This window comes from Eretmochelys imbricata, chromosome 10 (genome assembly GCF_965152235.1).
Source record: "Eretmochelys imbricata isolate rEreImb1 chromosome 10, rEreImb1.hap1, whole genome shotgun sequence".
Taxonomy (NCBI): Eukaryota; Metazoa; Chordata; order Testudines; family Cheloniidae; genus Eretmochelys; species Eretmochelys imbricata.
The window spans coordinates 25715051-25859229 of NC_135581.1; the positions used below are offsets into that span (position 1 = coordinate 25715051).

The 144179-nt window shown below is 42.3% G+C and overlaps 3 protein-coding genes across 7 annotated transcripts; 1 reads left to right on the forward strand and 2 right to left on the reverse strand.

Moving 5' to 3' along the window:
• Positions 1 to 573: 573 nt before the first annotated feature.
• On the reverse strand, positions 574 to 14991 carry PMM2 (phosphomannomutase 2). 2 transcript variants are annotated; one of them, XM_077828416.1, is made up of 8 exons: positions 14865 to 14991; positions 11211 to 11322; positions 9639 to 9715; positions 8573 to 8664; positions 7271 to 7370; positions 6051 to 6126; positions 3641 to 3756; positions 574 to 1559 (listed from the first exon to the last, which is right to left on the reverse strand). In XM_077828416.1, the coding sequence occupies exons 1-8, from the start codon at positions 14931 to 14933 to the stop codon at positions 1455 to 1457; spliced, it is 747 nt and encodes a 248-aa protein (XP_077684542.1). In that variant the 5' UTR covers positions 14934 to 14991; the 3' UTR covers positions 574 to 1454. The 2 variants fall into 2 exon arrangements, with proteins under 2 accessions (XP_077684542.1, XP_077684543.1); XM_077828417.1 differs by having other exon boundaries at positions 11211 to 12953; positions 14865 to 14948.
• A 72-nt stretch (positions 14992 to 15063) lies between these two features.
• TMEM186 (transmembrane protein 186) lies at positions 15064 to 20955 on the forward strand. The gene is made up of 2 exons (XM_077827867.1): positions 15064 to 15166; positions 15821 to 20955. Exons 1-2 carry the CDS (start codon positions 15164 to 15166, stop codon positions 16553 to 16555), a joined length of 738 nt encoding a protein of 245 aa, XP_077683993.1. The 5' UTR covers positions 15064 to 15163; the 3' UTR covers positions 16556 to 20955.
• A 23-nt stretch (positions 20956 to 20978) lies between these two features.
• ABAT (4-aminobutyrate aminotransferase) lies at positions 20979 to 82724 on the reverse strand. Of its 4 annotated transcripts, none has more exons than XM_077827863.1 (14): positions 82677 to 82724; positions 81812 to 81841; positions 80102 to 80219; positions 58839 to 58888; positions 48090 to 48170; positions 46545 to 46637; positions 44237 to 44299; positions 41923 to 41986; positions 40953 to 41101; positions 36964 to 37062; positions 34388 to 34555; positions 33693 to 33839; positions 26788 to 26899; positions 20979 to 23416 (listed from the first exon to the last, which is right to left on the reverse strand). In XM_077827863.1, the coding sequence occupies exons 1-14, from the start codon at positions 82707 to 82709 to the stop codon at positions 23295 to 23297; spliced, it is 1329 nt and encodes a 442-aa protein (XP_077683989.1). In that variant the 5' UTR covers positions 82710 to 82724; the 3' UTR covers positions 20979 to 23294. The 4 variants fall into 4 exon arrangements, with proteins under 4 accessions (XP_077683989.1, XP_077683988.1, XP_077683992.1 ...); XM_077827862.1 differs by having other exon boundaries at positions 36964 to 37101; XM_077827866.1 differs by lacking the exon at positions 46545 to 46637 and having other exon boundaries at positions 36964 to 37101.
• Positions 82725 to 144179: the final 61455 nt, after the last annotated feature.

Sequence of the window (144179 nt, forward strand, 5' to 3'; positions counted from 1 at the left end):
GAAGATTATTAAAATATGGGACTGCAGTGTTCTCAATGCAGCTGCCTATGGCAGTCTTTCCAGTGACTTCAATAAAACTTGCATTGCCTTTTGACCAATGAAATTAGTCTGAGACTCAACTAACCCCACCTGGCACATTCTGAATACTTTGGTCAGCTTTAGTCATAGCCTGTTGAGTGGTTTGTCTGCAAGCTGTTTTTTGTTTACATAGAGGCTTATTTGTTTGCATGAGACAAAATTCAGTAGCTAACCTGTTTCTCAGTGAGTTGAAGGCTTCAGCTCACAGTAACAAATAGTAACTTGCAGCCCAGGTTTGCCAACTTTCATTTAAGCTTCATACAAAATCTAAAATAGTTACTGTTAGGGTGAAATGTAGTGTGAACAATTTGTTATACAGGGAAATGATAGTATGTTTAGTGCTGCAACAAACACTCTAGGATCTGGTCTTAGACCAAAATGTACAGTGTAGGCAACATTCCACTTTGCTACTATCTCACATAGTTGATTCTTCAACTTGTTATTAAATATACAAACCCATCTCTCTCTTGGTACAGACTAGTTTGCAAGGCACGGTTAATGTTCTGACAAGTTATTTAATTATTCTACACTGCAGTAATAGATGTGACCATTACACTTTGCAAGGAAAACACAGTGAAGGGCAAGACATTTTAAAGGTAATTTATACAGGGATAAGGCTGCTGGGCCTTTCTGTTCCTTGTACATGTGACGGTTTATTTAATCCACATCTAAGCATCAGTAATTTTGCTGCAGTTCTCCGTAGAGGACGATGGGAGCTGTGGTGGACCTTTAGCTCAAACAGGTTGGAGGAAAAATATTTGGTTTAAATGCCAAGGGAAGAGATGTTTGTTTATGGCATTACAAGGAGGAAATGGAACTGATTGGTTCTCCAGTCTTTCAGGTGAAACAAGGTGACAAGTCTCTCTCCCTGTTTATTACAGCTATTTTGAAAGCACATTAGCTTAATGGTGTCATTTCTCCCTTCATCCACTAAATCTAAATCCAAAACATACATTTCTAGGAATCAAATAAGCCAATGAAATTTTAATTTTAGCCTATGAGGAGTTAAATCAGGTCGTGTAAATTTGATCCAAAAACATCTAGGAGTTTTCAATTATGTTTCCCATTGTACCACTTCAGAGAAAAAACAGCTGAACCTACATATCCTAGTTAGATAATTCATATTTAAAAAGACATCAGTACATAACTGAATTAAAAATATGAAAGAGTTGTTCCTAAACAAATGTTGCTATGCTTGACAAAGCAACATTGAATTCTCCCTAGTGACATACGATTGACAGGACATTTACTGTTTGTGAACCATTATGAAAGAACACCACTGGAAAGAAGTGAAATATTTCATGTTTGAAGGGATTGGTATTTCTTCTTCAACTCAGTGTTTGGCTGCTGTCAAATCTGAAGGAAAGCAAAGTCATTTATTTAAAAAAGAGCTCTTCACAGATTCTTCTTGTGTCCTCTGGTGATGTAACACTGTGGCCTACTGTTCGGGAGTCTGTGTAGATTTCATAATCATTTCCACCCTGGGGACAAGAGAGACAAACAAATCAGCTGCCTTCTTCATAGTGAAGATGCATGCTCGCTTACACGGTGTATATGCATTAAGGACATTGTGTGTGTTGTGAAAAGGGTGGATGTGAATGGCTTTCAAACTCCAATGGAGCAACAGTCCACTGAAGAGGTTTCTGGAGAGCCAGCTCGTGCAGCACATAAACACCACACAGGTTAGGCTTAACCAGCATTTGAATTGTTATTTACTGCAATCGTAACTTAATCCATTTGTTACTCACCAACGAGTGTATAAAATAGAAAAAATACTAAACCACTGTCTAGTCATTTGTATGTAAAAGCTGATTTACATACAAATGACTAGACGGTGTAGTAGATTCAATCTGTACACTTACTGGTCAATATGCTCAGAGTAGCTTTTGATTATTTTCTTAGAAAAATCTCTCCAGTGTGCCATTTAACAAATTCAGTGTCTTTCAAAGATGGGGATAATTGAAGATATACTAAAGTAACTTTTTAAGAGCCTGAGCTAAACGGTACAAACCTTTACGTCAGGTCTAATACTATAAAGTTTTGTTGGTATAGCTATGTTGGTGTGCCAACATGCCCGCAAAATCCCCACGTATATGCAGCTATGCTGCCATAAAAACCGTCAGCATATGCTGTGTCTACACAAGGGAGATTAGCCCTTCAGATTTTACTGGCCCAATTGGACACTCACAAGTAACTTACTTATACCGCAAACAGGAAGCTTGTCTGTAAAATGCCTACTGTACAGTTGATAGGAGTGACAAATCACGACTGAGTTATGCATGTTATTTCCAACTTGTGCTAATAAACTTTTATATCATCCCACATCTTGTAATTTCCTCATCATATTTTACAGAAAAACTACTGTAGATTTTTTTTTAAAGAAAAGCACCTTTTATTAATCAGGCTCTCTCACAGCTACAGATAGATAATTGCTAATCTTTCAAGCCCCTTAATTTCAACATCTTGATTTATTAAAAAAAAAATCCTCTTCAGCCCTAGAAAGATGCTTAATACCTTCTGATGGAGGGGATGTGAAAAGACTGGTGTGCAGGGGCAGGGTCTTCCCACACAATTTGATTTTGGTAGGGAGATGTCTCAGGCACTCTGCCGGCTACACAACACAGTTGTGCAAGGGGACAGGGGCCTTACTCCTTCATATTCCCCCGTGAGTGTCCACAATAGATTTAGTATCAAGTAGTTTTTAAAAATCTAACCATGTGAATGCCCCTTCAATTTGATCTGTAAAAGATGGGTTGGAAACAGAGGCAGAGGTTACACTAGTATTTCCAACATACGATTTTTCAGAAGCCAATGCAAGTCCTTGTTTTCATGGTGTGACCTAACTGTCTATGTGGACCCTGCTGGTGTGCACTAGGGAGCTTTTAGTGCATGTTAGCAGGGTCCACTGATGCACCTTGTAGACCAGCTAGGTAACTGCAGCTAGCTTGTTCTGTGCACTCCTATTTAAAATCACTCCAACAACACAGCTGTACAGTTCAGTAACAGTACATTTGGAAGAGAGTTTGTTTCGTGCACAAAGTTCTTGTGGTTTTGAGACTGCACAGCACAAGCTGTTCTGACACAATGGTGCTGCTGAATTAGTCTAATCCAATGGTTCTCAAACTTTTTGTACTGGTGACTCCTTTCACACAGCAAGCCTCTGAGTGTGACCCTCAATCCCCCTTATTAATGAGGTTGTAAACAGGAGCCCAGGCAGAAGAACTTGCTTTCAGTGTGTAACATGCCAGAGGCCCTTGGAGCTAGAGAATTTTTAATATTTTACACTGAGTGGGTTAGAGGGAGGGGGAGAGACATTTTATTCTGTCAAATGGCTAAACAGAAATTGGCTTAAATATTTTTGAGGAAGAAAATGCAGGGTATTAAATAGAGGTAAAAAAGTTCAGCAATGTGAGGTGGTGCCAATCCAAGAAATGTTTGACAAAAGATTAAAGCCATAGCGTGGTTTCAGTCTCTAATCTAATTGATTAAAAAGTCCTGCTTCTGGAGCTTTCCGTTTGGGAAAGGGATTCTAAATGTATATGCAGAATAGTGCAGTACTCACTGGCATGGTCTTATCTCCAAAGAAATAGACAGTCTTGTATCCATCGTTGCCAGCAATTCCTAAGCAGTATCTCTTATCCCAACCATTTGGAAATACATCAAAGCTTATCTGCCCCCCTAAGTAAAAGGTAGACAAGAGGCAAGTGTTAATGGGGGAGGGAAAAAAAGGAACTCTGCTGACTGAGGCTGAACGCCACTGAAGCAGATTCTGATAAAGGAAACTGAACAAGTCCGAGACATGAATGAAATGAAATGAAATGGAGTTAAGGCTGAGAGAACACATCAAGACTTTAGTGTAAAACACATTACAGGGATGTTACAATGGTTACCAAACCAAGTGTTCTACACACAGGATATTCAGATGTTTAAATTTAAAAGAAATCCAAACATCTTTAGTACACCCAAACAAACTGAACCCTGGCCTGTAGCAACAGGATGCAAGACCGCAGGATTTTGATTAAGGCGTGTTAGTGTTTGTGGTCCCAAATTAAACTGGTTTTTAAAGGGTTAGAATTTCTTCCTATCCACGGTATCATGCAGTTCTACTAGGACCAAATTTCAATTCAAACATCTCTCAGAAAAATGAATGTTCAAAGTTCCAGTGCCTGATTTTGAGTGAAAGCAGAGCATGCCACACCCTTGTTCTACACAGCAGAAAGGGGGGCAGGCTTGGCAGATTCAGACATTGAAGAAAAAGGTAAGTGACGCCTTTATTCCATTGGTCCTCCTTTTTCCAAGCCTGTAGAAGCTTCTCAGGCTTGCCTACACTTAATACGGTACAGCAGCACAGCGCTGCAGTATAGACGGGATTCTCCCATCGGCATAGGTAATCCATCTTTCCAAGAGGTAGTAGCTAGCTTGATGGAAGAATTCTGTGTAGTGCTGTCTACACAGGGACTTAGGTAGCTTAACTACATCCCTCAGAGGTGTGGGTTTTTCAACCCCGACCGATGTAGTTAAATCAACCTAATTTTCTAGTGTAGACCAGGCCCCAGTGCGAATCAAGCTCTACAAGTGTGTCTGAACTCTCCCTGACACAAACTTTGCAACCAATTCAGCAGAAAATGAGTGTAAATTAAGTTTGTGTGTATTAATGAGGACTGTCAGGTTATCACTCTGTGCTTTGAACCAGTTAATTCTGAATGGAGCCAATGCCAGAATCCCCACCAGCTCTACAAAAACAATGACCATTTTCAGGGACACCACATATCAGAGACTGTCTGACGCTGAGCATAGATGTTTATGCTTGAGAACTTATAGATATACAATTAAACTCGTCCATTGACATAATCCCTCATCATGGGAAGGAAGCTACCTGACTCAGTGCATACCATCTTCTGGAAAGAGACGTTCTCAAACACAAGAAAGATTTTCAGGTAAGAATTCCAATCACTGACAAACAAATCCATTTGAATAGCCTGTGTGGAGTGCATAAGACCCGCTCCTACTCCTTTTCTCAATGTTCTAATGGAATATACAACATTGTGGGTGAGTTCCTGGTTCTTTGAACATGACTGTGTTCACACAGTAAGATTTCATAAGAGTTTTGAAATAGACGAATAGGAGGAAGTCAATCTTTTAAAGATAGTGATCTTATAAAGAAAAACTTTTCACTCTATTATGGTTAACTCTGAGTTGATACTTTTATTCTAAACCTGTATTTTTCCAAGGGATATTTTTTTTATCATGTCAAGCTTAACACTGGGCTGAAATATGACACAAAGTCTCAAACAGGAGGATTTTCTTGATATTTTAAAAATGTTTTGCCCAGTTTAAGTGGATGTCATCATAGAGGACTGTTCATGGCAAGCCCTGTTTGAAACTCATTTTGCCCCAAATGTTTAACTCTGCCAGAGGTAGAGACAGACAACCATTTATTCTTTCTACTATGAAAGAAAGAGAAAGTGGAGAATTTGCCCAGAGATTTTCAGTAGGAAAAAAATAGGAAAGACAAGCCTAGAAAGACACATCCCTACTGTACAGAATTACTGTGCATCTTGTTTCTCCTCTTGAATTTCCTTTCTGACTCACCCCCCTCCGCCCCCCAATAATACAACCACTGAAAGTAAAAGTCAAGGGCTAGTAATGGAGGCAGTGTTAATGCAGTAAGTATTTGTCATGTACATGGTGGGCAGAAGAAGCATCTCATTAGTCAGAAATGTGTAATTCGTTTTTACAAATCAAGCAAAATCAACTGTATGAGTGACATCAGAAGATAATGAACTAACAAAAAGAGATGCAGTTTTCCTTTTGTTGTGGTGTCTTCTACCACAAAGGACCTAATGAAAGACTTCATATACAAAATGGCAGCAGCCACCCCCACCCTGGCCACTGAGTCATACAGCATGAGCAATCTGGCAAGAGGGCATGATTTTTTTTAAATGAAATTCTTTTTTTAAAAGATGTGATACCTATAGAAAATGTGAGGCCTTTTCCTGCAAATTCTCTTTGTAAATCAGCTACAAATTTCTCTCTTATATGTTCCCTCTGTTAAAAACAAAAACAAAGACGCATCAGTTAAGTGATTTTTATTTAGTAATCAGTATCAGAAAAGGCAATAGTAAGCAGGGAACTGTGGTTCTAGCTAGCTGCTCCCAAGTCCATGGATGCAATGGTGCAGTACTAGTCTTACAGAGCTAAGTTCTGCTCAGCATACACCAATGTAGTCTGGAGTATCTCCATGGGGCTACTATGACATTACACAAGTGTACAGTGAATGCAAACAGAATTTGACCTATACCATGTTATTTTTCACATCCGTCTGAGGAGCTCCACATATTCTACATACTATGAATTAAAAATTAATGAATGGTGTATTATACCCTTGCTGAAAAGCTCAATTTCACAGCAAGGGTGTAATACAAGGGGAAACTGAGGCACTGAGAGGTTAAGAACAAATTTTCAAAGGTGGTCTCTAATTTTGGATGCCTCACACTTTTGGGCGCCTCACTCTTTTGGGCCTGAGACACACTGAAAATCAAGCCTAGTTTTCTAAAAGTTAGGCAGCCAGTAACTGAGGTACTCTAACTTAGAGACATCATTGGAAATCTTGGGTCTTGGTGACATGCCCAAGGTCACAAAAGAAGTCTGAGACAATGTAGGAAACAGAACCCAGATTTCTCAATTCCCAGTCTTATGCTTTTAGGCACAAAACCATCTCTGCCCTGGTAAATGTAACTGCATTTTAAAGATGGCTAATGCTGAGTAGTTTAAGCCTCAAGTTTAGGTTTTGTTTAAAAAGCATTAGAGAAGGTAATAGGAAAAAAAGAGTATTTTCATTAATTTTCAAAGAACATAAAGCTACTACAGTGATTGGTGCTATACAAAACCCAAGACACACTGACAGACGAGGGGTTTCTGGGAGGACTGATGCAGGGTAAGAAGGAAGGGAGATTTATAGTTTTGGAAACACCTCACAACAGCATTGTGCTAGAGCACCAGAAAGAGAAAGCGAGATCACCTAATCTGCTTTTTACATTTCCTGCAGTTTGAACAATGAAACTCAACCAACAGCAGGGAGAAAGGTGTTAAACACAGGAAGGGGAGTTTTTGAAAATATAATTTGACCGTGACAGTGTCCTTTAGAACAGTGAGGAATAAGAGATGTAACCCATTTTAAAAATTGACTCACTTTATCAAATTCATAGAACTCAATTCGCTCTTCCTGGCTGCAGCTTCTTCCAACAGGGCAGACATTCAGCATCCCATTTCGGAACTCAATAAAAGTACCCCTAAAAAAGAGAGTCAACTGTCACTGCTAAAATGGACGCAAGTCCACATATGTCTGAAAGGCAAACACAGCGATGATCAGATTGCTGAAGCTGAATCTCAAGAACTTTTGCTCTGTTACTGAGATCTCCAAAAATGGCATTATGTGATGAAAATATTACAGTTTAAAGGAACTGTGTTTGCCCATTACATTAGTGATAGCTGAGGAAAACACGCAAGTTTTCATTTCAAATTGCAAAATGTAATTACCCAAGTAGAAATTTGCTTAGGATGTCAGAGTAAACATGATTACTACGTATCTTGCACATTGTTGATAAAAACAGTTGTAAGTGCTCAAGACCTTGTGGGTCAGATGATCAGCCCCATTCCTCTTCCTCTGTGTAAGCAGCTAGAAACCCAGCAGGATTCAATTCCCCTGGCGTGGAGGAATCTTTGATGAGTGCAGAGCTCTTTTAGCCATCTTACACTACCCCTGTTGATCTCTGGTATAGAAGACACTCCCATTGAAAAGGATGCATGGCGGAAGCACCCCTTCACTCTAATAATCACTCCTTAGTTGCTGGATCAGCTCAGCTGTGGCTGGACAGAACTGAAAGCAACCTTAGGACAGTTCTTAGCCAGCCCCAATATTGGGGAGCTGCAAGGGTAGCTTAAACCTATCTTTCACTCTCCCTGTCCCAGCTGTATGGAGCAAAGGATCTAGCTCAGCATCTCCAGCAGTTGCATTCCCAAATACGGTGCAGGGCAATTGGTCTCAAATTTTAGAAGAAAACTTGCAAACTTATAATTTATGGAAGCAATAATGCCTTTGAATTCCAGCTGCATCAAGAAATTCCTTTTACATTAAGTTTAATTTTCCCTTCCTGGGAAATGAAAATAGGAGGTATCCCAATCAGCACCCAATGTTCTGTCTTTCTAGATTTTTATGGAGTAATTTGTTCTATGGGGAATAAGTAATTCCCTGTTCCCTGGCCAGCAACTCTGGACAATCTTTTCTTTTGATCCTTCTTCACCTGCTCCAATAGCAGAGCTTGTCTTCCTATGTATGGGATTGCTGGAACAATAATATCTCAATTATACAGGGTGCCCTCAAACACAAACCATCCAGCTCTAACTGGACTGGACATTGTCTTCCCTATTGATGCTCAACATCCCAAAAGCGGGAATACCCTCTCCCCTAAGATGTGCATGTGCATATACCTACCTTTTCTTTGGCAGTTTAATCTTTGCAATGTAACTCAGACAATAGTTGATTAGATCTTGGAGCAGGTCCTCACCCAGATGGCTTTGAATGCTCTAAACGTACAAAAAGACCTGTCAGCTATAGGTCCAGAATTCAGGGTTCTGAAAGTAGCTAACTGACAACACAGGTTTGGGATATTCCTGTATAGCAGATCGCAGAAAAACATGTCTTAGATAAGTGATTTTCAGTTAGTATGTGTGCAGCACCGGTATGGTAAGGCTCCCATTCTCTACCTTAATCATATACTGCTGTGCTGGGCAACTGACTACCTCTCCCTGTGATCCTCTAAGCCTCTAGTTCAAACTGTGGGTTAGAAAATGCAGGACTGAATGGAAAGGGGCAGACAGTGGCTAGTACAGTGTGGGATACCACTGTCTTAGATTTCAGTCTGGGCCCTGAGCTATTTTATTTTCCATTCTGCAATAGCTAGATTGAGTCACTGAAGATTAGCACAATATTAGATTTAATCAACAGTATTTTCTCATCCACTTACAGTATTTCTTGTATAAAATACACTAGTATTTAATATTAAATCTTAGTATAAAATACACTAATCAATCAAGAGTTCACTCTAGGAGCTAGATCTTAAGTAGCAGCCAGGGTACACTCCACTCATTTGGAGGGTGGGGAAGGAAAAAAGATGAAAGCCACCTTCCAGTTTCTCAATTCTCAGGCCTGTCAGGGATCAGATATAATTCAGAGTAGCCTCAAGGGTACTCTAAATGAGGCCCAATTGCCATGGAAATTCCATGAGCTTGGGATCACTAGAGGGCTCCAGCCATGATCCCTATGCCAGAGGCTCGGAGAGATGTCACTCAAGAATATCCCATGCTGGAAAAATTCTCACCTAGCCAAATCTACCAGGTTTTGAGCAGCACAAAACAGGAGGTCTGAGGTAAGGATCTGGCCCCATACCTCGTGTCAGTCTACAAGGAGCAAGATGAAGCGTCAATTATACAAATAAAAGACAACATATAAAATAATTTCAGACTTTGTTAAAAAATGATCACTAAAACTGCATACATACCTGCTTGCACAAAAATTCTCCGTCTTTGTATGACACGAGACCATTTTCTGGAAAGACGTAGTCAAATTTTTCAACAACTAAAATACAAACAAAAAAATGCTGCAGCGTCTACTTTAATTTGCCTTCCCTCGTACGTTATAATATGTAAACCCTTTCAGGTCAAAATACGGTAGTTTTTAGAATATTAAGCACAAAAGTTACACGCTTGTAATGTCCGGTGAGAGACTCCAAGGACCTAATCCTGCAACTCCTCTGTATTTGTTCCTCCTTTGGAAGTCACTGGGAGACTAACATCATGTGAAGAGCTTGTAGTTAAGTTACATACATTTAGTGTTAAGGATCTGACTCCATCCTTAGCACATTTCTTTGTACTTTATTATTGTAAACTGTCCTGGATCCAGTAAGTATTGCAAAACCTTGGAACAACAATCTGGATTTAAACTGATAAGGGGACAAAGGAAAGTTTACCTATTTGAGAGTGATGTTTTTAATGCAACTCTGCCTTATTAAGATTTGTGTGTGTGTGTGTGTGTTTACACTGAATTATAGGAGTATTGAGTCTCCTCTGAAATATGTAAGTAGTATTAGAAGATGAAAATATATGGTTACAAAATGGTAAATCCAAGCAGCTTGTTCTGAGCCATTAACTATGTTGCAATAGGAAAACGTACTGTACTATTTATTTCACTACAAGCTGTGTGATACTGCTGCTGAAACTAAAATTCAGCATTTGGATTCAAATGAATTTTGCAGGAATAGGCTGAAGACCACTATCAGACCAGCTGTGGAACAGAATATTCTGTTTCAAGAAAAGCTGTGAAATCACACCCTGACCTGAACATTTGCAGCAGTTGTAACACTGCTGGAGATTATTTCAGGGTATCAGGATCTTGCTAGCGTAGGACAAAATGACTTCCTGGAGGCCACTTATAGGCCACGGTTAGGTAACATGTTTGTGGCATGTTCTGGGCTTGCAGATTTGTGAATTACGGAAGGCTATTACTATTGATCTTTCACATTAAAAATATTACATAGAGTTGAAAAGGAAAAGAACCAGATTTTCTTTTCAGAGCCACCATCTAATAAAACCAGCTCCTGCATGGATGAACACATTAGATAGCTTAACAACATATGTAATGAGATATGCACACCTCCATTTTATAAAGATGTTAAAATATATCTTACTACAATGGTAGTGTGGAGTCAGTACTTCACTCTGAGTCGCAATCCCTTAAGAAAAAATTTCAAGATCTTTAAGATATAAAATCATCCTACCCAAAAGCATAGGTACTAGATAGGACTTTTAATGCAGCTGGTAGGTGTCCACATAGGGTATAAAATTCAGCAACTGTCATATTCTAACCTGAGCAGGTTCTGAGTGGGACAGTAAATAACTAACATTTCATGAAATTGATGTGGTATAATAAACACAGAGAAACTGATACTCAGAACAAGGAATAAGGAAGCTTGCATTTAATGAACAACTCCAGGAGAAAGAGTTTGTATTTACGCATCAGGACTACCTCATAAGCAATTCGTTTCAACTGGGATTGCATCATCCTCTTTTCTTACCATCGTCTCCCAGCTGCTCTTGAATTTTGTCCAAGTCTGAACCACCTACAAGTCCAACTCTCACCTTCTTCCGCAGCTTCTGCAGAAATTCTGCCATTTCTGCTGTGATTTTCTACATTAAAAGAAGAGTTTACAATTTTTAGGTAGTCTAGGTACTTTTAGTTTGAGATACCAGTTGACTGTAAATACAACAGTGCAGTGGGAAAAAGGTCACTGGGAACTAAATTGTGTTGGGCTTTAAGAAACAATATGAGAGCTTTTCAAAAATGCCTATGAGAAAATCTTCCCATAAGGTAAAAATGCCTTAAATAAGAAGGAAGCCACTACAGCATTTGGCTCACTAATGCAGTGTGTTCCCTATTGCTAAAAAGTCAAAAAACTGCACTGGCTTCTGAGGTGTCTTCTAGGTCAGCCTCCACATAGACTGAACTAATCCCCCCCACCCAGTTTGGAAGTCAGAGGCAAGTATGACAACGTCCATATTCAAATAAATGGCTTACAATCACCACACTAAACTCATAGGTTAAAAAATGGCACTTATGGGCACTGCTGCTTCCTGAAACCAAGAAAAATTGAGAATCCAAGAGCTCCCTCCCCTAAACTGCAAGCCAACAACATTATGTGCACCCGCAACTCTCTCAAGATGGAACAGTAGGCATTTCCTTCAAATTACTGGCATTATCTCCATTTTTAATTCATTGAGCTTCAGTCAGCCAATTCTCATTCCAGCCAGCCAGCTATTATTTATTGAGACAAAGTTACTCCTAAAAACAGAACAAAAGACAGTAAAATAATATGAAGGTACATCATCATCTTAAATCTACTGAATTTTTAAAAATGAGTTAAATTAGTTTCAGGCCAGACAACTGCCCACAAGTGTCCTTGCTAAATTTTTGTGGCTTTATAACAACTTTCTTTTAAGATGTCTCTTTTGTTACTGTGAGAGACACTCGTGCAAAACAAAGGAAACAACAAAACTGGCTATATGCGAAGTATTGTCAAAGGTACAAAGTAAATAAACTGAAAAACAGTTGAAAATGTCATCCACTTTTTCAATTATAGTTACACTGAATATATAAAATATTCAAAAGTAATATGATTTTTATTTTGAAGCGGTTACAAAAAAATCTTGTTACAAGAAATCTCAGTTTGACTTAAACTCAGTGCATATGACTATATAATTATTCATTTCCTAAACCTTGCATGTTACTTCTAAATCAATAGAAAATAAATATTCCAGCCCCCTGGGGAAAAAACCTGAGCTGCACCTTTATTTATTTTTCTGAATCTCAAAGTGAGATATATTAATGTCTGTTCAACAAAATCCATCCCCCAGTGTAATATGGTTATTGCTAGCAGAGGTTTTGGAATAATTAAGGAAAGAAGCTCCTGTGACAGTTAAACATTGGAGCTGACAACAAAACATGCTTCTTAAAGCTGAATCCTAATAATCAGGAATATTATAAAAAAGTTATAACCCAGAACTTATATTTTCTTCCTTGCCCACATACTGAACTCATCCCATGGGGCAGCAATGGATACTTTAAGCTTGCTTTATATAACACCTCCTCTGCCACTCCCACCCTCAGTGTACTGGTTCCTATCCTTTCAGGACTACTGTACAGTTTACCAGACAAAGGCCTCGCGTGAACTTGTCAAGCAGTCTCCCATTTAGCAGTATGCACTATAATATCATGTGGCATTTGTCTTAATCCAAGTCTCCAGTCTCAAAAGTCACCTAAACTGTTACCAAAAAATTATTGCAATCAGAATGGACAGGGCTCATCATTAAAAATAGCAACACAGAGTAGTAGTCACAAAGCCCTAAGTTTCTGGGTGGCTACTCTTTCAGAGTTTGCACATGGGACAGAACTGGTGATCAGAATGTCACAGCAACAAGAGATTTTTGTAGTGTAGTATGTATTTTCTAAATGGACAACGAACCTAATTCTCAATTACTGAGAGACAATCCCCACTCATTGATATATTTTGCTTTCCACAACCAAATCTTTGTACAACTTTTCATGAGTGATGTACCCAAGAATTCAAATTCTAATATCTAAATTGTATTGTTAAATCTAAATTTGGGATATTGCTGATTATGTACTCTATGTATCATATGTAAAACTTTTAAAAACTAACTTTGTATGTGTGGATAATCTAAGCACTATACCCAGATATACAGACACTTTTCTCAATCTATGTATTGTATAACTTTAACATTTGCGTTAATAAAAATTTTAAATCTATCACACTTACCGCTTGTGTGAATATTTTCATCCAAAACCTATTTTTGCTGAAGAATACAGATTTGGGTCAACCAAAAATTAATGCAAAGCCATGACAAATGTGCAGAACAGTTTCATTCCAAAAAACTTTTTTAAAAAGTTTTGATTTTTTCGGTACTTGAAATGAGTTTTTTTCTGAAGTTTACTTCAGTTTTAATTTTAAAAAGTTTCAAAAAGCTCTAAAACAGAATGAAATATTTAGTGTGACCCAAACTAATTTTTTTTTTTTTTTTAACACTTTGGTTAACTGAAGAGTTCAAAAAATGTTCATCCCACATCGACCTGAAACTATTTTCCTCTCCAATTTTTCAGCATGGCCAGTTGAGTTGACAGAGTGGAGAAATCAGTTTTTTGCACAGTTCTAATCATAAGTCACTGACACACGGTGTTGACAAGCCAGAATACTACAAGTGACATTACCATCTTCCATCAACATGGCAAACAAAGCATGAAAAGAACATGACTGTAACACAGGGGCCCCCTATTGGTGTAAAAGTGATGCATGGAATATTAGTACAGGAGGGAAATTGTAGGTGCTAAATCTTTGGTGGGACTGGAAACTACTATTTTCTAGGTCTTTGATAGTGTAACTCTCAGGGTTTGTCAATTGCATATTTTGGAGTCAGACCTGATGGGTCTGGCAGACAGTATCACCGATAACCCTGCCCAAACCACACCCCTCTCCCCAATAACCTCTCCAGGCTCCCAGTCCAGCCAGAGACTCCCCTAATAATCACCTGCCCAGGTCCTTCTACCCTATACTCCATAACCTCCCATTCATCCGCCATGTAACACCACAGCCCACCCCAACCCTGTACCCCCCCACAACCCACCGTCAACAACCTCCCACACATCCCACAACCCACCCCAACCCCATAAACTCCCACACATCCCCATATCAGCCCACCCGAGGCCTATAGCCCCCACAACCCATCCCAACCCCATAAACTCCCACACATCCCCATATAGCCCACCCCAACTCTCTACCCCCCCCACAACCCACCGTCAACAACCTCCCACACATCCCCATATCAGCCCACAACCCACCCCAACCCCATAAACTCCCACACATCCTCATATCAACCCACCCGAGGCCTATAGCCCCCACAGCCCCTACCCTATGCCCCCCACAGCCCTCCCCAGCCCCCACACATCCCCATATCAGCCCACAGGCCACCCCAGCCCTATACCCCCATAACCCACCCCCAACCCCATAAACTCCCACACGTTCCTCCATGTGACGCCCACCCCCCAGCCCGTCCCAACCCCAAAGCCTCCCATATATGACCCCCCGACCCACTCCAGGGCCCGCTCCCAATCACCCGCTCCAGGTCCGAAAGCCCCAGGGACACCCCCGCCGGCTCACCTGCCTGGGGGCGGTCAGGGTCCCATCCACATCGAAGAGGCACAGGACGCTGCTGCCCGGCGCCGCCATACTGCGGATGACGTGGCTCAGGCCGGCCAGCCGGGCGCTGCACTCGCTTCCGGCTCTGCGCGACTCCGCCGCGGGGGATGCCGGGAACCCAAACCGCTCCACCGAAAGGCGCCCGCAGCGCCCCCCCCCGCTCCCCGAGCCCGCCCACAGTGCAGCGCGCCGGGCCGCGACAGTCGTGGCGGCGCAGGCGCAGTGTGCGGCCGCGTAGCTTCACCTCTCTACGCGTCGAGATGGTAAGAGGCCGGGGACTGGCGCTGGGGGATGCGGCCCAGCGCCCGCTCGTAGGCCGGGCCCCGGCGGTATTCGCAGGCGTGCTAGGCGCTGTACACGGCGCACAGCGCTAATACTCCGCCTCTCGAGGGCCGGTCCCAGCAGTAGCTGGGCTGGGGTGGGGGACGAGCGGGCCAGGCCGCCCTCAGCGGCGCGGGGGGAAGGCGCGGTCGGCAAGGCGCCGCGGGGGGAAGCACTTTGCCGGCAGACACGCCGGGGAGGTGGCGGTACCTAGCGCCTGGACAGCCCCCGTGACGTTTCGCCGAGGGCCGGTGCCGGTCCCCTTGCTGCCCTAAAGCGAGGCTGTTGGGCGCTCCCGGGCCCTTTCGCCTGTATGCGCCGCGATGCGGCTGCTCCTGGGCCGCTCTGCGCCTCTAGAGCAAGGAATTCTGCCTCTTCCGTGCTGTGTACACGGGCCTCAGACTGAAATCTGCCCCTGAGTAAGTGTCTCAACACAAACACAGGCTTCACCAGTTCGCTTAGAACACAGTAGGAATGTAACGGCTACACCCTGATGGTCCTCAAGCTGCTACAGAGACAGATATAAGAGCTGCAAGTGTTGTGTAATGCCAGTATTGAAAGATTTAATGGTGTGGTATGGGAATGTTTTCTTTTAGGCTAGAATCTTCAAAATCAGGACTCGACTCCACTTGCTACCTTCCTTTGGGAGATCTCTACCAAGGGAGCTTTCACCAAGATTGTGGAAAAGAAAAGACATGTGCCTACCCCGTTGCTTTGGGACCCATATGTTCTTACAGCCACAGAGATGGCAACCTGACAGTGCTAATTTTTATCCTGGGACAGGGCTGGCACGGCACAGATGTGCTGGCAGCTTAACCCCCACCAACAGAGTCTTAGAAAAGTCTATGATTGAGAACAAAGAACAGTTCAAACTGGTCTACAAGTTTCCAGGAATTAAATATTGTAGAATATTTTCAAGAATGAAGTTGCTACAGACTGGTATAACCATAGTCATCCTCCCTCCTGTCTATCACCTCTATCTGCAGGAACAAGTTTCTCAGGATTTTCTGTTGTATGTCACTGGCACTGCTTGCTTTGCTTCTGCAATGCTGTATGGTATAAGTTATTTTCTTAGACGAATGATTGGACTGATGTACTTAAATGAAGCTGGCACCATTGTAAAAGTGGCACACTTAACATTTTGGGGAAGAAAGAAAGAAATTTATTGTCCAGTTGAAACTGTAATGATGTTGAGTGACACTGGAGATGCTAAAAATGAAGTACTGCTCCAGTTTAAACAGCACAATAGTACACAGGTTTTATATTTTACCCTAACGTTTGGCCATATTGTGGATAAACAGAGGTTTGCCCAAATATTTGGAGGATTTTAGTGACTCATTAGATGCAATGACCAACATTTTCCAAGCGTCTAGCTTGTTTAATGTTTTTCCATTGCTCTTCATGCTGAATTCATAGCTTAATAGATTTGTAAGCACTCAAATATGGAATATTTCCAGACTTTTTCCATACAAATCCTTTATGAGCTAACATGCACACCCGTGTTTGTATAAAGGGGATACAATGATGTAGCAACCCACTAGATAGAAGTTCCTGTACAGATGAAAGGGGAATCTCATCACACACACACACACAACCATTATGTAAAGAAATATAGTTTAATATTCATGTCTGATGGTAACTTACACAGTTGAAATCTTTAAAATTGTTTCACCTTAATCTGCAGTTGCAGTTGAGTGTGGTGGTGGTGGTTTTTTTGCGTCTTTCTCTCAGCGTGGCTTTCAGACTGTAGAATGGCAGTTAAAAAAAACATTTATTGGTAAAACTGAGCAAATGTAATTTGCTATCATAGATATAACATAGCAGCCCACAGTGCCATTTTTAGTCTCTTGTGAGACTGCACTTCCAATTTATATAAAATTTTGATCAGGCAAATCTTATTTATATTAACATGAAAAATTAATAAGTTATTAAAACTGTATCCTGGTACAGGGATTTTCAAAGATATTGTCATGGGAGTGAGGTGGAATTGCTTGCTCGCTCCCTTGTCTTCTGGGCTGGCACCAACTGGAAAGTTTGCCACTCACTTTTTTTCTGTAACAGTTGTTCTGTCAGATCAAAAGGTGTTAATGGAATCCAGAGTGAACTTTGTACATCTTTCATCTGTAGCTTGTGGGTTCAGTGCTTGGATGATCTTCACAAGGCTCTAAGTATTGCTTGGAGAAAAATATGTTGCAAGAGAATATCTACTTCAACTATATGAAAGCACAAAGTAGCTGGACAGTGTCTCAAGAGCCACAGTAAAGCATTTTAAATTGTGTACATAATGAAAAGGATCAAAAATTCTGAAGAGAAGTATGTTACAGTAGTACTATTTATAGACACACCATCAGGTTCCTGTTCAAGTTTAAAAAACATTTTCTTACCCTGGTCTATAGACAATGTCTTAGGTTATTGAAACAAAGAATTTTAAGCATTTATTTTTCAGTGCTTATGCTCTGTTTGGATTTTCTTTTTCAATTTAACCAACTGAAACTGTCAATTTCATTTTCTTAGGCATAGCATTGTAATATTTGGGTTGCAAAAACAGCAGGGGAATGGTTATTTTTAAAAGATTAACATTAAAACAAAGAATCATGGAAATATTTGAATTGGGCTGAGATTTTATAAAAAGTGGGTGCATGCACAACTTCATGTCATCACTGATTGGGATCTTTCGACAGCAACAGTGCCCACACGGGAGCTAAATAGCACATCAGTTCAAAATATCCTTCCACTGACCAGACTGCAGTTAGAATACATTTGCTTTTTTGCTGTGTGTGGTATGGACTGTACTTATCACAAATTTAAAAAAACCCAAAGTTGCACTGTATAAAGTGTTAACAGACTTCAGTTGTGTTGCTTACGGATACGGAATGACAGGTAATTAAGCAGATTTATAAAGCACAGTATGTATTTTAATGACAATGTAATGGCTACCTTTATTACTATCATGTGAAAGATTACAAATGTCAACACAAGCAAACCATATGGTATAGTGGGAGCTGTTTGATTAAAGTTGCACCACTTTACATAGTATTATGAAAGTTCATAGGAGTAAATCCTGCCCAGTGCCTCTCCAGATATGGAATGCTCTGCTTACACACCATCAGTATCTGTGTTTGTGTTCGCTTTTGGCAGTCTCACAGAGGCATATAGCTGCCCCCACTGCTATGCGCACCTGGAGAGGCTGGAAGAATCACTATTCAAATTCTATACTCCCCTTCTCCCCTGGCCCCCCCACCGAGGACAGCAGCTTCACTGCTCCATGGCCTGGGTGGGGAGTAGTCCTTACCTCCCCAAAGATGTCCTTACCAGTGAGCTGGAAATCAGGATCAAGATTTACTCCATAATGAGAAGCAGGCCTGGACATGGAGAAAACATGGACTCAGGGAAACCCATGGTGGGGAAAAAGGGGCATTTTGCCCAGGAGTCCTGTTTGAGAGGGCCACCAAACCTAGTGGTGTTGCAAACTGTTGTATCAGATTGCAACATCACGCACTGAAATTTGGCCCAGTGAGCCTGGGACACGAGGTGAGCCTTATCCTGGGGTGAGTATGGGGTGGGCTCACTCTCCAACCCCCTCCCCTCTGTGGTAATCTTTTTAGAAGGGTGGGGAGCCTCAGTTTTAGATTTTGCCCCAGGCCCTCAAAACCCTCTGTGTGGCCCTATATGGACTTTATACCTATAATAAATTTCATTGTATATTAATGAAGGGCCTGATCCTGCAATTTTATCCTTTTCACATTAAAATAATTGAATTAGTAAAGGGAGAGGATGGCTGGTGGGATAAGATAGATTACTCAGCACAAAAACACTTGAAATTGACCAAATAAAGTTCTACAAGAAATCGTGGTCTAAGAAGCACAAAGTATCCTTATCTAAACCTAACCTGTCAGATAAGAGCAATTACAGAGCAGCTGCCAAAGGAGGTCACTAAGGCATCATAAATGGAAATGTTCAAGAAGAACATAGGCGATCACAAGCATTAGCTCAGAGTTCATTCCACCTTTTAACATCTTTGGAGGTTCCATTTCTCATTACTTAGCTGCTCTCGATTATTCTAGTATTACTGATTTCTGCGACAGATTTACAACTGAGTGTCAAATGTTTTGCCTAGAGTCAAATAATTCCTAAAAACATACAGCACGTTAATGCAAAATCCTCTCTGCTGCACTGGTATGCAAGAGTAGAGGAAGAAAGATAAGGATTAGGGAACAAGCAGCAAGGCAGGACCTTATGAGTGCTACGCTGAAAGGCCAGCCAGTGTGAGATTGCCATGTTCCTAAGGATATGTATGCACTTCGGGGTGGTGGTTTGAGTCCCAGCTTAAGAAGGCATCTCTCTACTAGCTATGATTGAGCTAGCACACTAAAAATAGAACACAGCCATGGAGGCACAAGGGGTGAGAGGGGCTAGCAACCCGAAGTACATACCTGTCTGAGATGCTAGGCACATACTTGGGACAGCTACCAGCTCCTGCTGCCACAGCTACACACTGTTTTTAGTGCATTAGTTAGATCAGAGCTAGCACAGTTATGTATCCTCAAGCTGGGAATTACACTCCCATCTTGAAGTGTTAAGACATACCTTAAGGGATGGAGGTGTAACCCTACCCCAATCAAATGGATTACATGCTGCAGTCACAGCAGCATGGTGTGCACAAAGTGCACTTTGCTTCTGCTTGTAGGAGCAACAAAGAGCATTTCCCAGGGCACCTTCAAACCTGTCCTGTGAAATCCTGCTATGACTGGGTAAAGTTCACAGTAGAATTTTGCAGGGAGTATGTCTGCTCCCTCCACTGTGCTGAACAGGGCAGGATTCTGCTCACTGATAATACTGTGAACATTGAGGTCTGAACTATCCCCATCTATGAAATGGATAATTACTTAGTTTTTTTTAAAATGCACCCTCAACACCCATAAGTACACCTACCTCGCTGGCGTGTTGTGAAACTTAATCAACTGATGTTGAGAAAACTACTGATTCAGAGAATGAAATGATAGTCATCTGGATGGTGCTCACTCAGTGCTGAATATCAATCAAAGACCTGTACATGAAAAGTCTGCTGGATAACATTAACATTTCTATCACAAATTCAAGAAAAACCTACAAATGTTGAGTTGTTCTGGAAGTGCTGAAGACTTTTCTTACAGCATTTTTACTTCATGTAGCAAACCTAGGACAATGGCAAATAATTCAGCTCTCAGTGTTCACTTGCCTTGGCAGAATTAGCTATAATTTTCAGGGTTGTTTCCACACCTCGTCCTTGGCTCATTTTTGTGTGTGTAAAAAGAAAAGGAGTACTTGTGGCACCTTAGAGACTAACCAATTTATTTGAGCATAAGCTTTCATGAGCTACAGCTCACTTCATGTGTGTGTGTTGCAGAGGGAAAATCACCACCATTTAAACACATAACTCAGACCAACCCTGATTTGCAGTCTACTAATGCAGAGCCAGTAGGGGGAGTTCACATCATTCCTATGGCTTGGCTGAACTCAACACTAGTGCAGTAAAGCAAGAGGAAATGACAAAGCAGTCGGTTGGCTTGTGATTCCTCTTGGCTTAAATACTAATGCAGCCGGAGGTATCACCTGACAAGAGTGGACTATGTGTATGGTGTACTATCCTCCGAAGAGTATATACAAATACAGAACTATGTAGTGAGCATAACATTTGATTGTATATTTTTATTTAAAAAGTGTATTTCTAACAATAAAAAGTGCTACTGGAGGAGTTCAATTATAAATATTTTATTTAATAATACTGATTACACCGGAAACTTACTTATTTCATGGATTTGTGTACATTGCTACCAGTTACATCATGAAGTGCAGTTAGGTATTTTTGTTTAAACATTTGGCACGGTCCACAATATGCTGTAAACAATATTACTTTATTATGCTTAGGCTGCAGTGCTCTCTGTGTATGTTTTCTAACATAATCTGAACAACATACATTTTGCACAATTTTATACAGTTACTGAGTGTCAGTAAGAGTTATAAAAAACACCAAGAGTATTTATAATAAAAGTGAGGATGTGATAAGACTTCATTACTGGAACTTTGATTCTGTAAAAGTACAAGATTTGCTAAAGACATTTACTAAAATCTACTGACTGATATGTTGAATGAACTAATTACCAAAATGTTGTCAAATGAGGAATTTTTTAGTTTGACTTTCTGCTTGATAGTATTATATCTGCTAGGACTGGGATGACAATGAGGTTTCACTGTACAGTTATTTACCAACCCTTCATCTAGTCTTTTGTAATCTACATATAATTCCAAGTTTTATCCTGACTTTTGCTGGCTAGTTCCCTAACTATGAACTTTTACAGATAATCATCAGAAAACTAACAGTCAAAAGCCCTGTCTACACTATGAAAACTCTGACCAATGAGTTCCAGAGTTCCGGTGTGTAGCACAGACAGGCTTACATGGATCTCCTTATTTTTAAATTAGCAGAAGTGAATTTCCTTGGTTGCTAGTTGGCAGTAATTATGAAAGTTACTTCTTAGGCAGAAATATTACGGTTTTCAAAACAGACCAGAAGACTTAGACATATCTTTCATTGAAATTATCAGAACTTGTGTCTAAATCTCCTATGCTGCTGAGCAGGTCTCAACCTAAATATTTAAGTGCTTCCACTGAATTTAATTTTTAATTCTTATTTATTGGCTCAGGACATGAAAAATTCACAAGTCAGTTCAAAATATTTTTCACCCTGAATGACGTTCAGTCATTATTCAGTCAAAATTCAAACGTTCCTTAGTGAAGAGAAAGGAAATACATAACAGCACTAGCTTAGCAAATCAGCTTCATGAAAATATTCTTTCTACTGGACAGAGGAAAGGCATATATAAAGGAGATACCCCAAAACAACTGTCTGATAGTGAACAGATTAACAGACCACTGACATTTATAGATCCTGTGATTTTCTAAAGGACCCCTAAAGCGTGAGAGAAGAAATCTACTAAAACAATAGAATTATTTTGCATTAGAGCTGTGCACTTGGTAAGGACTCCATCACAACAGATCTGACGTCAAGTAATGGCTCAGTACAAAACAATGCATCTGTGGTTTTGCAAAATACCTTGAATTAGAAATTTTGCTAAATCAATGGCTGCATATTATGGGCAAGCAGGTTAAATAATCCTGCAGCCCAACGCATTTTAGATTGCTAAAATAAGGCTGCAGTACATGCTTCATTTTATTTCCTAAGCTTCAGAAATTCAGAAACCTTTGGGTACAGTTTTGTTTGCACAAGTCTCACTTTATACATTAGGAATAACTAATCAAGGGCCAGAAAGGAATTATTCCCCCCCACTCACTTCCATGTACTACTCAACTGGCCAGATGCATCAATGCCTCTAAAGAACTAGGTATATGTCGAAGGCAGATCTGATGGTCCCTTGGTCCAGTCTGGTATGGCAGATGGTGTGTTTGTATTTATGGGACCACAGCTGGAAGTGATTCTCTGAAATACTGTACTTGGCAGTGCTGGAAAGCAGAGCTTGCTTTGAAACATCTGTTCTCTCCTCCCAGTCACTGTCAGACAGTGGCACTTTCTGCCTGGCAGACATCTCCTAAGCTTCTACCCCACACTCACAAGACCTGCTGCTTCCTCTGGACACAAAGCGGAGAAAGGAAAGCTACAGCATTTACCTATGAAAATATAGATATTATTGTGTTATGTTTAAATAATCAAATATGCAAGGCAGTGCATGTCTGTAGAGTTATTCCCTGTTTCCTGCTCTGACCCAAGGCTGAAAATGGAGGGCAATCTAGCACCCAACAAGTGCAATATCCCCTGCAAACACACTGCTCAGAGCACAGGCATTTTAGATGCACTTGCTAGGGATCTGTGAAACTCCAAAGCTCTATGAGCATCCAGAGTTTCAGTTTAAAGCAGCTGGACTTGCTGGTAAGCATGGGAAAAAAACCAACAGCTTCATTTTATGAATTCACATTTTGTCCTGTAAGCGAATATATATATATATATATCTCAATTAAGTAAATTAATTTCGTTATCTTAGAGGACTGGACTGTTCAGTATAAGAAAGTGTGTGTTTACTTGAAGTCTGCTAAGATGTCACTGAAGACGTTCAGAAAGAGGTGCGCGTGGTGATCCTTGAAGATCAGAGTTGGGCGGAAACGGATCGATCTGTCACCACAGCCTCCCAGGACAACACCTAAGGCAATAAGATGTACCTTAGTGACTTCTCACTTTGTAGGATACACAGCACATACCATTCTTTCAGGATGAAGTTCATCCCAGTGCAGAGGGCCAGTACAAGCTTCTGCACAGCACTGCAGACCCATGTAAAGCCATAAATGGGGTTTCAGTGGTGCAAAGGGGCCTGGAGCTGATCACCTGACACAACAACAAACATAAGCAGCACGGTAGCAGTTTGATGCTTCTCACCAGATGTTTGAAATGCGGGAAGTAGTCCTAGCAGTGACAAGGGAGGCCAAATAGTATCACAAAGAGACTGATGCTCAGGCAGTGACAAAGACTGAAAGCGAGCATTAATACTCTTAACACAGTCACGGCCTACATCACAGTACAAGATGTTTGCTAGTTTTCATCTTTGGTGTGATGTTTTTGTATTTAATACACTGTTAAGTACAGAAGGTCAAGAGTAACCATCCAAAGGGACTGGCCAATCATTGAATCCGTACTAAATTTTTTTTTTAAATGTAAAGTATTCTCCTGATTCTGAAACAATTTATCCATTCTCCCAATCAAAGGCTGCAGTACTGCTAAAATCTCTGTTGCTCAGCTGGGGCCATGTCTACACTACAGAATTTTGTTGACAAAATTATGGTGCTTTAACTAAACTGCTTTAATTAAACCACTATTGCATGTCCACACTATACTCCTTGTTTTGGCAGAGTGCACCCACACTAGCAACTCTTGCATCAACGCAGAGAGCAGTGCACTATGAGTAGCTATCCCACTGTGCAACTGGCTGCAGGGTGCTTTGGGAAAGGCTTGCAATGCCTCATGGGGCAGGTACAGTGTCACTTGATGCAGGTTTCTCAAACCCATTGTTCCATGGGCATTGCCAGCTGCTTTTCAACTGAAATGTTTGTGAGGGTGTGGGAGAGAGAGGGAGTATGTGACAGGGATAGGGTTGCCAACCCTCCAGGATTGTTCTGCAGTCTCCAGGAACTAAAGATTAATCTTTAATTAAAGATAATGTCATGTGATGAAACCTCCAGGAATTCATCCAACCAAAGTTGGCAACCCTAGACAGGGAGCGGGGGGGAGGAGGAAGGGGAAGAAAGAGAGACAGTGCATGTTGGGGGAGTGTTTGAGTGAGTGTGGGGAAAATGTGTATGTGAGAGACAGACAGAATGTGTGTGAGGGAAGTGATTATGTCGGCATGCTGTCTAAGTTCAGACAGCAGCCGAAAACAATCAGTCCTGAGGCAGGGGGAGAGGAACACCCTGAACATCAGACATGCCTACTGCTTTCTTCTTAGTGCCAGAGAGAGCAGGATTCCACGTTCATGATTTGCTCTTTGCTGCAAGAGGGGAGCGGCATGTTCAGCTGTGAGAACTTCAAGGAGCTTTGAAAGGGGAGGGGTGCATACTTGTGTAGCTGTATGCAGGGCAGCAGAGTTTAAAACATTGAGCAGAGCGGTCACAGTAGGCATTGTAGGATACTGGGGGAGGCCAGTTATGGCGACATAAACTGTAGCATATATATGGATGCTTTCTCGCTTTAATTTTGCCACAAAAAGCTTTATGCCTCTCGTCAAGGTGGTTTTGTTTTGCCGACATAAGTAGCTTTTTAGTGTGTACACCTCCACTGTTTTGTTGTCAAAAGCTGCCTTCTGCCGACAAAACTGTGTAGTGTAGACAAGGCCTGGTCCACACCCACCCACCCACACCTACCCTACAGCACTAACTAGTTTTGAAGTGGCCCTGAAAGTGATTCTCCTTCAGCTTTCTCGGTTGGCTCACTTTTCATAAGCAAGGAGGATGTTGATTTTCTTTTATAGTTTTCTAAAATGTTAGTCTGACAGTAATTTCAGCAGAGCGACAGCACCAAGTTCATGAATACAATTGTCTGCTCTATGTGTACCATTCTCAAGCTACCTTAGTCTTGGACGGCTAAGAATTCATAGAATCAGGGGGATGTTTAAAACAATAAGGTAGGTTGCATTTTAAATTTGGAGTCTCTCAGCAATGAAAATCTCTCTCTAAAGCTTGGGTGGGAAAAAATAAATTCCCACAAAGAAGATCTGTCTCATCTCTAAAGTACAATAATTGCTGGTACTTTTGTTACTGTTTTAGGGAGCTTCAAGGGTTATTTCATCACTGAGTATTGCATAAAGTTAATAGCTTTCACCCTCCCCCCCCATTCTGGGATTTAAATCTTTTTCACCTTTTGCATCCTAATTTGTCTGAGTCAGTTCTATAAGCAGGATGTACAGATAGACTTTCTGAAGCCTCAAATTTAATAACAGGCATTTCCCCAAAACCGTATTTATTTTAAAACTTATAATGTTACAAAGATTTTCATTGCACAGGAGTCTTATTTTATGGAAATGCAAGATCACAGCCCTAACGCCTAATGGAAATTGTTTTACTGTTTCAGCTTTTACAAAGAAAAGGTTTTGCTCCCCAACCCCACATGTCAACATAATACTAGAATTTAACAGTCCTCTAAAAAACCACTGTGTAATTGTTTAAACCTAAAGATCTACAGTGACTAGTGATTTGGGGTGCCTGACTTAAGACAAATTAGAAGGAACCTTATTTTCAGAGGCTGGGTGCTCAGCACTTTGTTTGAAATTCAGGCCCCTTCTAAGGTGTCTCAAGTTGGGCACCCAAAAATCACTAGTTACTTTTGAAAATCTTGGCCAGCTACAGATACACTTCTATAGACGATCTATTATTATGAAATTATAGTCTGCATAGTTGTATAAACTGTGGTATGTCATGACATAAAATGACAGTTCTATAAACTATAAATTATTGTAAGCTACACTGCAAGAAGAGTGGATTATATAGGGATATATACACACACACACACACACGATTATGTGATTTTCTATACACAAATAAATTTTGAGTATTACCAGCCTAAATAGAACATTCCACTGTTATAGAAAAAAGATCTCATTTTCTAATTAAAAAATTAAAATTATAAATGGCATTATAAAATATTACTCATACATACATGATAAATTAGTGTGGTGGTGTAAATGTATTCACTAACAAAAAAAGCCTTGGTAGAACTAACCTCTATTTTAATATAAAAATTAAAATCTCCACTGAAGTGTTAGGCTGTATGTAGAACATTAGGGGAACATTTCTGTTGTCTTACATCCCGAATGTGGAAACAACCTGAGGCTTTGGCATCATGCTTATGGAAATAGTATGTTATTTCCTCAGCCAGGGAAAACAAAATTTTCTGGAACTTTTTCATTCACTGGTGCAACATCCGTGTGACATTGTCTATACGCCACAGGAGAAAAATCAAATGCATGCGGGGATGTGATACTGAAAGCCACTCTCCCGCATGACATGTGGACAGACTTTATCATACCTTTGTTTCTGGCTATTGCAATTAGCTTGGTCCTGGTTACATCATTTGGAGTGTCAAACGAACAGAATGTCCCTCGCCCTCTCGCTCTGCTGATGAGATGGGGGTAACGAGCCTAGAATAAAGAGTTATGGGAGCATTACTTCTACATCTGCTGTCAGACCTTTCCAGCAGAGACTCCAGGACATTCTGCTGGTGAGCTGTGCACCTTGGGATTCTGACACGTGGAAACTCTGCCTTCTCAGTATCTGCAGCCACGGAAATACTACACAGTTTTAATTTCTGACACAGGGTCCTGTGACCAATTTACCAAGCTACAATAACTGCCTGGTGTTGCTGGAAAGTTTAGTAACTAGAAACTTAGATGTCTATTCCTGGTAGAAATGTGTGTTGTCTCTCATAAGGACATAAGGGAGTCTGACAGAGTTTACCCCACAGAACAGGATCAATAGGCAATATTTACTTGGATTTTTAAAATGCACCCATCCTGTACATTTAGGATACTGCCAAGGCAAATAAGAACATAAGAATGGCCACACTGGGTCAGCCCAGTATCCTGTCTACCGACAGTGGCCAATGCCAGGTGGCCCAGAGGGAGTGAACCTAACAGGTAATGATCTAGTGATCTCTCTCCTGCCATCCATCTCCACCCTCTGACAAACAGAGGATAGGGACACCATTCCTTACCCATCCTGGCTAATAGCCATCAATGGACTTAACCTCCATGAATTTATCCAGTTCTCTTTTAAACCCTGTTATAGTCCTAGCCTTCACAACCTCCTCAGGCAAGGAGTTCCACAGGTTGCTGTGCGCTGAGTGAAGAAGAACTTCCTTTTGTTTTAAACCTGCTGCCCATTAATTTCATTTGGTGGCCCCTAGTTCTTATATTATGGGAACAAGTAAATAACGTTTCCTTCTTCACTTTCTCCACACCACTCATAATTTTTTTACCTCTATCATATCCCCAGTTAGTCTCCTCTTTTCCAAGCTGAAAAGTCCTAGCCTCTTTAATCTCTCCTCATATGGGACCCGTTCCAAACCCCTAATCATTTTAGTTGCCCTTCTCTGAACCTTTTCTAATGCCAGTATATCTTTTTTGAGATGAGGGGACCACATCTGTACGCAGTGTTCAAGATGTGGGCGTACCACGGATTTACATAAGGGTAATAAAATATTCTCTGTCTTATTCTCTATCCCTTTTTAAATTATTCCTAACACCCTGTTTGCTTTTTTGACTGCCTACTGCGTGGACGTCTTCAGAGAACTATCCACAATTACTCCAAGATCTCTTTCCTGATTAGTTGTAGCTAAATTAGCCTCCATCATATTGTATGTGGGGTATTTTTTTTTCAATGTACATTTCTTTACATTTATCCGCATTAAATTTCATTTGCCATTTTGTTGCCGAATCACTTAGTTTTGTGAGATCTTTTTGAAGTTCTTCTTCCCAGTCTGCTTTGGTCTTAACTATCTTGAGCAGTTTAGTATCATCTGCAAACTTTGCCACCTCATTGTTTACCCCTTTCTCCAGATCATTTATGAATAAGTTGAATGGGATTGGTCCTAGGACTGACCTTTGGGGAACACCACTAGTTACTCCTCTACATTCTGAAAATTTACCATTTATTCCTGCCCTTTGTTCCCTGTCTTTTAACCAGTTCTCAATCCATGAAAGGATCTTCCCTCTTATCCCATGACAACTTAATTTACGTAAGAGACTTTGGTGAGGGACCTTGTCCACATGTTTGTTGACCCCCTCAAAGAACTCTAATAGATTAGTAAGACATGATCTCCCTTTACAGAAACCATGTTGACTTTTGCGCAACAATTTATGTTCTTCTGTGTGTCTGACAATTTTACTAGTTTCAACTAATTTGCCCGGTACTGACATTAGACTTACCGGTCTGTAATTGCCAGGATCACCTCTAGAGCTCTTCTTAAATATTGGCGTTACATTAGGTATCTTCCAGTCATCGGGTACAGTAGCTGACATAAAGGACAGTTTACAAACCATACTTAATAGTTCCGCAATTTCACATTTGAGTTCTTTCAGAACTCTTGGGGGAATGCCATCTGGTCCCAGTGACATGTTACTGTTAAGATTCTCAATTAATTCCAAAACCTCTTCTAGTGACACTTCAATCTGTGACAATTCCTCAGATTTATCACCTACAAAAGACGTCTCAGGTTTGCGAATCTCCCTAACATCCTCAGCCGTGAAGACTGAAGCAAACAATTCATTTACTTTCTCCATGATGACTTTATCGTCTTTAAGTGCTCCTTTTTGTATCTCAATCGTCCAGGGGCCCCACTGGTTGTTTAGCAGGCTTCCTGCTTCTGATGTACTTAAAAAACATTTTGTTATTACCTTTTGAGTTTTTGGCTAGCTGTTCTTCAAATTCCTTTTTGGATTTTCTTATTACATTTTTACATTTAATTTGGCAGTGTTTATGCTCCTTTCTATTTACCTCACTACGATTTGACTTCCACTTTTTAAAAGATGCCTTTTTATCTCTCACTGCTTCTTTTACATAGTAGTTAAGCCACGGTGGCTCTTTTTTAGTTCTTCTACTGTGTTTTTTAATTTGGGGTATCCATTTAAGTTGAGCCCCTATTATGGTGTCTTTGAAAAGTGTCCATGCAGCTTGCGGGGATTTCACTCTAGTCACTGTACCTTTTAATTTCTGTTTAACTAACCTCCTCATTTTGCATAGTTCCCCTTTCTGAAATTAAATGCCACAGTGTTGGGCTGTTGAAGTGTTCTTCCCACCACAGAAATGTTAAATGTTGTTATATTATGGTCATTATTTCCAAGTGGTCCTGTTATAGTTACCTCTTGGACCGGATCCTGCACTCCACTCAGGACTAGATCGAGTTTTGCCTCGCCCCTTGTGGGTTCCTGTACCAGCTGCTCCAAGACGCAGTTATTTAAAGTATCAAGAAATTCTGTCTCTGCATTTCGTCCGGAGGTGACGTGTACCCAGTCAATATAGGGATAATTGATATCCCCTACTATTATTGAGTTTTTTCTTTTGATAGCCTCTCTAATCTCCCTTAGCATCTCATCCTCACTATCACTAGCCTTGTCAGGTGGTCGATAATAGATCCCTACTGTTATATTCTTATTAGAGCATGGAATTACTATCCATAGAGATTCTGTGGAACATGTGGATTCATTTAAGATTTTTATTTCATTTGATTCTACATTTTCTTTCACATATAGTGCCACTTCCCCCCCCAACGACCTGTTCTGTCCTTCCGATATATTTTGTACCCCGGAATGATTGTGTCCCATTGATTGTCCTCACTCCACCAGGTTTCTGTGATGCCTATTATATCAATATCCTCCTTTAACACGAGGCACTCTAGTTCACCCATCTTATTATTTAGACTTCTAGCATTTGTGTACAAGCACTTTAAAAAACTTGTCACTGTTTATTTGTCTGCCCTTTTCTGATGTGTCAGATTCTTTATGTGAATGTTTCTCGTCTGATCTGGCCCATAGTTTATCCTCTTTCATCCCCTCCTCCTGACTAAAACCGAGAGAATCTCTATCAATAGACTCTACTCGAAGAGAAGTCTCTGTCCAATCCATGTGCTCCTCTGCAGCAATCGGCTTCACCCATCTCTTAGTTTAAAGACTGCTCTGCAACCTTTTTAACGTTAAGTGCCAGCAGTCTGGATCCACTTTGGTTTAGGTGGAGCCCATCCTTCCTGTATAGGCTCCCCCATCCCAAAATTTTCCCCAGTTCCTAATAAATTTAAATCCCTCCTCTCTACACCATCGTCTCATCCACGCATCGAGACTCTGACGCTCTGCCTGCCCACCTGGCCCTGCGCGTGGAACTGGTAGCATTTCTGAGAATGCCACCATAGAGGTCCTAGATTTCAGTCTCCTTCCTAGCCGCCTAAATTTGGCCTCCAGGACGTCTCTCCTACCCTCCCTACGTCATTGGTACTTACATGTACCACGACCACTGGCTCCTCCCCAGCACTACACATAAGTCTATCTAGATCCACAACCTTTACACTAGGCAGGCAAGTCACCATACAGTTCTCAAACCCAGATATCTAGGTTTCTAATGATCAAATCTCCCCTTACTAACACCTGCCTTTTCCTAATGACTGGAGTTCCCCCCCTCCTCCCCCCCGGAGAGGTAACCTCAGTGCAAGAGGATACCCCAACATCATCTGGAAGGAGGGTCCCAACTATGGGAAGGTTTCCTTCTGTTCCCGTTGACTGCCCTCCTTCTCTGGGCCTTTCATCCTCCTTAACAGCGCAGGGACTGTCTGACCGGAGGTAGGACAAACCTACAGTGTCCTGGAAAGCCTCATCAACATACCTCTCTGCCTCCCTTAGCTCCTCCAGTTCCGCCACCCTGGCCTCCAAAGCCCGTACACGGTCTCTGAGGGCCAGGAGCTCCTGGCACCGAATGCACACATACGCCACCCGTTCACAGAGCAGGTAATCATACATGCTACAGCGAGTGCAATAAACAGGATAACCCCCACTCTGCTGCTGGGCTTCTGCCTGCATTTTCTCCTACAGTTACCTAGGTTAATGATAGGGTTTTTGTTTAAATCAAGAAGTTTTGATTATAGTTTAGTTTAAAGGTTTTGAAGATTGGCAAGTGTACCTCGCCCCCTTCCCAACTCCTTCTCGAAACTCCCAGTTAGCAGTCCCTGGTCGCAAAGCTCCCTGGTCGCTTTTTCACTGCTTCATAAAGCCCTGGCCTTCTTGATAGCCCCGCACCCTGACTAAGGCTCAGCCAATGAACAGAGGCTTCTGGATTTCGAACCCTGTTTTGAAGCTCACAGCTTCCAACTGCCGGCCACAGCCCACGGTCTGAGCACAAACCACTTACTGAATGGTGCTAGAAACCAGCTTATCTTCATGTTGCATAAGCTGCAAGTTTTGCTAGACACAAATATATTCTGTTGCTAAAAATACATATACACAGTAGTAGGTATGTTCAACCCCTTGCCCATTATGATGCTTATTTCTAGTGAAGTGGTAACTTTGTTTTCTAAGTGAGACTAGCAAGAGTTTAGCTCTTTATTCCCCAAGGAAGCATGCACCGCTGTGTGGCTGGGACATAGCCTTTTTTAATGAAAAGAGAAAAATGAAAAGGGCAACAGCAGGGATTTTTGTATAGAAAGAAAAATCTCACTCCCCAATATAAGAGCATAAGAACTGGCATACTGTGTCAGATCAGGGTCCATCTTGCCCATATCCTGTTTCCAACAGTGGCCCAATAGAACTTCAGGGGGAGTGTACAAAACAGGGCAATTACAGAATGATCCACCCCTGTCCTCCCTTCCGGGTTGTGGTAGTCAGAGGTTTACAGTTGCTCTGAGCATGGAGTTGCATCCCTGATCATCGTGACTAATAGTCATCCTCCATGAACTTATCCAGTTCTTGTTTGAACCCATTTTATTTAATATGCACCACACTTTGAGGAGATGACCTTATATACGACTGTCTCTGTGCAGCACATTGAACTAGTGTCTGGTATATTCTATAGGACTGCTTTTAATTAAAAAACAACAACCTAACCACCCATGATCAATAGTTTAGTACAGAAGCCGAGGCAGCGAGATCTGTCATGTCCACAGACTGAACCCATCATAACTCAGCTTCAGGACACAAATCCTGCAAACTGAAGTTAAAGAGTAAACAATTTTAATTTACCCCATAAATTTCAAAGACAAAGAAACCACATTGTCACTTCTCCCTGTCTGCTTGGACAGGATCATTAATGAGTAGCTCCTGAGGGAGAACAGCAGTTAACCATTTGCAAACAAATGTGCTGGTTGTACTCCTCTTTGTCCACCCACTATTCACAGATTAATCATAAGATCATAGAATATCAGGGTTGGAGGGACTTCAGGAGGTCATCTAGTCCAACCACCTGCTCAATTGGACAAACACTTCCCCTATCTTAGTCACACAGCTTCTAAGTGCCAATAGATTCCTATATTCCTAGCATTAGCTTAGTATCTCACAGTAAATAACCATTCAAAAACCTTTTGTGCTAGTACAGACTGGCCTGATTATTGTAAAAGCATCAGTAAACCCAGATTTTATTTGTATTAAAAACAATTTCAGTGAATGCACCAGGATTTTGAGGTGGGCCCAATCCTGCAGTCTGCTGGTGATCACAATGGGGCTCAGACACTGCTGAGCAGTGCGATAAAGACCTCAGTCAATAAAAACTCTAATACTTGTGGTGGAAAAGGCCCATCATCTCTTCATTTTCTTGTCTAGAAGACAAGTGGGACTTCTGTAGTACAAGGAGATATTTAACCTTAAAACAATAAAACCAGGACAATTAAACCTGTGTACACTGATGGTACACCACACAGTAGAACTCAGACTCATAGACTAAGGCCAAAGGGGACTATCTTGATCATCTAGTCCAGAGGTGGGGTACCTACGGCAGGCCAGAAGCCCCAGTCCTCGGGCCCCCACATCGCACTGGAGCTGTGAGTGCTAGTTCGCCCCGCCAGGCCCTTAAAAGTCCGGTCAGCTCCATGCCGCTCCCAGAAGCAGCCGGTATGTCCAGCCCCTAAGCACAGGGGCAATCAAGGAAACTCTGCATGCTGCCCCCGCCCCCAGCACCAGTTCCGCAGCTCCCATTGGCCGGGAACTGTGACCAATGGGAGCTGTGGGGGCGGCGCCTGTGAACACAGCAGCATGCAGAGCTGCCTGGCTGCGCCTCTGCCTAGGAGGTCGGACATGCCGGCCATTTCCGGGAGAAGCGCAGAGCCAGGGCAGGCAGGAAGCCTGCCTTAGCCCTGCTGTGCCGCCAACTGGGAGCTGCCTCAGTTAAGTACTGCCCAGCCAGAGCCCGCACCCTGAACCCCCTGCCCCAGGTCGGAACCCCCTCCCGCACCCTGCAAGTTACCTGCAAGTCCAGCAGCCCGGCCAGTAGAGCTTTCCCTGCATGGGCTGCATTGTTTAGAAGGTCTTCCCTCTTAATAACATTAAGGACTTCAACAAGCATGAGGTTCTTGGCGGGATCTCCAAGCCAGGTGTTAAAAATCCGATATGGCTGGAGGGAGAGGGGAAAAAAATTGTGGAAGATGGTGAGAGGCAATTTGAATCAAAGCAATGCTGTACACAAAGGAAAGTGAATACATGGGTGTCAACAAACATCTGGGGCACCAGAAATGAACACTCGGTGCCTCTTCTGTGTTGTAGGAACAGAAAGCCTGCCCAGAAGGGAGCAGATCCACAGCATTTAAGAAGAACCAGGGAGAAGCCACTCTGCGCAGAGAATGGCACACTGTCCTTTGTGACCTCACTGAAATGGGTGTGTGTGTAACTGAGGCCATGTGCTTGTGGGACTATACAGAGTGTGTGTCAAATAATAGCTCCATCCCACTCAGATATGTCATGCGCATTGCCACATATCGGATGAACTCAGTTGCAGGCCAGCTGAATTTATTAGATATGCAGCAGTACTGCTCACCAGGCATTTGAGAACAGAAGCATGTCCCAAGGTTCAGCACATTTTAGAATCATTCCCAGAAATCGGTCATCTTCCTTCACTCATTAATACTTCGGACTACAGAGTCCAAGGTACACTAAAACACTTACACCATCGGGCCTGAACTCCTCCTTGTGAAAAAATCCTCCTGTCATCATCTTCTTACTAAACGTTACCACATCAGCTGGGTCATCTAGGCCCCAGTGTTCATGGGCCCAAAATTTCCCAGTGCAGCCGCCTCCTGTCTGCACCTCGTCCACCAGAAATGCACAGCCATGCTGTTCAGAAAGATTGAGAGATCAGGGAACTTGAATCCATGTTTCCAAAACAAATATTCACCTCTCTTACTAAATACATAAATACTAAGAGTTAAGTAATAGTGCACAGAACAATATGTCAGGAGAACTGTTCTAAACATCCCTTTCATGTCAGTCTGTGAACAGTTTATCTTTTACTACATCATCAAAAGAAATTCAGCTATTTTTCAGGAAGATACACAGTAATCTGGTTTTTATACAAGCTTGTGAGGACAACAGAGAAAAGAACCATATTTTATGTAGACTGTCTCAAAACAATTATATGGGATATTAGGGGGGTGATTTTCAAAAGTTCAAAAAGCAGTTAGACTTTAAATTCCCAATGAAAGTCAATGGGAGTTAGGAGCCTAACTTCCATTTGTGCTTTTGAAAGTTTCCATCTACAACACTGGGGGCCAGTCACGTTCGAGAGAGACAGGCAACATCACAGCACATCTGTTCTGTAACATAAAGCACTTTGGAATGGTTGGCCAATCAGGTCACCCTCATTAGCTGAGAATTCCAGCCCTTTAAAAAAAAAAAAAAAAAAAAAGATGTTACTTGCAATGGACTACTCCAGTGATCCTGTGCAGGCAGGGAGATTTTGAAAAGTCACATTAAAACAGATTACTAAGTGTGTTCAACACAGTATTGTTACAACATTGGCACATCCTCAGTTTGGGCAAGACAAAAACTGCTGGATTTAGCCTCATCTAAACCGCTCAAATGATGCCACTATGAGAAAAATGAGTGGGCAGTGAGAGCACTTGTTAACAAAGGGAAACTATGCTGCTTCATCCTACAGAACAGGGTTACCCAAATGTCATTAACATGTTTTTCCATGAACACACATTCAGGTTTTACCCCAGAACCTTTACAAGAAGAAAATGAAAGGTTGGTCTCATCTCCCCTTTTAAATGGCTCCCATGACATTCCAAATGTTATAGAACATCTTGTCCATTTTTGTCATTTACTGGTTCATCTGAACTTACATCTGGACTCAACTTCTGCTTTTACTTTTGCTGGGTCTATATTTGCAAATGCAAATGTTCCAAAAAGAAAAATACTTCTTCACCATCCCAACTACTGTTCCTGGAATTGTGTGAGCCTCTCTATCACTCTGTGTGCAGTTCTGGTCTCCCATGTTTAAGAAGGATGAATTCAAACTGGAACAGGTACAGAGAAGGGCTACTAGGATGATCCGAGGAATGGAAAACTTGTCTTATGAAAGGAGACTCAGGGAGCTTGGCTTGTTTAGCCTAACTAAAAGAAGGCTGAGGGGAGATATGATTGCTCTCTATAAATATATCAGAGGGATAAATACCAGAGAGGGAGAGGAATTATTTAAACTCAGTACCAATGTGGACACAAGAACAAATGGATATAAACTGGCCACTAGGAAATTTAGATTAGAAATTAGACGAAGGTTTCTAACCATCAGAGGAGTAAAGTTTTGGAATAGCCTTCCGAGGGAAGTAGTGGGGGCAAAAGATCTATCTTGCTTTAAGATTAAACTCGATAAGTTTATGGAGGAGATGGTATGATGGGATAACATGGTTTTGGTAATTAAATATTCATGGTAAATAGGCCCAATGGCCTGTGATGGGTTTTAGATGGGGTAAGATCCAAGTTACCTGGGAAAGAATTTTCTGGGAAAGAATTTTCTGTAGTATCTGGCTGATGAATCTTGCCCATATGCTCAGGGTTTAGCTGATCGCCATATTTGGGGTCGGGAAGGAATTTTCCTCCAGGGCAGATTGGAAGAGGCCCTGGAGGTTTTTCGCCTTCCTCTGTAGCATGGGGCACGGGTCACTTGCTGGAGGATTCTCTGCTCCTTGAGGTCTTTAAACTACAATTTGAGGACTTCAATAGCACAGATATAGGTGTGAGGTTTTTTTTTGTAGGAGTGGTGGGTGAAATTCTGTGGCCTGCGTTGTGCAGGAGGTCAGACTAGATGATCATAATGGTCCCTTCTGACCTAAATATCTATGAATCTATGAATCTATGGAAGTTAGCTTTATAGCTTAAGGAACACTGATGAGGAACCAGGATTTATCAGACTGGACCAATCCCTCGGACTCCCTTGAGAGTGGGGGAATTTATTCAATAGAACAAGTCACTGCTAACTCTCTGAGAACACTTCAAATGGAACAGGAGGTGTTACTGTGCTGCTGAAGAGGCACTGATGGATCTGAGCACATACACTCATTGCCACAAGTGCCATTTGAGAGGTCTGCTAGGATGTTTGGCCTCTTATGTTAGTCTTCAGAAGGGGATTATGAGAAACCCATTGAAATGGTCTGGAGAAAATGCCAGTTAACTTGAGAAGCAGGAATGAAGTCTTGCATATTCAGCTAACCATTTAGTGGACCTCTAAATGTTTGATTTACCTTTCTGGTAATGTCCCGTAGCTTCCTGAAGAAGTCATCTGAAGCATGATTGTCTCCCCCCTCTGACTGAATTGGTTCAATGATTATTCCAGCAACAATCTTCTTCTTTTTCCTGTACTTTACAATCAGATCTTCCACCTGTATATCAAAAATGGATATTACATTTTCCTCCCAAGATATAATGGCAAGTTTCCTCCCAGGAAAAACTAGTCCTTCCTGGCACCAGAAGCTGGACTTCTTTGGTGCAAAGATCATTGGTGGCATCAAAAACCACAAACATTAACATGAAAGAATTAACATGTGGTTGCTGAAGAAATTAGGATTGTTACGTACTTCTTAATTTGGATTATTGTTAAAGTGCTATAATTTTAAACCATTTTAACCCAGCTCACATTAATTTACAATAATGTTTGTTTGAAAGTTGTAGCAAAACTGAGGGAAATAATGGAAACCACTTTAGTTTATTAAGCCACTCAAATGATGCTGAAGAAAAAACAGTTACATATTGTGCCACTAAGTGAAACCCCATCTAATCATTTTGAATTATTAGTATTACAAGGAAATATACTGCAGATACCTTGAAATTAAGCAGATTAAATAGTGCAGAACTTTTGTTGCTGAGAACATTTTATAGAAAAATGTTAATTAATCCCAGAGTACCAGTTGTTGATGGTTCGTAATATAATTTGTGTCTGGAAATTTCCACTCCAAGCTTCCTGGGGCTGGTAACAGCTTATGCTATTTAAAGTGACATTTTTCTGAAGGTGCTGATCAGCTATTATAGGGCCTTTCAAACAAAACATCATCTCTTTATAATCTTTAAGTTTGTGAATTGATCCTTTGCATCCTTGCTTTCTCCACTGACATGTTGGTTTTTTGCTGTTTGTCATAACAGCATGTATCCCAAAAGCATTTTGCTATGCAAGTAGTTTTTCCTGATTGTATCCAGGTTTGAATAAAAACTCACTCCAGTGTAACCCAACATGTCCATCTGAACGATCCTGCTGCGGAGTGATAGTGCTTCGTTTAGGACATCCTAGCCTGTTGAAGTGTAAATAGTTATGAAGTCTCAAATTCATCATTGTTCTGTTTGAGATCACAGAGCTGCTATGCCTTGTAACCCTCTGCAGTCTCCTGTAAGGGCATGCTTCCAAGTGATGGGCTTGGGGCCTCCACTTCACTGCCACTCTCAGGGCAGGTCTACACTACAGCACGGATTGACACTCTGAGATCGAGCCACCTGCGGTCAATTTAGAGGGTCTAGTAAAGACCCACCAAATCGACTGTAGATTGCTATCCAGTCAACCCCTGTACTCTACCCCGACGAGAAAAGTAAGGTAAGTCAACGGGAAATTTTCTCCCATCGACCCCCGCGGTGTAGACTCTGCGGTAACTCGACCTAAGGTACGTCGACTCCAGTTACGTTATTCATGGCTCCTTTATCAGGGCCAATTTTGCTTGGCTCCTTGCAGGAGTATTCTTTCTTGGAAGTTCTATAACCACAAAATGTATGCAGCGACAGAGTTCAGCCTTTTCAAAACAAACTACTACTTATTAGTCAGCAAGAACACAGCAGTCAGAGAAATGGGTTAAAATAACAAATAAGGCTGACATGCAGGAACCTTACTTAAAATTCATTCTCTCCTTGCAAGTTATGGGTAAGTTCCAATCAGCCTAGCCATTCCTACTCTTGGGCTGGGAGAGACAGCCCATGCAGCATACTCTCAGGGTATGTCTACACCGCAATTAAAAACCCATGGCTGGCCCATACCAGCTGACTCTGGTTCGTGTGGCTCAGGCTAAGGGGCTGTTTAATTGCAATGCAGATGTTCGGGCTCAGGCTGCAGCCTGAACTCTGGGACCCTTCCACCTTTCAGGGTCCAACAGTCCAGGCTCCAGACCAAGCCTGAATCTCTATACTGCAATTAAACAGCCCCTTAGTTTGAGCCCGAGTCAGCTGGCACGAGCCAGCTGCGGTTTTTAATTGCAGTGCAGACATACCCTCGGTATCTGTGTCAGAGCCTTACATCCAGCTGCTCCTGCCTGCTCACCCTCTTTCCTCTCTAGACAGAGGTCTTTAAAGATTTAGTATCCCTTTGATCCTATGTTTGGGTCTTGGAAAAATAAACTAGCTAGCTTGATTGGAGCCATGCAGGGGCACACTCCCCATTTAATAGATCCTCCACTGTTCTGTTGAGGACCCTCAGTATTCTCTGCAGAGATACCTTATCTGTCATTGTTTCATTTCCTGTTTTTTTTCCCCCGTAACAACCTCCTCTGATATACTCACATGCAGTTATACAGAATAACACTTAGCAGCTAAATTGGGGCAGATACAATATTCACAGAAATAACACAGAAACCTACCAGGTTCTGCACAGCTTTGCTGCAGGATTGTGCAGGGAAAAGAAGAGTGTTTATAAGGAGGATAAAACTCTTCCTGAAGCACAAATATCTAATAATCAGGAAGAGATGGCCAGAATATTGAGAATCATGAAAGGGGAATATTTAAGCTATGTTAAGATCATGTTGAAAAGTGGCTATGAAAAAAAATACACCTTTTTACTCACCGTGTGTCTGCCCTGAGTTATTTCTACTAATAAAACAAGCATTCACTTATCTTAGTACTGCTGAGCCAGTGCAGCTATGGGAGAGCAACCTGGACTCTGTGCTGCATTATGCTTCAACAGAAATATCAGCTATATTCTGACTGCAGGATTGCTATTAGCGATGATTAAGGCTCCATGTTGGTCACAGACGTCACAGAAGTCATGGATTCCATGACTTTCCATGACCTCTGCAGTGGCTGGTGTGCCTGGCCCAGGGGCTACCGGAGCAGCTCGGGCAGCCCTTGGGCCAGTCTCGCCTCCTCTCCCCCTACCCTGCACCCCCAGCAGCAGGAGTTTGGGTGTAGGGAGGCTCAGGGGTGGGGTGGTGCTTACCTAGGACGGGCTCCCTGAAAGGGCTACAGGAACTCCCCTCCCTCTGCTCCTAGCTCCACATGCGGCCTATGCTAGCAGGCACCGCCCCTCCAGCTCCCATTGGCCACGGTTCCCAGCCAATTAGAGCTGCCAAACTAGGGTTTGGGGAGGAGAGGAGGAAGCATGTGGAGCTCAGGACCTGGGTAGGGAGCCTGCCGCAGCTCGTCAACTTGCCCCCGCACCGAGCACCCATGGCGCCCTCCCCCCGCCCCAAGCAACCCCCACAGGCCGTTCCCCCCAAGCCACCCCCTCCTTCCCAAGTTTTAATCAGGAGTATATAGTAAAAGTCATGGACAGGTCACAAACCGTGAACTTTTGTTTACTGCCCATGACCGGTCTGTGACTTTTACTAAAAACAGCCGAGAGTAAAATGTAGCCTTAGCAATGATGTAAAGGGCAGAATGGAACACAACTTGATTTCCAGATCCCAGCTGGATTTTGCAAGGCTAGCAGAAAAATCAGTTTTTTAATTTGGAAATGAAGCCTCAATCCTGCAACTGGCTCTGCATAGGACCCTCACTACACCTACACAGGCAGACCTCATTGGCTTCACTGGGGAGTCACACAGGCATATAACTTCATGGAGCTGGTTATTGGATCAGAGCATGAATCCAGAAATCTTAAACAGAAAAGCAGGAAAATCCATGTCACTTTTACAGAGTTGCTTTTCAGAGGACTAAGCACACTAAGGCTCACCCTTGTGCACATTTCCCTCTCCCAAATTTGGGAGAGAAAATTAATTCAGATGTTTTTAAACAAACCTTTCCTTGCATGTGAAATTTCACTCTGGTTCTGCAGATTTCTGCAGATCATTCATAATTTCATAGTCGACAGTTCTTTTTAAATGGCAGCAGAGGCAGGCTATTAACTGTAACAGCTTAGGGAGTACTGCTTTCATCAAAGGCCATTCCAATTCCTGAAAATGTTCTTCCCAGTTAACAGCAGCTAATCCCACTAACACTTCATTATTTCAAAATGAAAACAGAATGCAGCCAGTGAAGTACTCACCTCTTCTAAACAGCGGGCTTCTTCCTGTTGATTCTCCTTCACAAAATCTTCCAGGGGGTATTTTAGTCTTGGGAATGGAGCAATTGGCCAGTCAAATGATGGAATGTCTAATTTGTGAATTGCTTTAGAGTGAGTTGTAGCTAAGCAACCTACACCCAGAAAAACAAAAATTAAAACAAAAGCTCACTAGAAATAAGGAAAGAAACATTCTGAGAGGTGAGAAACTGTCTTCTACTGGAAATAACTAGATGATTCTGTTTTAACTGCAGTGTTCAGATTAATTTATATCTGATTATTCTGGAGTATTGATGGATTGGGTTTGGGGATTTCTACTAGGTGCAGCATCATTCTGAAGAGTTGAATGGCTTCTACGCTATTTAAAATGTAATTTAAAAAAAAGGCAGGAGAATCTGGTTACAGGATGGTAATGGCCACTATGGTTAAAACTGGGTTTCATCTTCCCAGTATTGACAAGATCAAACCATGTTCTGAATCAAGCTACAGCCCTGCAAAGTTCAAAGCAGTAGCATAGTTAGGTAACATGTTTAAAATATGAAACTCTCCCATCTGCACTGGCAGGACCAAATGGTATCAGATAATATCCTGTAAAATAGGTCCCCCCAATACGGTAGATTTTTAATAGTGTAGATGGCAAAACTATGGGCCTAGAATTACATAAGGGCATCTCCTTGAAGGTGAAAATCCACAGTAAACCACACCTCCAGTTGAAACAAAATGCTGGTTTAGTACATTTCTAACAAATTCCATTAGCATCAGATTTAGGTTCCTAATATTTTAATAAATCTATGGGTTTTTTTACTGATCGTATTTCTATCACCAATTCATTGCAAAAGAACCTTTCATTTAAAAAAATACAAATACAATGAGATAAATATGCATTGCTGTGTCTAATATCAGCTGAGAAAGGAAGAGGGAAAAATATATAAGTTACTGGGAGTGTTTTTCTTACCCAGGGTTCTTCCATGGAATCCACCCATAAAGGACAGAATACTATAGTCAGGGCAGCCTGGAGACTGAAATCAAATACAGGATATGTCACTGAGCTATTCAAACAACAGGAAGGTGGCAGTGTAGCTTACTGGAATGGAATTATAAACAGGATTACATAACTAGACTTGAAGAACACACAAACATTCTACGTGTAATCAAATGGCCAGTCAAGAATATGTCCATCAGAGCGTTAGGAAAGACAGCAAGATTTTTGCAACTTTTGGCTGTTGCCTCAACTAAAATGCAAGCAAGTTTCACTCTTCAGGCAGCAAGTTCCATAAAGTATATTCACACATTTCTTTGCCAAGAAATAGCCTTCATCCCTTTAAAATTATCTGATCTCCTGTAAATACCATGAATACTAAAGACAAATATCTGCCAATTTAGCATTTCATCTTCAGATTGCTTTGCAAATACTAACCAATTAATCCTCCCAACACACTGTGGGGTGGGGAGGAGGTCAATCAGCCCAATTTTTTAGAAATCAAGACAGATGGTGAATTGCCAAAGGTCACAAGGGAATTAGTGCCTAACACATGGATTGTTACTTCAATACGTATAAGCGTAAGCATGTATGTAGGTGTTTGCAGAATTGGGTCCAAAGTGGCAATTAGGCACAGGAACACCTGAGTCCTCAGTGCTGCACTCAGATCACCACCACACACCTCTCTATTTTGATTCACTTATTGGACGTTGAATGAAAAATAAACCAGTATAATGCGTATGGAAACTTTACATTAGCTGAACTTTAAAAGGGACACTGTTGGGTTATTTTAAAGTGACTAGTCCCCTTCTTTGTGATCTAATCTTAAAAGTGAAAGAACTGCCTCCATTCCTGCTGTTGGTTTATATCTTGTGGTAATCAGTCTCTCTCTCTCTCTCTCTCGTTCCCAACATTTAGTTTCCAAACACCAAAGGTGGATATTCAACCAAAGGTGAATATTAAAATTAAACAAACCCCTCTTCTTTCTGCATTTGTCCTTTTCTTTTAGGATTTCATGGAAACTCTTCTACTGTAATGTTTCGTAAAACTTGTAAGGTTTGTTTCTGTTAAATGCAAATCCTATATTTTTAGGCCCAAAATTCTCAACCAGTTTTTCTTTAGCCAGTAGTAATTCAATGCCACTGCATGGTGGGGAACACTGGAGAGAAAAACAGGCCTAGCACCCCTGGGAACAGAGGCAGGGAGTGCCTTAACTTTATACTGTGAAAGGATGGCCCTTAAATATCACAAGGCCGATGACCTCAGTGGGACCTCTGCAGCTTTGGAGAGGCAGAAGATACCCTTCCTGGAACAGCAAAAAAATGCTTAGATCAACACACTGTGGGATTTAATCCTAAACTGCAGTGAGCTCGCACAAGATGTAGCCGTGGGAGGGATAAAAGTACTTCTAGCACATCTACCACTTCCCTCAATCCTGGGGTTGCTGATATAAATCAGATCATAGGGCGGCTTTAACTCATGCCAGCTGGAATGATCCCTATGAGACCATTCCATCAGTCCAGGATTGCAAGAACACAGTGTGCTTCAATCCCCATTTCTCACCCTGGCTTTGGCCCAATTTAAAGCACATCCCAGCTCCCCTTCCAGCAGAAGAATTTCCAGGAGCCTCTTCAAGACAGTTTTAAGCATTGCACCACCGGAGCAACACAACAGGAACGTACCCTGAACCAAGGATCTGACCCTGGAGTTGTAGATCCTGTAATTTCCAAGATGCTCACATCTTAGAAGGTGTCCCAAATTAAACACATTCCCCCACTTGATTAGTAACCTTGTGTATTAAGGTTTGTGACTGGCTAGAGCAACACAATCTGGGTTAGAGCTGAATTGGCACTTCACAGGCTTTCCAGCTGTATCTTAATTTCTTGCTCCCATGTGATTATTCCCTGGCAAACTAGCTTCTTGATTAATTTTAAGTCATTAAACCACAATTCTGGAAAAAATTAAGAGGACTGTTAACGTTCGTAATCTTTATTTATAAAATCTGTGTATATTAGTGCTCCCCACAGTCTCTCTCAGCACTGCACGTCTCTCTAGCAGATGGTGTATCACATAAAGAAGGCCGTTTTAACACAAGTCACAACTACTTTCCGGGGAGGCAGTAAGATGCCCATAGCAGGCCTAGAATTTTGGTTGGGAGTGAGTGGTAATTGACCATTCTTGAAGCTTTTAGGGACTAGGATCCATTGCAATGTTAGAAAGCCCTGGATTTTTTTCTGTAAACAAATCAAACACTAACAGTCTGGGTGAGATAACAGAACAGTAGAGTTACCTGGTTAATCATGCATGTCTCCAGTTCTTCCTTTGTGACATTATTATTACCCCTTTCTTTGTTCTGCAAAAGTAATGAAGAGGTTTTTATGAGCTGTCCTAGGTGAATCTCACATTATTTGCTGGTGAAGTCTTGCTGAAAAATCCCACTGTAACAAAGTGTCTGAAGGATTAACCAGCAGGTAAAATGACAGATTTGATGAAACCATATATGGATTTTTAATCTACAAATTACATGGGATCTCCAAAGCTTAACAGGCACAAGTCTGTCTGGAATGGGCATGAGACGATAGTTAGAAAATCCTTTCTATTTCTCTCTTTTTAAAAAGAGAATAAATCTTTTCAGTATTTCAGATGTAGTGGAAGCTCCAGGGTTTGTCTGTGCGACCACTCTTCACTGCCCATTTGTCTCTCCTTTAGCTAATTATGAGTTTGTTTAGTCTAAAGCGGACAGTAAGTTTTTCCTCTGAAGAGATACATACATGGTTTCTCATGAGTTTCATGTTATATGGGATGATCTAGCATTAGAGGCATTATATACTCATTCTGAAAGTCAAAAGGAGAATGAAGGGACTTACCTTTTTGTTATTAGATGAATTTAGAGGGACCAGAGAATGGCTTAGGGAACTAGTAACAAGATTAGCTTCTTTTAGATGGTAAACTCTCCAAAGCAGGGACTCTCTCTTTATCTATGTTTGCACTAGGGACAATGGGACATGAATCCTAATTGGGACCTTTGGGCTCTACTGTAATATATAAGCAACAATAACATATGGATTTAAACTAATGGTTGCAGCAGATTTAACTGGTTACCTGTATGCCACTGTCACCCAACAACATTCCATTCAGATGTTAAAAGATTTGGCCAGCACTAGTTTAGTTCATGATATTAGGAGAGAGACTGTGAATGAGCATAGCCACTTGTGACTCAGGCTTTGTTTACGCTAGCACTTTTTCACACCCCTGACTGACAGAAGTTTCACCAACAAAAGTGCTGGTGTGGACAGCGCTATGTCAATAGGACAGCATCTCCCACCGACATAGCTACCGCCACTTGATGGGGGTGGTTTATTCATGCTGGCAGGAGAGTTCTCTTCCACCAGTATAGAGCAGCTACGCAGGAGACCTTACAGTGGTGCAGCTGGAGCAATACAACTGTGCAGCTGTAAGGTCCATAGTGTAGACATAACTTAATGCTGTTTCCAAACTAGGGCCAAGGAAGATTTTATACCAGACCCGTGCATGTTTAGTTTAAGCAACACATTTTAAGATAAAAGCTTGAAAAAAAATGTTTGTTTAAAAAATAGCCTCACTGGTACTTTTGTAACCAACTTCTTCTAACCCCTTTTTGCCCTAGAATCACACACAGGCCTTGGAATGCCAGAAACAAAAATGCACTGCACAAATTTAAAGAATGATGCTTTTCCAAAATAGTTTTGCTATGAGCCATGTGGGCCTACTAGCTTCAGGGTGAAATTTCACGTGTTGGTTTTGACCTAAAAAAACAGAAACTGCTTGGTATCTGTCCCTCCCTCTTCCCACCTCCAGCACATCACAGCTGCATCAGCAGCTTTCCTTTCATTTGGAATGCTTCTGTCCCCTTCTTCCACTCACCACACCCAAGTCTGAAATAGCCCAAATTTATACACTGCAAAGCCCATTTGTTTGCACAGGCATGGTCAGAGGACAGACAGTTGAGGGTAGAATTTCTGGTGAGTGAGAAAGTATGCTGGAGGGTTTTAAACTGCATCAGTCACATGATTTGTGATGGTAAAGAGGGAGGAAGGAGTGCTGCTGCACTGGCTGATCTTTACTTTGTATCTCCTGTGTTCTGATGTTTTTAAAATGCATGTCAAGGGAGCCCAAAGTCCTGTATGGGTGCCTTTCAGTGTGGAGTTTGTAGCATACTGGAATCTAAATAAATATTGTGGAAACCAGGAGAGAAACACAGCCTCTGTTTGGAGCCCTGCCAGCTCATGAGAGCGCAAATCTTTAAATAATCACTTGTTCAAGCAAAATGTGAATTTTATATCTCTACTTTTACCTGATCCACTTAATTCTGACCAGGGGGAGGAGGCGGCACAGGGAGAAAAGAAAAAACAATAGTTTTTTAGTGAGAAAGCTGCTGACACATCTGGGATCTTCCAAGTGAGAAAGTCAAAAGTGCAAAGGTCTATTCTGTTTTCTAGTTTAATCCATAATTGTATAACTAAAGGAACGCATTCCATGTAGATTCGGTTCTTACGAAGCACTGTCGATGTTTACGTGCTGCAGTATTGTAAAGAGTCATACTCAGTATTTTGACTTACCCTGTACCACATGAATATTGCTTTAAAGGCATTTTCATTAGAGCAGGATCCACAGGACATGGTGACAACCTGTTGCAGGCCCTTCGGCGCCACCTGTCAACAACGGAGACGTAATAAAGCTAAAATAACACAGTTATGAAACAAAGCAAAAACACTAACCAGCCCCATTTCAATCCCTTACTCAGAATAAATTCAGTGTGGTGTCTGCATGCAGACACACCATAACTTCTCACATTCAGCTCTTAAGAGAATCAAAGGTTTGGTTTCATCACAGTGGGGGGGTGGGAGGTTCTCTCTGAAATTGCATCTGCAAAGTTCTCTGCATGGGAACATCCAGCTTCATTTATGGATCCCATTCTCTTGAAAAGGAGAAGGCAGGTGATTCAGCTGCTAACAGTTAAACCACAACATTTCTTATTCAAATGCTTTTATTTTTACCCTTGTAAGTCTGTACCCTGAATACCATCTAAAAAGAAAAGGAGTACTTGTGGCACCTTAGAGACTAACCAATTTATTTGAGCATAAGCTTTTGTGAGCTACAGCTCACTTCATCAGCCATCTGTTTCTTCATAAACATTGATCACAATTTTAACAAAGAAAGAGAAAACGCACACATTCCTTTACAGAATAGTTACACAAATAACTACCACCTGGAGAAAGGCACATATGGGAAATAACCTCAATGCCAAACTCCGCATGCTCGGCATACATGGAAAAGAAGGTTGACAAGCAGAGTACGTCACTTGGAGAAAGCCTCTAGTGAAAATGCAACAATGGAAGGTTTGGGGGCCTCATCTTTAGCTGTTCACACTTTGAGCTAAAGGATGCTTAAACAGAACTTTACCCTTGTACTTTCTGGGTTCCATGTGAAATTTCTCACTTATGAAAGGGCATTCATAAACTGGAAAAGGGGTAGAACACTAACAAAGCAAAAACATTGCTTCCTTTGATGCTTAGCTCTTCAAGTTGTAAGCCATGATTACTGTCAACACTCAGTCTCATTATCCATAATTTCAGTAGACATCTTCAAGAATACAGAATAATGATTATTTAATAATAACTCCAACCTTTGAATCTCTTCAAGAGCGGAAAAGCAGGACCATCTGTTCAGTTCTCTTTAAAAAAACCCTATTGTGCCTTAAAATCTCTTCAAATCCTGTTTCCATCATGGCTTTAAACATTGGAGGTTGGATTTGTTATGTTCTTTAGGCCCTGATCACGCAAAGCAGATAAACACATGCTTAACTTTTTGCATGTGAGTAGTCTCATTAACTAAAGCAGCTACTGCATTTTTCATTGTGTTTCATACCTTCTGAATCCCTTCATCGGGGTTAACATGAATGGTAGGAATATTCTAATGGAGGTTGTTTAATATAAGTGCACAGAGCTCTTATTTCTTATTTGTGATTAAGTAACTTTGCAATTTACTGATGCACTAGAAATTTCAGATCCTTCCTCTCAGGTTGGGTTCATACCATACATGCACTTTGGAGAATATGCAGACTTCGAATATGGTAAATCATCATAGTTCATTCTTAAACTTACCGAAAGCAAAGATTCCTTTAAGGTTTCAGCAAAATTCCCTGGAGGTAAAATCCCAAGAGCAGGTCTGTTAATAAATGTACTCTGCAAAATGAAGGAAGAGAAACAGTAAGTATTTAATATCATAAGAAAAAAGCTGCGATGTTGAGACTGATTCAAAAAATGTAAATGTAAATTAAACTAAGTCTAAAGTTCAAGTACACTAACATTAGGCAAATTCTTAAATAGTTCCAGTTATGACACAGAAGTTTTAAAAATAACTGAAAATAGTCAAGTCTCAATAAATATGCCCATTTTTCTGTTTAAGCCCAAATTTTATTTTCTTTGAGGGTCACCTTTAAAGAGATATATTCTGGACTGCAGTGAAATGTTTTTTCTTTAACACTGATCTTTTATTCCCTACAGCCTATTCTTTCACCAAAATCTCAGTTCCTTTTATACAGAGGAAATAAACTTTAAAGCCTTAATTATTTGGCTTCAGTTAGAATGGCTAAACTTAAATTTAATTAAGATAGTGTAATAGTTTCTTCCTTATCAGGCTTCAAGGGAGACCAGTTCTGAACACTGTGGGTATAAACACCCCCCAGATATTATTACAGTATAGGATTTTGAGGATGGAGGAACTAGACAAAGATATGTTCAAAGGACAGGAGAAAGATAAACTGCAAGAATCAGCAATGCAATTGTCACAATAAAATAGTTTCCCTGCAATAAAATTATGCTCACAAACACACATGCTCTCTCCCTTATAAAATCCTCTCACACATTCACAATAGTGAGTAGTACATCAAGGGAATAACATGTAAGGCAAAACCAAGTCTGGATGAATGGATACTGTAGGGGGAATGGGGATTTGTGTTCTGATTCAATGAGATACTACTACATCATATTATGTAAAATTGCATTCAACGGTTTTGTCCAGCTTAGTTTTAGTAGTAACTTGATTCTGCGCTCAGAGGCTGATCAGATTGGTACTGGATTGCGAGAGAAGAGGGTTAAAATCATCAAAACTACTGGCCATAGTTTACATTTTGAATTGATTGCGTTTACTCAGCTGCAGTGCTGCTGCAGCACTGAACCAGTTCCAATCCCCAATACTCATGAAGATAATCTCACTGGTGAGACAGAGCTACACAGCAAAGACTGACATGAACAATGGCTAAGAAAGCAGAGATGATATTCATAGAATCATGGAAATGTAGGACTGAAAGGACCTCGATAGGTCATCTAATCCAGTCCCCTGCACTAAGGCAGAACTAAGGATTATCCAGCTAATCCCTCACATGTATTTGTTTAAGCTGTTCTTAAAAACTTCCATTGATGAAGATTCCACAACCTCCCTAGGTAATTTGTTCCAGTCCTTGACTACACTTATAGTTAGCAAGTTTTTCCTAATGGCTAACCTAAATTTCCCTTGCTGCAATTTAAACCTATTCCTTCTTGCCCTGTCCTCAGTGGTTAAGGAGAACAATTAAATCACTCGCTTCTTTATAACAACCTTTATGTACTAGAAGACTTCTGTCCCCCCACCCACCCAAGTCTTCTCTTCTCCAGACTAAACAAACCCAATTTTTTCAATCTTTCCTCATACGTCATATTTTCTAGACCTTTGATCAGTGCTTAATTTGTAATGAAAGAGGTGCCAGGGCACGAGCAATTTTTTTTTTCTTTTATAACTGATGCAAGCCCAGAGGTGCCAGGGCTATGAACTGCCAAGCACAGAGGTGCTGGGTCTCAGCCCTGGCAAGCCCAGACACAAATTAAGCACTGCCTTTAATAATTTCTGTTGCTCTCCTCTGGACTTTCTCTAATTTGTCCACATCTTTCCTGAAGTGTGGTGCCCAGAACAGGACACAGTACTCCAGTTGAGGCGTTATCATGCTGAGTAGAATGAAAGAATTACTTCTTGTAACTTGCTTACAACACTCCTGCTAATACATTCCTGAATGATTGTTTGCTTTCTTCAGTTCTGTTTTCCATGCTGTCTTTGGGAGATACCTGGAAGGCTCTACTGTATTGCAGTATATTTGTGTTTGCTGTTTAAGGCAAATGGCAAGATAAACAATATTTAAAACACCTTTCATCCACAGATCTCAAACACTTTGCAAAGGGGAGTATCATTATCCTTATTTTACAGATGGGGAAGTGGAGGCACAGAGAGGTTAAGTGCTTTCTCCAAGAGTCCACACCACACAGTGGCTAAGCTGGAAGTAGAATCCAAGCCTCCTGGATTCCCAGTCCAGTGTCCTATCCACTGGACCATTGCCACTGTGCATGTAATTCTCTCACACATTAGGATATGTGGGTAAGGATAAAAGGGGTAAAAAACAAGGGTGATGTCTTGGTAGGGGTCTACTACAGAACACCTAACCAGAAAGAAGAGGTAGATGAGGCTTTTGTTGTTGTTTTTTTTAAAAAAGCTAACAAAATCATCCAAAGCACAGGACTTGGTGGTGATGGGGAACTTCAAAATAACACAGCAGGGCACAGATTATCCAACAAGCTCTTCGAATGTATTGGAGACAATTTTTTATTTCAGAAGGTGGAGAAAGCTACTAGGGGAGAAACTGTTCTAGATCTGATTTTGACAAATAGGGAGGAACAGGTTGAGAATTTGACAGTGGAAGGCAGCTTTGGTGAAAGTGATCATGAAATGGTAGAGTTAATGATTCTAAGGAATGGTAGGAGGGAGAACGGCAAAAAAGAGACAATGGATTTCAAGAAGACAGACTTTAGCAAACTCGGAGAGTTGGTAGGTAAGATCCCCTGGGAAGCAACTGAAGAAAGTTCACAATTTTTCGGAGAGACATTATTAAGGGCACAAGAGCAAACTATCCCACTGAGTAGGAAATCTAGGAAGTATGGCAAGAGACCACCCTGGCTTAATGAGGAGATCTTCACTGATTTAAAAATCAAAAAAGAGTCCTACAAAAAGTGGAAACTAGGTCAAATTACAAAGGAGGAATATAAAAAAATAATACAAGTATGTGGGGACAAAATTAGAAAGGCTAAGTCACAAAACGAGATCAAGCTAGCTAGAGACATAAAGGATAACAAGAAAACATTCTACAAATACATTAGAAGCAAGAGGAAGACCAAGGGCAGGGCAGGCCCGTTACTCAATGGTAGGGGAAAAAAAACAACAGAACATGTGGAAATGGCAGGGGTGCTCAATGACTTCTTTGTTTTGGTTTTCACCAAAATGGTTGGTGGTGATTGGACATCTAACATAGTGAATGCCAGTGAAAATGAGGTAGGATCAGAGGCTAAAATATGGAAAGCACAAGTTAAAAATTACTTAGACAAATTAGATGTCTTCAAGTCACCAGGGCCCAATGAAATGCATCCTAGAGTACCTAAGGAACTGACTGAGGAGATATCTGAGCCATTAGCGATTGCCTTTGAAAAGTCATGGAAGACGGGAGAGATTCCAGAAGACTGGAAAAGGGCAAATATAGTGCCCATCTATAAAAAGGGAAATAAGGACAACCCGGGGAATCACAGACCAATCAGCTTAACTTCTGTAGTGGGAAAGATAATGAAGCAAATAATTAAGCAATGAATTTGCAAACGTCTAGAAGATAATAAGGTGATAAGTAACAGTCAGCATGGATTTGTCAAGAACAAATCCTGTCAAACCAACCTGATAGCTTTCTTTGACAGAGTAACAAGCCTTGTGGATAGGGGGAAAGCGGTAGACGTGGTATATCTTAACATTAGTAAACCTTTTGATACAGTCTCGCATGACCTTCTCATAAACAAATTAGGATAATGCAACTGAGATGGAGCTACTGTAAGGTGATTGGAAACCCATTCCCAGAGAGTAGTTATCAGTGGTTCACGGTCATGCTGGAAGGGCATAACGAGTGGGGTCCCGCAGGGATCAGTTCTGGGTCCAGTTCTGTTCATTATCTTCATCAATGATTTAGATAATGGCATACAGAGTACACTTATAAAGTTTGTGGCCATTACCAAGCTGGGAGGGGTTGCAAGTGCTTTGGAGGATAGGATAAAAATTCAAAATGATCCAGACAAAGTGGAGAAATGGTCTGAAGTAAATAGCATGAAATTCAATAAGGACAAATGCAAAGTACTCCACTTAGAAAGAAATAATCAGTTGCACACATACAAAATGGGAAATGACTGCATAGGAAGGAGTACTGTGGAAAGGGATCTGGGACTTATAGTGGACTACAAGCTAAATGTAAGTCAATAGTGTAACACTGTTGTAAAAAAAGCAAACATCTTTCTGGACTGTATTAGCAGGAGTGTTGAAAGCAAGACATGAGAAGTAATTCTTCTGCTTTACTCCACGCTGATTAGGCTTCAACTGGAGTATTGTGTCTACTTCTGGGCACCACATTTCAGGAAAGATGTGGACAAACTGGAGAATGTCCAAAGAAGAGCAACAAAAATGATTAAAAGTCTAGAAAACTTGACCTATGAGGGAAGACTGAAAAAACTGGGTTTGCTTAGTCTGGAGAAGAGAAGACAGAGGGGACATGATAACAGTTTCAAGTACATAAAAGGAGGAGGGAGAAGAATTGTTGTTCTTAACCTCTGAGGATAGGACAAGAACCAATGGGCTTAAATTGCAGCAAGGGAGGTTTAGGTTGGATATTAGGAAAAACTTCCTGTCAGGGTGGTTAAGCACTGGAATAAATTGCCTAGGGAGGTTGTGGAATCTCATCACTGGAGATTTTTAAGAGCATGTTAGACAGGAATGGTCAGATAATACTTAATACTGTCAGGGATGGTCTAAATAATACTTATTCCTGCCATGAGTGCAGGGGACTGGACTGGACTAGATGACCTCTCGAGGTCCCTTCTAGTCCTATGATGTATGATTCTATGATGTGCATTTATTCTTACCCAAGGAGACTGGCTTTCACCAAAGACTGGTTGGACACTGAAGATTCTCTTTGACTCTGGGCTGCCTTCCTCTCAGCTTAGCAGCTCAGGTTCAAAATGTTTCCAATGAAATAAATGGTTTGGTGTTCTGGTTCCTTTTATTTGTGTGGCCAGCCTCCTAGGAGTCTGAAGCATGCCCCTTTACCATGACTGCATGTTAGGGAAGTTCTCCTTTGTGCACTAGCATGGTAAATTTCTTCTTTCAGATTGTAACAATGGGCTAAGCAGATGATGGTGTTCTCTACTCATCTCATTTATGTTGTGGGTAACTAGTCTCCCTTTGGCAACAGCCTCTCCCAGCATTACATCTGAGTAATTTGGCTGGCAGCTGCAGAATTCCCTGCAAACAAGAGAGAGGAACCCATTCTCTTGGTCCAGCTCTGAGCCATTCAGCAGCCATTACGGCTGGAGTAGCCTCCATAGCCCGAGCACCCCTCTCGAAGGCATGGGGAAGACTGGATGATCTTTGTAGCAATGGATTCTCCAGCTCTATCCCCAATTTTCTTCTGTACAACAACATGCAGGGACACACTGGGAAGCTGAACTCCTCTTTGCGTCCCAGGGGTGGGGTCCTCCCCAACTCAGTAGAAACAAAATGTCTCCACTACAAGAGTCCTCGGCACCTACAGAGATGGCCACAGCAAGATTTGCCCCCCAAAGAGAAGCTAGTGAAAGATTAACTACAAGCACATCTAAGTGAAGCCAACATACTAGACCCAGCACAATCTGGCTTTAGAACCAGACACAGAACTGAAACTGCTTTAGTGGCACTGATGGAAGATCTCTTCCTGACAGTGGATAGAAGCCAGACATCCATTCTCATCCTCCTAGACCTCTCTGCAACATTCAACGCTATTGACCATGAGATACTGCTGTTTCACCTGACAGAGGTGGCAGGGGTGATGCACTAAAATGGCTTCAGTCCTTCCTGGAGTGATACACCAAAGAACAGTAATGGGAACTGCACTTCTATCACTAGACCCTTCAGTTGGGGGGTTCCACAAAGATTAATTCTCTCTCTGGTTCTTTTCAGCATCTATACGGAACCACTGCGTGAACTGATCAGATGACATGGTCTCAAGTGCCAGTGATATACAGATGATAAACAGCTCTATCTATCCTTCACCACTTATGACCATGTCAACCACCACCAAGATGGCCCTGTGCTTGGATGAGATCAGCTTATGGATGAACAACAACTGGCTGAATTTGAATCCAAGCAGAAGAGGTGATGCTGGTGGGCAAAGGAAAGTATTCTGAGGAGTTTTCAGCCATGATAGTCTCTCCTGTGATTGAAGGTTCATGTCCACAATTGGTCAATTCAGTCCATAGTCTAGGAGTACTCTTGAATTCCTCAAACCACAACAGCCACAAGTAATGCTTTCTACCTTCTCTGGTTGGCTGGGAGACTCCATCCCATCCTGATGTATGAAAACTTGGCCTTAGTTATTCAGGCCTTCATCACCTCTCAGCTGGACTATAGCAATGTAAGATACCTGGGCATGAAACCTTTAACACTTACATAACTCCAAATAATACAAAATGCTCCTCAGCAACAAAGGCTACTGTGAGCACATCACACCTGTCCTCTGTGGCTTCCCATAGAATTTTGAATCAAATTCAAGGTCTTGGTCCTTATCATCAAAGTGCTCCAGGGCCAGGGCCCAGGATACCTAAACGATTGTTTAAAGCTCTTTGAGAGCTGTCTGAGACTAGGAAATTAACTCCCCAGGACAGGACTATCACAAACCTCATCACTTTCCGTTCCAAGTGCAAGGTGGATTTCTTTGACCTTGTTTTCTACAATATACACACACAGAAAAAACAAACAAAAGAAATCCATGCCATCAAAACAAGCCACTCCACTGCTTCTTCCTCTGGGAACAGGATGAGTGAACAAAACAGTGTGTGACAGCAGTTAGTCAAGTTGCTTAATACACTCCTAGAAGGTATGCAGATACTATGGCAATGACCATAGTATAAAAACCCTCATAGTATAGAGTTTAGTGTTGGTGGTCAGTGGGTGATAACTGAGTGGGGAGTCAGTGAGCACCAACCTGTACAGTACACTGTTTGAAAAACAGTTTTTGTTCTTCAAAATCACTGTTAAATTATTAATACAGATTAATTTGGTAAATTTATTCAAGTAACTTGAATGGAATATCATGGATTGAAGTGTTTCTCCATAGCACAGATTTTTAATCTTTGCAGGTGTTTTATTGTCACACAATATGCTACTTTTATGTTAAAAGTGAATTAAGTACAAGTCAGTAACGTTTGGCAATTAATTAATGTATCAAAGCAGGCTCAACAACCCATGTTTACTACAAAACAATGCTACTTTTCCCAAGTTGTAGAACTACAGTCTGAGCTCCAGTGAAGTAAGTCCTTATAGGTCTCCAGAGAGGAAAGACTGTTTTCCTAAATCCTCTATGTGGTCTCAAGTTGCAGTGGGGGAGGTCTAGGTTGGATATTAGGAAACACTATTTCACTAGGAGGGTGGTGAAGCACTGGAATGGGTTACCTAGGGAGGTGGTAGAATCTTCATCCTTAGAGAGTTTTCAGACCTGGCTTGACAAAGTTTTGGCTGGGATGATTTTGTTGGTGTTGGTCCTGCTTTGAGCAGGGATTGGACTAGATGACCTTCTGAGGTCTCTTCCAACCGTAATATTCTATGATTCTATGAACAGTGTCTGTGCGGATCATGTTTAGGAGAGATGGGTCTAGCTATAAAGTTCCTATCTGCACTTTGCAGGCATTCTGATCTGAGATTTGTTCCAAGCTTCTCTCTGACGTTTAAAGTGCCAGTACACAAATAAGCTAGTGCCACCAAACATAATGGTGGTAGACAGCTCTTTGGTAGATTAATGCTGCATTGTAATTAGGGTGTTTTGAATCAAGTTATCTCTTAGGAAAAAATGCCCCATTTTAACGAAAATATGATCTATTTTCTGCTGGCACTTAGTTTAAAAACTGCTCTGCAACCTTTTTAAAGTTAAGAGATGGGGGAACCAGACTGCTGCAGAGACGCACGTGGATCAGACAGAGACTTCTCTTAGAGGAGAGTCTACTGATAGAGATTCTCTAGGTTTTAAGTCAGGAGGAGAGGATGAAAGAGGACAAAGTATGGGCCAGATCAGATGAGAAACATTCACACAAAGAATCTGACACATCAGAAAAGGGCAGACAAATAAACAGTGACAAGTTTTTAAGGTGCTTGTACACAAATGCTAGAAGTCTAAATAATAAGATGGGTGAACTAGAGTGCCTCGTGTTAAAGGAGGATATTGATATAATAGGCATCACAGAAACCTGGTGGAGTGAAGACATTCAATGGGACACAATCAGTCCGGGGTACAAAATATGTCGGAAGGACAGAACAGGTCGTGCGGGGGTGGGAGAGAGGGGACACTATATGTGAAAGAAAATGTAGAATCAAATGAAATAATCTTAAATGAATCCACATGTTCCATAGAACCTCTATGGATAGTAATTCCATGCTCTAATAAGAATATAACAGTAGGGATCTATTATCGACCACCTGACCAGGACAGTGAGAGTGACGATGAAATGCTAAGGGAGATTAGAGAGGCTATCAAAAGAAAAAACTCAATAATAGTGGGGGATTTCAATTATCCCCATATTGAAAAAGTGACCATAATATAACATTTAACATTCCTGTGGTGGGAAGAACACCTCAACAGCCCAACACTGTGGCATGTAATTTCAGAAAGGGGAACTATGCAAAATGAGGAGGTTAGTTAAACAGAAATTAGAAGGTACAGTGACTAGAATGAAATCCCTGCAAGCTGCAAGGACACTTTTCAAAGACAGCATAATAGGGGCTCAACTTAAATGGATACCCCAAATTAAAAAACACAGTAAAAGAACTAAAAAAGAGCCACCGTGGCTTAACAACCATGTAAAAGAAGCAGTGAGAGATAAAAAGGCATCTTTTAAAAAGTGGAAGTCAAATCGTAGTGAGGTAAATAGAAAGGAGCATAAACACTGCCAAATTAAATGTAAAAATGTAATAAGAAAATCCAAAAAGGAATTTGAAGAACAGATAGCCAAAAACTCAAAAGGTAATAACAAAATGTTTTTTAAGTACATCAGAAGCAGGAAGCCTGCTAAACAACCAGTGGGGCCCTTGAACAATCAAGTTACAAAAGGAGCACTTAAAGATGATAAAGTCATTGCGGAGAAACTAAATGAATTGTTTGCTTCAGTCTTCACGGCTGAGGATGTTAGGGAGATTCCCAAACCTGAGCTGTCTTTTGTAGGTGACAAATCTGAGGAATTGTCACAGACTGAAGTGTCACTAGAGTAGGTTTTGGAATTAATTGAGAAACTTAACAGTAACAAGTCACTGGGACCAGATGGCATTCCCCCAAGAGTTCTGAAAGAACTCAAATGTGAAATTGCGGAACTATTAAGTATGGTTTGTAAACTGTCCTTTATGTCAGCTATCGTACCCAGTGACTGGAAGATAGCTAATGTAACACCAATATTTAAGAAGGGCTCTAGAGGTGATCCGGGCAATTACAGACCAGTAAGTCTAACATTAGTACCGGGCAAATTAGTTGAAATAATAGTAAAGAATAAAATTGTCAGACACACAGAAGAACATAAATTGTTGCGCAAAAGTCAACATGGTTTCTGTAAAGGGAGATCATGTCTTATTAATCTATTAGAGTTCTTTGAGGGGGTCAACAAACATGTGGACAAGGTCCCTCACCAAAGGCTCTTACGTAAATTAAGTTGTCATGGGATAAGAGGGAAGATCCTTTCATGGATTGAGAACTGGTTAAAAGACAGGGAACAAAGGGCAGGAATAAATGGTAAATTTTCAGAAGGTAGAGGGGTAACTAGTGGTGTTCCCCAAGGGTCAGTCCTAGAACCAATCCCATTCAACTTATTCATAAATGATCTGGAGAAAGGGGTAAACAATGAGGTGACAAAGTTTGCAGATGATACTAAACTGCTCAAGATAGTTAAGACCAAAGCAGACTGGGAAGAAGAACTTCAATAAGATCTCACAAAACTAAGTGATTCGGAAACAAAATATAGCAAATGAAATGCAATGTGGATAAATGTAAACTAATGCACATTGAAAAAAATAAACCCAACTATACATACAATATGATTCGGGCTAATTTAGCTACAACTAATCAGGAGAAAGAATCACCCTCCCTGGAGAAATGAAAACTCTCCTTGAGAATTCACTGATCTGGTCTTTCACATCTACACAGTGTTGCTGAGCTTTTGGGTTCAGACTCTCATACAGTTCAGGGCTTAATTTGGAATCATGCAAGGTTTTCAGTTAAGTTAATTCAGCTCATCATCCCATGCATTCACTCACATGCACAAGCTAAACTGTTAAAAGTCAAATTAAAAAAATATATATACAAAAATCATGGAACCCATGACCTCCAGAAAGGCCATGGCAAAAAAGCAGATTGAATTATAATGCAATATTATTCAAACATCTTTCATGTTGGATTCCCTCCCATAATTTCCACTTCATAGGCAACAAGGGTGTAGGATGCTGTGCTTTCTGAAGACTCACACTGCTAACCAATATATTCACATTATCTGCATAATTATTCCATATCTGACGTCCCAGTCCTTGTCCTCAAAGGACACCTGCACAACACCTTCAAAAGACAAGCCTGGGAACATAAATTTACGATTCTGCTAGACACTGAAAATCATGGACTTAATAAAGACACTGAATTTATGGCCATTTTTTTAAAGTTAACACAAGATAAACCAGTAACAAGGGTGGGAGGGGTGAAGGACTGATTTAATTATTTTGTGTCTTTTATGCAAACCACTTACCAAGTTCTGTGGCTGCTGGAGAAGTTTTATCAGAGATGGATGGCTGTAACCTGAAACAAAAGAAGGAGACTATTTCCATCTGGTTTCAAGTAGCCTTTTTGAGATTTATTCATCAGTATGTACTGTAGTTTAGAGAGTAACTTTATTTACTTAACTTGCTTTTTTCTTAGGGCATGGCTACACTTGCAGATAGAGAGCACTTTGAGTTAAGCCAGCCTTCAGAGAGCGCAGTAGGGAAAGCGCTGCAGTCTGTCCACACTAACAGCTTCAAGCGCACTGGCGTGGCCACATTTGTGGCACTTGCAGCGCCTTTGGGAGGGGTGCATTGTGGGCAACTACCCCAGCATGCCAGTGACTGCAATGTGCTTTTCAAATGGCGGGGTGGGGAGTGGAGTGTGACAGGGAGTGTTGTGTGTATGTGGGGGGAGAGAGAGTGGGTATTTGGGGGGATGAGAACATGTCAGCATGCTGTCTTGTAAATTCAGACAGCAGCATACCCCCCCTCCCTCCCGCCCCTCTCTCTCTCTCTCTCTCACACACACACAGCATTCCACACTAATGGTTGCTTTGTCTCAGAGCAGATAAGCAGCCAGCTATCAGAAACGGAGCTTTCAACGGGCATATCCGCATTCCTGCAGCAGTTCAAAAACAATGACAAGAGTGGCCTCTTGACTTAAGGGGATTATAGGACGTTTCCGGAGGCTGATCAGAGTGCAGAAATGCAACACCTTGTTCACACTGGCGCTGCGGCGCTCCAGCAGAGGTGCAGCAAACATTATTCCACTCGCCGAGGTGGAGTAACAGCAGCGCTGTAGCCGTGGAGTCAGAGCGCTCTACGTGCCTTGCCAGTGTGGATGAGAAGTGAGCTAATGCACCCGGGGCTCCTGTATTGCGCTGTAACTCGCAAGTATAGCCAAGCCCTTAGTGTCATCTCTAACCTTTGCCTGTATTAAAGTATTAAAGGTTGGTCCCTTTCTAAAGTGGCACAAACCGTTTTTCCCCTATGACTTACATTCTCTTCAGTGGCTGTGGGACAAAGGCAGCATCTGATTACAGGGACGCGTGATACCACCAAACACTCTGGTGTAAGACTTCATTGAGTGTTAGGGCTTATCACCAAATTGACAATTAGGTTGAAATGGATACAACATGATCTGTTGTCCTATTAAAGTTTGATTAAAACAGATAACACAGTTACAGACAGTTTGAAAAGGAATCAGGCCCATAGGTGACATATGTGAATCTTTCTTGTATAAATGAAGCTCTTTCATGATTAATCTTTTTAACCATCAGTTTGAAGTGCTGCCATCCACTTGAGTGGTGGAAATTTGCTTCCTCTTCACTCTGGGGTTACCATGTTAACACTTCCCATTTCTCTTTAGTACCACATGTATCTGTCACCCACTTTCTTTTACTCAGAATGGTGTCACTGTTTGCTAGATCAGTGCCTCTAACGTTTTTACAGTAATAGAATCTGAGCTGAAATGTTTAGAAAGCATTCACTGTGGACTGCTTATTTTCCCACTCTGAAGAGATTCTTTCCAAGAACAGAGGGATAGTAATCATAACCTTGACTTGTTTGAGTAAAATGACCTTCATCAAGCACTGAACATTGTATTTTCATACACACTCATTTGTCCACTCAAAGTCATCCTGGAAAATTATGCTCCATCCTTATGCTTGTCAGCCCATACTAGTCCATCGCTTCCAAGCACAGAAGGGATGAATATCATATAAATATCACCCAAAAGTGGCCAATGATCACAAAGTGGGAGGAGAGGACCCCTAGTAGCATCATTCCACCTATCACCCCTGAACTTGTGGAAGTTCTTACACAAAAATGGCACATAGTTTGGGCTCTTGGGTTTGGTGAGGGGGTATCTGATATAACCCCTGGCAAAGTAGCACATTATATCCAAATGAACAATATGAACTGACACTGGATAGCAATAGAGTCTGGTTGCTCTAGAGCTATAAGAGTTCCTTTGGCCAATGGACAGCAAGAGCATCCAGCGACCTGTCACTCAACAGCAGACCCACAAGTTCACTGTTCCCTCTGGGAACTTTTGGCCAGGCCCACTCCCCCAGTGACATGCTGCCTCAGGAAGCCAGCTTCAAAAACATGAAGTTATGAGAGTTATTGATTCCCTTCCCACCTGTTTTCTTCCCCAAAGGGAATAACAATTTGCAGGAGAAACAGCACTTCATTTAATCAATACTGAGGACTTCAGTAACTCATCCAGAGGTTATGGCCCTACTACAGGAGTGGGTGGGTAAGGTTCTGTGGCCTGCAGTGTGCAAAAGATCAGACTGATGATCATGATGATCCCTTCTGAACGTAAAGTCTACAAGTCTATAAAGGAAAAACAATGCCAAGCAAGTCTGCATTAAAATAGTTGTGGGTGACAACTACACATTTCCTGAACTCCTAGGGTAAGTTCATTTAGCTATTACAAGTTTCATTACATAATGCAGCCTATCACAGAATTATGGACCAGATTTAATTATGGATTTTTTGTCCGTAATAAAAAGGTACAGTTATAATTGTACAGTGCAGGGGAAATTCAATGGCAAAACAGCACTGTTCTAGCGAACGTTTTGTACAGATACCAACAATGCTGAGGCCTACTCAAAAGCGAGAAACACTAGGCATCGCACAGAGGTCTGCCAATGGCTTGACAGCTCTCTCTGGCACATCTGTTACATTTGGATAGCATTCATAACTACTTGCCCACATTAAGCATTCATTTCACACAATCTCTGCAAGATTCTGCCTTTTTAAAAAAAAGAGCATATATTGGGTCACATTCTTAGCCGTGTCTTCATTTGTGCACATGCATATACATAAACCCACATTTTGCAGGTGCAGACACCAGTGCATGATCTTTTACAATCCTAACACAAGGCGTGGGTAAATGTGTGCACATGCACCAAAGTACATAGACAGGTGCATGCCAAGGCTATAAGTCAACCGTACTGTATTTGTTTGAGGTGTAACACACGCAGTAATGCACACGATGGCAGTGGAGTGTACAAGTCTTTGTAACATGTTATAACAGTTGTTCACCTCCATTACCACTAGAGATCCCTAGTTATGTATCACTATTTAAAGTCAAGAAAACCAAACCGAAACTTATGTTAGATGTGCTGGTTTTATCATCTTCCATCATGCTGGGGACAGGAAGAGAGAATGATACGGCAGTCGTCACTGCCTTTCTGCAGAGACATCAGGAATAGTGTTTCCATACCTCGACGACTGGCTGATCAAAGGTCGCTCCAGGACACAAGTGGAAACTCAGGTCTCGTTTATCAGAACCACCTTTGAGAACCTGGGTCTGTAAAATCGACTCTGTCCCCCATCCAGAGGATAGAGTTCACAAGGGTGGTAATGGACTCGACCCAAGCCAGGGCATTCCTCCCACAGGTGAGGTTTCAACCCTCAACGACATGATCCAGGGAGTCATGCAGTTTCCCACCACTACCATGAGAAACTGCCTGAAGCTTCTCGGGCACATGGCAGCCTGTACTTACGTGGTACAGCTCCAGCCGCTCCAGTCATGGCTCGTGTCAGTCTATCGACCAGCCCTGGACAGTTTGGACAGGATCGTGACCCTGCCTTGCCCTATCCTCGATTTGTTCTGGTGGTGGACCGATGCCCAGCAGGTGTGCTCAGGAGTCCCTTTTGCTGCCCCACAGCCAACCCTGTAGTTCGTGATGGACGTGTCAGACTTGGGCTGGGGAGCTCATCTGGGGGACCACAGGACTGAAGGCCTCTGATCACAGGCAGATCTGCGCCTCCACATCAATGTCAGATAGCTCAGAGCGGTGCGCCTAGTGTGTCAGATATTCTGCCCTTTCCTAACTGGACAATAGGTATCAGTCGTGATGCACAATATGGCTGCAATGTTCTATATCAACAAACGGGGGTGCACACTCCTCTCCCCTATGCCAGGAAGCCCTTATTCTATGGGACTTGTGTGTAGAACATTCAGTCCACCTGCAGGTGTTGTACCTCCCCGGGATTCAAAACGAGCTGCCGAACCACCTCAGCAGGTCATTTCGCAGCCACAAGTGGTCCCTTTGCCCGGACGTCGCAAATTCAGTCTTCCAGAGGTGGGAATTTCCCCTAATTGACCTCTTCGCCACGCGATGCAACAGGAAGTGCCAGCAGTTCTGCTCCTTCCAGAATCACAGCCCAGGCTCCACAGCACATGTGTTCCTCTTCCATTGGGGAGCGGCTCTCCTGTATGCATTCCCGCCGATACCGCACGTTCACAAGGTCCTGCTCAAGATCTGCAGAAATCGTGCTCAGGTCATACTGATAGCACCGGCCTGGCCCCGTCAGCACTGGTACACATCCCTCTTAGACATGTCCATGGGAGCCCCGATTACCTTGCCAATCTCCCCGGACCTTCTCACAAAGGATCACAGATGTCTCCAACACCCAACCTTACGGACACTCCATCTTACAGCATAGAGGCTCCACGTTTGAATCCATCGGAACTTTCCTGTTCAGACCAGGTTAGACAGGTCCTCCTTGACAGTAGGAAACTCTCGATGAGAGCCACGTACCTTGCCAAAAGTGGAAGAGATTTTCAATCTGGTTGGCGCAGTGCGACTCACCCCCGACACTAGCCTCAGTGCTGCACATTCTAGACTACCTTCTATATCTGAAGCAGGAGGGTCTCTCGTTGACTCCTATAAGAGTACAATTGGCTGCCACCTCAGCCTTCCACCCGGGGATACAGGGCCGCTCGGCTTTTACTAACCCCATGGTCAGCCGCTTCCTAAAGGGGCTCAACAGGTTGTACCCGCATGTCCGTCAACCGGTTCTGGCCTGGGATCTCATCTTGGTCCTCTCTAGGTTCATGGGGCCACCTTTTGAGCCTTTAGCAACATGCTCCCTGCTCTATCTCTCCTACAAGGTTGCGTTCCTGGTAGCGATAACCTCGGCCAGGAGGGTGTCTGAGCTCAAGGCCCTGACTTCAGGCCCGCCCTACACCATGTTCTTTAAGGACAAGGTTCAGCTCAGGCCCCACCCTGCTTTCCTTCCGAAGGCTGTCTCACAGTTCCATATCAACCAGGACATCTTCCTCCCCGTTTTCTACCCTAAACCTCATTCTAGTAACAGAGACTAGACAGGGAGCAGAGACTCCACACTCTGGATGTCCGCAGCGCGCTGGCCCTTTACACTGAGAGAACGAAACCATTCAGGAAGTCGGTCCAGTTGTTCGTGGCGGTGGCTGACAGGATGAAAAGGTCAGCCAGGTTCATCCCAATGCATTTCATCATGGATCATGTCCTGTATCCATGAGTGCTATGACCTGACAGATGTTCCTGCACTTCCAATCACGGGGCACTCTACCAGGGCGCAGGCTTCATCTACAGCGTTCCTGGATCAGGTTCCTACCCAGGACATCTGCAGAGCAGTGACATGGTCTTCTATTCACACTTTCGCTGTGCATTATGCGATGACCCGACAGGCAATACTCCAATCAGTGGACAGCTCCGACCCCACCTCCTAAATTTGGCTTAGGAGTCACCTGATTGGAATGGACATGAACAAGCACTTGAAGAAGAAAAAACGGTTACTCCTAGTAATTGTTGATCTTCGAGATGTGTTGTTCACGTCCATTCTAACACCCACCCTCCCACCCGTCTGTTGGAGTAGCCAGCAAGAAGGAACTGAGGGAGTGGTGGGTTGGCAGGGCTCTATATTAGGCGCCTGGGAGGCGCGACTCCAGCGGGCACCCAGGCCGATCTGACGGATTCTGCTAGGGGGAAAATCTTCCGGCCAACATGCACGTGCACACACCTGATTGGAATAGACATGAACAAGCACTCAAAGAACACCACTGGCATTCAGATGAATTTTCAAATAAATAGCTGACTGTAAAAATCAACTGAACTAAAACCAGCGATTTCTTTACCTCTGGCCCAGACTGGAACTTTGAGTCCTTAACATATTTTTATTTTAATAACAACCCTCATTAGAGACCAAGATTAAATCTTGGGCTATCTGTTTCAGCAATCAATACTTAAACTTCTGCATTAATATTTCTCTTCCCTACTGCAAAATCTTCAAGAGAATACATTAAAATGTTAAGACCCAACTCTTTGATAGAACCTGGAAATACTAAATATGAAACAAATCTCATATGGCACACGGTTCATTTGTTACAAAGCAACACGTCTGAAGGTAGCATTAGACAGAAGTTAAGCTATGCTAACTGCTGTAGAAACTCCAGGAATTTCTCTGAACTGGGAGATAAGTCATGATCAAATTTTGTTTCAGAATTTAAAAAAAAAAAAAAAGGACCCATAATGTGGGTCTCAACCCACAGTTGAGAACCCCTGTCCTAGTCACACCTTCTCTAGGCTTAACTTTTTCTTGAACATCCTTCCCACTCTATACATCAGACACTGCAGTGCTCCACCACCTAACATCTAAATGCATCTTTTCAATCTTGATGACCAATACCACGCACACTGGGCTAAATTCTGATCTCAGTTACTCTTGTGTAAATGCAGAGTAATGTCAATGAGGTCAATAGAATGACTCAATTCACACCAGTATATCTGAGATTAGAATCTAGCCTTATATTTTAAAGGAGTCCCTAACAAAGACACTACATAGGAACACCATTTTTTTCTTGAATTAAGTTGCTCTGAAAACACTGCCTACCTCCTGTTCTCCTCTCTGCATGTAGCTCCTTTTATACTAATTTCTCCTTATCTCTGTTCCAGCTATACAGTACAACATCCTTCACTTGTCACTGATCATACAGCAGATAATTATCTTTCAAAGAAGAAAAATCTGGAAGCTGGGAGGTATCAAGGAGAGAAAAACCAACTTCCTAACACTCTAGTTTTTAAGTACCAAACACATCATCCCAGATTTTTGCACAATTAATCATCACACATTTCTCAAAACGCAAGAAAAAGGAAAAGGGAAAACTATATTAGAAACCCCTCCACTAACCCACATACTAATGAAAACATCTCCCTAATTTTCTCTAGTACAAAATTGCATAACCGCAAGTGGTAACTATGTACATAACTGAAAGATATTGCTTTCTGAACTGGACTGAAACCAAATGGAGCTCTTGCTGCATTATGTTTTTTTTTCATATGCAGTGATTGGAATAGTGCTGTAAAAAGTAAAGGTGGTTCTTAACAAGAACATTTAAGATATGATGAGCAACTGTATGTTATACTAGTGTCCAGAGTCTCTCCTTTAGATTTGATAGTGGGCATGATACAAAACTCTGGTATCTGATCAGAGATCAGACTAAGTTTCATACCAGAAACTAAGTCAGTTGTGTGGAGAACAAAGTCAACTTCTTTAAAAAAAACCCACCTATTAATTATGAAAAAACAATGGAAAGAATGAGAATGATTTGAGAAAAAAGTATAAACTTCAGCACAGGGTAGAAAGGTCTTATTATTTGGAACCTTTATAATATAGATTTTCATGGATATTTGGATTTATTTAGTTAAGTGTTTATCTGATAAAACAAGTCCACACTAAATTAATAGGAAACACATAACCAAGTGCTGTAGAATCTTAGACGAACACATTAATATATAAAAGGAAACCAACATGGTGTGCTACCATTTCCACCTAAAGAGGCCCAACAACAGAACTCCTCATGCCGAAATGAAAGCTCTAACATAAAACAAGAATAAAGCCAACAGGCTTTCAAAAACTTAAATATAAATCTGTCCTGTGTTCTGATACACTAAACAATGGCTCTGACTGTTCCAAATGCATGGCCTTTCCACTGAGAATGCCCTCATACTATGGCTACAGGTATGTTAACCCCAGGAACCAACAGCAAGAAAGACTCTCCAGCTCTTACAGTCTGTGACTGGATATGGGTGATCTTTTAAATAACTCCATCTCAAGCTATTTAGGACTTTATAGACTGTACTTGTGATGGGTTTGGTCACAGAGACCCCCTTGGGACTGTCACCTGATCTGCTGAAATTACCTCTGAGCCCATTTTCCCTGCCAGTTTGAGACTTCCAGAACCCAGTCTTGTTGAGCCAGACATGCTAGCCTGCTGCAACACAGACCCAGGGCCTGGTCCATGCCCACAAAGCTGCAGACTTAACTGAAAACAGCTTAGCAGGTTACCTATCTCCAGCACCCAGACACCCAGTTCCCAATGGGATCCAAACTCCAAATAAATCTGTTTTACTTTGTATGAAGCTTATACAGGGTAAACTCATAAATTGTCCGCCCTCTATAACACCGATAGAGAGATTTGCACAGCTGTTTGCTCCCCCAGGTATCAACCACGTACTCTGGGTTTATTAATAAACTAAAGTTATTTTATTAAGTATAAAAAGTAGGATTTAAGTGGTTTTAAGTAATAACAGATAGAACAACGTAAATCACCATGCAAAATGAAGCAAAAACATGCAAGGCTAAGCCTAATACATTAAGAAACTGATTACAGGTAATGTCTCACCCCCAGAGATGTTCCAATAAGCTTCTTTCACAGACTAGACTCCTTCCTAGTCTGGGCCCAACCTCTCCCCGGTACAGTTCTTGTTAGTTCCAGCAGACATCTCAGGTGGTAAACAGGGGTTTCCTCATGACTGGCAGCCCCTTTTGTCCTGCTCCACCCCCTCTTATAGCTTTGGTACAAGGCGGGAATCTTTTGTCTCTCTGGGTCCCCACCCCTCCTTCTAAATGGAAAAGTACCAGTTATAAGACGGATTTCGTTATCAGGTGACATGGTCACATATCACTGTAAAACCCCTAGTCTCCATTCCCCATGGGCTGGCCCACACGTACTAAGGAAGGCTTTCCAGTAACTAAGGCCATTTACAACTGATTGTTTCTGGAGCACCCTTAATGGCCTCCACTTAATAGGTTTACATCAATGATACAAGTTTATATCTTATTCTCCTAACTCCAGATATAGAAATAATACATGGAAACAAATAGGATGAACACACTTAGTAGCTTTCTAATGACACCATACAAGGGGTATTTAGCGTAAAGCATATTCCAGTTATGTCATATTCATAAGCATATTTCCATAAAGCATATGGAGTGCAACGTCACAGTACTCACACACTTGCAGAAAGATAGCCAATGCAGAGCAGAGAGCAGACTGGGTTATGAATTCACTGTGGCTCACCAAACTCAAGAGAAGAGCAGCTACGTTCCATACTAACTGAAGGTCTCAAGTGTTTGTTATGGGTAGCCCCAACCAGAGTGCATATACATAATCTAGCCTGAGAGTTATAGGACATTGATCAATGATGCATAGTCTGCTTTGGAGAGAAATGTTGCCAGCCATTGGTGACTATACCACCTGTGGTAGCTACTTCTTATCTGTGAATCTACAGCCTGTAATGGATCCAATGTAACCTTGAAACAGGTATCTATATTGGTAAAAGCCAGACAAACTCCTGCAGTCAAAGCTGTACTCTCAGCCTTAGCCTGTTCAACAAATGCTTTCCTTACCTACTAGCATCAATTTGTCTTAACTCAACTGAGCCGCAGCCAGTTCGCATGCACCCAGTCTCTTCCTTTTGCTATCAGATGCTGTTCTTTCCCATTGTTTAAATTAGAAGAGATGTAGACCTAAAGCACTGTTATCACTGCAGACCAAAATATGTTCCCTAAACAGCCACAGATATACACTGAACACAAGGGTCACAAAATGGAACCCCAAACACAACACCCTTGGGAAGAAAAAGCACCTATTACCTACTCTTTGAGCACTCCAGACAGAAGGAGCAAACCTCTGAAATACTATTCCATCAACAACAGTAAGTCAGTGCAGGAAAGACAATCAAGCCTTGTGATCAGTGGTAGCTTTAATGTATGTTGTAACTTATGATTTTATTTTCTCTGCACTGAAACTTTGAATTCCTATGGTTCTGCCTGTCTGCAGAAGCATTTCTGTTTTCAGAGTTGCTGTGGCGTATTACAGCCGAGACCATGCACTCTCCGGGTTCCTTCTTGCTTTCCTAAACTAAAACAAGAGAGTCTATTTGAAACTGAAAAAATATATTCTGCCCTTATCACAGAGAAACATTACAGTATTGCAGGCTGCTGATAGGGCTAACTAAATCAAGGATGCTTAACTTATGCCCATCACTTGTCAATGGGACTACTCGCATGCTTAAGGGTAAACAGACATGTAGATATATGCAGTACCAGGGCCCTAGTATATCTATTTTAAAGGATGATTTTAAAATAATGTAAGACCCAAGGCAGGGACCAGCATATTATTTTATACTCCCTCTCTTTAGTTATTTGGAAACCTCATTTTCCTTGGTACTGACAGTCTCACTTCATATTGATGTCATAACTAAGCACATCATGCCTCTAAATTCCTTGTTCTAGTTTCATTATAACAACCTATCTTTTCTTTCCAAGCACTGACACATTAGACTAACATGAGAGAGGATCAATTTTAAATTTTAAATACTGTTTTGAACATTTTGGTCTACAATGAGTAAAATCTCAACAGTATTTTAATTGTGTGTCATGCTACCAGGAATCATTTAAGATTATTATGAAGAAAGTAGATCTGGTTACCCAGCCACAGACAACACAACTGAGTTTGCACTGAATCTATCGGGGAAATATCGGGGGTATGTTGGAGGGAATAAAGTGATTATCTGCTGCTGTTGAAAAACTACCTGCTGTATGAGAGACCTCCAGATTAAACTCTATGGAACGCTGACATTAACAGAGACAACTATCCAAGAAGCTTAGATACTAACTTTCATATTGCTTGTAAAAATGTGTAAATATGCTGCCTTTATTCGGATGCCCCATCCTTCTCCAAAGCACAAATTCAGAGTGTCCTCTCCCCATTCTCTTTCATTTTTCCATCCACACACAATGTCCATCCTAACTCATGCCATCCTCTTCTTATTCTCCATACCCCAACCCCTGCCATTCTGACCCCCTCCTCACATTGTTCATTCTTCTCTCTCCTCTGGTATATCCTGTTGCTTCCCTACTCCACACACAAACCCCAGACAATTGAGGTGGAGTCCCTGAAGCCTGACTCTTTCCCAAAAGCAAGCTGCTAGATTTGTGGTCCCCCAAGCATTTCTGAGAAGGACTTACATCCATGTGAGATTGATAACTCAGTTCCTCTTCTTGCCAGTTAATCATTACATAAATATTATCAACAAAGAAAAAGTCCAAGAAGCAGAATATAATGGACATTTAGGCTAGAATGGCAAGGAGGTGGCATTCTGTTCTGCTGCCAACAAGGGCACTTGAGTCAGCAGCCTCAGGGCTCCCATTCTCCCAGTTTATGCCTACACTGCAGTTAGACACCTGCGGCTGCCCCGGGCTCACAGGGCTAGCTAGGGCTAAGCGACTGTTTAATTGTGGTGCAGATGTTCAGGCTTGGGCTGCAGCATGAGCTCTGGGACCCTCTCACTAAAAAATTCATCCCTGTTGCTCAACCCCAGATCCAAAATGGATGACCCTCTAGTTGTTTCCTTGTCTTTATGAAAAATTGTATATGGGGCGTATGCCATAAGTGCTCCAATTTCACCAACCCGCCAGGCAGACCTTATAACAAGAAATGCTGTTTTCATAGATAAATGAACATAGGAGCATATTGCCATTGGTTTGAATGGAGGTCTAGTAAGAGAGTGTAGGAAGAGGCCAGGGTTCCAAGTCAGGACTGGATCCCGTACGTGAGGGTAAAGATTTTGGAGGTCCATAGGAATCGTTTCATGAGAGGGTGGGAGAAGAGGAGTGGCTGTGTATCTTAAGGTCATGATGGCTGCCAAATGCACATGAATGGAGCTCGTGGATAATCCCAATTGCTTAAGGTCTAAAATATAGTCCAGGATAAGTGGTAATGGAGCGCTCATTGCCTTGACCTGATTGGAGGCACACCAGGATTGGAATCTAGTCCATTTGTGGGGGCAAGTCGTATCTCACCTGCTATTAAAGAGTACTTGTTTAACTGACTACTTGTTTAACTGCTTCCGAACAGGTTATTTCCACATAGGTCTAGACGTGATAAATCGATCCCCGAGCACTTTCCCATCAACTCCTGTACTCCAGCGCCGTGAGAGGCACAGGCAGAGTCAAAGGGGGAGCGTCAGCAGTCAACTCACCGCGGAGAAGACACCACAGTAAGTTGATCTAAGTACATCGACTTTGTTATTCACGTAGCTGAAGTTGCGTAACTTAGATTGATCACCCCTAGTGTAGATCAGGGCTAAGTGAGACTTGCCAAAGTTCTGTTTTTCATGAACAGGAATGGGGGAAGGAAGAGCCACACTTGACTAGCCGAACAGCCCAGAAAATGTAATTCCAAGCCATACTCTCTTCTATCCTTGAAGCTCACCACTGAAAATTATGTAAAGTATTAGAATGGATATATCAAACATTCCCCCTCCTTCACCTTGGATGGGCATATCATCAAATTCCATTCACTTCCCATAAGTCTCATTTCCATGTTTTAACCCTGCTCCAAGAATGTCACCCAAAGTTGACTGAACTTCATCGCTGTAGACAGCATGCATCCAATTAACTCTTTCCTTCCCATTTCTCATTAGACAGCTACAGTGTGATAACAGAGATGTTCATATAAATCACTTCTGGGTAACAATGTAGTTCAACAAACATACTCACTTTTTTTACAACGAACTGGGAAAGGATTTTTCTAATTTACACTTTGGGGAAGAATTATTACTTGTTTTTTCAGATGTGTAGATGGGATGAAGTTTACCAAAAAGAAGAAAAGAAAGATAAAAATGGAGGGACGAATTTGACTTTGCTACAATATAGTGACCTAAGCTACCATATACTATGGAAAAATCCAACCCGTTTGCTCTGTGCCAGAAGAGGATGCTAGCCATGTGGTATTAAAGATACACAGCAATGGGCAAGTACCATTGTCTACTTAAATCATCTGTTATGGAAGTTTCTTTTCCATTGACTAAGCAAGACCAGCATTTCTCATCTTATTTGTACATTTTAGGTTTCACGTGCAAAGGAGTTTGAGTTGTCAGGTATTTTTCATTATTATGTTACAGAGTTTTTTGAGATCTTGTACCAAAGGTGATTTTATCCTAACAGATTTGTTTTCTAATTGGAATAATTTGTGTTTCAAATATTAAGCCATCTCCTTTTGCACATTCCTGATAGGCATCTAAGAACTGATAATGCTCCCATTACTGTGGTAATTACATGCAAAATATGGTGAAGACTAGAACAACTTAAAAAGATAATTAGCGTTTAGTACACAATTTGAGAAACAAATTTCTTAAAGGATCTGGACTACATACACCAAGACATATCTTTCATGAATGCCATCACCTGACTCCAGTAATAAGAACATAAGAACAGCCATTCTGGGTCAGACCAAAGGTCCATCTAGCCCAATATCCTGTCTTCCGACAGTGGCCAGTGCCAGGTGCCCCATAGGGAATGGACAGAACAGGTAATCATCAAGTGATCCATCTCCTGTTGCCCATTCCCAGCTTCTGGCAAACAGAGGCTAGGGATACCATCCCTGCCCATCCTGGCTAGTAGCCATTGATGGACCTATCCTCCATGAATTTATCTAGTTCTTTTTTGAACCCTGTTATAGTCTTGGCCTTCACAACATCATCTGGCAAGGAGTTCCACAGGTTGACTGTGCATTGTGTGAAAAATACTTCCTTTTATTTGTTTTAAACCTGCTGCCTTTTAATTTCATTTAGTGGCCCCTAGTTCTTGTGTTCTGAGAAGTAACACTTCCTTATTTACTTTCTCCACACCAGTCATGATTTTGTAGACCTCTATCATATCCCCCCTTAGTCTTATTAATCTCTCCGCATACAGCAGCAGTTCCATACCCCTAATCATTTTTGCTGCTCTTTTCCGAACCTTTTCCAAGTCCAATATATCTTTTTTGAGATTGGGCAACCACATCTGCATGCTGTATTCAAGATGTGGGTGTACCATGGATTTAAATAGAGCCAATATGATATTTTCTGTCTTATCTATCCTTTTCTTAATGATTTCCAATAAGCATGGCATATGTGCTCCAGACATATATTTCAAATCTAAGGATATACAATAAATGAAAAAATCTTTCATATATACTGTAACAACTTTTTGCACATCTACAAGTTAAAAGAACATTAAGGTTGTAAAGTCAAGCACTTTAAAGTTAGCATTAATTCTGGCATTTCCTATCTACAACCTCAATTTGGCCCCCTTGTTTGTATGCATTATGCTACAATTTTTAATTACATAATCACACACTATATTTTCCCCAGGACCTCTGTCTCATGTGGCAATTTTGTGATGTAGATGAATGGGAGGCTAGCATAATACCAAACTCATTTTCATTTATACAAATCCAGGGTCAAATCCATTTAGATTAGATGTTGTTTAGTGCAGAAACACACAGTGTCCCCTAAAACCACTGCTACTTCCACATTAGAGCCAACTAAATTATTTCCCAAAAGCGGCCTCAGAGAGAAAGCATGGCAATTGTATTAATGGGAATAAGGTGCAAGTAGTGAGGAGTTCTGGAATGCTATACATTTATTAAGGTGCAATGTGCAAAGCATGTTATTTGACAACATAATTGCAAAAAGATTAACTCAAAGATTTAGGACTTTACAAATGCTGCAATGACTCAAACATTGCTAAATTATGGATTCAGAGAAACATGAGGTGGTGATTGAATTATCACAATTTCTATACAGGGTATATCTCCTAGCTTTCTAGTTACCCCAGAACTTTTTGCTGGTGCTCTTCCAACAGAAATATTTCCTTAAACAAGTCAGAAGTAACATGTATACAGTGCAAGTACACTGATCACTCAGTGGTCATAAATCTGCATTCTTTGCATTTGTGCTTCGATCACTGCCTGATTTTCCTTTCCACTGAAATATTTCTCAAAAGTTAACCCAGTTTTCCAGAGTCTGACAACTCCATCCTTCAGTTCCTTGCCCATCAGTCTGCCTGCCACCATAACTTTAAATCAGCACTACAGCCTAATCTTTTATGCAGTTTTATCATATTAGATTCCACAACTGGTTCTTTGCTTCCTTTTCCAATTCTTTGTGGATTGAAGTACAAACTTAAACAACAAAGAAAGAGGAAGTTACTCACCTTGTGCAGTAACGATGGTTCTTCGAGATCTGTGTCCCTATGGGTGCTCCACTTTACGTGTCTGTGTGCCCCTGCACCTTTAATCGGAGATTTTTGGTAGCAGTGTCCCATTGAGCCCACGCATGTGCTCTCCCTCCCTTGTGGTCTGCCTCGAGTCTATTTAGCACTGCACGGGAGAACAACCCCCCACCCCCCACTTCCTTCTCTACCACAGAGCCCTATAGAGAACTCTGAAGTAGAGGGGAGGAGGGTGGGTTGTGGAGCACCCATAGGGACACACATCTCCAAGAACCATTGTTACTGTACAAGGTGAGTAACTTCCTCTTCTTTGAGTAGTGTCCCTATGGGTGCTCCACTTTAGGTGACTCCTGAGCAGTACCCACCACTGGAGGCTGGGACTTCAGAGTGGAGTCTTTTACTACTCCAGAATACTCTGGAGTTGAAGATAGTGTCAGCAGCCAAATCTTCAGTGATCGCATAATGTTCTGCGAAAGTATGGGCAGAGGCCCAAGTCATTGCTCTACAGATTGCTGAAATAGGGGTATCCCTACGGGATGTGATTGAGGTAGAAACTGACCTTGTGGAGTGCATTTGGACTCTGGACAGAAGTAAGTTGTGCCCTTGATAAGTAATTAATGCAACTAGAGACCCATTTTGATAGTCTTTGAGGCGATATCACAGTGCTTTTGGATTTTCTGTGGACGAAAGGAAGAGTTTAGGAGATTTCCTGAAGTCCTTAGTCCTGTCCAAGTAGAATGCTAATGTCCTTCTAATATCTAGCATATGCACAATTGTCTCCCAGTTGTCACAATGTGGTTTTGGGAAAAAACAGGGAGATGGATCTGTTGATTCATATGGAAAGTGCAGAAAAAGTAGGGAGAAACTTGGGATATGTCAGAGTTACTTTGTCTTTAAAAGAAAAAAAAAAAGGCCGTGAATGATGGATGTGTGATCAGGGCCACTATTTCTCCTATGTGCCTAGCTGAGGTGATGGCAATTATAAATGCTGTCTTCATGGACAGTCTGTGAGAGAGAACAAGTTGCCCTGGACTCGGAGGGAGGTCTAGTCAAAGCCAGGCTGGAACAGGTGGTGTCACACGGGGGAAGAGATTCCCAATGCCCTTAAAGAACCTACGCATTAGTGGGTGAGCAAACACCAAGTGGGAAGTCATTTTCGCCACAAGATGTATCTTAAGGGAGCTGAGTGAGAGTTTAAAATGTAGTGCAAAATCAGAGGGAGGAATGATGAGGTTGGGTCTGTGTGTTTGGAATGACACAAACTTGGAGTCATTTCCATTTTGTAGATAAGTACGTCGAGTGGTCAACTTGTGGTTGTGTTGCAACACATCTTTCCACTCATCAGAGCATTCTGCCTCTAAGCCTTGGAACTAAGAAGGAGCCAAGCCTGGAGGCGGAGGACCCACGGGTTGGGGTGAAGGGTCAGCCCATTGTTTTGAGAGGGCTGAAGAGAAACAGGAGGGCATATTGCCATCTGTGTCAGGTAAGGAAGCCAGACTTATCATGGTCATGAGGGGCAATCAGAATAACTCTCGCTTTGTCTTGTTGAATTTTCAACAGAATCTTGGATAGAGTAGGAAACTGGGAAAAGACATACAAGTGGTCCCTGTCCCATGGGAAGATGAGGGCAACTTCCAGTGAATGTTTCCCAAGACCAGTCCTGGAGCAGTGACAAGGACCTTTTTTGTTCCATTAAGTAGCGAAGAGATCCATAGGCAGGGTTCCCCAAAGGGCGGATATATCTTGAAGCACCTCTGAATTCAGTACACACCCATTGTTGTGAGAAAATTCCAACAGACTGTTGGTTGTCACGTTCTGTATCCCTGGTAGATAGACAGCTGAGATGAGCACACTGTGATGGGTGCATCAATTCCAAAGTTTGAGTGCTTTCTTGTAGAGGGAGGAAGATCTGGCAGTTCCTTGTCTGTTTATACAAAACATACAGGTAACATTAAGTCCATCATGACCTTTGTGTGTTGGTTTTGAAGAAAGGCAGAGAGTGTGCACAGGCACTCCTGACAGCCCTTAGCCCCAAAAGAGTGATATGGAAGGTCATTTCTGTTGAAGGCCATTTGTCCTGAACCTTGTTGTTGTGTAGGTGAGCTCCCCAGCGTATTAGGGAGACATGTGTACCAGGGTGGTGAATGTGGGTAGTGAGAAGAGCGCTCTCACTCGTACTGCATCAGGTTGGTGCTGATAAAGTCCAGCCATTGTACCGAGATTAATATGCCACTACAAAGAAGAGAACCTTGGAGAATACCCTGTGTGGAGCAGTCTGTACTGATAATGATCCTGCCCCAAAGGTAAGCAGTAGGAAATCTCCTGTACAATGGTTGTATTGAGATATGAAAGTAGGCACCCTGTGGTTCAGGGCTAGAAATCAATCTCTTTGCTCTAGAGCTGGTCCTAACTTCTGTGAAGTAGGGTAAGGTGACTTTTGAGTGGCGTGACAGGTGTACAGATGGCAGCTGATGCTGTAAGTTATCATTGTTCAGGCCCTCGACCAGCTCATCAAAGGTGCTTATAAGAGGCAGTTTGAGAGATCACGGACTGGGATGTAGACTGTTCCCATTTTTGAGCCCTGGGCCTCTTAAACTGTGGCTCATAACAGCATTGAGATGGTGGGTATTGAGAAGATTGTGACCTGACGTCTGGTTGAGAGGTATATCTTCTCTTCTGTCTCACAGTGTAGATTCCTAAGGAGTGTAATGTGGTCCGAGAATCCTTCAGGATGTGGAGAGAAAATCTGTGTTCTCCACAAAGAGTTCGGCCCTCCAAACTGGAATTCTGTAGCTCTTTGGGCAATCTAGAGAGAGATGTAGCCAACAACCACAAAAACCAGAACCCGCCTCAGTACCACTATCATGGAGACTGGGTGGGCAGCTGTAACAGCTACATCAGGTGGTGTCTCTAGGATCAGTCTGGCTATTAACTGACCATCTCTAAGAATGGTCTGAATCTGTTCTTTTTGTGTTTCCAGAAATGTTCCAGAAACATAATGGGTTTCCCATGATTAATAAAATTGTATTTTGCCATGACAGTTTGGTAATTTAGGACTCTAAACCGTAATGTTGTCGATGAATACCCCATCTTGCCAAGGCTGATCATATGGAGTTGACTTGACATTATGGACATTATGATTGAGTTAGGTTGTAGCTGTTGAAAAACAAAGTCTGCCTCTTTGGGTAGAGATGTAGGGTTGTTTTTGTTTACACTCTGTTGCAAGTTGGTGCGATGGAGGCTGGTGTCTGCCAGATGACTTTGGTAGGATCTAGAATCACCTCATTAATTGGGAGGACAATTCTAGATGAGAAGGTGGTGTGCAGAATATCCACCAACTTGTGATGTGTATCTGCCACATCCTGTAGGGGAATCTGCAGCTCGTCTGCCATCCTCTTGGTAAGATCCAGAAAGTTCTTAAAATCTTCACCTAGTGATGAGAGGTGGGCAGCACAGCCTCATCTGGGAAGGATGGGGAGAAGTGTGCTGGAGAGGTAGCTTCCTCTTTGTGTTCTTTTTTCCTGTTCTGAAAAAAACTTTCTCCTGCCCTGGCTCAAGTGCTCTGGACAGCCAGGCTGTAGCAAACCATCTGGTGTACTCTCCCTGAGAGACACCAGGGATGGTCGCGACATGTGTGTACACATCACTGAAGAGTTACAATATGGCCTTGGGGGATAGAGGGAGGAAGGCAGGCATGGGCGGTGGGCTTACCTCAAGGGGCCCATACCGCAGTTGTAGGTTGGCTTGACGGAATTGGGGAGGATCCTTGCCGTGTGATGGTGGGCCACGATGAGGGGCTAGGGAATGATCTCCTCCTGGCCAGTGCCAGATTTGTCAGTGGGCAAGGGCCGCTGACTGGGGTATTGGTAGTATACAGTCTGGTGCCAAGGGCGATTCTGGGTGTCGGGATGTGCTCGATACCGGGGTCCTGGTACCACGTAATGGGGATTGTGGTTCTTCCCTAATCATCAGGTCTCCAGGGTACCAGAGCTCATGCAGTACCATGGGTTCATTTGGTACCACAGAGGAGTGTCTGTGGACATTGTCAGTACCGATAGTTGGGCAGAGCACTCCCTAAATGAGAGTTTTGTTGTGCCCAGTACAGAAAGATTGTTGGTGCCACTATTTTAGAGATGGTACAGTAATTGTCTCTCCGTGGGTACTGAGGCCACAGGTCTCCAGAGTATCAGAGCACGTGTGTTACCATGGGCTCATGTGGTATCACAGAGGAGTGTCTGTAGTGTCGGCAAAGAGTTCTGTGGCACCCTATAGACTAACAGACGTATTGGAGCATAAGCTTGTGTGAGTGAATACTCACTTCGTCGTGTGGGCTCTTCTATCAGGGCCTGAGCCTCTCCTCAGCTCCCCCACACCTGCCCAGCACTGCGCTGTATTGGGTGCTGGTCTCCTTTGCTCAGGAGACAGTCCTTCTCCCTTGAAGGTCTGGGAGAGACTGCCTGCTCCCTTCCTGGGCAGCCTTTATTTAGGGCCTAGCCTAGCCCTGATTGGCTGGCTGTAATACTGGCCCTGATTGGCTCTCTAACAGGCCCTCCCTGATTGACTGCCACCTTGCGCAGCCGCTCTGGCCTGTTGTAGCCCAATCTGGCATGGTGGTGGGGCACCGCCACACCTCAAAGTCCAATCAAATTAATGCAGCCTACGCATCTGGAAGCTACATATTTGGACTGTTTTCAAAAGAGGCTATGAAATGGCAAACTTTTAAATTAAATGTTTTGACAACAATGCTTAGCTCTTACATGGTGTTTTCCATCTTCTACAATCGTTACAAACATTAAACAGAAATGCTATCTGCTATTTCAGTCCCAGTTCAGGTCAGCAATATTAAGTGGACCAGCAGCCATAGAAGATGAAAGTGGTGTTAAAATACTGAATTAACTGCGTCCAAAAGAACCTTTATTTTAGTGAATTTAGATGAACGGTGCCAACTTGACAGCCCTAGATAGCAAACCCTTCCATCCACTGTATAATGCAGTAGGGGTACAACAAGCTTTCCCTGCACTTCCCATCAATGTGCCTCAGTAGTGGCCCAGATGTACCACCTCTAACGATGGGAGTGAGGTTCAGTTCTCATTTCCATTTAGCCTCTCTGCTGAGAGTGTCAACAGGAGGACAGTTAGAGGTAGTTTCTCCAATGTAGACACCTGTCCTCTAGGACCTGGGTCAAGATCAGCAACCAGTTGGCATATGCTAATAACTTTGGTTAATGCATCTGACCTTTCAAACTGGAGGTAAATACTTCCTCTACTATTCTAAACCTCCAGACTCACTCCCCAGGTGACCTTTTACAAAAGTATGTTAGGGGACCAAAACAGCAAGAGAAAGTAGTCATGAACCTGACTATTGGCAATACAAGACTTGATTTAAACAACATCGTTGGATTCTCTCAAGTGTAATGATGTGCAAACATACCTAGCAAGTCCATATAGGATGACCTAGCTTAAATACTTTAGAACCAAATTGTTTCAATTGCTGTGATCAACATAAACAATGTACAAAGTGGGCTAGCACTGATCAGATACATGATAACACCAAGGGAACTCTGCAGGGCTAGCCCCACAGTATGCCAATAATGTATTTCATCACACAGACTCATAAGGAACTAGAGAAAATGGATTTCAGATGCAACATATTTGGTATCTACAGAAGAGAGATGTGAAGATAAGAATGCCTTCAAATGAATGTGTTTTGTCTGCAGTTGGAAGAGGTTGAGTGGGAGGACAGTCTTTGTCTCAGAAGGGCAGCTGTGTCTTTAAGGCAATATGCTTGCTCAAATATTGCATTTAGGCCATTAAATTTAATAAGAAACTTGTTTTAAAAGTTATAGAACCCTCCAGCCCCCGTGATTCAATCCAAGACTAATATTATGGCTCCTTTTGGGTCCCAATATATGCTTTAAGTGAGCCATGTGTATGAATCCTAAAGCAGATCCTCCAGCTATATAGAGATGCAGTTATGGAATATAGAGCAGTGAAGCACTGTGACTGCAATGAGGCATACATGGTGTCAGCTATTTCACTGTTAATCAATCAGCTTCTCCAGCAGAGATTGAGAGAGAAAGGAGCAGTTCCATAGCAAACCAAGAGCTTTAGCGCAATCTGGCTCTTACCTATTGGGATGGATGAAATCTGAGAGTAGAGATCCAGCATGCGATTGCCATCTACGTCTACAAGGTAGTTCCCTCGGCTCTCTTGATAATTGCAAAAAAAGTGCACAGCTTCTGCATTCTTACAGGAAAAAATAAACCAATAAATCTAGTAAGTGGCAGAATATTCAGTTCAATCTGGAGACAGTAAATGGGGGACATATACAGTAAAACCTTTTAAAAAGTATTGCTAAAATACAAACATACACATCTCTGTTGTATGGAAATTAAGTTTACTGTAGCCTCTTACAAAAATGGGATTTTAATAAGAAGTGCAGTAGAGACATAGGAGGGAACAGAATGCAGTACAATATTTCACACCTCCTCATCGAAGGCTCTCAAGGTGTTTTACAAGCATCAGTGAATTAAATGAAGATAATGATTTGCCCAAGGTCAAATACTGAGTCAGTAGCAGAATAGAGAATAAAACACAGTATTCCTGACTCAATCTGTTCCTCTAATAATCCGCACACACACACTGTGTGCATGTGGTCTTGCACGTGCCAGTTGATGAGTAAAGTTGAACTGCAAGGGTATGGTTTCTGCACATAAATCAAGTGTGCACATTGCAGAATTGCTCTTTTGGTCAAGGAAATATATAGTTATACTGACATACTTTTAAGATCAAAGATTCCTATGCTCATATCCTCTGCTTAATAGCAATTAAAAAAATCACCACATTCAGTCAGAATCCCTAAAGAGGTAAATAATAAAAAATAGGGTACACTGACTTCACAAAACATTTCAGCATTTCAAAACTGTTATAGAGTTATTTTATATTAAACATTGTACAATAATTTAACCATAAAATACTACTGTCACAATTCAGGGCAATTACACCTGTATTCCCCCTTCAGTGGCCCAATCCCCTGTGTTATTCCCAGCAATGACAGTCAGCCTAAACAAACCTGCTTGCTTTCTCTTCAGACACTGATAACAGACTTATTGCTACAGTTATAAGTAACACACAGCTCTTTCTAAGCAAGCCTACTTTATTCTTAAGGTAAAAAGCATTACAGAGAAAACATCATAAAAACAATAAAAGAACCTACACACATGCTAAGAAGCTAACCAGAGACCACCACAACTCTAACACGGCCTCAGGCAAGAGCAGTCTTTCAACACCCCACCCTCGGGGTTTCCTTGTGGTTACAAGTTCATGACAGCTTCAGCTCAGAACAAGCACACAGTTTCATATGCCCCTGTAAGTCAAGTTCTTCCAATCCTTCCCTAAGGATGCGGCCTGCTGTGGACCAGAGGTCCTTTCCATTGGCTGTCACTCTTTGGAGAGGTCAGTTTGAACTAGTATGTGTGTGTCCAGGGGGTGGAGAAATGACTTCAAAGGCTGATCATGGAGGAAGTATATTAGCATCCCCCTCCCTATTTGAAACAGTACATACAATGCCACAGTAACACATACACAATTGCATTTGTAATACAGTTTACCCCAAAGGTATTAACCCCAATTCAGTAATGTTTAATTTTATTCAATAAAGTTTATCTTCATTCCATGAGGTTTGTTCAGGATATCATAGGATATTGTTAGTCTGTTACAACTACTCCTAGATTTAAATTTTTTGCCTAGTTTTGCATTATGAACCTAAAGCTAGAAAATCTGATTTTAAAATGGAAAGGCTGAGAGATTGGCAGCAAAAAATAAACTTGATGAGTTACCTGAATTCCATTTAGCTGTTTCATTAACTCCTGAAAGAAAATAATAAAAAAATCAAGAGCATGATAAACATAGTTTGTACACTTCAACTGAACTGCTTTAGTGATTTCTATTAAACAGTTGACTCCGTCAGAAGGAAATAATGTCCAGCTACTTGAAACCCTCATGTCACTTACAAAACTAAAGTATCAATTTGTAATCAGCACAACCAGTTCTGTGCTGGAAGACAAGCAAATACACTTTGCTCTCCTGCAGATGGGAGGTTTCATTAGATTCACTTGCTTCTAATTCTTAATACTAGCAGCAGACATTAAGAAACCAGGAGGTTAGACACAAAGGGCAAAATCTCCTCTCTGATCAGCCATTGAAAATCCTTACTCAGATACTCTGCCATCTCCCCAGCAGCTCCTTTAGTTGCCCCTCCCCAACATTTTGCGGGCCCTGGTACAACGGTACCACTTGCACCATTGAAGTTACACTATTGAAGCAGAACTTTACCGGTGAGATCTTTCATGCAGATCTGGGAGGAGAGTTTTGTCTTAAAATATTTTGTCAGACAGACAACCTGACATTTGCCTAACTCTTTTTGTAATCTGATCTAAGTGTGTGCACAGTTATTTTCTTGCTGCTGGGAATTCCACCCATTGGTGCTCTTTAGTGTTGTTTCTTCCATTTTAGTCTGTCATTCTGGGGTCTTGAAAGAAAATGGATTCTCTGTATTGTGTTATCATATTTATTTAGGATAACAATAATCTTTAGCTCCCGGTTTTTATATATCAGGCCTGGTACTGTGTTTTGGTCAATCAAAATATGGCTATGGGGGTGGGGGGTGTGTGTGACTAAAACCACCTCACTTTGTGAACTTACTCTGGACCTAGGCCCAGGAACTTCTGTCTTCATTAACGGTCCATCATAATCAAAGTCCACATCAATTTTAGCTGCAGTTTGACTGATCAATCTGTGCCCTGTAAGAAATAAAAACAATGAAAAAACTAAATTACAAACTCCCCCCCCAAAATAAAAATATCCAATTCTTCTTCTTTATAAGAATATCCAACAGCTGAGGACATCTGTGTTGTACTCTGTGAAGAAAACTTTCAGGGCCTGATTCGGATCTTGTACCAATATAAATTAGGAGCAACTTCAAGGAAGACAGTAGCATTATCCCAGTACAAGTGAGATCAGAAATGGGCCTCCCTAGCTCTTCACTAGAGAAGAGGAGACAGTCTACTGTTTAGAGAAGGGGGAATGGGAGTCAGGAATCTTAGGTTCTATTTCCATCTCTGTTCCTGACTTGATGTGTTACATTGAGCAAGTTTATCCGTGGACTCCCATCTGTAAGATGGAGGTGATTCACTACCTGCAGAAGCACAGTGACCATTTGAAAATTCCCATGAAATCCTCAAATGAAAGGTCTTACGGTATGCTTAGTAATAATTCTAAGGATGTAAAAGAAGATGTATACCTCAGAAAAGAAAAATGGCTTTGTTAAACAAATGAATACTGCATGACTAAGACAGCATGCACTGCAGCTCAGAGAGCTGGGTCATATTGTGGTTATCTTTATTCTGACCTATGGCTAGACTGCTGCTCTGCAGCCATGCGTGTAATGGAGGAAAGATAACAGACCTGACATCTCTAATGAAGCAGAAAGGCAGAAAACTACCATGCTTCATCAGTAATAGACTGCTCCAGTTTTTTAAAGGAACTTCTGAAAAATATAGGATTTGCGTGTTGTTTTAAAGGATGTAGAAAATAGCTTTTTCTGTTGTCCTCACCAAAACTGTAAGGTTTAATATTCAAGAGTAAAACAGTTCACAAGATACAATCTAAGCGGTATTTCCTGAGTAAAATCTGAGGCGTTCACATGTGATGAAAAAGAGCAAGGCAAATCTTGTAGGATCTTAAGGTTTTTAAACTTACATCACATTCAAGGAAACATGATCAGTGGAGTTTCTGGTCAAGGGTCCACATTAATTTCCTGTACGTACTGACACGGACACAAAATATTCAGAGTGCTAAAGTACGTAATAAGGAGTACTTACAGACCAAAAGTGTTAAGCAAAGTAAACTTTGCAAATCTGATACTGCTAACTGTTAGCAGTGAGATAAGTGTGCTTTACATTTGTGATGCTCCGTACAAATACTAATCAATCAATCAATCAGTCCTTACCAACACAGTATCCTCCTCTTACACATATCAGTCCACAGATTATTTGTAGACCATACCCCTAAAATCATTCCATCAATTTGCAGGATATATTCCAAAATGTTTAATAAATACCAACTTCCCTAAAAATAGCTAGATCATATATACATACATGGGATTTTATCCAAGAATACCGACAACTGTCACAAATACCGAGAATTACTTCACTGAACGTCTGATGTAAAACATTAAGTGCATATTCAGAGTGAGTATAAAATGCATTTGTTGTGAATTTTTCTATGATCCTGTCAGAGGGCAGATTAATTAACTGCAACAATTTAGCACTAGAGGATATTTAAAGCGATACATACTCTGAGGAATCCCTCACAATGTTCAGGGATGCAGGCCAAAACAGTTTAAATGTTACATTTTTCCAGATTATAATTTGACACTTCACAATTTAAAAAAAAAAAAAATCACTTTATTTATTTATTTATGATATCTCCCGTCACTTAAGAGCAGGGTGCCTAAAGTCAAGAAACAAAGGGATGCAGTACCAAGGTAGGAGCCTGAAGGCCACACATGGGATTGATTAGTTTCCCATCGGAAACAGAGTCTTTCCACTGTCTTTATTAGGAGTTGGATTAGCTTCCAGTTCCTAAACCCTCCCAGTTCCCAAGGGGCAAACTATCCTGTTACACTTGGACCTAGCCATGTTAAATTCTAAACATGCATGTTTGTACTCTCCATTTAAGTAGGATGGGCAAGGAGAGTACAGATGCCAGAGCATTATCAGGGAACCAAGAAAAAAAAAAAGACAACAAGCTTGTCTCTGTACTCTTCAACTACAGCAAAATTATTAACTGTACAACCAAACTAACATTCTCATCCACAATTTTTGGCTGCACGGTACCCAAGGGCCATTCCCCAGAAAATTATCTCCTGTAAATTAATCTCAATTGGTGTAACTGATTCAGCGTTTTAGTAGCACCACACCTATACCAGGTCAATACGTGGTAAATGGACACTAGACGGATTCATCAGACCACAGGTAGAAGTTACCATTTAACAATATCACATTGAGTGCCAGGAACAGATCTGCCAATCACCCCTAAAGTGAAACACAACAGAATGTACCAGAGCTCCAGAAAGATAAACATATGGGAAGGCAGGCAAATGCCCAGGTATGTGGAAAGCATCCTGTAGCAGAGTGCAGTATTATCAGCTGTCTAACCCTCTACTTTTCTGCAGATAAATTATACTGTGGAAAAATAAAACAGAATTCCACAGCTCACTTTCCCCCACAAGATTTTAGATTCAGAAGGGGCTTGAGAAGCTTATTAGAGTCATTTTGCTTGAAATAAATATTTAGTAAAAGAAATAATGGAAGGAATCTCACATCTGCAATTCTCAGCAGAGTGCATTTGAATTTTGAACAGAACCATCTGGCCAAGATTTTCAGAAATGACTTAATTTTATATGCCTCAGTTTTTGGGTGCCCAGTTTGAGACACCTTAAAGAGGTCTGATTTTCAAAAAGGGGAGAGCACCCAGCCTCTGACTGGCAGCCATGTTTAAGTAATCTCTAGCGGAGTACTCAAATGCTGCTCACTTTGGAAAATTTTGGCCACAGACTACAATTATTCTCATCAGTTTTAATTCTGAGTGCTACACCTTAGTTTAAGTGACAACACCATAAGGAAGTGCATTGTTAATGAGCTTTGTTTGGAAAGCAATGTCACTCCATTTTTGTGCCATTCCTGTTTAGCAGTGGTATAAATAGTGGGCTGCATGACAAAGTAGTTTCATCAGAGAAGTTACTGGATATAAGAGTTCTGAAGCTCATTAAAAGCAACACAATTCATAGCTGATAAGGGCTGTACATTTAGTAGCTCAGCTATAAAGTCAAAAAGATTAAAAGGCAGATAAGAGACTAAAATAATCTTTAATTCTGCCCTCAGAGAATGAGATCACAATGTATCCTATGACACAAATTTATCCTCTCTTCCTCCAGCTCTGCAGTTTTCATTGGCAGATAGCTCTATTTCTCTTCCCTCAGTCCCACCACACCATCCGAACATCTATTTGCTGCCTTGGTCTCTCCTTCAGTCTGAGCTGCCCTTTCTCTCTGTGCAGGAACACATCACCTATTTCAAAGACAAGATCCTCTGCAGTCTCCCTCCCCAATTCCCTTTTCCTCCTACCCAGTGTCACTACACCTATTCTTATTTGCCTCAGCCTATGTATCCAATCCAGTTTTTTACAACTTTCAACAAACAGCCAATTAGCTAATGAAGATAGGAAGGGTGCGTGTACAGGGATTCAAACCCCTTCACGGGGACATAGCACTTCTTTTCCGCCTTCTTGGATGTGGGTGGAATGGAAGACGGGGACTCCTGGGTGGATGGGCAATGCGACCTGGGCCGGGGAGGGGATGACATTGAAGAGGTTATCTGAGTCCTCAGCTAGCTTCTCAACCTCCAAATTAGATTGGCAGCCACCCTCTTGAGCAGGGCTTGGTGCTCCCTGAAGTCACCAGGGGAGCTATTGGTTTGTGAGGGCCCTGCCACCACCTCATCCGAGGATGACGAGGACGACTGCACCGCTGGAGGGTGGGGAGCATCCCCTTCCTCAATTGGGGACCGCTCTGCGGCCTCCGGAGCCTCCCGTGAAGCTTCCACATCAGAGTCAGTACCATGCTCCGACTCCAGTGCCAGCTTGTCCGATGCAGCCTGGCAGGAGCGATGGGAGTAAGGTGCCAGCATAACAGGTACACCCCCACAGGTTTCAGTATTACCACTGGGCAGGCCACTGCCCTTGACACCATGCTGGTGCCACAGGTGCCTTGGCGGGTTCCCACTGGGAGGCAATTCCCCTTTACAGGGTGTCATAAATATAAAGGGAAGGGTAATCATCTTTAAAATCCCTCCTGGCCAGAGGAAAAATCCTTTCAGCTGTAAAGGGTTAAGAAGCTAAAGGTAACCTCGCTGGCACCTGACCAAAATGACCAATGAGGAGACAAGATACTTTCAAAAGCTGGGAGGAGGGAGAAAAACAAAGGGTCTGTGTCTATGTGATGCTTTTGCCAGGGACAGAACAGGAATGGAGTCTTAGAACTTAGTAAGTAATCTAGCTAGGTATGTGTTAGATTATGATTTCTTTAAATGGCTGAGAAAACAGCTGTGCTGAATAAAATGAATATTCCTGTCTGTGTGTCTTTTTTGTAACTTAAGGTTTTGCCTAGAGGGATTCTCTATGTTTTGAATCTAATTACCCTGTAAGGTATTTACCATCCTGATTTTACAGAGGTGATTCCTTTTTACTTCTATTAAAAGTCTTCTTGTAAGGAAACTGAATGCTTTTTCATTGTTCTAAGATCCAAGGGTTTGGGTCTGTGATCACCTATGCAAATTGGTGAGGATTTTTACCAAACCTTCCCCAGAAAGTGGGGTGCAACAGTTGGGAGGATTTTGGGGAGAACGACGTGTCCAAACTACGTTTTCTCTGGAACCCAGATAAAGTTTGGTGGTGGCAGTGGAAGTCCAGGAGCAAAGGGTAAAATAGTTTGTACCTTGAGGAAGTTTTAACCTAAGCTGGTAAAAGTAAGCTTAGGAGGTTTTCATGCAGGTCCCCACATCTCTACCCTAGAGTTCAGAGTGGGGAAGGAACCTTGACACGGGGGAAGGGCCGAACTGGCCCTCCGACCTGGACCACTGCCTTTCTGGTGACCAGGGCGAGGCTGTCTAATTCTGCCAACTGACCCTCGTTGGCGACCAGTACAGAGAAGGTGAGGACCGGGGCCCAGCAACTGGTACCATAACTAGGAATGATCCTGTAATGGAGGGAAACTGATGGCTAGGAGACCTGTGAGGCGATAGTGATTGACACCTTGCCGATCACGGGGATTGGTGCTGCGACTCCGGAGTCCCATGTCTTGTTGGTGGCGACCATGGAATCAGAGATGTGAGACTCCTGGCTGGAGACCGAGGCTGCAGTGCCAGGTTCCTGGGCCATGGCAGAGGGGAATGACGCCTGTGGTCCGGGGACACTCCACTGCCTTGTGGGGTGGTCCCATAACTGGCCTGACCATTGGCACCAGTGTCTTGGCAGGATCCGCTGTGCGGCCAGCAGTCTGCAGTGCTGGTCGGCCTAACTGTTCTTTGGCCACCGGCCCTGCTTCAGGCGCAGATGGTCCGCTACCGCTCCATGGCCTACGTGGTCCAACCACAGTGGTACCCCCAAGAGCCTCCGTAGCGGACACGAGGCCTAACACAGGTCCTTTGCCCGAAGTTCCCTTCTTGTGCGGTGCCAGTGGACCAGTCGACCTAGACTGCTTCTTCAGTACCAGCGAGGGGGAATGGTTCCAGGCATACTCTGGTGCCGGCGGTGCACTGCGTGCCGAAGCCAAAGTACCGGGCGTGGAGTCTGAGCGTGAGGGCTCCGATCTTGGGTGCAGAGCGAATGTCAATCATTCCTCAATCGAATGTCCCGCTCTTTCTGAGTCCAAGGATGAAAGTTTTTGCAGATCTGGCCCTTGTCTTTTCTACGGGTTTCCCCCAAACACTTTAAACAGCTATTGTGAGGGTCACTGATGGCCATTGGCCAGCTGCACTCAGAACACGGCTTGAAGCCTGGGGAATGGGGCATGCCCCGCTCTGGGACAAAGTCTCAGTCAGGACTCTAACTTTTACTAAAACACTTAACAACTAACTAATCACTTAACTAAACAACAAAGGAGAACGATCTAAACAATTAAGAACCGCTAATGCTCTTGCCATGCAATACCAGATGCTCCAACCAACCATCACGGGCGGTAAGACGCAACTGAGAGGGCGTAGGCCCGGCGGCACCTGATATACCACCGCATGAGCATGGCACTCCAGCGGGCCCCACAGTCAACCCTGTGGATATCGCTAAGGCAGAAACCTCTGACAACTGTGCATGTGGTCGCACACACACCTAGAATGGAATTGGCATAAGCAAGCACTCAAAAAAGAAAGGAAAGTTTTAGGAGTGTTTTTAAAGTTTAGAGATACTACAGAAGAGTCAGACTATGACACCCTTTGCCACATTAAAAGCATCTTGAGCCATGAGTTGCCCTACTGACTTCAATCAGACTACTTGTGTAGTGAGGCACTAGCCAATCTGTTAAGTATTGTAATCTTGCCTTTAATAATAATAATATTCATCTGAAAAATTTTCCTATTAATCTCAGCCAGACTCTCCAAGTAAATGTACTCGTTCTGAAGGCCATTCAAGTTTGCTACCTAATTTAAAAATCAAATCATGCTCAGAAAAAAAAAGTATCCTTCCTTAATGACAGATACATTACCATTACCCCAATAACGCACTCCCCACTTGCAAAATGGAGGGGGAGGGGAAGAACATTTGTAAAACACCCTGAAAAGACCGAGAGCTAAGTATTCTATCCATCCCTTGGATTTTTTTTTTTTTTAATTTATAATTGTTCAATAAAAAAGTCTATCATCAACTCCATGGGCAAATTCTGCTCTGGATGGTGCAGCAAAGGAAGCAGAAGGTGTTTCCCAGTGCATCCTCCTCAACAGAAATCCCACCAGCCAGGACAAGAGCTACACTGTGGGGAAGCTATCTGGAGTAGTTTCTGCTGCTCCCCTGGCTAGTGGTTTTCACAGCATAAGTCACTAAGGATTCATTTCTTTCAGCAGCTAGATTCATTGCACAGTAAAATTGATCTACACTAGACTGATTTTCAGAGGTTCTGAGCACTTTTGAGAAATCAGGCCATATACTGAAGAAAACAGACTGGGTGCAGATTAAGAACACCTTACAAGAACACTCACATCAAAAGCAATAATCCATAAGTAACTGTGCATATGTGCGCACACACACACACACACACTCACACTCACTCTTTGAAGGGATCAGTGTAGAAAAAAAAAAGCGTACATTACAGCATTCTAAGGAATACTGAAAAGAAAAACAATAAAATACTCAGCAGAGCAGCAAAGAACTAAGCAAGGGTCATTCCCACCCCTTTTTGTTGTTGGTATTTATGCAAAAGTTCCTGTGAAGTAGACATTTGCTAAAGGCACGTAATAGTACTTTAAAAACAAGCACAACTGTACTGTGCAGTGCTGCATAAATTTACGTTGCCATAGCTCATGTGTCTTATTGTATGAATAAACTAAATCTCTGGCACACAGCGCAGGAATTATTCAACTGAACTGAAAACATGTTATTGCTCCCCAGTTAACATAACAGTCTTCGTGCCTTAACGGTGATTTCATCAAATTAGAAATGTTGATCAATTTGTGTAACAGTTTTTTTTTTTTTTTTAATAAAACCTTTTCAGGAGCAGTTTATCCAAACTATCTTAATTTTCAGTAAGTGCTGGTGACCCTGAGCCATTTGAAAATGAGAAACGCAAATATCAATTTTCCGCATTTGTTTGCTGTCATCTGCAATATATTACACTTCGTTTTCCACCAAAGACAAATAACTTTTAGGCTGTTTAACAGATATAATATACAAACACATTTTTTACTTGTTTTCTAAAGAAGAAGCCTACATATCTAGTTAACAGAGCACCTGAATTCATGAGAACCTGTGTAATAGCAGATCTGATTTATTACTCTCTACTATTTCATAAGGAATCTCTCCCCTTCTCCTTATCATTTCACCTCCACCCCATCCCCACCCCCGACACCTCTTTGAAATTGAGAAGCTTTGCCATATGCAAAACAATAGATGCATGTTTCACCAGATCAAAGACTCTGAAGAGAACTCCCTTCTCATCTTGGGTTGAAAACTGAAGAGATGTCCGGGGTCGGGGGGAGTGCGGATCCTAACAAAGCCTTTGGTGAATTAGTCCCAGTTTGGCTTCAGACAGATATATTTTCTATCAACACCGTACATTTGTTTTAACCTCTCGCCACTTTGAGAAAGTGGTGGGCAGATTATGGGTGCACAGTAGCTCACACATTTTCTGGCAGTGCCAATAGATATATTCTTTCAGCCTTGCAGTATTCCATTTACCCACTTACATAGGGTATGTATTTTTATTTAAAAGGGAAATAAACAAAAATGTTAACTAAAGTAAATCAGGAGTCTGTGCAAATATACATTCATAGCAATTCTGAAAGGTTGATTTGCTGATCTTTTGTGTCTCAAATGAATATCAGTCAAGTTCTAGAATAAATTTGCATAGGGAAATAAGAAAAGAGCTCTCATCTTAACAGCTAGGAAACAGATTAAAATACTGTCAAGATGGCTCAGAATAGCACATTTGCATATGGCTCAGGTCAGCTCCTACAACAAGACCTGTGGACAGATGCTCAACTCATGTTAATGGTCAAAACTCCGTTGAAGTAAATGAAACTGTGACAATTTACACCAACTGAGGAATCTCCCGCCAAGCTTGTCTGACACAGCACTCTTGTACTGAAAGAAGAGATACTGATGCTGCACTGTTAGAGGTGATGACCATCAGATGATGTGTTAAATCCAGGTGCCTTCTGAAGGACGCTGTCCAGACAAAATTTAAGGAGCCCAGGCCGCATTGTAAGAGTAAGAGACAAAAATCTTCTGTGCAAACAAACATTCCCACTCATGTCCAAAAAGGTGTCAGTTATTCCTGAACGCATAATGGTTTACACATTGACCCACATGTTCCCAGCTTTATTGTTATCTAAATTGTAACAGAATGTTGGGACCCCTCCAGGATGAAAAGATCCACATAAACCCATGTTTTCAACTACAGGCAGGCCCAAATGGATGTGCTGTTATTGGGGCAAGATCTGAATTTAATAATATACCTATTAGGCATCAAGTATCAGAGGGGAGCTGTGTTAGTCTGTATCCACAAAAACAATGAGGAGTCCAGTGGCACCTTAAAGACTAACAAATTTATTTGGACATAAGCTTTTGTGGGTAAAAAACCCACTTCTTCAGATACAAGTGAAGAAGTGGGGTTTTTTACCCACAAAAGCTTATGCCCAAATAAATCTCCTTGTTGTTTCTACTTAGGCATGTGGAGATTAACAAATAGGCTATGCAAAAACAGGATAAACTCTAGGAATTTTATGGCTTGTTGGAACCCTGTCCAACATACTGAGCTAAAAGTCTTTGCTCTCTGTAACTGGTCTTATATCCAAGTGAGTCAGGACCTACCAGATCATTACCTGTTATGTTTAACGTTATGGTTACTTTTAATGAACTTTTGTACTATATATCCAAACGAGAGACACTGAGATTATAACCAGTCAGATCCCAAACTACATTTCCCAACCAGTCTGATATTTTAATATTAATGTAACCTGCAAAGGGAAAGCAACAGGAGTGCTGGGGTTGCTCTGAAAATCAGGCACATAAAATGGAAGTGACCTATCTCTGGGCACCAGGTTTTGAAAAATGTGGCTTCTGTCCTTAAAAGGTAGCTGTAATTGCATGATTGAAAAAAAAAACAACAAAAAAACAGTTTTAGGTGTTTCCGGCTCCCAATTGGTTATTAATACTGTCTTTATTATTATAGGATGATCAAACGTGAAATGTCATTGGGGTTATGTTACAGCCTTACTCCTCAGAACTAGAAAGCATCCGTGTCTGAAACCTCCCTCAACAATCTCATGTACTTTGCATACTTATGCTGATCATTTGCCGGTAGCAGACTAAGGCCTTGTCTACACTACCAAGTTTTGTTGCCAAAAACTGCCCTTTGGCGACAAAACAGCAAGAGCGTACACACTACAATGGGACTTTTGTCACAAAAAATGCCCAGTTTTGGTGACAGAAAACTTCCACCTTTATGAGAGACTTTTGTCTTCTCCCCTTCATTTATTGTCGACAAAGAGCCAGTGTAGACACTGCTGATTGTTTTGTCGACAGAACTGGCTTTCACCAGTATCCCACAATGCCTGCCCTGTTTGCTCTCCTCAGTGTTTTGATCTCTGCTGCCCTGCAGGCATGCGCCCCTCCCCTTTCAAAGCTCCAGGAATTATCTGTGTGCTGCTCTGTGTGGGAAACAACAAAGAGCAAATCATAGGAAAGCTCCTGTTCTGCCCTGCACTAGGAGCACAGCAGCAGGCAGACTGCTGCTGCAGGGGGAAGGAACAGACTGCTGCGCTGCTTTGCTGTTTGGTTAGTCTCTAAGGTGCCACAAGTACTCCTTTTCTTAGAGCTATTCATGATGCTGCTCTCGACAGCTGAGGGGGCTGTGGGAGAACTCACGCAGAGATCAGCTCTTCCTTCCCACAACACTGCACTGTTGGATAGATACCCACAGTGCATTGTTCACACTGTTGATGATGGTGTCCCCAGTGTGGACATGATCTGTCGACAGAGGGAGCAAGTGTGAACACACTTTGGCGATTTTTGTTTTGTCAAATTTTGTGTGTCGACATAAGTTTTGTCAACAAAACTTGGTAGTTTTACCATTTATACTCATGTTGTTACACCAGTATAACCGCCAGCGTAGACACTTTATATCTGGTATAAGAGTGGCTTTTTTGGTTTAAACTTCTCCCAAGGTGACATAAGATGAACAAAAAAAAAAAAAAAAGACCACTCTTCGACCAGAATAAGAATGGCTGTGCAGTGGTATACTACTGGTATACTAATGAGTTAAATTCACAGTTTAGTTTACACCAGTATAACTTTCTTGTGTAAAAAAGGCCTACCTGTAGCTGGGTTTGTAAATTTCATCCAGTGGGCCAAATTCATCCACTGACTTTTGTAAAATGCTTAGGAAATGTCTTGATGGGCAAAAAGAGGTACTTTCTTACACTGTGTTAGCTTATCACGATTGTAAAGCCTTCTGTACGCTTGTTATGATGCAGGCTATTTCTCTGAAGTTGTTAGCTGCTCCTGTTATAGCTGTAGGTATTTAGCCTGAAGTGTTAGCCTGTGAACAAGCATTAAGAGAGCTTTTCAATCATGTTTGGCTAACATAATATGACAGCACACTTTTTGCCTGTCAGACAGGGCCTTGGAGATCCTCAGATAAAAGGTGCTATGTAAATATAAGTATTAGTACTAATATACTGTATAATTTGTAGAGAATTTTCTAGCAGCAAAACAATCTGCAGTTTAAAGACTGTCAGTATATTAAGTTAAATTCCACCCTTCTTACTGCTGGCTTTTCAAACTTCTACAGAGCCCATTTATTTTGCTGTTAAATATGTCAGCAACATTAACAAAGAAGCATGGTGTAACATTTAATGTAACAGGGATGGCATCATTTGCTTCAGGAGAGAAAAGGGTAGTTGTTTTCTGCTCTCTTTTTCTATTTACCACCATCATTCACCAGCCTTCTCTCTCAGCATTTCTAATAATCATACTTAGGCTTGGAAGGATTAGACTTTTATCAGTAAATGTTGATAAACATCAATTTCACTGTATACACATAAACCGACGAAAGATTATTTCCATCAGTAATCAAATAATCAAAATTTACAGATAAGCAAAGTAAGAAAAGGGCTGCTTGAAAACTTATTAGAGTTTGATTTAAGGCTGTGTACTTTGTATATTTGGACACATGATGTGGACAATTTGTGTTATAATGGTTAAAGCTTGAACTTTTTATTCTCAACATCTACTGTCATTAAATAAATACCATTCCCCTCCCCCCCCCATTTCCCACGACTGTGAAAATTTAAATAGATAAAAATTGCTTAATAAACTGATATTTTCCATCAAAAGTAACAAAATGAAAGTCAAGTTCTACCAAGTGTAACAATACTTCACATTACTATAGAAACTTCCAGCCAAAGATCTCAGACATTAATTAACAGGTGCATCCTTTTAATAGCCTTCCAGTGTCATCAGCAGTGCAACTCCAACCTTGTGGTTCTGGTAAAAGGGCAGCAGTGATGGAGGGAGCTGGGTTTAGTATAGGCCTGCAGAGGAAGTGCTTACCCCTGAAAAGCCAAGAGGAAGATGGGTGTAAACACCCACGGTTCAATTCTGGTCTTCACAGAACACTGATGTAAATCAGCAGTAACTTCACTGAAGGCAGTGTAGTTAAACCAGTGTAATCAAGAGGAAAACCCAATTCAAGGAAGGAAGAGAGAAAACTGGGTGTAGGAATAAAAACTTATTTTTAGGAATCCTCATCCTTCCCTCCACAAGAGCATGTGTAGTGAGAGCTCCTTTTCCCCAAAGAAGGCAGACTGTCTTTCTGCATTGCCACATGATAGCAGTAATACTGCATATCATAACAACGCATGCAGATCTATTACTGCAATATTCACTGTCTTACTTCATTGTGTTTGATAAAAAAAAATAGTTAGGAGCTGGAAGGCTGCAAGCTAATACAAGAATGATTTTGATTTACCAATCTCTCTCTTTCAGCCACTGGAAGCAGAATCCATTACTAAGGATCTTGACAGGGAGATGCAATAGGCCAGGCTAGCATGAGCTGCTTGGAGAATGAACACTGCTATTGCATCACACTCTGCAAACTGAGCCTGTTTGTACAGAATGCTTACAGCGTAACATTAGAAGCCAATAAGTGCAACAATTCCATATGAGGTGGCTTGTGCTTTGGTACCCCCTCCCTCACTCAGGGCTAGCTAGGAGTAGGGAAAGAATTCCCCACCACAGAGAAACACAGAGACCTGATACAAACAGGCTGTACAGTGGAAATGCTCACCTCAAAGAGCAAGGCAAAAGCAGGTGCCAGGCCATGACAAACCTGAGAAAGAGAGGGCCAAGATGAGTGGACAGCTGCTCATGAAAAGTAAGTAGTATCAGTGAGGACTACAATGATCCAAACACCCTGGAGAGCAATGGGAACCACAGTCATGACTATGTTCTTTCACACACTGAACTGGACACAAAACGGAACAGCAGCTCTATATTAGAACTGCTCTAACCAAAATCACCTCCCCCACTCCCTGAGATGAATGAACTACTAGAATCTGTCTCAAGATAGGAGAGAAACAGGGTGCACAATGTAAACTGTCCCCTAGAAGGTAAAAGGGCCAAAACCCCTAGACTGGAAAAGTCAGCGAGCCTGTATATACCCAGGGATCCCAGACCCACTGACCCCACCCCACCCCACGGCAGCACAAAAGTAGAACACTTAGAAACCCTGTAGTTATAACAGACACTAGGACCAATTCTCCTCTCACATTAATGTATACCAGGAGTTACTTCACTGAAAACAGTGGAGTGACACCAGTATAAGTGGGAGGAGAATCAAGCCTGAAACATGTTAGTGAGAGTACAGATCACTCTGTCCCGGCCCCTAATTTGTTCAGCATTTCACTTTAGGCACCTCCCGTACATCTATAAAAAACAAAGAGCGAACTTTAAAAGTGCAGGGCAGGGGAGGAGGAAGGGGGCAAATATTAATATAGACAAAGGAGTAGGACTGACAGTGAGGAATCTTCAGGGCTTCTCATTTTACAAGCAATCAATCAAAGATCAATAGTATCTGAAAGCCCCACAATCTTTCACACGTTTATCCTCACAACATTCCTGTGAAGCAGAGAAGTGCCATTATCCCCATTTTACTGACGGGAAAATGGAGGCAAAAGGAAAGTGACTTGCCCAAGGTCACGCAGTCAGTCTGTGGCTGAGCAGCGAAACGAACCCAGGTCTCTCAAGTCCTAGGTTAGTGCCCTACCACTGGATCATCCTGCCTCTCTACAACTGCTTTTTCAGTAAAAGAAAATGTGTGTGTGTGTGTGTGTGTGTGTGTGTGTGCCTATATATATATATATGGCAGAAGACAGTGCTCATACCTCAGTGAGTGTGTGCATCTCAGAGCACAGCAAAAACTCTGCCAGTGCTAGTGTGAAGTGGAACAAATATTTAGACTGAAGTTATCAATTCCGATCAATTTGCAGTGTGTTGAACTGGTGACCAAAACAGAATTTTATTTTATTAAGAATCTAAATCACATGCAATCCAGAGAGGAGAAACCACCTAGAGCCACTATTGTTTCCATAACATAAAAGCACTCATACACAGATTCTCCTGCAAGTTATTCTACTGACATTAAGACAGGATTACATATATTTCATATAAATCCACACATCCTGTGTGCTCAATCTATTTTGTTTAAGTTGTTAAATCTGCCGTCTTTTCATTTCAGGGATAGAAACTACTTTTAGGGACAGCCATCTTGAGATCAAGTAGTGAAGAAACATAAGGGGAGACTGGTTAAAAGTCCTTTTTAAAATAACCAATATTTTAATGGGTGTTTTTAAATAAATACTTTAGAAACCAAAACAGAATCTTAAAAGTTCAGCTTGCTTTTCAAGTTAAAATGCAAAAAAAAAAAAAAAAAAAAAAAAAAAGCCACCAGCATCAAATCAGCTTGGACTGTGAACACACTAGTCAGTTCCCTTTCTGGTTCTCTTCTCATGGACTAACACAGTCCTGCATAGCCACTGCTTTGAAAACACTGCAGGGAACATTTACATTAGAAATGAGCTCCCACCCCAAAGTCAGATCTCCACCCTCTCCCTAAAGCTTTTGGGGAGTTAAGATCTATCTTAGTTTAAATGCAACCATTTCTTTTTCCACTGACAAAAGTTTCATGAAATTTTTTTTATTAATATTATGTTCCAGAGAAACTTTTCTCCCACACACTCCTCAACACTTAATTTTGGGGTTATTCATCTTTTTACATTTGCCTGCTGCACTGAATTTCAGCTAATCAATTTCCCCATTTCTTCACACCTGCTCCTTTGTCAGATGACTGGTTTATTTCATTCTGACGAGCAACATTCTGATGAGACTCCCATACTTGTGCTTTTGAAGTCAAGAATAATCAAGCATAGTGATCCTTTTATTGAGAATACATTTGTTGTAGAGGCAACCTGTACATAATTATTCTGCTCAATATGTGCTCATAGCTGAAGCATGACAGCGCACAGACACACAGATTTCTACCAGGGAACAGTCACTTTCTCCCCCCACCCCACTTTAATTTTGTCATTTAAATATTGCAATATACAAACATCCAACTTACTGGATATCATTGTAATGGCTTTGATACCCACCTGAGAGCTTTAGGTTCTGCTGCAATTGAAAACCAATGCAATCTGTTATATTAATTTTGATGGAATAAATGGGCCCAAAGAGTCAAAGGGGTTAATATGACCCTGTCACCGTTCCACATTAAACAGTTTTAAACAAGGTTCGAGGTTTGGTACCATGGCAAATACACCATTAAAAATCCTTTTAACCTTTTATTAAAGATAAAGAAAAAAAGGAAAAAGAGTTAAAGCATCTGAAATATAAACTATTCAGTAAAGCTTTCTTTTTAACAACATCCCTTATTCATTTTTCCTTTGGCTGAAGATAATTTTTAGAATGAAAACTGCCCTGTTTGACAGTCTTTTAGATGGTAGTAAAGATAGCAATAACTGTCCTTTTTGACGAAAAGAGAAGTTAGTTGAGATGGCCTGGAGCTGTTAAAATCTGGTCCCTTTTCCTAAAAGAAAAGACAAGACACACAAAACTGAAGAGAAAAGAACAGCAAAAATAGAAAACTTCTAGAAATAGGCAGCTTCTACGCCTGGTGTTAGTTCTCACTTGCAGCCTCGCTGCTGGAGAAACACAGGCACAGCACACAGTCTTAGCAGCCACTCCAAGATTTGGCAAACTTGTACCAGCATTGGGCTGTTTAAGGCATTGCTGTTAGCTGCCTTTCTGGTCTAAGACTCACAGCAGTGTTGAAAAATATGCAGTCTTAGCCGGTTAAGCCAGATTCTTATTAAACAGAAGGCAAAATAAGAGGGAAAGGAAAGAGAAGAAATAAGGTGGGGAAAGAAAAAGACACACAATTTGGGGGGGGCGGGGAGAAGAGAGAGAGAGCACATGATAGTGAGCACACACACCAATGTCATTTGGGTCCCTCTTTCTGGTCAGGACAACACTCTGGATTATGACAGGAAGGCCCAATGGTGGCTCCTGAGAGACAGTGGAGGTGACAGACATGATGGTGAAGCTCACTCCTTCCTGTGCTCCTCTCTTTCAGTAAGCCAGTGCCCACGTTCACCAATTTTCCTTCCAAAGTCTCTCTCTCTCTCTTTTTTTTTTTAAAAGGACCCCAAAAGGGAGTGATGGGTGGAATAGCATAGCCCCTCATTATTTTGTTCACCAATTAGACCTAATTTCCAACACACCAATTTTGGTCCATTAATTTCTAGTCCCACATTTCTCTTGTTTACCAGACATGATTTTAACATAGTCCTTGAGTTATATCAGTAAGTCTTTTTGTTTAGACTAATTAATCTGTGCCCCTTTTGCAACTTTTCCCATCAACATTTATTGTGACAAGTTATTCTGACATTTTATGAACTTTTATTTACTGTCCCCCCAGTTAAGCTCACAACTGGAATAAATTTGTGGTCCAATTATCAATAAAGCTCCCTGGGGCAGGTCTTTCTCTGTTCTATACAGCACTACGTATCCGAGTGCATAATAATAATGGAAAATCTATGGGAGAGGGTTTTAGTGGTAGCATACTCAAGAAGGTTTCCACATATTGTTCTCCAGAGAGGATGGGTGTAACATCACGCTCCTGGGTGTCTTGTAAACATCAGGGATTAAACCTAGGATCTCTGACTCTAAGAACATGAGCCTGCCTCTACAGCCTGAGCTAAAAGACACCACTCTGTTAGCCAAGGATGTAGTAGGCTCATCAATCTCTATGTGGCCCAGTCACCACTAGAAGGGTACAGAGAACCACAAAAAGTGGGTGGCATTACAGATGCTTGACCCCAATCCTACCATACTCTTCAATCTCGGTGGATACTTTCACAACACAGAACTATACATGTGGTAGCCCTGAAACCATACCCGATTCCAGGACCATCTGCTCTTCTCTCTAACTCCCTGGTGGGGCTTCTCCATACTCAAGGAAGTTCCCCAATATAGAGGCAACTCTTCTGAGAAGTTGGTGGAGCCATTTCTGCAGATTTACTGCCATTTGTGGTGGATTGGCAAGGAAGACAGGCCAGTGCTCAAAAAACCCCATCCGACATCACACTCTCACCAAAGTGGATCCCCAGGCCCATTGATGGGTGGAAAATGCCATGGAGGTGGATGAGCTACTACTCCAGACCCCTCAGACCTCTCCCTTCCCCCTCCCCCCACTGCAATATAATTATTGTCCTGGTTTGGGAAGCATAATTTCAAGAGACAAATGAGCTCAAAGCACTGATAGCCAATAAGGGCTTGGTTGCTCCAAGCACTTTCCTTTGTACCTTATTGACTGGATGATCCCTGCATTTACACAACACAGACCATCAGTGCGTCACAGGCATGAATACAACTGTATTTTCCCAACTGCAGCATTGAACTGATGCATTCACATGGTTACAAGAATAGACTGACTGACTATGTCAAGCAGAGGTCAGCTGCTCTCTGAAGCACAACATTAGAAAGGAAGTCAATTCCTTCAGCATGAAGTTTTGTTTTTGAGTGGAGGTGAGGCTTCTGTGTTTGTCTGGGATTTATTCGCAAAGAAGAAGAAGCCATTCAGTCCAAATTCTATTTGATATAAAACTGGATAAAACAGACGCTGGATCTTAAATTTTAGACTGTTTTACCTATCATACAAAAGCCAGCTCAATCTATACCTTTAGAAAAGATCATGAGGGCCAAGGAGTTTAATATTTGCTTTGAAGAGATTGTAAGCTTAATATTTCTATATAGTATATTAACATACAGGACAGTATCCAAGCAAGAATTTTTTCATTACACACCTAAGATCAGATAATAGTTTGACACTTTATATAGCTCTTGCATGAAACACATAGCTAACTGGTGCACTGTCAGAAAAGTAATGTGCTCTCAATAAGGGAGCTCTTACTAATGCAAAACTCCCACTGATTTCACTGAAGTAGGGAATGCAGGATCATATCTAAAGTGCATAAAGAAAAAGAAATAATAAAGGCCACTTTTGATGGTTGATTTCTCATTTCCACACTGTGCAATGTCACAAAGATATCCCATAAAAGCAGAATTCCGCATTTGAAAAAGAAAGATTTGTTTCAGTTAGTGAAAATTCTATTGTAGCACAAAACAGCTCCTAGTTGAGTATTTCTTCTTCCGCTTGCAGTCTTTAAGAACAACTGTTTCTGACATTTCTGGGCTATGACTGCAGCATTAGCTAAAGCTGCTGAATGCAGTGGTAATTCTTCAAAATCTGGAGGATCAAAGACTATTAGACAAAACCTGGCAATAGTAAATTACATTGATAATATTTTACATAAGCATGAAGGGAATACTTACCACATGCAAATAGCCTGGAGTTCTGTTGCAGAGAACAAGTCAGCTGTCGACTGAGCAACATCAAGGCCATTTTACTCTTTCTTTAACCAGAAAAACCTTAAACTGGAGAGAGCACCTTATTCCAGCTGATGTTCTGAAAAAAAGGAAAAGAAAAAATGTACCTATGTTCCCATTGATCTAATCATCACGATTACCATTTCATTCATCCAAATGGAGAGAGCCAGAAAGAGTGTCATACAGTGGGTTGCTGCTGGAGTCTAATGGAAGGGTAAGGATTGAGAACACAACCTATCTGATGACGTCTTCTTCTCCAGGCAAATGACTCCGAACCATCATCTATACCTTTTATCCCTAATAAAGGCTTACAAGTCCCATGGACGCCATACTGAATCTTACAATTTACATCAGCCACAGAGCTCACAGATAGCCTCATTATAGCAACATGAAACAAGATGAACAAGCCATGAGTTAACTGAGAGAAGGAGATTTCCTTCCCCCTTATTATTATTACAAGGTAAAAAAATTATTATTGGTACCTAGCTCTTATATAGCATTTTCATTAGTAGCTCTCAAAGTTCTTGAAAAGGTCAGTATTATTACTGCCACGTTGCAGATGGGGAGAGCAAGTGACTTGCCCAAGGTTACCCAGCAAACTAGTGACAGAACCAGAATTAAAACTCAGGTCTTCTAATTCCCAGTCCAGGGCCCTATCCACTAAGCCACAATGCCTCCCTGTGGTATCTTTGATTCTTGTTGGCAACTTACAATTTGTGACCCTTGTGCTTCCAGGAATTGCAAATGCCAAGCAGGATATAAGATCCCCTTTATGTTATGATCTAAGGTCCACCATCTAACACTGAAAGGCACTTTTTGCACAAAAGATGACCTTTCATTTTACTTACTCTCTCTAGCCTGCTTTGTTGTGGAACTATATTGATGACAGCTTTAAAAATTGTTACTAGCTTGTGACTCTTAAAGAGATTTGTCATTTAGATTAATCATAAATTATGGGAAGCAGTTGTGACTTTTTTTCCTTTTGACTTCACATAATAAAAAAACATCCAGAGAGACACTGCAAAAGAAGCTACAAAACCAAGATGAAGGAAAGGACATCAGGAAGGGGGGTGGGCAGAACAAATCCCCTGAAAACATTCAGTATCTTCTACAGATAGTTCAAAGACTAGTCAACGTTATGGGCCAAATTCCATGACCAAAGCCCTGGGTGCTGTACGATTGGAACAGGACCATTTATATCATTAATATTGCCACTATTGGACAACTGCAACAAATCTTGTACAAAGTGTATCATGTAAGATGTTAGTGGGAAAGCTATGATTTGCTGAGTACGATTATCCTTTTCTATGCATGTATGATCTTTGTATCTAAAGTTATGAATACTGACTATGTACCAGTATTTAAAATGTGTTTGCTCCTGGGGTAACACCCATAAGATAGTTTACATCCACTATAGCCAGCACAATGTGAATGGATCATTCAAGCTGATAGCTCATTAAACAACTCTCACAATGGGCCATAGAAGAAATTCATCCAGCATAGCGAGCCTTCCTGTAGACCTTTAGCCAGAATATGGGTAATGGCTGCTCCTATGAGTCATCAAAACATGCAAGGCATGTGACTCGCTCATGTGACCCTAGACTCCATCTTGTGCCTGTAATTTTCCACAAACTAAGACTGAGAACATTCCCTCCACATGGGAGAAGGTATATTAAAGGATCACAGAAGTATCTCCATTTTGCGTCTTTCCTGCTCTAATCTCTTACACTAAAAGGAGCATATTGACTGAGGACCTTCCAATTTTTTGGAAGTTACCAGAGTCTTTACAAGCCAGCAGTCTGTAATATCACTGCTATAAACCTGATCCAAGAACTTTGCAATGATTGTATGTATATAACTTCCTAACCTTTTTAACTCTCTCCTTTTTTTCTCTTCTAATATTTAAAGGTTTATTTATATACTAAAGGATTGGCAACAGTGTGATTATTGGGTAAGATCTGAGCTCTATACTGACCTGGCTATGTGGTTGATCTCTTGGGATTAGAGGGCCCTATAGGTGATGGTTTTCAGTAACAACTCATGACAGAGTTCAGTGTCTGGGTGGTGAGACAAGGGCTGGAATGCCTAAGGAGACTGCATTTCTGACTTCTTGCTAACCAGTGTGGTGAGACAGAAGTTTACTTTTGTTACTGGCTTACTATTTCAAATGGAAGAATGACCGCCAGTTTTGGGTGAGTCTGCCCTATTTATCAGCAGCTTGTCCTGAATCTGGTATTCTCAGCTGCGACCCACTGAGGCACAGTGACAGTGCTGCGCACAGGTATCCAAGGGAAGACACTATAATCCAAGTAGCCTTGCTAGTGAAGACTTGGACCTGGATCGTAACCATAGGGTGCGTACGGGGTGTGCTGGGTGTGCCCAGGCACACCCTTATGCAGGAGTGGGCAAGCTCATCGTGCCCGGCCCGCCTGAGCTCCCGGCCAGGGCTCTCCCTGGCCCGACCCCTGCCTTTCCCCATTCCCCGGCGCCTCAGCACGCCACATCCAGGAGCAGCCCTGGACAGCGCTGCAGCGGCGTGGCTTGGGCTGCTCCTGCGCGCAGCGTGCTGCGGCTCCGGGAGAGGGGGGAGGCGGGAATAAGCGGCATGGTGAGGGGCCTGGGACCGGGGGGTTTGGATAAGAGGCAGGAAGTCCCGGGGACAGGGAGCGGGGGCAGTTAGATGGGACATAGGTTCGGGGGAGGGGCGGTCAGGGGATGGGGAACAGGGGGTTGGATCGTGGGAGTTCAGGGGGTCTGTCAGGAGGTGCGGGGGTGGATAGGGGTCGGGGCAGTCAGGGGACAGGGAGCAGGGGGGGTTGGTGGAGGGTGGGGTCCCGGGGTGGTGGTTGTGAGGAGTCTTGGGGGGCGGTCAGGGGACAAGGAGCAAGATGGGTCGGGGATTCTGAGGGGGGCAGTCGTGGAGGCAGGAAGTGGGTGGGGGTCGGATAGGGGGCACAGCCTTCCCTACCTGGCCCTTCATACAGTTTTGGAACCTCGATGTGGCCCTCGGGCCAAAAAGTTTGTCCACGGCTGCCCTAATGTCTCCAAAAAAAAAAAAAGTCCCTGTCAATCTGAGTTTATTAATTTGGAAAGACGATTTTTGTGTTGAAAAGAGCTCCTGTATCTTCCCTAAGATAATCAGCCTGATATTTGGTTGCACATAGATTAGACATAGCTCAATTTAAAATCAAACCTGTTTTGAAATCTGCCAAGCTGAGAAAACACTTACATAGTATTTGTTGTGTACTTTGGAAAAGTTAGAGACTCACTGTAACGACATGACACCCACTTCTCATGAGCGCCTCTTCTGGTCAGATGTGTCTGTGGTCTTTAAACAGTCCCAGCCCTGGTATGGGGCCGTACCCACAGGCCTTGCTCCCTGGAGGCAATGGTTGTGTCATTTCTGGCCCCAGCTGGGCCACTAAGTAGTTTAGATCCCCTTCTGGGGGTTTACCGCTGTCTGATTGTAGGCCATTTCCGCAGTGGCCTATGGGGGCAGGGGAGACCGGGCCCACTCACTACTCCAGGTCCCAGTCAGGGACCTCAAGAATAGGACACCACCTTGTCCCTTTAACAAAAACTACTTTCAGTTCTCTCAGCCACTTCCCCGCAGTCCCAGCCTTCACCAATGCTTTACCCTTAGCTCACAGCCTTCCAGTGTTCAGGCCCAGTAGCCAGCCAGGACTCTTTCCCACCCCTGTCTACCAGCTCTGAGCTGTCCATGGTGCTGCAGTTCCCTTTAGCCAGCCAGGATCATCATCTACTCTTGACGGCACTCTGCGCCAAAAAAAATTAAAATTCTGTGCACAGTATTTTAAAATTCTGCAAATTTTATTTGTCAAATGTGGAGGCGTCAGCGTGGCAGTGGGGAGCACAGGCCACTGGCTGCACAGAGGTGGAAGATCACTGTGCAGCTCCCCACCCGGGACACGGACTCAGCGCCGAGGCTGCACCAAACCCTGACCCAGCGCAAGGACTGGACCTGCCCCAGAAACATCCCAGGGCCCTGCCCCGCCATGCCAGGTGTGGGCAGCAGGCACAGCATGGCAGGATCCAAGCGTGGAGGGGCTTAGTGTGGGGGGACTCAGGTGTGGGCTGAGAGGGTTCTGTGTGGGGCAATCTGAGTGCAGGTGGCTCAGTGGGAGATCTGGGTGCAGGGGGATCTGAATGCACAAGGGCTTGTTGGGGGGTTCTGGGTGCACTGTAATAGGACTCTGTAATAGGTGAAAGGTGGCTGCGGCTCGGCAGGAGGGTCTGAGTGTTGTGGGGATAGAGCTCAACAGGGGGGTCAGAATGGGGAGCTCAGCGGAGAGGTTCAAATGCTGGGGTGCAGCTGGTTGGGGCTCAATAGGAAGGGGATCTGGGTCCGGGTGGCTCATCATGATAATCCAGCTGCAGAGGGAGTGGGGCTCATTGGGAGTAGGCATTCTGGGTGTGGGGGTGGTGTGAGGCTCGTCGGGAAGGTCTGGGTATGAGGGGGTCTGGATGCACGGGGGTTCGGTGGACGGGGGAGCAGCGCCCTATACAGTGATCCCTCCCCCGTGAAGCTGAGGAGTGATGGGTGCAGGAAGCACAGGGAGAGTGCAGTTTGCAGAGCTCCCTACAGCTGGGGAAGAAATCTGGGGGGGGGGGTTGGACAACCCCAGATGCCACGTAGGGGAAGAGGAAGTCCTGTCTTCCCCAGCCCAGCCAGGACTAGCAGCTGAGTCCGGCGGAGGGTAGGAGCCACCAGCCAGGTCCTCCCCAGTCGCACCCCGTGCCCCACAGTGATTTACCTCTCTGCCAGCTGCCCTGGGCAGCCAAAACATACTTCTAGGGAGGTCTTATGACCGCTGTTGGGGCTTCCCTTTGCTTCCCCATCAGAAGGTCACTTTTCTGTGGGGAAGCAAAGAAATCTGTGGGAGACATAAATTCTGCACACAAGCAGTGGCACAGAATTCCCCCAAGAGTAATCATCTGCACTCCTCTGGCTCCAGGAAATAACTAACTGGCTGCTCCCTGCAGCCTCTCTGATTGGCTTGCCCCTTGCAGTCTCTCTAGGCCACTCGGAGGACTTAGCTCCACTGCTCCATACCTGGGATGGACATGTCAGGATCCTGAAGCCTCCAGTAGGAGGCCTCCAGGCCTAATCCACGCCGTCATACTCATGATATACATTTATTAATTTTGGATCAGGAGCTTAATGAAGCTGGAGTTACCACTTGTAGAAAGCAGAGTTACTTTGTTTCCAGCAGAAGGTTTATTTAATTTGGTCCCCTTAATGCCTATTAATATTTTCCATCACATTCCTCTCCATTTCCTCCATATAGGCTCAAATCCTTCAAAGACTTACACACCTGCTGAACTTCACACACTGTGTATTCCCATTGACTTCAATGAGACTCCCCACCAGCATGTAAAGTTAAGCATGTGCTCTATCAAAATTGTACTTTATACATTGATTTTATGATATATTCTGTTTTTCTGGCATATGCCTGGGTCAAAAGCCAATGTCACTGTGGTAGGAAACTGTTTACAGGACAAAAAAGTCATGGCCCCACCCATTGCCCCACTAGTTAATAAGCCAGGATCTTACAGCTCTGAACTATCTACTTGTTCTTTACTACTGTAATCCCTGGTTTCTTTCACATCCCTTAACTAAATTTGCTTTATAAGGCATTACCTCAGAAACATCCCTACGAAACTGATAAAACTGTAATCAGTCATTATTTTCTGTACTGATAACACACAAAACATGGCCATGAAGTTCTACCCATGGCACAAGGCTAAAATTTAACTTGGGGAAAAATAATGGATTTATTATATATATATTAGGTCATCTAGTCTAGTCCCTTTCAGGATTGATCCCTTCTGCATGTTCTGTAGTAGCTTGTCTTGGCCACCTTCTTCTGAATTATGAGATGCTTCTGTGTATGCAGATCAAACACACACCGGCTTTAGTTTTGCAGCCATATCATGCTGCATATCTACTCTCTTTCCAATATCACCCCTTGCTTTCTTTCAGCATTATTGCTTTTCACACATCTTCCTTCCCACTAAATCTCTGTGTTACCAACTGTTTTCCCTGAACAGATTATCTTATATTTTTGCTGGCAGAATCTTATTTTATTATTTCCTACCTATCTAGCATCCTTTAAGTTATAATGTTCATGCAATGTTTAAAATTACATTTTGAGATGGTATTGGCTTTATGTAAAAGCTCCTTGAAAACAACACAAAATTATTATTATAAGAGTTTAAGAATTAAGTAGCTTGCTTTAATTTTGCTTGACAGCTGTTTTAAAACATTTTATTATTTGTTGCAGCCCGAGATCAGACTATATCATAGATAAGGCTAAAATTTAATCACAGGTATTTTTAGTAAAAGTCATGGACAGGTCATCGGGCAACAGATAAAAATTCACGGCCCATAACCTGCCCATGACTTTTCCCCAAAATACCCCTTATTAAATCTCTACTTCTGGGGCCCCGCTGTTCCAGGGGGCGGGAGGGCTGCTAAGGGAGGCCCTGCTCCAGTGCTGGGAGTTGACTATCCCCCTGCCACTGGGGAGCGCTCTCTGGATGGCCTCCATGCACCCCTAGGGCTGCTTCTCCAGCTGCCCAGGGACCGCTGGTCAGGCACTCCCCAGAACCAGCCACACCAGCCACTGTTCTGGAGGTCCCAGGAGCCAGCTGGCCAGGGCTGCCTGAGCAACAGCCGGTGCGGCTGGCCCCAGGACCGCTGCTCAGACATTCCCTGGGGCTCCCCAGGACTGCTGCTTCGGTGGTCCCCAGGACCAGCCGCACTGGCCACTGCTGTCCACAACTGCCAGGGCAGCTGGCCCTGGGTCACTCCGGCAACAGCCGGTGCGGCTGGCCATGGGGTGCCCGAGCTTAAGTCAGCTGCACCAGCCGCTGCGGAAGTCACGGAATCAGTGACTTCTACAACCTTCGTAAAAGAATCGCAGCCTTAATCTTAATAGAAATATAGATCTGGAAGGTGCCTCAAGAGGTCATATAACCCATCCCCCCATGGTGAGGCAGGAATAAGTATATCTAGACCATTCCTGACAGGTATTTGCCTAAACTGTTCTTAGAAACCTCAGCTAACAGGGATTCCACAATCTCCCTTGGTAACCTGTTCTTCAGCTTAACTATCCTTTATCACATAGTAAAGAAAACCAATTCCCTCTCTACTTCCATTATGCATAGCTCCTCTCACAAAGCCCTATCTTTTAACTGATTGGTACATTTGCCTAAATGCTCATTAAGTTGTGGCCATTCGTGCATCCTGTCTGCACTTAGGATTTTTCTTCTAATTTCCCACTAGTGTAGCACTATCAATGCAAGCAATCTCAGTATAATTCACTCTACAGGGCACATAAACTTAAGGGCATAGGTTTTTATTTATTTTATTATTTTTGGTTTATTTGTTGTTTTAGACACATACACCCAGTTTAGTATTGGAAATACTTTGCATTTTACTAAAACATACCCTGCAAGACAAATCTACATTTCAGAATGAAGTTCACAGGATCTGTATCTGAAACAAAAAGTGCCAGGGTAAGAGGTGAAACACACATATTTCAAGAATGTGAGAGAGAAGACATCGTTGCTGCTGACTGCAGGCTTCTAGCTCATTCTTCCTGTTTAAAACACAGGAGCCTGCTTTAAATTCATGGGGGCAGATTCATTTCTCTCTTAGCTGCTGAAAAACCATTTAACCGGGGATAATGAAGTGGTTTAGAAAATTGAAACACAAGCTGTGCAGTGCAATTACCCCAAAGATCTCCACAACCATTTGGGGAGAATGCGCTCTCTTTCCTTAATTATTGCTTTTTGTTGGCTGCCCTCACTTGTAAAACCTTGACTTTGCTGGGCAGGCACAGCATTTATGCCACTATGTGAGTGTTCATACCCTCAAGCTCACACACTGTTTATTTACTTCCAACACAGATCTGAGACCAAGAAGGGCTTTTTAATTTCATGTAGAAAATTTAGTGTTGTTGAAAGGTGGAAGACTGACAGCCCTAGGGACTGCAGTTCTGTCGTTATCCATCGACCTGGTTCCAAGCAGGCAGCCACAATGCAAACTTCCCTATACTGTTCCATCAACACGCTTAAAGGCAAAAGTGGAAATACAACCTCTAGAAGCAAAAGAGCAGTTCCTTTTCCAAGCACCTTGGATCGTTTATATGATAGATATTTACCCAAAAGCTGAGATGAGTAGTTCATTTCACAATTCAGTACACTGTTGTCAGGCGACACTTTAATTTAAAAAAAGGAGGGCAAAGTGAGGAACCAAGGCCTGATCTACACTAGAAAATTAGGGTGTGAAAATTATATCGCTCGGGGTGTGAAAAATCCACACTACGGAGCAGCGTTAGTTACACCAATCTAAAATCCCATGTAGACAGCACTAGGTCAATGGAAGAATTCTTTCATCAATCTAGCTGCTGCATCTTTATGCCAATGTGCTGCTGTAGCATTTTAAGCATAGATGAGTCCCAAATCAGCTAAGATAACTGCTCCTGATCCTGGAGTCAACAGACATGAATGGCACTATTCACAACGAGAAGGGACATAATTAGTAGCTGGGCAAATACTGCAAAGAGAATTCATAAATATTGTTTTGAATAAACCCTGAATTTGCTAGGATGATATACACAAACCTTTTTAATACTTCTTCACAAGAATATTCATGGTAAGACAATGTGTCCCGAATAATGTACAAATATGTATACACAAGCATTCACACTGCAAATACATATCATTATCTCCTAGATAGGGAAGTGGCACTTATGAGAGCAGTTGTCCCAACCCACAGACACAATAATCCAAAAGGAGAGAGATGTAGATGTGTCACCTGTATTGCACCCTTTGCAAAACAGACTGTGCATCTGGATGAAAAACAGAATTACTCTGTGTGAATGTGACAAGAAAAAAACATGAACATTAAGTCTGCAAAAGAGCCAATAAATCCCTCTTTAAAGTATGAGGATCCAGTTGTTTTCAAAGCTAGGGTCCATATATGTAGCTAAATGTAACACACTCTTTAGTGGAAAAGAGAATAGGGAAAGCTTAAAAAACATCCCAAATGTTCCTCAGTCTTTATCTCCTGCTGGCTCTCCCCTTCCTCTCTTTCCCATCATAACCTTCCCCAAAAAGCATAAAAGTCCCCCAATGAATTAAATCAGACTTCTTTCCTGTTTGTAGATGTTAGGTAACACCATCATCATATTTAATTATGAACAAATAATACTGGAAAAACAGCTCATGAAGAGCCCAAAGGCTGAACTATTTTTGTACATTTCACAAACAGCTGGGGGTTGGTGTTGGGTCCAGCTCTCAGAATAAATTGCTTGTTCATCTAGCCTCTAGCCATAGTCATGTTCTTCCCCAGGATTTATCTGAGCAAGGATGGGTGAACCTAATGACTTTCTGCCAACTATATCAAAGACAGACTACTTATACAGTACCTGCCACTCAAGGGCCTCAAAATGCATGGCACTCATTAACCATCACGACCCTTGTGAAGTAGGTATATATACCATTTCACTGGTGAATAGGGAGCAACTTGACAACCTTCACATGTTATTGATTAACCTTGTTACATGTTATTAATTAACATAACAAATGTCATTAAAGGCTAGTAGACATTGCTTAATCAATCTACCGTTAGGATTAGCAATGTGAAATCTGTTAAGAGCCCTTGTCCAGGAAGCATCAAAGAACATAAGACAAGCGCTGTGTATGTACCAACTTAAAGCAGAAGGTCTGTCACTTGTATGACTATCTTTCAAGAGTTCTTAAGGAGAATGACGCTGATGTTGCTCTGCAAGAAACTCATGCTGTAGACTATAAGCAAGCTGTAAAATATAAAATTAATGGCTATGGACTCATTGCCACCATGAATGATGCAAAGTATGGCTTCACCACATACATCAGGCATGGTCTTAAGATGTCTATCCTGGAGGAATCCAGGATGTTCGTTATGGTCTGTTGTCCGATTCTTAAGTCAGCAATAGAGATTCCCATGTTCACTTGTAAATTAATGGAGAGGGTTTTATTGGCCCATCTCACCCCATCTTTGAAGTCATTCTACCAAAGGATCAGGCCAGTTTCGGACTGGCACGAAGTTGCTGCAACCAGGTTCTCACCATTACTAGTTATATTGAAGGTGGCTTCCAGCAGAATGTAAGAATCAAAACAGCATCAACTGATTTATCTGCTGCCTGTGACACAGTATGGAGATATGAGCTATTGCCCAAGGTCATCAAATACCATAGCACTGTGAGACTCCTGTCCACAATGTTGAGCAAATGTAGCTAGAGTGTCCTTTTGAATGGGCAGATCAGCAAAGCACATGTCCTCTGTGGTGGTTTACCTCAAGGATCTGCGTTGTCCCACCTTCACTATATAATACCTATATTAATGTCTTACCTGACACAATTTTGCATATGTTCATTTATGCTGATTGCCTGTACTGCAAGAGTGATGTTAAGACCTCACTGCCATCAGTGACATCCTCTCCACCAACCTCAAGATAACATAGGAATACTTTCAGTACTAGAAACTCTGCCCCAATGCCTCCAAAAGCTTGATAATAGCCTTTCCCCTAAACAACAAAGCTGCCAAGGAACCACTTAATGTCATCTTTCACCATCAACAGATCTGAAATGACCCCTATCTGAAGTGTAACTCTAGAGAGAAGCTTGTCTTTTAAAGCTCATCTGGAAAAGACAAGACAAGATAAAAGCAACAACTAGCCTCATCCGAAAACTCATAGGCACAACATGGGGTGCCAATGCACACACATTTTGAACAGCCACTGTAGCAGTGATATACTCTATCACTAAATTTAGTACACCAGTCTGGGCAGACAGCTCACATTCCAAATCTCTGGATGTGTAGCTTAATGCCACAAAGAGAATTATAGCTGGAACATTAAAATCAACATCTGTTCAATGGTTGCCCACTCTGGCACATATATCTGGCTGCACCCAAGTTAAGGAGTGACATGCATCCGGAGAGAGAGGTACAGGTGAACCATGACCAACTTGAACTTACGAATCCATGAGGACCTCCACAACTTTACGAAAACATGCATGAAATCTTGTAAGCCTTTTTGGCATTGGGCTAAAGCTCTTAAAAATGTCCTAGTTCAGGGGTTCTCAAACTTCATTACACTGGGACCCCCTTCTGACAACAAAGTTACTATATGTCACCGGGGGGGAGGGAGGCATGGAGCCCAAGCTCTGCCACCCCAGGTGAGGGTGGAACTTGGGCTTCAGTCCCAGGTCCCAGCAAGTCCACAGCTTGAGAACCGCTGTCCTAATTCACTCTGGAGGTACACTGGAAAGAATTCTGGGCTAATATTAATGTCTCAAACAACATCTGATTGCCAACCCACAAAAGAACTTTCAGGCTTCAATCTATGCCAGAAACAATGATCCACATTGAACAGTTTCAGAACATAGCATGGTAGATGTGGTCATCTCTTACACCACTGCAAGATGAGAGACAATGTAACTGTGGACACCAGTCACAAACTATGGACCACACTGTAGTATAGTGCCCGTGTCAATCTTTTGCTGGTGGTATCTCAGACTTACACCAAGCCACTTCTGAAGCTACTCACTTATCTGGACTTGGCTATTTGAATGTTCCTAATCACTTCTTTTGCCATACAAAGATGATGACAGGTGAATACATCAAAGCAGAGAGAAAGTAAGCAACTTCCCTGAGGATCACACAGTTACTAGCAGAGCTAAGGATAGTACCTAGAAATCCTGACTTACTGCTCTAACCACTTTAAAAAACCCTAATGTAAAAAATCTGGCAGTATGTTAGCTGAGGGTATTTGGGGATTGTTTAATTGTAATTCATTCAGCCACAGGAAGAGAGTGAAGAATTCAGCGATCTGTGTATGTGCAACGAAAGAACAATAATAGATCACATGTTAAGACTTTTTCTCAGGTCATTCATGGTGGTTATTCTCTGTCTGCATGTCCAAAATTGGCAATGAATGGCACACTAGTAAAATATGGCTCCCACTTGCAAAGACTGAGCCTGACTGTAAATTTAGGAAAAAGAAAAAAAAAAAACAGGCAGGAAGCCATCTTTCAAAGTTCCACATGCTCCTTCTGTCAGGAGTCTTCTCTCTACATTGGTCAGACTCTGGGAAGTCTAATTAAAATGCTAATTGAATTATGTACCTTTGTGCAGCGTGTTTTCAAGGTGTGTAAAGTGTTTTTTACGTTTTTTTTTAAACCATCTTTTTCTTAAAAAACAATTGATATGAAATGTACCAAAGGTGAAAGAATATTCAAAGCCCAGAGAGCTGCAGGAGTGTGATAACCAATGGCCAAGGTAAGGTTTCCTGAAAACCCACACTGCGGGAAGTAGGAAAATACTACCAAATGGGAGTAACTTTGAACTGGAGGGAGACATCTTCCTTCTAGCTTCCATATGACCTCAGTGTATCAAGGAGGTTATAGACTCTACTTCCAGGAGGAGGGATTCCTTTCGTACCATCCCACCAAGCAATCCATAGAAAGGTAACAAGACAGCCTCGGCAGAGTTAAGGTGTAACGATGCTGGTTCTGGTGGGACCCAACTGAGTGCACCAATTCAGGACAAACTGCTTAAAGCAGGGCAGTTACAGCCCAAGGCTGAGGTTTCTGTGCACACCAAGGCAAACCAAACCAGCCAGATAGAGAGGACTTTGGTCTCACCCCACTGGCTAACCATAAGTCACACAAAGCAATTCCCTTAGACACTCCAGTTTCCCAGTATCACCATCAGTGCCACTCGTTATGGGGACAAATGGTTATGAAAACCAATACCCCAGTAAAAGAAAAGAGTTTTCTCTCGATCCCAAAAGGACCAAGCCCCAGACCCAGGTCAATATACAAATCAGATCTTACCCATAAATCACGCTGTTGCCAATCCTTTAGAATCTAAAATCTAAAGGTTTATTCATAAAAGGAAAAAGATATAGATGAGAGCTAGAATTGGTTAAATGGAATCAATTACATACAGTAATGGCACAATTCTTGGTTCAGGCTTGCAGCAGTGATAGAATAAACTTCAGGTTCAAATCAAGTCTTTGGAGGACATCCATAGCTGGGATGGGTCTTTCAGCCCTTGGTTCAAAGCTTCAGTGTAGCAAAGTTCCTTCAGAGGTAAGAAGCAGGATTGAAGACCAGATGGAGGAGCTGCAGCAGCTTTTTATATTCTCTTGCCATGTGGTCTTTTTTTAATTTGTTCCAAAGAGAAACTGTCCATCACATGGCATGGAAAAAACCTCAGAGTTCTGTCCATAGGCATGTCCCTGCATACCTTGCTAAGTTGCAAGGCGCGTCTGCCTTCTCTCAGTGGGTCAATTGTATAGCTGATGGTCCTTAATGGACCATCAAGCAGGCTAGGCAGAGCTGACACCAACTTGTCTGGAGTGTTCCCTAGAGGCATAGCACAAGTTTGAAATACAGACAGTACAGAACCAATATTCATAACTTTAACTACAAAAATGACACACACATATAGACAGTATAATCATAACCAGCAAACCATAACCTTGTCTTAGACACCTCATTTGACCCACTTTATAAAAGATTTGGTGCCACTACAGGACCTTGGTTACAACAGGTTTCAGAGTAACAGTCGTGTTAGTCTGTATTCGCAAAAAGAAAAGGAGTACTTGTGGCATCTTAGAGACTAACCAATTTATTTGAGCATAAGCTTTCGTGAGCTACAGCTCACTTCATTGGATGCATTCAGTATTTTCCACTGAATGCATCCGATGAAGTGAGCCGTAGCTCACGAAAGCTTATGCTCAAATAAATTGGTTAGTCTCTCAGGTGCCACAAGTACTCCTTTTCTTTTTGGTTACAACAATGTTCTATAAGGTCCCAGTTCAAGTCAATAACGTCACATAAGGTGACAGCCATTATTTGCAGAGAGAGTACACGACTCGGGAAAAACACATGAAGGTAAAACGGCAGAAACTGGCAGTGAGAAAAATTAAGCTACACACCAGTTACATTTAGCAACCAGATATTTTTTGGTGCCAACCAATTCTTAATTTTGTGATTTTGGATTTTTTGGGGTTGTTTTTCAGTCTCACAACTAACTCCATGGCAGTTTTAGAGTTTTGCACTTCAATGGCAAGTATATATCAAACAGAGTACCTCCAGGACTGACCATGAATAGACTACAATGCCAACTCAATGATCAGGATTCCTATAGCAACTGAGCCATGTTCAGTGGAAGGATTCTGCTCAGTATGTGCTGGGTTCATGGTGTGACAGTCCACAGCCATCAGCATCTCAAGGAGAACAGGATTCCTCAAGGCCTCTCAGCATTAAGAAAGAGGGGGAGACACCTATCTGACAAAGTTTCCCAAGGAATAGTCAGAAAGCCAGCACAAAAAAGAACCACTAGGAAGTGGAGTGTTCTACTTTGGATTGCACAGTTCATCAGCAGCATTATCACCAGTATCATTAATACTGTAATGAGCAATGACTATCGCAGAATGGAAACATGCATTCCCACAGGGTACATCCACATTGCACCTGGGAGCATGCTTCCCAGCTGAGGCAGACAGACAGACAAATGCTAGTTCTACTCGAGAAGTGTAACTGGGGGTAGCACAGGCAGCAGCTCGGGCAGCCCAGGGGTTCCAGGCAGGTTTGTACTCAGGCAGCCAGCCCAAGCTGCTCCCCTTACTGCCATTTTAGCCATAGGTACATTTTTCACACTGATATTTACTTTTGACTATTTGTTCGTCTAATAGTCTTAAAGGTTCTCTGTAGAACAGGATATAATTGGGAACGTCACAATTGCATTTAGGGTGACCAGACATCCCGATAAAATCAGGACTGTCCCAATTTTTAGGCCGTTGTCCCGCGTCCTGACGCCATTTTTCCCGATATTGCGGCTTTGGCAGCTCCAGTCTTTTTTTTTGTTTGTTTGTTTCCCTGTAGGGAGCCAGGGTGGCTCCCCTCCGAACCAGAGGGTAAAGAGCCACCCTTTCAGCCTGAGTGTGCGGGGCCAGGCCAAGCTTCCGCCAATCCCTGGAAGGGGCAGGGTGGGACAGGAAGTACAAAGGGCGGGGCCCTCTGCCCAGTGAAGAGAGCACCAGGGAGGGAGACAGACACGGGCTGCTGGCTGCTCCCTCGCGATCCTGCTGCTGACCCAGGCGAAGCCCTGGGCAAGGAGGAGCCTGACCGGGAGGAAGGCCTGTGGCAACCAGGGCTGCCAGCCGCTGAATACCCAGAGGACCTGGAGGGGCCTGACTGCAGCCTGGGCCAGCGTGAGTCCGATACCGAGGGGGAGCGGCAGTGCCCCACAGCGGAATACCCGGACGCGATGGAGAGACCGGAGCTGCCCGCAGCGGAATACCCGGAGGAGATGGAGGGACCAGAGCGACCCGCCTGAGAGACCAGGTAGGAAGTAGCCCAGGGGCCGACTACACCGTGGGGTGGGTGTGTTTGGTCAGCGGGTGCGGACAACCCCGCTGACCCAGCGGCAGGACTTTCGCCTCCCGCTACTGTCAGGGCCCTGGGCTGGAACGCAGTGGAGTTGGGTGGGCCTGCGTTCCCCTACCCCGGCGCTCCCCTGCCTGGGGGGCGCGCCACTGACTCCGGCCGGCACACCTTCCCCGCTAATTCCCCAATGCCCGGAAGGTGTGGCTGAGGCCTGCCACGGAGACCATAGCTCTCCATCATCCCTAGGGGCTCAGAAGACCGACCGACACCTGTCACATTCCCCCATGTGCCCTGATATTTTTTCCGTTAAATCTGGTCACCCTAATTGCATTTGAGTTCTCAAATACATAGGTTGTCGTATTTACAAACAAGCCTGAGTTTTTGTTCTTCCTATGTGCTTATTCACTTTCATTTTATTGATCAAACACTCCTTCCCACCACCACCACCCTGCAATATGTTTACCATTCAGAAAATAAGTGGGGCTGTTCTGCTTTTCACAGTCTTGACAGTGAGCAGCAGCAGATTTGCCATGGTAGTGACACACAGGTGAACACAGCAACAGTGAGGACACAGTGATATGGAAGGGCTTTGCAGTGTGGCTGCTCACACCCAGTCTGGGTGCTCAGACATGGAAGCTGATCACACAAGTTAACTAAGCAGTGAAGACATATCCTAATGGATCACACCATTAGAAAAATCTCCCCCACAATATTCAGCCTAACCGTACAAAGGCTTTTGACCTGGTCAGCAGAAAGTCTTTTCCAACTGCTAGAGAGACCCCATTCTCCTCAGTCTGATTCAATCCTTCCCCAGTGGCATGATGTCTACAGTTCAGTATTATGGTGACCAACCTGACAGCTTTGAAATCTGCAGTGGTGTCAAACAGTAATGTGTGTTGGCACCAACACTCTTTAGTACATTCTTCTCTCTCTGCTTCATCATGCTTTCTAACCTAGCACGAGGGATGTACATCACCATACCAGATCAGATGGAAACCTCTTCAACTTTACACATGTAACAGCAAAAAGCAAAGAAACTCCTGCTGATAACAGAACTTTTTTTCACCAGTGACTCAGTGCTCATCACATACGCAGGAGTTCCAGCACCTTGGCAATAGCTTTGCTCTAGCTTATGATGAATTTTGACTAACCATTACTCTAAAAGACAGGTTTCAGAGTAGCAGCCGTGTTAGTCTGTATCCGCAAAAAGAAAAGGAGGACTTGTGGCACCTTAAAGGCTAACAAATCACTCTAAAGAAGACAATGATTATGGCACAAGGTGTGTCGACTGCATCAGATGTTTTAATAGCTAGCTCCATGCTAAAAGTTGTGCATAAGTTCTGCTATCCAGGATCAACTTTGGATAACTTATCTTTAGGTGACAAGCTTAATTCTTGCACCAGAAAGGCAGCTACCCCATTCGGCCCACTGACCAAGTGCATGTGGGAAAACAGGAAGCTAACATTCAACACCAAGATATGGGTCTATCAGACATGCACTCTGAGAATGCTGCTGCATGGTAGCGAGACCTAGACCTAGACCACTTACTTACAGGCATGAGAGAAGATTAATCACTTTCCACACTTGCTGTCTTTGTTGTATTCTAAACACCAAGTGCGAAGCCAGAGTTCCTGACACCAAAGTACTTGAGAAAGCAAAATTGCCAACTCTAATGTTTCTCCAACTCAGATGTTTCTGTTGGCTTGATCATTTGTACTGGATGGACACTGGATGCATTCCAAAGGATCTCTTGTATGGAGAACTTGCAGAAGATCCAAGGCCACTGGGCCAACCTAGGCTTAGGTTCAAGGACATTTGCAAGCAGGACTTGAAAAGTTTGAACATCAACACTGCACGCTGGGAAGATGCAGTTAGCAACAGGCCACAACAGAAGGTAGTGCTGCACCAGCGAATCAAAGAGGCTGAAGAGAGGTGTTAAAGAGAGAGGAAAACGAAGAAGGTAACAAGGGCTAGTAGCACACCAGTTTCATGCTCTGGTCCTGCACTTCTTGCCTGCATTATTTATGGCAAGGACTGTTGCTTGAGAATTGGACTTTTTAGCCACTTGTGATGCTGCAGCATGACGTGCTGTAACTGAACTGCTTTGGTGCTTACACCATCGTTTTTCAAGATGGATGGCTGCCATATAACCCATTGTATCACCCTGAACTATGCCTTGCTTTTGTTGGTGCTTATATTCTTCAAATACTTGACAACAATTATGTCTCTACCATGCTTATCTATTTAACCAGAATATTGTAGTAAAAATAGTAAAGATATGAAACTTCATTGAAATAAAATATTTGAGATGGGACTCCCAACAGAACAGTAAAACCAGTCACAAAATATCCTAAATATTCTAACCCACTGAGCTAATGAACTACTGCTTAAAGGAATGTCAGTGGGGAAATTTAGACCATCTTTATGTCAACTAATGCCTCACTTATGGGGAGTGTCTTTTCAACCATACTAAGCAGAAAATAAGGTAGTTATGCCATTGAAATCAGTGAGGCCAGGCCTCCACTCTAAGGGCATGGCTACACTGGAAACTTCAAAGCACTGTTGCGGGAGCGCTCCCGTGGCAGCGCTTTGAAGTGTGAGTGTGATCGTGTGCAAGCGTGAGTGGTCCACCTCCATGAGGGAATTAGCTCAGAGCGCTGGGAACACGGCTCCCAGCACTCAGAGCCAGTCCACACTAGCACTTTAAAGCTCTCAGACTTGCTTTTTCACCCCCCTGAGCCAGCAAGTTAGAGCGCTATAAAATGTAAGTGTAGCCAAGCCCTAAGGCTTTGTATAGACTAGGATTTAAAGATGTGCTGTTTGACTGGTTTAAGTATCACAATCTAACACTTTAAGACTCATCCAGACAAGACAAGTCATACTTTAGTATATGTTTAGACAGCAAACCGTCCACAAAGGGGACCATCTTTTTGTTACATGTTTATATAGCACAAGCATGCCTTAAGGCCTGCTGCAGTACAAATACCAAACAACAACAAGCCACCTAGTCAAGTTAAGGTCTAGTCTTCATTCTAGGTTTCAACTTGGTCAGTTTAGCAAGTACAATTTACTGTATAAGTGTTCGATAGATTGAGCTAGTTAATATGATCTAACATCACATCTTTAATCCAAGTCTACATAAAGCCCAAGGGGGGGGGGAAGCCTGAAGCCTAAATTCAGACGTATTAACTTGAAGCCCTGAGTTATTCTGAGTGATAACACTTTGTGGGAGAGGTGAGGTGTAGTAACAGCTTTATCACAACGAATAAACAGAATGAACTGGAAAGAGGTAAATGCAGAAATACTGCAGAAGTGGGAGTAGTGTCTTGGATGTAGCATTAATCAAAAGAACACAGTCTGACTGGGTACCGGATCAGAGCAGTTTGCTGGAGTTGTAAGAGCATTGTGCAATATGTAAATTATAAACTGGGTTTTCCTTTCATCATCTAATACCCCTTATCAACAATACACATAGTTCTCTGATTAGACTGAGAGCAAAGTATCCTGTGTCTGGATCAAATCATGTCTACTGGAACAAAGAAGATAGGAAAAATTGAATACCAGTATTCAATTGGGCTAACTGCTCAGAAGCCACTCAATAGAAGTTAAAAGAAAAGGAGTACTTGTGGCACCTTAGAGATTAACCAATTTATTTGAGCATAAGCTTTCGTGAGCTACAGCTCACTTCATCGGATGCATAGAAGTTAGTGGTGCCGAGACTTTTGCTGGGAGTTTTAGTGAACCAGGTGTATGTGCTGGGCAGAATCTGTATTTATGTGGGGGAAGAAAGGACCAAGAAACATCAAGGACTTGGGGGCAAGATGGAAATAGGGATGGTTAGGATGCAGGCTGGAGACCCAGAGACTGAGGGTCTAGAAGGAAGGAGTTGGTAGGGAGAGGACGTAGGCTTTGTATAGTGTGTGTCAGCACAAGGATGCAGGCTTAACACTAATAATCCACTAAAGAAGTATACATAATGGAAATAAATAGCATATTTGTTAGCACACACATCTCAGACCAGGCAGCAGGTCAGCTGTGCCAAAGGATACTCCTGGCCTCATGGATCTTACAGAGTAATAGTGATGGTGCCTGTGAACCAGGAAGAATCACAATGTGAACAGCATTTCTTTCCATCCCACAGAAGCTACAGAAAGAGACCTTACAAAACTGAGGAGATCTTAAACTGAGTTGGTCTAATTCTCTAAGAAGTTTTGAGGAACAAAACAAAAAGTCTTTAAAAAGCCTTCTGAGAGCGAAGGCCACAGATGCATAAAGACGCACATTTTGGGAAGCATCTAATAAAGGAATGACAAAATTTAGGTCTTCACATCAAGGCTGAAGCATCTTAGAAATGGCTGGAACTTTTGTTAACACTATACTGTTTGAGGAACAACATAAATACCTAATACATCAGGCCATGTGTCACTTGAAAAGCATTCAAGTTAGTGTAAACTGTTACATTTTAATTTGAAAATATTAACATACTGCAATATAAAGTATATACAATCACATGAAAAGAAATAAATTAAGAGGTGTAAACCTGAAGCAAAGTTCTTTCTCATGACATCTACTTCGCACTTATCTATTAAGCCAAAGAACTTCCTTCTTCTTGCAAGGACAGGGTTTTGGAGGGTTTTTTTTTTTGTTGGTTTTTGTTTTTTTGGTAGATTATGGATTTGACAAGGAAGTGAAACATCAGTAAAAATCTAATAGAGTTGTCAATTTCTGTGCCCTTATAATATAGAGTGACAAGAAGGTACAGATTTAAAATGTTTGGTTTTTATTTATATTTAAAAAGTTTCTCCTCTGGAGTATAATTAAGATCTATATTTTAAGTGAATTGTAATGCTGTTGAAAGATGCCAAATGGACAGCCCTGGAGACAGAAGACCTTTATTTAGCCATGGAATAGATACAGCAAGGGCAATAGCAGTTAAAGCTTCCATACAGACCTACAGGAACAACTTTGGGGGGGTCAGATTATAGTTCAGTCTAAATAGTCCCTTTAGTCCTTCCCTGTTTACTAAGGCTACTAATATGGATACCAGTTAGAACAGGGATTGTCTTTTTGTTTTGGGTTTGTTCAGTGTCTAGCACAATGGGGTACAAGTCCATGAGTGGGACTCCTTGGTGCTACAGAAATACGAATATATAACTATTGTGCTACTTCTATTCAGAAGTGAATTTAGGCTAAACAAGACCCCACTTCAAATACTTAAATTTTCCCAAGGCAAATTCTTCTTCCCAGCCCTCATCCCCTAACACTGTGTCCCCACTTCCACTTTTTGAGCCCTTCATATTCCTTCTAAATGAGGCTGCTCAAGTCCAGTTCCATGGCAGGCTGTGCCAGCTGACAAATTAGATATGCACTGGGTCACTTCCTACTGCTATACTTGTGACTGACTCACTGTTGCATGGGCAGTTGGACCCCCTCTATTCCCAGTATCCTCAACCAATGATTCTCCACAAATATATCCCTGAGTCAGGGGGTGGTGAGTTTGAAACAAAGATCTGAACAAACTACCCTGTGATCTCCAGCCCAAAGAGCCAACAGATGGTAACAACTTTTCATTTCTCAAATCTTGAGCTAAATGATAGAAACATGATCTAATTAACATACTGTTGAAGCCACTTGTGAGGACAACCTCATTACTCTCTCCTCTTTGGAACAAAGGAAACTTTGGAGAATCAGAGTACAGGTCTAAAACTGTACTGGGACAGAATCAAATGCAGGAGGCATGTTTGAAGGTTTAGAATCAGTTTCTTACAAGCTCAGTGAGTTCTGGTTACAGTTGTGGAACTATCCTTATATTTGGCATAAACCTATGTGTTAGGTACATGGATAAATGACTGGTAAAACACAAAAAACTATACACTTATTAGCAGCAAATTTTAAAAAAAAATTCTTAAACAGCATAATATTAAGGTTGTAATGATTACCTTGGTTACTAATCTGTATGTACAAATCCTAACTCTCAAATACTTCCTTAAACTGGCATATTCTGAATCAAACTGTGCACTTAATTTTTATTCATTTAAAAAAAACTGGAAAAATACCCCAAATTAAAACCTCATTATGAAGCTTCTGATGTTTCACAAAAAGGAACATCCAGCCTAGTTTTCAAAGGGGTCAAACAAACCAACCCCATAATGACAGACACATACTTTTAGATTAATTGTCCCACAATTATTTCCAAACCCCAGAATGCTAAACCTAAAGTAAAGGTTTATCTGCTCAAACCTTATCTGTATTTGTTCACTCCAACCCAACATCCCACCAAAGCTTTCTCAGAGATCATGAAACTAACTAGATTAAAATGGTCAAATGAAACTGATTCTAAAAGTGTCACTCGTTCTTCTGTTTCCTGAAGGCATAAAGGATCCTTACAAAATTAATCTATACAAAACAAAAAACACCCCACACATTATAGAGGGAGGATTAGAAATTTAAAAGAGAGCCTTAAGGTGACTCTCATTTTATTTGAAGGAACAGGAAAGCAAATGGTGACTATAAGGTGACTAGCAAACATTTCAAAAAATAGTTATACGCACTTGAACAAAGACACTCCTTTGAATATAGCAAGGGATGTTAAGGGTTACAAGAAGGGTTTCTACAGGTATGTTAGCAACAAGAAAAAGGTCAGGGAAAGTGTGGGACTCTTAATGAATGGGGGAGGCAACCTAGTGACGGATGATGTGGAAAAAGCTGAAGCACTCAATGATTTTTTTGCCTCGGTCTTCACAGACAAGGGCAGCTCCCACACTGCTGACTTGGGCAACACAGTATGGGGAGGTGGTGAACAACCCACAGTGGTGGAAGAACAGGTTAAGGACTATTTACAAAACCTGGACATGCACAAGTCCATGGGTCCAGATCTAATGCATCCGAGGTTGCTGGGGGAATTGGCTAATCTGATTGCAGAGCCACTGGCCATTATCTTTGAAAACTTGTGGCGATACATGGAGGTCCCGGACGATTGGAAAAAGGCAAATATAGTTCCCATCTTTAAAAAAGGGAAGGAGAACCCAGGGAACTACAGACTGATCAGCCTCACCTCAGTCCCTGAAAAAATCAGGGAGCAGGTCCTCAAGGAAACCATTTTGAAGCACTTGGAGGAGAGGAAGGTGATCAGGAACAGTCAACATGGATTCACCAAGGGCTAGCCATGCCTGACCAACTTGACTGCCTTCTATGATGAGATAACTGGCTCTGTGGATATGGGGAAAGCAGTGGATGTGATATATCTTGACTTTAGCAAAGCTTTTAATACAGTCTCCCATAGTATTCTTGCCAGCAAGTTAAAGTGTGGATTGAATGGACTATAAGGTGGATAGAAAGCTGGCTAGACTGTCGGGCTCAAGGGGGAGTGATCAATGGCTCGATGTCTAGTTGGCAGCCGGTATCAAGCGGAGTGCCCCATGGGTCTGTCCCGGGGCCAGTTTTGTTCAACATCTTTATTAACAATCTGGATGACAGGATAAGTTGCACCCTCAGAAAGTTCACAGATGACACTAAGATGGGGGAAGAGGTAGATACCCTGGAGGGTAAGGATAGGGTCCAGAGTGACCTAGACAAATTGGAGGATTGGGCCAAAAGAAATACGATGAGGTTCAACAAAGACAAGTGCAGAGTCCTGCACTTAGGATGGAAGAATCCCATGCACCGCTACAGGCTGGGGACGACTGGCTAAGCAGCAGTTCTGTAGAAAAGGACCTGGGGATTACAGTGGATGAGAAGCTGGATATGAGTCAGCAGTGTGCCCTTTTCGCCAAGAAGGCTAATGACATATTGGGCTGCATTAGTAGGAGCATTGCCAGCAGATCGAGGGAAGTGATTATTCCCCTCTATTTGGCACTGGCGAGCCCACATCTGGAGTACTGCATCCAGTTTTGAGCCCCCACTACAGAAGGGATGTGGACAAATTGGAGAGAGTCCAGTGGAGGGCAACGAAAATGATCAAGGTGCTGGGGGCACATGACTTATGAGGAGAGGCTGAGGGAACTGGGCTTGTTTAGTCTGCAGAAGAGAAGAGTGAGGGGGGATTTAACAGCAGCCTTCAACTACTTGAAGGGGAGTTCCAAAGAGGATGGAGCTAGGCTGTTCTCAGTGGTGGCAGATGACAGATCAAGGAGCAGTGGTCTCAAATTGCAGTGGGGGAGGTCTAGGTTGGATATTAGGAAACACTATTACAATAGCAGGGTGGTGAAGCACTGGAATGGGTTACCTAGAGAGGTGGTAGAATCTCCATCCTTAGAGGTTTTTAAGGCCCGGCTTGACAAAGCCCTGGCTGGGATGATTTAGTTGGTGTTGATCATGTTTTGAGCAGGGGGTTGGACTAGATGACCTCCTGAGGTCTCTTCCAACCCTAATCTTCTATGATTCTATGAATATCTAAATACATACATATGCACACACCTTCTAACAACAAATTTGCTTCTCAGTAATTAAACCCTTCAATTTGTCATTTTGTAAAAAGCATTCAAAGTAAATTATTAAAATCTTAACACAATAGATATTGTAATCCCTCCAATATACACACACAAAAAGTTTATGACACTTACATTGCTTGGATGAAAATATGTAAGTTGAAATTGTACTTCCCTTTTATTCTCTTTAAAGCAAGCTGCTGTTAACTGCATTGTTGAGAAATAACATTGATGTCAGCTCCCTTTAGTAACTGCCAAAAGACCAAAGATCAATCAGAGAAAAAAAATCTAGCAGCAACTCTGCAGTTCAACTGAGGAGAAAAAACAGCCATCTATTTTAAATATATCTAGCTCTTACAAATTGCCTGTGCTCAATCTAAACCCAGGGTGAGGTTGGGGAGAAAGATGGCCAATTCAGTTCAAAACAAGGCCACATGACTGCATAGACTGGTACCTGCTCTGTCACTTAACACATAGGTGTAGCACTTTAACTCACATCTGTATAAGCTCCAAAATTAACTCAATGAATGTTCTTGTTCAGAAATACAGTAGTGATGGATCTAGAACTGGAATGTACTCATTTCAAATGAACTGCTAGCTTCCAAATACTGTATCTTCCTTATAACTGTGTGATTAAAAAATAGCATGTGTCTCTAAAGATTAGCTCTGTAACGCATCATTTGTGCTCTGGCTTATAATGCCACAGCTGTAATATCAGGGAACACGATTCCTACAAAATATCTAGTCTTATATTTGTTTCCTTGATATCCTGCACAGTGAGCATGCATGCATGAATGCGTGTATGTATATAATAATTAGCAATCATGATGCACTGTAGTATCAGCTCCCCATGGTGCATTCATTCTCTGAACTGTGGAATTAAAGAGAAATACATATGCGCTCACAGTAAAAGCAGTGACTATGTAGTAACAGTAACAAAAACCAAGAGCTGGCTGTCTTGCTAGATGCACTGAGAAACACAGCAGACTTGAATGCCACTGATGGGTTGCCATGGCTACAAGGGGGCAGGGGAGGAAACAAGAGGAAAGATGAACCAGTGTGCAGTAAAAGGCTGAGCTATTTCAGTTTTAAATCACTGTGACAGCACTTCAGCTGAGCTATTACATGGTTGCTGTGGTAACAAATAGGAGAAAAATCACAGAGGAAATCTGTAATTATTACAAGGGAGATAGTGACTTACCCAGTTCAGTAATCAGCATATTACAGTGATTCAAGCTGCCATGAACTCCTAACCACTATGGAATAATGCAGGATCATCAAGCCATACCTGCTGCAGTGCCACACCAGAATGAAATGCAAGCAAGATCCAGTCTTGGTTGCTTCACACTATGTCTCAGCATTTCTAACAGCTCTACGTAGCCAAGTCCAGCTGCCTTGCATTAATGGACTTAGACACTTGCAATGTTAGAAGGGAAGAAAACCATGGACCTGGATTCAAGAAGGAAGAAGAATTGAACTGTATACCATGCATGATTTAAACATCACTACACTGTTCTTTAATTCCCTCCTCAAGACCTCCCGTAATAAATGGCCAACTGATAACATCCAGACTTACTGCCAGTAGGAATACTGATACTTATAAGGAAGGGAACCCCCTTCTGCACAGAGCCAAGGGAGGCTGTTGCTCCCCTCTCCTTGGCCATGCAACCATTGCCTGGGACCGCAAGTGGCTCCTTGGTAGCAGCCAGGGAGGGAATACAGAGGGAGACAGTATAGATCCCTGCTATGTTGCCTATGCCATGTGGAAGTCCAAACACTGAGCAAGACTTAGAAAAAGGTGGTGACTTAGAAAAAGGATCAGCCCGTGCTCCACTCTGGGAAAGCTGTGAAGGGGCATACACGGAGCCAGGAGAAGCAGAGAGTGGTGATATCACATCACAGGAGCAGCACGCCACTCTATCCCTCCACGGAAATCATTGGAAATTGATCAACCTTTTGTGCATACACGTATGTGTGCACTGTACATATGGATTTTCTTTAACATCACAAAATATTTAAGTGCACCACATCTAGTAACCTTTGACTACTTACTATTCAGTTGTCTTTGGCAATAACCTCTGTACTTTAAATACAAATCTTTATTTCACATATTCAGCAAGGCTTTTTTTAAAAAAAATCAGAAACAAATGTGTTAAAAAGAAAAAAGTGTCACTTGCTAACATACCAAAATTTTATTATAAGCTAAATTGGTCACTGATGGATAATCCTAGTGATTATGCACATTTTGGTTCAGTATGTCTTATTTGTTCAACAGCGTATGGAATTATGAAGTCTAAATTGGTTGCAGGTCTGATGTGTTCTTCTGACCTTTGGACAGAGCCAAGGAAATGCCAAAAACCCTTGGTCTGAAGCTCTAGTGATAGCAGGCTTTGGAGAAGATCTTTGGGATTCTTATCACCTTCCATGTGAACTACAGACCACACTGCCAAATAGTACGCATATTCCACATGAAGCCTATTAATCAGAACAATAAATCTTGGAATACCAGGGAAGTTCCAGATAACTGGAGGAAAGCTAACACTGTGCCAATTTGTAAAAAGGTTAAACAGGATGTAAGCAGGGTCTGAATGAGCTCTCCCCTGACATCTTGTTATGAGCAGGAGGAAGAGGCTTCAGGAGCAGATCCTATTTGCATAGACATGCCCACTCACGTAGCAGATGGAGTTGCTTTGCTGAAATGATCAATTGTGGCTGGTTTTGTTTTATAACTCACTCTAATTGCAGGGGCAATTAAATGTTGTTATCCTTATCGTATGAGTAAAGGGCAGCAAAACTGTGTTTAGAATGCCCTGATTGCAGGGGTCACTAACCTAAACTGAACCTCAGTTGCGATGCAGGAGACAGGGATGCCAAATCCCAGTGAAGATGAGTGGGTGGGGACAGATGTTCTACCTGGTGATGTGGGCTCTGCCTCAAGAATCCTAGGTGCCCTTTGACCTGCTCCTCCCTAGTATTTAATGACAGAGCTGATGAGACTCAATCGAGAGTCCTTGTTTCCAGTGGTGATTTCTATAGTTGACATCACTGCAGGGCAAGTCTAGGAGCTAAGGCTTAGACCAGAGGCAGGCAAACTTTTTGGCCTGAGGGCCACATCGGGTTTCCAAAATTGCATGGAGGGCCAGTTAGGGGAGGCTGTGCCTCCCCAAACAGCCAGGCATGGCCTGGCCCCCGACTCCTATCCGACCCCACCCCTGCTTCTCGCCCCCGACAGCCCCCCCGGGACTCCTAGCCCATCCAAACCTCCCTGTTCCCTGACGGCCCCCCCGGGACTCCTAGCCCATCCAAACCTCCCTGACGCTCCCCCCCCCCCGGGACTCCTAGCCCATCCAAACCTCCCTGTTCCCTGACGGCCCCCCCCCCCAGGACTCCTAGCCCATCCAAACCTCCCTGTTCCCTGACGGGCCCCCCCCCGGGACTCCTAGCCCATCCAAACCTCCCTGTTCCCTGACGGCCCCCCCCCCCCCCGGGACTCCTAGCCCATCCAAATCTCCCTGTTCCCTGACAGCCCCCCCGGGACTCCTAGCCCATCCAAATCTCCCTGTTCCCTGACGGCCCCCCCCCGGGACTCCTAGCCCATCCAAATCTCCCTGTTCCCTGACGGCCCCCCCCCGGGACTCCTAGCCCATCCAAATCTCCCTGTTCCCTGACGGCCCCCCCCGGGACTCCTAGCCCATCCAAACCTCCCTGTTCCCTGATGCCCCCCCAGGACACCTGCCCCATCCAAACCTCCCTTTTCCCTGTCCCCTGACAGCCCCCCCTGTTCAGAGCATTGCGCTGGCAGCGCAATGAGCTGAGGCTGTGTGGGAGGGGGAACAGCAGGGGAGGGGCCGGGGGCTAGCCTCCCAGGCCAGGAGCTCAGGGGCCAGGCAGAAGGGTCCCGCAGGCCGGATGTGGCCAGTAGTTTGCCCACCTCTGCCTTAGGCCATTGGTGGGGCACAGTGAAAGACAACACAAAGACTGAACTGACTGTGAGGTTCCCCACTACCTGCTGAAATCACTAAGAACTGGATTAAATGGTGGAACCTCAGAATGTGATGTTGTGGGAGCAGAAAGTGACAACAGAGAAACAATAGAAGCAGAAGGAGCAGCAGATGCTTTGCTCAGTGCCTTCCCTCCTCCCCCCACGCACCCCAAGGGTGGGAGGTAAACTCTGTTAACACACCTCAGAGTCTTTTGCTAACCAAGGACAGCCAACCAAGAGCGAGATACAGCAGAAGGATAGGAGAGTAATGTGGTAAAAGGACATTTGTTCATCAGACTTTCTCTGAACAAGGTGGGAAACTGAGGCAAAGGACACTGCGTGCTTATGGTTGCATGCTTTTGAATGTGGTTGTGCTGTTTTCCCACATTAATGCTTGGCTCCCTTTCTCTTTTAATAAAAGTTTTCTTTTGTTACACACAGAGTCATTGCATGCGAGAGGGGAAGTATTGCCTCTTAGAGGTTCCCAAGAGTGGCATTACATTTTCCCAGATTTCTGGGTGGGGGGCTTAAACAGGTTCTGTTTTGTATTGTTAAGAGGAATCCCTACATATTGAACCCAGCCCTGGCTACTGCCGACTTCACCTGGCAGAAGGGTTACAGGGATGACCCAGGTAATTATAGGCCTATCCGTGTGATATCATTCCAGGCAAGATAATGGCACTCAATTAAGAATTAAAGGAGGGTAATATAATTAATGCAACTCAACATGGGATTACGGAAAATAGATCCTGTCAAACTAACTTGATTTATTTTTATGCTATAGTAAGTCAGGTTAATAAAGGTAATAGTGTTGATGTAATATACCTAGACTTCTGGAAGGTGTTTAGCTTGCTACCGTATAACATTTTGATTAAAAACCAGAGTGATATAAAATTAACATGGCACATAATAAATGGATTAAAAACTGGCTAACAGGTCTCATATCATCATTGTAAATGGCAAATCATCAAGTGGGTGTGTTTCCAATGGAATCCCAGAGAGATGAATTCTTGGCACTACACTATTTAATATTTTTATCAATGACCTGAAAGAAAACAAACTAATCACTGATAAAGTACGCAAGTAACACAAAAATTGCAGGAGTAGTAAATAATGAAGAGGACAGGTCTCTGATACAGAGTGGATTGGATTACTTGGTAAACTGGGTGCAAGCAAAAAGTATGTGTTTTAACACTGTAAATGTAAACATATATATGTAGGAACAAAGAATATAGGCAACACTAACAAGATGGAGGAGACTACCCTGGGAAGCAGTGAATCTGAAAACAATTTCTGGGTTTCAGAGTAACAGCCATGTTAGTCTGTATTCGCAAAAAGAAAAGGAGTACTTGTGGCACCTTAGACTAACCAATTTATTTGAGCATAAGCTTTCGTGAGCTACAGCTCACTTCATCGGATCCATACTGTGGAAAATACAGAAGATGTTTGTTTTTATATACACAAATCATGAAAAAATGGGTGTTTATCACTACAAAAGGTTTTCTCTCCCCCTACCCCACTCTCCTGCTGGTAATAGCTTATGTAAAGTGGTCACTCTCCTTACAAAGTGTATGATAATCAAGGTGGGCCATTTCATTATCAGAGGCCCGTTCACCTGCACATCTACCAATGTGATCTATGCCATCATGTGCCAGCAATGCCCCTCTGCCACGTACATTGGTCAAACTGGACAGTCTCTACGTAAAAGAATAAATGGACACAAATCAGATGTCAAGAATTATAACATTCATAAACCAGTCGGAGAACACTTCAATCTCTCTGGTCACGCGATTACAGACATGAAATTTGCGATATTACAACAGAAAAACTTCAAATCCAGACTCCAGCGAGAGACTGCTGAATTGGAATTCATTTGCAAATTGGATACAATTAACTTAGGCTTGAATAGAAACTGGGAGTGGCTAACTCATTATTCAAGGTAACCTATTTCCCCTTGTTTTCCTAACCCACCCCACCCACCCCTCCTCCTCAGATGTTCTTGTTAAACCCTGGTTTTGTGCTGGAAATGGCCCACCTTGATTATCATACACATTGTAAGGAGAGTGATCACTTTACATAAGCTATTACCAGCAGGAGAGTGGAGTGGGGGGAGAGAAAACCTTTTGTAGTGATAAACACCCATTTTTTCATGATTTGTGTGTATAAAAACAAACATCTTCTGTATTTTCCACACTATGGATCCGATGAAGTGAGCTGTAGCTCACGAAAGCTTATGCTCAAATAAATTGGTTAGTCTCTAAGGTGCCGCAAGTACTCCTTTTCTTTTTGCGAATTTTGGGGTTGTGATGGATAGCCAGCTGAACATGAGTTCCCAGTGCGACACTGGCCAAAAGGATGCATAACCACAGGAATCTCAAGCAGGTGTAGAGAGGCTATGTAACCTCTATATTTGGCACTGGTGCAGCTGCTGCTGGAATACTGTGTCCAGTTCTGTTGCCCACAATTCAAGAAAGATGCTGATAAATTGGAAAGGGTTCAGAGAAGAAGCCACAAGAATGATTAAAGGATTAGAAAACATGCCTTATAATGGTAGACTCAGGGGCTCAATCTGTTTATCTTAAAGGGAAGGTTAATGCAGGACTTGATTACAGTCTATAACTAACTACATGGGGAACAAATATTTGATAACAGGCTTCTCAATCTAGCAGAGAAAGGTAAGACATGATCCAATGGCTGGAAGTTCAAGCTAGACAAATTCAGACTGGTAATAACATGTAAATTTTTCACAGTGAGGGTAATTAACTATTGGAACAACTTACCAAGGGTCGTGGCAGCTTCTCCATCACTGGCAATTTTAAAATTAAGATTGGATATTTTTCTAAAAGATATACTCTAGGCATTATTTTGGGGATGTTCTCTGGCCTGTGTTATACAGGTGAGTCAGATGACATGATCACAATGCTTCTTTCATTTTCACAGATGGGGACCCAATGCACGAGATATTAAACAACATACCCAAGGTCACATGGAAAGTCTGTGGCAGAGCTAGGAACTGAACTCAGATATGCTGAGATCCAGTCCAGTAATCTAAAGGACTATCGTTCTTTTCACGATTTCAACAAAACTATGGGTCATAACACAAGCCAGTCATTGATTTCAATCCTAATTTATCAGGACTAACGTTAGTTACAAGTCCTGTTTGAGTAGCATGTTGTAGGAAAGAACACAGTCAACCAACGAAAGTAGTAGTGCAGCCTGAAAACAGCACACTGGATTTTTCCAGGGAAACTTACAGCACATTTTCGGCTCTTATGAACTGATCCTTCTAGTTATTATGTTCTTATTCAAAAGCACACTTTTCTATCAAATTAATTTATTCTTTCATACATGCATCAGTTTCAGTGTATTATCACGAGAAGCATGTGCTAAAAGGAAGAAGATCAAGATCTAGAAAGATTGGTACACAGTAGCAAATGAAAGCACAAGGTAACTATGAAGACTGGTTATTTTTACCCCCAGCAATATAAGGTCTAGCCATGTTACTGATTGCTGTGATATTTACAGACACATGGTTTTACTATAAGTGACCAGACATACTAGCAAAGAAAATGATGATTTATTTTATAAGCCTTCAATAGGCAGTGGCTCAGACACATTAGAAAGCAACAGCCAGAGACTTGTTAGGAAATACAAAATGTTCCATACAATGCACAGAACTGTAACACTTGAGTAAAACAAAATACCCAGACATAGCAGCTCCTGGGGGTAGAGACAAAATGTCAAAAACATAAATGTCATATATGCCTTCAAGAAATAGAACATATCAGCATCAAGCAGTAGACGGCAAAACAAACTGGGACATTCACCGTCACATTCTGTTCATAATTTAAAAACACTGACATGCTAAGGGACTAAAAAGTAAGCCCTGAGAACTCCAAACTTTTTGAGGAGGAAATGTGTCACTCATTTAAAATGCCTGCAGTCCTTGAAAAGGAATGAGCATCTTGTTTTCACTGGAGTATCAAATCAACATTTACATACTGACAACTATTACAATCAGAGTGATTTGATTATAACTAATCAAAGCCCACACCACCACAGGCGTCTTCCATAAAGAGGCACACCACATACATTAACAGCAGGTAGACAATCATTTCTATTTATGACTGCTCCTGAAACGGGAAACCAAGACTTCAAGATTCCTGCAGCAAAGGGATTGCAGAACTTTATGGCCCTATCTTCCTTAATCAGCTATTTGACTCCTTGAGCCAAGTCACCGGTTCAGGGAAAGGAAGACACACCTCTGGACAACTTATAAATTTGTCTTTGTGGTCATTAATAAAGGACTTTCCGATCCCTCAGCACCCTATCAGGGGATAGGATCTGTTATTATGATTACTCCTGGGGGCATTCTGTGCCAAAAAATTAAAAATTCTCCATCAACAGATTAAAAATTCTGCACACAGTATTTTAAAATTCTGCAAATTTTATTTGTCAAAATAAACTACATAATAATGCCATTTTCAATTATTTTGGTAATTTATTTCAAAATACCTGTCAGCAAGTATGTCTGTAACAATACAGGCACACAAAAATTCCTTCAAGAATAGAGAGTTAAAGAAACCCCTAGGACAACCCAGTTCCTGTTTTTCTGCCTCCTTCCCCCCTTCCAGAGCCCAGCCAGCCCAGAAACCCACAACCCCTCCCCCCAGAGCCAAGCTGCAGGGCTCCCCCTTGCCCAGATACCTGCATCCCTTCCCCCCTGCCCCCACAGCCCAGCCACAGGTCCCCCTTTTCCCAGATACCCACACCCCCTCCCCTCCAGAGCTCAGCCACGGGCCCCCCCAGGGCCCAGATACCCGCATCCCCTCCTCCCCAGATCCCAGCCATGGTCCCCCCAGACCAGACACCCAACCCTCTCCCCACTCAGAGCCCAGGGATCCAGAGGGGGAGACAGCCTGATGCTCAGTCCCAGGCTTGCACAGAGTTTCCTGCCTGCTGCCCTCTCCTTCCCTCAAGGCATGATGGGAACTGCAACTGACAGGAACCCTCTAGCTCCCACTCCCTCTCCCTCTCCCCAACAGTGTCTTCTCTGTGCAAGCTGGACTCTGCAAGGTCCAGTGGCTCCTAGTGACAACTAGCAGCACTGCAGCCCATTTCTATGAGGGAAAAGGAAATTCTGCATGCACGTTAATTTCTGCAAAATTCTGCACTGCACAGTGGTGCAAAATTCCCCCAGAAGTAATTATGGGGAGTGATGTGGCAGAAAATCACATGCAGAGAGACCGATGGCCCAATACCACTTTCTATTACACATGTGCAACCCTATTAAGCCAATTAGCTTGTATGCATAACTAAGAGCAAGGTCCCTAATCACTATAAATAGTCTACAAACGTAAGTTATCCTCTGTAATAATCAATACCATAGCTATCCTAACTAGTTTGATCACTGGCTTAACTGTAAACTATTGCTATGAAGTCTTTCAGTGTAGTTAGAAGGGAATATATGAGACAGTGCAGACAATGGCTAAAAATTAAGTTGGCCTGGCATATTCTTTGCACTTTACAACTTAAATGTTTAGATGGTGGCATTTTTCCTTTACTCACTGGCGCAAGAGCTACCAAAAACACACACATACCTACTGCAGCTCACAAATAAGAATTACTATTGTAAACAGCATGCAATGTTCTAGCAAGTAGGAACTGGGGAGAAGAGTTAGGACCTTATTTGGACAAAAGTGATGGGATGACTTCAGAGAAAGGCACATCAAAAAATGGAGGAGAAAAAAAACAACAACAATGTTGGATTGCTCAATTTCAGTGGATACCCAAATAGCCACAGTAGTAAAAAATGCATTCTTTCATCGATGGCTGACTAGAAGACTGTGTCCCATACTACTGAACTCAATATGGAAGCCTTATAGCTAAACTAATTTTCAGGAGGCAACTGTCCTCTCTGAAGAAAAAATAAGCATAGTGAATGCTGGAAATTCAGTGCAATCAACCTCAGTACCTCACTAGGAACCCGTTACTTTCCAACAAATTTGAGGGATGGATGTGTGTACGTATGCATGGCAGGGGCAGGTTTGCACAGTGTCACTCTAGTATCAGATATCTGATATAATTCACTCAGACAAACAAAACCAGTGGCCCAGTCTCCATTTTAGGACTAATTTGGAGTTACAAGTGTCAAAGCCATTTAGACAGTAGCTACTTAAAATTAACATGAGAGAGGCGATAAGTCTTGAACCTTTTTTTAAAAAAAAAGCTAAACAGTGTGAACAGATGAACTAAAGGGCTACAAAGAAGTCAGGTAGGGTCTCACATACCTACACTCCTAACATTATCTCATCATTGCCCATGTATCACAATTAGGCCAAAGCATACCTTGCAGCATTCAGCTTGAGATTTTCAAAGCTAGACACATATCTGTTCTATTAAATTTAATGGAAAATGTGTCTAAATCCCCTAAACTGTTTTGAAAACCTCAACAATCATCTCCAGACTCCAGCTGATGAGACTGCTTGGAAGGCAAAATTAAATTAACATTGATCCAATTCAATAAGGTACTTATGCTCACGTGCAACTTTAAGCATATGAATAGTCTCAATGAGATAAATGAGACTACTCATGCTTAAGATGACTCATGAGCTTAAGTATCTCACCAACTCTTGGCCACAGGGCAGAACCTCTCAAATGTCTGGAAGACTCAGTGGAAATCAGCAAATACTGCAAATCAGCAAGGGAACAAACAAAAATGCTTGGAAACTAAATCCAAGCTGCACTTTATTCACTTACTTGACTAGTGTAGTTTAACAATCATAGTGTAATTATAAGTGGTCTGCAGTACATTTTGACAAAATAATTAAGAGGTTATTACAACTGCTAACAAATCTGATGAAAAATGGGAATAAATCGTCTTTTTTGTGTGTGGGAGAATTACAAGTTGCATGGACTAGACAAACATGAAATAGCCCAGCTCATATTTTAGTTTCTTTTTAGCCACTTAACCCTTTCAAAAGCAGCACATTCATGTCTATAATGCTTTGCCAGTTCATTTCATTTTTAATCTTTTTATTACATTTCCAGCCAATTTAATATACTGTCACAGTAGCAACCCCTATCAGAGTCCAGATAATGAGCTGGGAGGTTATTTCTTCCACGCTTCTTCAATTCTTCTTATAAACATTGATACTGATGTCATAATGCAACATCAGTTCATATATTACATTATTTCTGGCAGCAGGAGAGTTTGTTAACTCTTTAATAGGTCACAGGAAGACAAAAAATAAAATGCATCAATTCAATTCTACACTAATCACACTTAACATGCAAGATTGGAGTTTTCAAGCACATGTAGCAAGGAGGGGTCATCCTAGCCCCTGCATACCCTAAGACTTTGGTAACTGTCCACTCCTCTTTATACACAGTAGCCTATATCCCAGTTTACCAAGGTATATATCAAGTTCCAATTTGATATGAAAATAAGAATGTATTCAATGCCTGTAATTACACATTTGCTCTTAGGACAAAACCCAAGCCCAGCAGATCTCAATAGCCACAGAAGATATTTCCCTTTTCTGAAAGTAAACACCCTTTCTCCCATGGTTGCAGAATGACACATCAGATATACAATGGCTGACAATAGCTGCCCCTTTCCCAAGAGAACAATCTGCATTCCACCCAACATGGCGATAACTGAAGCTTTGAGAAGTGTGTCCGCATGTGTAAAATACCTATTTTAATTATAGATTCATAGCAGTTAGAAATGGCGATGGCCTGTTTGGTGAGGCTGTCCAGCTCCCTGCTAATGCAGGACTGATCCCTGCAGTACATTCTCCTAGTGATGTTTGTCTAGTCTACTCATTTAAATGTCAAAATGATGGTATTGTCTCCCCTTCCCTTGAAATCCCGTTACACATCTCAGTTAGTCAGGGCAGGGAGTGGGAATTATGGTGTATGGTCAATTAAACGTAGGCATGGAAAAAACAGCAGCTTTTTAGGGGTCTGGTGGAAAATATTGTCTGACTCCTAAGGAACAGCTACTTGAACAACAGTCAACTCATACATGTTCAGAGATGTTCATTACATAGATGTTTGCATTCAAACAACCTTGATTCATCTTCCACTACAACATCAGACTGTGACAGCGCTCACTATGTGCCACACAAACCTTTTCCAAGCAGGTTAGTTCCAGCTTCAGTCATCTACATCAACTGAGAAAGCAAATGGACATTGGCAGCTTTGAATTCAGTTCAAATATAAATCTACATTGAGGCCTCAGTCCAAACACTTATATACATGTCTAACTTTACTGCAGATCAGTAAGCCTGTTGAAATCAATGGAGTTACTCATGGTAGAAAATTAAGTAAGTGGGGCCTTAGCTTCCCAAAAGTGCTTTAGAATAGAAATGTATATTACACTGTGACAGATATTTTTTTCCCCTTTGCTGCACCTGCTCATCAACATTTATACAGCATCTTCCATGCCAAGGTATTTAAATAGGCAGCATATAATCACCCAAACTGAAATTTAGCTGAATCAGACTTTGGGGTTTCTAATCTCTCTTTTAATGAAAAGCCCATTCCCCCTCAAGATAGATCATGCAAATTTGTGTAATAGGTTTCAGAAAAGCAAATAACCCACAGTTGACTTAGGGTCTGTCTACGTTACCCGCTGGATCGACAGGCAGTGATCGATCCAGCAGGGGTCGATTTATTGTGTCTAGTCTAGAAGTGATAAATCAACCCCCAAGCATGCAGGGTGAGAGGCACAGGCGGAGTTGACGGGGGAGCACCAGCCGTCAACTTACCGCAGTAAAGACGCCACAGTAAGTAGACCTAAGTACATCAACTTAAGCTACGTTATTCACATAGCTGAAGCTGCATAACTTAGATCGACACCCTCCCCCGCGTAGACCAGGCCTTAGAGACAACATGTGGGGAGGAAAAGCTTTCTGCAAGAGGAAGGAGGACAGTGTGATAGCCTAGAGATACTGCAAGAGACTGACTGCTGGGTTTAGTATTTTTTGAGTAAACATTAGAAAAGACTATATTTATTTGCTGATGTTCCCATGAGAAATAGACAGCTGCCATATGTTTGACATTTGTTGTGCTGCAAGTGGAATCCACCTTTAAAGCGCTCATCTCAATCCACTTTTCTTGACCATGACTTTTAAAGGGAAAGATCTGAATAACTGCAGAATTTCCTGGCTAAATGAGAGGATTTTGGTAGCAGGAAATACGACATAAAATAAAAAGTTTCCAGTCCTTTTTACAAGTCACTTGATGTATTCAAACTTCATTCTGCTAAAGATTCATGGTTCCAATCACAATTCTTTCATCATATTCGTTTCAATTTATTCTAAGAGAAAACCTCTTAAGCTGTGTTTTTACAGTAAACTCTAGAGAGCAGGCTCAGTCCATCCTTAAACTGGAAGGGTGCCTTACAAAGAGAACTAATTTCTATAGGCAGGAGAACAGAAATCTCAAAATAATCTACGTGTTGCTGTGGAATGCAATACAAAAGAACAAATAAATATTACAGACAGACATTTTTTATTTGGAGGCTAGATAAAAGAGGTGGTAGTATAGAGGAGAAAAAAGTCTGGGGAGAACTGAGCATAGGAACTTAAGACCACAGAAAAAGGAGTGATATTGAGTGGAAAAAAGGCAGCCAACATTCTGAAGTCTTTCTTATGCTCCAAGAGCCTTCCTTTACCTCACACTGCCAACAGACTCTCCCTATAAGAGCTATAACACCCAGATTATGTAGATTCCTGAATTAGGCCCCAATTTAACCTCAGGCACATACTTAAATGCTTTGCTGAATAGGGATGGACTGCTGAATCAGAGGCCTTCATGAATTCCAAAGTCAAGCCTCTTTTACTCTGGTCAAATGAAAATTAGACATTTTCCACACTATGTAGTGCTGTAGCCATGTTGGTCCCAGGATATTAGACAGACAAGGTGTGTAGGTAATATCTTTTATAAGAGCTCTGTGTAAGCTCAAAAGCTTGTCTCTCTCACCAACAGAAGTTGATTCAATAGAAGATATCACCTCATTCACCTTCTCTCTTTAGTTTTCTGCACTGTCAGACAAGCCTGTTCTAATTACTTGATTATCATTTTAGAAAGGCACTGATGAACATCGGTAATGTGGCAATCTTTCTAAGATATTGAGCTAAATTCACTGTCAGTGTGACTCAATGTGGCTTCAGAGAAGTTCCACAGGGATGAATTTGGCCTGTTTGGACAGTGGAAGAAATAAGCCATTAGGTTTAGCATTTTAGTTGTTACAGACTCTGCAAACTGGAACTTTTATTTTTCAATGACAGTATGCTGAAACAAACAGCCCCAGTGCAATGGGTCAGCAGAGCACTTTCCTTAAGGATGTTTCCTTTAGTTGTTCTTGGATTGTATTTAACTTCTCTTGTGCTCAGCTATGCAGTGGGAGCATTTTTGTAGACTGCTCAAAAAAAGGTGACAGTCCAAAGTTTATCCTCTCACCCATAAAACATACATTATAAGTGAGACCTGAATGTAGGGTTTAACAATAAAGTAATTTTACTGGACACTGCCAAGTCAATATCCTTTGATAATCTACTGAAGCCTTGAACAAGAAATACTGCAGCCTGCACCTCTTCCCTTCCTGCTTCTAGTTAATGGCAGAAAGTTAATCAGAAGCTGAAGTTTTATGACATGCTTTGGGAACACCATTGCATGCCTGCAACGCCAGCTTACTAACTGGAATGTAGAAATCCATTATATTAGAGCCATTTGTGGATTTTGACCACATTTAATGTGGTCAAAGGTGGCCCCCCCGCCTCATCCTGTGTTCATGATAGTGGCTCATCAGCCAGTGCTAGCGGCAGTGAAGGGAGGGCTAGCCCTGGCTGCCTCTCAGCAAACTTAGGGCGGCTCACAGTTGGGTGGCTGAACTTGCTGCCTTGTGTTTGGCGAGGGGCTGCAGCCTTGGGGGAGGAAATCTGGTAGCGCAGAGGGAGCTTGTTCCTCTTTAAGTCTCAGTGTCCTCAGCCCCACATCCAGAGAGCCAGCACGGCAGGCACAGCGGCTCCTGAGCAGCCAGAGGAGACAGCAAGCTCTGTGGTTCCCAGGCTGCTGTTGCTGATGCTCTGCCAGACCAGTAGGGTGCAGCAGCGCTCTGGCAAACGTTACTGTCACAATGAGGGATTCAGAGTAACAGCCGTGTTAGTCTGTATTCGCAAAAAGAAAAGGAGTACTTGTGGCACCTTAGAGACTAACCAATTTATTTGAGCGTAAGCTTTCGTGAGCTACAGCTCACTTCATCGGATGCATACTGTGGAAAGTACAGAAGATCTTTTTATATACACACAAAGCATGAAAAAATACCTCCTCCCACCCCACTCTCCTGCTGGTAATAGCTTATCTAAAGTGATCACATATAAAAAGATCTTCTACACTTTCCACAGTATGCATCCGATGAAGTGAGCTGTAGCTCACGAAAGCTTACGCTCAAATAAATTGGTTAGTCTCTAAGGTGCCACAAGTACTCCTTTTCTTTTTACAATGAGGGATGGTGCTCTGTACAGAGCAGCAGGAGGAGGAAACTGCATTTCTTTATCTTTTTTATTAAAAAAACAACAACAAAACCTTATCTATCTCATCTGCTGCCAGGCCCCTGGGCAATTGACCCCTTTGCCGTCCCCCTCCGCTGGACGGCCTGACTGCAGAGACTGAGGGCCAGATTCTGATCTCAGTTACAGAAGTGTAAGTCCACAGTTACTTCTCTTATTTACTGAGATCAGAATCTCACCCTTTGGGTTGAAATGGAGACATTGCACCTGCATGTGTGACCATTTAATAATTAGGATACTGATTACAATTAAAGAACAAGAACAGTTGCTCACTTCCTGTGGCTGCAGAAAGACATGCAAAAAAAAAATAGTTTTTCTGGCTTTAAGAATGGGAAGAAAAAAAATAGTACTAAAAGCTGTGTCACCTACAATTATTCCACCAAAAAGAAAGCAGCTGGGACTGGGGGAAGGTCCTCTCATCGATTGGTAATTGGTTAAAAGACAGGAAACAAAGGGGAGGAATAAATGGTCAGTTTTCATAGATTCATAAATGCTAAGGTCAGAAGGGACCATTATGATCATCTAGTCTGACCTCCTGCACAATGCAGGCCACAGAATCTCACCCACCCACTCCTACGAAAAATCTCTCACCTATGTCTGAGCTATTGAAGTCCTCAAATCATGGTTTAAAGACTTCAAGGAGCAGAGAATCCTCCAGCAAGTGACCCGTGCCCCATGCTACAGAGGAAGGCAAAAAAACTCCAGGGCCTCTTCCAATCTGCCCTGGAGGAAAATTCCTTCCCGACCCCAAATATGGCTATAAACTAATCCCTGAGCATATGGGCAAGATTCACCAGCCAGATACCCGGTAAATAGCAGTGTCCCCCAGCGATCTGTACTTGGACCAGTCCTATTCAACATATTCATAAATGATCTGGAAAAGGCGGTAAACAGTGAGGTGCCAAAATTTGCTGAGGATACTCAAGATAGTTATCTCAAGATAGCTAAGTCCCAGGCAGACTGCGAAGAGCTACAAAAGGATCTCTCAAAACTGGGTCACTGGGCAACAAAATGGCAGATGAAATTCAAAGTTGATACATGCAAAGTAATGCACATTGGAAACCATAATCCCAACTATACATATAAAATGATGGTGTCTAAATTAGCTGTTACCACTCAAGAAAGAGATCTTGGAATCATTGCGGAAGGTTCTCGGAAAACATCCACTCAATGTGCAGCAGAAGTCAAAAAAGCAAACAGAATATTGGGAATTATTAAGAAAGGGATAGATAATAAGACCGAAAATATCATGTTGCCTCTATATAAATCCATGGTACACCCACATCTTGAATACTGTGTGCAGATGTGGTTGCCACATCTCAAAGAAGACCTACTGGAATTGGAATAGGTTCAGAAAAGGGCAACAAAAATTATTAAGGTTATAGAATGGCTGCTGTATGAGGAGAGATTAAAAAGACTGGGACTTTTCAGCTTGGAAAAGAGATGACTCTTGGGGGATGATGATAAAGGTCTATAAAATCATGACTGGTGTGGAGAAAGTAAATAAGGAAGCGTTATTTACTCCTTATATCACAAGAACTAGGGGTCACCAAATGAAATTAATAGACAGCAGATTTAAAAACAAACATAAGGAAGTATTTTTTCACACAATGCAGTCAACCTGTGGAACTCCCAAGACTATAACAGGGTTCAAAAGAGAACTAGATAAGTTCATGGAGGATAGGTCCATCAATGGCTATTAGCCAGGATGGACAGAGATTGCCCCGAGGCTGGGAACGGGCGACAGGGGATGGATCACTTGATGATTACCTGTTCTGTTCATTCCCTCTGGGGCACCTGGCATTGGCCACTGTTGGAAGACCGGATACTGGACTAGATGGACCTTTTGTCTGACCCATTAGGACCGTTCTTATATTATTTAACTGCACTTGCTTTTTAAAATTGCCAAGATTGAAGCGTCACTTTGAAGCAGTTACCCAAATTTTGACTGTCCCTTGTAAACCCACTCTTCAAGTGATTGTATGTACCAAGGCACTCTCATCTCTCTCATGCAGTAACCTGGGGAAATAAATTATCCAAGCAGGAATCTTGGGTTTTCACCCATCCCTTCATTCTGGACTAATTCCTTCTCTATGTCCCCAAACACACACACACACACACACACACATATATATCTGGTGACTCTGTTTCCCTTTCCCAGCAGCTGCATTGCAGCAATAATGTGAAGTGAGAGACAAGATTTGCTTCGTGCTGATGAGAGAACATTGAGAAGAGCCAACAGCCTCATCCCTTGACGTAATGTAGCCTCATACACCCTCTCTGAAGACTCTTCGGGCAGGTCTACACTGCGGGGCTAAGTCCACCTAAAATAGTACCTTAGGTCGACTTAGTGTGGTATCTACACTGCGCTGGGTCAACGGGAGAAACTCTCCCGTCGATTTACCTTATGCTTCTAGTTCTGGTTGAGTACCAGAGTTGAGGAGAGAGCGATTGGCGGTCAGTTTAGCAGGTCTTCACTAGACCTGCCACAGCGTCGATCCACGGTAAGAGGAGACGAGCCCTTGGTGTCAACTCACTCAGTGATACTTTAAATCTCAACCAATGGAATTAGAAAGAATTTGGAGATCACACTCAGAATCTGAGTCTTTCCTCGTGGCACAGGAAAATGAGGTAGTGCTTGGCTTGGCTCACCATCAATAGATATTTTACTGCTGAATCTGTCCTGTCATGCTAGAGCAATTTGTTTTGATTGTTAGGGGGCTTATTGCTTCACCCACGTACTGCCCTGGTCCTTCTCACATGAACAGAGAGCAACAATACCCGAAGTCCAAAGCCACAAACAATTGGATGTTTATTGGGGTGAACTTCCAGCAAGCTTAAATCCAAGTTCCTTTTTCCTTATTTTCAAATCCCAACTTACTTCCGGTTAGCCCGGAATTTAGCCTGGTTAGCCCCTAATTTATATAGTAATATTCTCAGCTATACCTATATTGATAAGTGAGTTCCTACCAAACAGAAAATTATCAAACTAAATTTCTTTTTACATCTTCTAGGCTCTTCCCTTTCTCTGGAGGTGATAGATCAGATCACCTTTCTAACAGCCCCAGATTGCCTTATTTCAATATGACTAGTTTGGAATGTAAGGATGTGACCATATGCTTCCCAGTTTATGGCTGCTCCCACTGCTTAGCCAAAGGCCTTAGCTTAAGAATGGGGCCTCAGACTGTCACAGTGAGAGAAGGCCCTTACACAAGCAGACAGTGATTTTCATTCTCTCTTTTGTACCTCTCACCAGCTAAATGATAAACATATACCTACACTCTTAAAGTATAGGCCTTTACAGACAGGCCTGAATATCTATATCCTAACACTCCACCCCTTTTTTTCCTTTTTCTTTTGGGATCCTTCTGCCCAGGTATCCCTGGAAAAGCATAGGACATACGGTGACACATTTCCTGATAGGGCCAGGCATCAAGGTGGAATGTGTCGTTGCTCCATCTGTCCCACTGCCTCTTGTG

Excerpts from the sequence above, each read along its gene's own strand:
- PMM2 (XM_077828416.1), bottom strand. The coding sequence starts at position 14,933 with ATGGCGGCGCCGGGCAGCAGCGTCCTGTGCCTCTTCGATGTGGATGGG. Across the intron at positions 6,127-7,270 it reads AGTTCTATGAATTTGATAAA|AGGGAACATATAAGAGAGAA; the intron begins GTGAGTCAATTT and ends TGTTTTTAACAG. Across the intron at positions 3,757-6,050 it reads AGGCCTCACATTTTCTATAG|GGGGGCAGATAAGCTTTGAT; the intron begins GTATCACATCTT and ends CCTTTTACTTAG.
- ABAT (XM_077827862.1), bottom strand. The coding sequence starts at position 82,709 with ATGAAGACAGAAGTTCCTGGGCCTAGGTCCAGA. Across the intron at positions 44,300-46,544 it reads CAATATTCATGTGGTACAGG|AACAAAGAAAGGGGTAATAA; the intron begins GTAAGTCAAAAT and ends TTACTTTTGCAG. Across the intron at positions 34,556-36,963 it reads TACGGGACATTACCAGAAAG|CATGGCTGTGCATTTCTGGT; the intron begins GTAAATCAAACA and ends CTTTCTGAACAG.